The sequence below is a fragment of the Cavia porcellus genome, unplaced genomic scaffold (assembly GCF_034190915.1).
Source record: "Cavia porcellus strain 051 isolate PalLab524CR breed Dunkin Hartley unplaced genomic scaffold, mCavPor4.1 scaffold_26, whole genome shotgun sequence".
NCBI lineage: Eukaryota > Metazoa > Chordata > Mammalia > Rodentia > Caviidae > Cavia > Cavia porcellus.
The window spans coordinates 19,972,617-20,116,795 of NW_026947509.1; the positions used below are offsets into that span (position 1 = coordinate 19,972,617).

General features: G+C 40.2%; 2 protein-coding genes across 25 annotated transcripts; both read left to right on the forward strand.

Annotated features, from left to right (window-relative positions):
- Window positions 1-212: 212 nt before the first annotated feature.
- Window positions 213-53,774, forward strand: Rcor3 (REST corepressor 3). 11 transcript variants are annotated; one of them, XM_063236828.1, is made up of 12 exons: window positions 213-606; window positions 1,707-1,763; window positions 9,155-9,232; window positions 11,821-11,873; window positions 13,022-13,183; window positions 14,443-14,567; window positions 15,303-15,381; window positions 29,857-30,075; window positions 34,925-35,002; window positions 42,255-42,312; window positions 50,485-50,726; window positions 51,185-53,774. In XM_063236828.1, the coding sequence occupies exons 2-12, from the start codon at window positions 1,715-1,717 to the stop codon at window positions 51,527-51,529; spliced, it is 1,488 nt and encodes a 495-aa protein (XP_063092898.1). In that variant the 5' UTR covers window positions 213-606; window positions 1,707-1,714; the 3' UTR covers window positions 51,530-53,774. The 11 variants fall into 11 exon arrangements, with proteins under 11 accessions (XP_063092898.1, XP_063092897.1, XP_063092899.1 ...); XM_063236825.1 differs by lacking the exon at window positions 213-606 and adding an exon at window positions 1,125-1,449; XM_063236826.1 differs by lacking the exon at window positions 213-606 and adding an exon at window positions 1,125-1,446.
- Window positions 53,775-70,976: 17,202 nt separating this feature from the next.
- On the forward strand, window positions 70,977-115,342 carry Traf5 (TNF receptor associated factor 5). Of its 14 annotated transcripts, none has more exons than XM_013157614.2 (14): window positions 70,983-71,114; window positions 89,817-89,916; window positions 92,263-92,334; window positions 92,607-92,713; window positions 93,913-94,131; window positions 95,346-95,403; window positions 99,194-99,295; window positions 101,632-101,796; window positions 102,326-102,403; window positions 102,716-102,790; window positions 104,755-104,847; window positions 109,050-109,190; window positions 110,842-111,010; window positions 111,817-115,342. In XM_013157614.2, exons 5-14 carry the CDS (start codon window positions 93,914-93,916, stop codon window positions 112,392-112,394), a joined length of 1,677 nt encoding a protein of 558 aa, XP_013013068.1. In that variant the 5' UTR covers window positions 70,983-71,114; window positions 89,817-89,916; window positions 92,263-92,334; window positions 92,607-92,713; window position 93,913; the 3' UTR covers window positions 112,395-115,342. The 14 variants fall into 14 exon arrangements, with proteins under 14 accessions (XP_013013071.1, XP_003474391.2, XP_063092908.1 ...); XM_063236837.1 differs by lacking the exon at window positions 92,263-92,334 and adding an exon at window positions 93,223-93,255; XM_063236836.1 differs by lacking the exon at window positions 92,263-92,334 and adding an exon at window positions 73,481-73,736 and having other exon boundaries at window positions 71,005-71,114; window positions 75,931-89,916.
- Window positions 115,343-144,179: the final 28,837 nt, after the last annotated feature.

Consider the following 144,179-nt stretch of genomic DNA (forward strand, 5'->3'; position numbering starts at 1 on the left):
CCATACTGGGAATTAAAATATTTACAACTGTATTTGCTGTGAAAAGGAACACATTACAAAAATTTGGTTGTGTGATCAAATATTGAATGGAACTGCCTGGCTTTGATAGAAAGATCTCTGTTACCAGTTTCTCCCCTCTGGTCTCCTGCTTTAGACAGGGGCCAGGTAGCCACCTGCTGCCCGGCTGTTTTCTGGCTGCTCTTAAGTGGGAATGTCATTTCAGCAAAGGCTTGCACTGGCCAGAGGCTCGTTTCTGATTGTACCTACTCTGCACAGATCTCTGACAGAATTCTAACAGAATCACCTGTTTTCAAGCGTCTGCAGAACACCTCCCAGTGCTCAGCAGCACTGTCCCGCACGTCTGCACGACAGACACTCCCAGTCCAAGTTCTCACTCTCACTCGCAGAGGCGCGCGGGCGATCTGTCACGAACAGCCCCAATTGCCAGGCGGGCTGGCGCGCAGCAGATGCCCTCGAACCTGGCGAAGGCGTAGCGCGGTGCCCTCGCCCTTCGCCCAGCGCAATGCGGAGCAGCCTAGGCGGGCAGGTGTGGCTCCCTGCAGGCTGGAACCCTTCCCGCGGACCCGCTCCGAGCCAGGACCGCAGGTCAGCGCCCGCCTGGCAGGCCCCGCGCTCGCCTCCTCTCCCCACTCAGGCCTTCATGCCTCAACTATTAACCCAGCAAAACAACCCCAAAGGCGAGGTGGGCAGGGAGGGCAGCAGCCACTGCGAATGCAGGCCTGGGGCGCGCACAACGCGACTTGGCCCCGGCTAGGCCACAACCCAGGGCATACAAGCGCGACGCGCGACGAGATTCCCTCCGCTGGGTCTCGGCCTGGGCCGCGCAAGTCGACTCAGGTCGGCCGCGCTCCTTCCGCCCCGAGAGGGCAAAGAGTCCGCACCCGCCCGGCCGCAAGCTCAGCGCGTCCCCGGGAAGGACGCGGGGCGGCGGGCGCGCCCCCGCGGCGGCCTCAGCGCGCTCGGGCCGGGCGGCGGCCCGCGGCTTCCCCGCGCCGCGCCGGGCCGGACCCTCCCCGCGGGCGGAGGGATACCCGCGGCTGCAGCCGCGGCGGCAGGCGGGAACGAGGGCGGGGCCGGGCAGGCCGGGCCGGGCAGTAGAGAGGCGACTGCGCTGAGGCCGGAGCGGGGCAGCTATGGCGGCTCCGCGTTAGCGCCCTCCTCTTCCTCCTCCTCTTTCTCTTCCCGCTTTCCGCTCTCCCTCCCGCCGCGCTCGCCGCCGCCGGCTGCCTGCACTCCACGGCCCTCACGCTCCCCCGCCCGCTCCCGCCATGCCCGGCATGATGGAGAAAGGGCCTGAGTTCCTGGGGAAGAGCCGCTCTGCTAACGGCGGCGCCAAGAGCCCGGCGGGCGGCGGCGCCTCGTCCACCAACGGCGGGCTGCACTCCTCGGAACCCGAGAGCGGCTGTAGCAGCGACGACGAGCACGGTGGTACCGACTGCGCCTGCCCCTCCCCTCACGCGCCTGCCCGCGGAATCCGGCGCTGCGGCGGCCGCGAACTCCCGAGCGGAGCGGAGCAGCGCGCGGCGACCCCGGCCCGCCCCGCCCCGCCCCCGTCGCCGCCGCGCGCGCCCGCCGCCCGGAGTTCGCGTCTCCCCGCCGCCGCTGCCGCCCGCCTGCGACGCTCCCGTTTTATTAAGTGTCTCTTTCTCTTCTTTTCCTTTTTATTTTTTGGCATCGCGCTGCAGATGTGGGGATGAGAGTCGGCGCCGAATACCAAGCGCGGATCCCTGAATTTGATCCAGGTAGCTACACCGGCTGCGGGATGATCGCGTCCCCGGGTCGGGGCCGGGAACCTGGCGAGGATCGGGAGGGCCGCGTTGTCCGGGGCCGGGGCACGGGCGGCGCGAGCTGGTCAGGGCGCTCGGCGGCGGCCTCGAGACGCAGGTCACCGCCGGTCTGGCCCCAGGGCGAGCTCCGCTGGGCGACGCCGGCTGCTGTCGCCTTCCCCGCGCAACCTCCCTCTCCGTCCTCGGCCCGGCGGCGGCTATGCGGCCCGGCGTCCCTGCAGAATGTGGCGGCCGGAGCACAGGGTGGGGCCCCGCCGCCGCCAGGCTAGGGGCTGGGCCGGGCCGCCCCGCCGTGCCAAGGAGACATTTTTTTCGGAGCAGCCAGGTCCTGGCGTCGCCGCCAGCCTGGCTCCGGGCGCCCTGTCTACTTTGCGGCCCGGGCTCTGGCGCGCGGTCACGGGGCCGCAGCCCGCGCGCCGATTGGGCGAGAGTTCCGCGGCGGCCCCGCCCCTGCCCCTGCCTGCGGTCTGGGGCTGCGCGGGCCCCCGCGCCCCGGGCGGGCACGGTGGGCTCGGGGCTGCGGGCGTGTTCCCGGGGACCGCTCGCGCGCGCACCGACAACTTTAGCTGGGGTTTTCGCTTCGCTCCTCCCCGTTGGGACGATGCAAAATGATCTTTTCCGACCACTGGAAGAGGAGAGGCGCGGCTTCTCCAGTCCCGAGGGAGCGGCTGAGCCGGCGCGCGATAGGACTCCGGGAGTCTGTCTCAGTGGTGCGATGGGGACGCACCAGCGCTGGCTCAGCTTGGGCACTGCCGACGAGACATGGCATTTCATTCAAGGGCTGGCAGCCTGTGTACTGCTGGTCTTAACTAATTGCAGATGTTTTGTGCAACTACTTTTACCTTCTGGCGGAGTCGGTAGGTAAGCGGTTGTTGACATTACCTTGCTACCTTGGGATTTAGCTTGCCATTTGGAAAGAGCTTCTTCGTTTAGGATTCACTTTGCAATTTCCGTCTGTTGATTTTGTGATCTGAGCAAATCAGTGCATTCTCACGAGCCTTAATTTTCATGTCTTCATTTAAAAACTTACTTTGTAGGATTTTTGTGAGAATCAAATGAGTCTCAATTCAGTAAAGGTGGCAATATGGCAATTCAGTAAAGATTAAATTGTGTAATTATGAAGAGTGATTTTTTTTTCGTTGTACCTACACCTTTTCGATTTGGAGCTTTATTGGTACTTCGTACTTCTTTGTTGTTGATAAAGTTATGTCGAAGTTAGTACTCAATAGGTAGAATTATTTCATAAGTTAATAAACATACCTTTCTTTTGGCCCCATTAAGTCAGTTTTAGTCAGTATTAATTCTTAGACGACTGTATGCAGGTTGATGAGGGTCTTCTGATTAAAAGCCAGGCTGGGGCAAACTTGCCATAGGACTGTGATAAGCCAAACCATGGAAAATTTTCAAAATTTGAAGAATGATCCATTAAAATAAAATACTTAGGTGGTTTTATACTTGGATTAACCAGTGTAATCTTATTTTGCTTATTTTGAAGCTAAACAGATTTTTGGCAAGAAAAAAAACTCACTGAAATGTTACTGTTTTTAAATAAAAGAATACACTGTAATTGATACTCTTGCAATAAGAGTAACTATCACAGTATTTAAATTCACATGTTTATTTTCTATTTAACAATGTCCAACCCAAGGACTCATTAAAAGTTACTATTTAAATGTAGGTGGGATTTTCTGTTGTTATTGTAGCCCAGTCTATGAAACAAAAGATTAATATCCAGCACTCCACTGGAGATTGAAGCCAGAGCCTTACCACTGAGCTACAACTCCAGTCCCTTTTTTATTTTTCTGATTTGAGACAGGATCCCACTAAATTACCCTTGTTGGGCTGGAATTTGTGATCCTCCAACCTCACTCTCCAACATGCTGGGATTATAGGAGTGTACCACTGTGCCTAGTTTTTTAGACCTTTTTTTTTTTTTTTTTAAATCGGTATGGGGATCAAACTCACGACCACATGCTTGCAAGGCAGGCGCTTATGCTGCTGAGCTAAATTCCCAGCCCTTGTTAGACCTTATTTACAAGGAAATATTTTACTTCGTGCTCTTCTGTTTCTGAGTGTTGTACTGTCCTATGACGTTTTTATTTCACATCATTCCAGTATAATTAGGTGAGAATTTAAACACATTCTCCTGAAAAATATAATAGAGGAAGAGAGGTATTTATTAGTGATTGAAATGGAAGAAAAGCACTTCAACTTTTCTGCTCATTTTCTCTTTATTTCATGAACTTCTCAGTCCACCTTTTTGGAGGTTATTCACCATCTCCTGTAAGTCACTGAAGGAAAACACCGTAGGTGCTAAAATGATAGTAATGATCTGGCATCATGGCATACACACTTGGGAGGCTGAGGCAGGAGAATTCCTGGGAGTTCAAGGCCAGCCTGCATTACACAGAAAAAAGACAAACAACAACAAAAAAGATATTAATGAGAATGGAGTAAAATTACAGGAGAATTTTTCATGGAGTGTCTATTGGGAGAGATGATAACGATTATGATAGTAATTGAGCACATAAAGAGGAATTATTAAACTGATGAGAATTGAGACGGATGGTGGAATTAGAGATAGTTTCCTTTTATTAACAGGTCATTGCTACTAATGCCTGTATAACTTAGTGACTAGATTTCTGGTTGTTACCTGGATTGTTGTAGTTCTTCCTGTTTTTAGGCCCTACCGACTGTCCTGGCCTTAGGAGGAGGTTTTGTGTGGTGGTTAAGTGTCTCTGTCACTGTGCCTAATTTAGACCTAGTGGTGTGGTTGCCTTTGGGTTCGCCAGGTGTTGGTTTTTTTACTTCTTAACAGATAATATTAACTATATCACAAGATTAATTGACAATTAATGTATACAAAGCAGAAGTTTTGCTTACCTCAAAGAGAATTTTGAGAAAAAATTCTTATATTTGGACTGAGTTTAAATAATTGAAGAACGTAATCTCTGGTACATTAAAGATATTAATATTTTGAAATAAGACATATTAAGCACATCCAGTTAAATATTATAGTGATATAGTAGCATCTATTCCATAAATATTTGTAAGGCTTCTCCAGGTATGAAAGTTTATTTGCATCATCCCTTTTCTCTTTGAAGTTATTTCCATGCATTTTCTCCGTAGAACTTTATATTTGTGTGCCTGAATGTATTTTATTCATCACCTGCCCAACTTTTCTGTTTTTAATATGTCTCAGCTTTTCTTAATGTGTTCTTGTGACCATGAACTTCTAAGTGTTAAAATTTATTCTGCTTGAATTAATACATAATTGGTTAAAACAGTTTAGTTATGGTGTCTTGAGTAAAGGAGGACTTTACTGTCACTGTGTTTGGAACTCTGGAGCATTTAAACTTTATGGGCTGTGGATTCGTGCAAGATTTGGAAGGGATAAGAAATGTAATATGCTCCTACTTTAAGGTGAGGAGGCACCTGTATGAGGGATGACAGAAGTGGCTTGAGTGTGCACAAACCTCCTATATCCACAAGGATATGCAGAATTAAGCAGATCAAGTTGCCTCCTAAAGTGACTTGAGTGGTGCTGTGGGGCTTTGCATTTGTGTGTCCCCAGGAGTCAGCACTCTGCTCTTGCACTTTAGGTTGGTCACTGAGTAAAGTAATTGCGTGAACACTAGCCCTGCAGTATGGCAGACCTGACCTGATAATGAGGCTGCCTATCGGGGATAGTGCACAGAGCTTGGGTGTGCTGGACAAAGGAACAGTTTCCACCTGTAGCAGGACTGGGTGGGGCTGTCAGACATTCCATGATGCTGCTCAGATTGGTGTGTAATTTAAAACGGATGAGTTGTTCATTTCTGGAATTTTCCATTTAAATTTTTCGGTCACAGTGGACCATGTGAAGTGACACTTCAGATAAAGGGGAGACTACTGTGTGACTTCGACTCTCTACATGTTCTTGGGCAGATTGGCTTGGGAAAGAAGACACTAAAAAGTTGAAAGTCTGAAAATTGATTCACTTAAAACTGGTTCATGCCATATACCCCTTCAAAAGTCAGTTTATCCCAACTCAAAGTTGATATATTAAATGTACAATTTAGAGTATTATGTAAATAGAATTTTTACAAGTTGGAACATTCTTATTCTCAGTGTTTTACATTTTTTGTTTTGATTTCCATTAAAGGTCTTTTAATGCTTTAAAAGGAATCTAAAAAGAGATTCTGTTTTTGTACTTACTTTGAAATTTGCAGTTGATGTAGAAATCCTAACTGGCCAAGTTTTTGTTTCTTTGTAGTTGATTGTCCTCAGTAGTCTCCTAACTGTACTGTGCCAACTTAAGTCAAAAGATACTTAAAAGATTTTAAAGGAATTAAACTTTTAAAGGTTTTATTTAAAAATTTAAAAAACTTAATTATTTTCAGAACTGACATGTTATATTATAAGTCTCAAATTATACTAGCTTGCTATTTAGGTTTTGGTTTTTTAATCTGTTCACAAGATAGATACTTCTAAGGCTTGATTGTTTTGTTGGTGAATCAGATTTGGTTCTCATTATTTCTGAGTATCAGACAGTATTGAGGCATGATATTAAATATTGTGATAAGTAATATAAACACTGAGTTTATCTCCTTCCAATGTTTGAGTTCAACTTTTGTACCAGGAAAGGGTAAGTTTATTATATATAAAACATTCTATTATATATAATATGTCCTGTATTATATATAAAACATTCTATTATATATAAAACGTTATATATAAAACATTTCTACATAGTAAAAATTATTTTCTCGTCTTCTATGGGGGAAGAATCTCATCTGAATTACCAGGAGAACAAAAAGGTTATTTCAGCTGTTCAATCTTATCTTTAAAGGACTGAGGAGGGAGAACAGCCATTTGAGTTAGAACCCTATGAGATTTCATTCATTTACTTTATTTAATGGATAAGGCTTTCCATCATAGAGAAACAAGGGAACTTAAGAAAGTAAGAAAATACTATGTGCAATAATCATGTATTAATAATAACAGTGTTTATAATGTCTTGTGTAAGTTCTTAGCAACTCTTTAAAATAAATATCATCACTATTTCAAGGGTTGAGAACTGAGGCACAGGCTGATTCATTAGATTTATCCAAAGTGACACAGCTACAAGTGGCAGAGCTGGGATTCAAGTTTTAGTAGTCTGACTCTAGTCCATGTTCTTAACCATGGCTATAAAATACTGTTCATTTCTGCAGTATCAGTCATCTCTTGGGCCCAGGTGACACATACATAAGTGAAAATGCTGGCATCTGCGATGAAGAACCTGTGAAATGCTTAATTAGACATTGTTTGCGCTCACATAGGCTTGTTTTCATCCTCCCATACCCCAGTGTTAGAAGAGCTGTTGGATACCACAACTTGGGTGCGAGTCTCTGTTAGTCAGGCCGTTAATCACAACGCTGAGGATTTTTTTGGTACATTTCTTTATAGGGATTATTCTTCATAGGGAATTTTTACATTTAATACTTGTTTAATAAAAGGGATTTCATGAGACATTTTAATTTAGGCTTTATAATTTAAGAATGAAGTACAAGGAAATGTTAAATTATGATTGCTATTAAGACTTGACACTTCCTGAGAACCTTTCTTTGTACAATTTGAGTGATCTTATTGTCGAAATCCATTATGCAAAAATATTTCCATGTGAAAGGATTGACATTTAGGGCATTCACTGGAAATAAGTTTTTATTAAGTAGAAGCTTATAAACAACTTAGATAAAGTTTCTGTTTTATTTCATTGAGTAGGTTGGCCAGTTTGTATTTTTCAACATGGTTAAATATTAAACATATTTTAATATTAATTTTTAAAAAACGTCTCCAAGTTTATTTTCATTGAATAAATTTAGATAATTAACTTCAAACATGCATTTAAAATTCTAAGCTTTTTAAGATTTATTTTGTAATTATGATTTTTCTAATACTTTGATGTTTCTCCTTTTATTCTTTCCTCTGTCATTAATTTTTCCCTACTATAAAACATATATTTAAAAAGAATTTAGCTTCGTATTTCACTGACAGTGTGATTTTTCAATTAAAATTTGAATGTGCAGTAGTAATACATGATTCTCCAAAAGTAAATTATCAAATGATTTTAAGTTATTGCCTAAAAAGTAATTTTTCAATATGGATATTGTAGTACTAGTTTCTTTATCCCTTGAAAAGAATATTCCTTATTCCAAATTCCTTATAACTTCATAAAAAAATCTTAATCTCAATTCTGTTAATGTTTTATGTGAACAGATACCTTCGGACATAGTGAAAATCAAATGGAACAAAATAGAATAGAAATAATAAAAACAAAACAATGAATGTAATAAAGGACTTCAAAACTAGCCAATAATAAATCCAAAATGAGTAGCATAATATGTCTTGCTATTTTTTAAATAGCTGTTCATGCCATCAGATTTAACCTAATCAAACAAAAGCAAATAAAACCCAAACTAACAACAGTTAAAATGATGTGGTTTCCGGGGAGGCATTGCTTCCTGGTGAGGCCTTGTCCTTGCCTCTCTCACAGCCGGCGAATGGTGCTGAGAGGCTTGGGTCTGGTGGTCCCTACTCTGGCAGCTCATGATGCTGGTTTCCAGGTAGGAATCATCTTGTGAGGCCTGGCTTTCTCCCCCCTGCAGTCCACAAATGGCACTGACTCAGGGAGAGAGGCTGGGTCTGGCTGGAGATACCTAATGTTCTTAAGAGAAAGTCTTGGTCTTTTTAAGGTTGTCGTCTTAGTCACTTTCACCTTACTGATGTTTGCAGAAATGAACGGTATGTCAGTGTCATGGTCAGACTACCAAAATTTGAATCCCAGCTCTGTGTGCCACTTACTAAGACACAATACCCTACCCCCACAATTTAAAGGAGAGGCTTATTTTGGATCATGCTTTTTAATCAATAGTTGGTCAGCTCCAAGGCAGGAAGACCTGGAAGGGTCTGGCAGAGGAAAGTTGTATACCCTTTGGCAGTCAGGAAGCCAAGAGTAGAGGGAAGAAAAGCTGGGTGGGAGGTGCACGAAGGCCATGCCACTTACTGACCCACTTCAACCAGACCCCAGCCGCTAATAGCAGTCAGCAGTGTATTCCCATAATCCAGCCACCTTTCAGAAACTTGACCTGTGAGTGCACGAGATTTTGGAGGATATCTGTCTATAAACCATGATAGTGCCTAAACATCATGGTTCAGAAGTAGTAGGATATTTGCCATCTTTAATAGAAAGCTATTTTTCTTCTTTTTGTTTTCCTGTACTTTCTTGTCTTTGCAGGTACTGTACTAAAACAAACTTATTTTGTTTTACTATTTTACATGTTATTAAATCCATAATATTCAAAGTAATTAATTTTTTTCCCTAGGTGCTACAAAGTACACAGATAAAGACAATGGAGGGATGCTTGTATGGTCTCCCTATCACAGTATCCCAGATGCCAAATGTAAGTTTTCTGAGATTGAACACTAAGGTCAACAAGGATCTATCAGCCAATGCAATATGCAATTGACTTTTGTTTTTGAGTCTTATATATTCTCATAAGAAGATTATTTTGTGTTTTGTTTTTTAATCGAGGTTGTTCTATTAGGATGGTTGTTTCCTCTAGAAAAATAAGACAGATGATCACTCCAATACATGTCAGGGCTGTGGAGAATGAAAAACACCTAGGATTTGATGGTATCGCTTAAACCCTCGACCAGGGGAACAAATAATTGTGTGGCCATCTGCACAGGCTTGTCCTCAGTTTGTGGAGCTGTAAAAAAAGCCTTCAGACTTCAGCCTACTAGCATTAACCATTTTAAAGAGGAAAGGGGAAGGAACTGACTTCAGCAGCCATCAGATCATCTTTGTGTTCTCCATTTCTACCTGGAGATCTGGATCATTGACCACGCACCTCTTGAATCATGGCGTGGCTTTAGACTTCAGTGTGATATAGCAGACCTGATCCTTTGTGGCATGTCAGATGTAGGAAACGTGCAGATAACAACACTTAAGCTCCCCATCTCTTCATTCAGTTATTGTTGAATTTATTAAATAAGCAACAGCAACATCGAACAGCCATTCTGGCAGCTATTAAGTAAGTTTGACTTTTAAAAATATTTAGTAACATCTTAAGGGTGTCTCTATTTAGTGTCAAGAAAATTAATGATATCCTGTGTATCATGAACGTAGTAAGTCTAATGCTTATTGATACAGCAAGAGAACTACAACTTGAAAACCAAGTGTGCCTCTCAATACCTGATAATTCGTGCTATTAAAGAGCTTTAGAACACTAGCTAGAGTCTGGCACATAGTTGAGGAATCGTGTCCCTTGGAGGCGTTAACAGAAAACTTGAAACTGTTCATGTGGTCTAGAACCGTGTACCAAGAATCTGAAAGAGATGGTTGAGTTTCTGGTCCAATTCTCATTACAGGCAGAGGTTTTCATCACAAAAGAAACATTGGAGTGCCTTTGAGTTTTGCTGTTTTAGCTTTATTTTATGCAATGGTGCATTTCTTAGCAAGGTGGAAAACAAAATTCAGAAAGCTAACCTGTAGTGATAGTGTAGTGCCTATGTGAAATGTCCCGTAAAGATCTTAGGCAAACATTTTTAAGCCTAGCTCTGTGTACACTGGAATCATCTGGAGAAGAATCTTTAAAAAGTACTGATACCTAGTCTCTTGCCAACTAATTAAATCTGCATCTTCAGATATCAGCCCTGGGTGTCTGACTTTTTGAAAGCTCCTACACTGTTTCTTATGCCTAACCAGGATTAAGAACCACTGGTCAGGTAGTATTGTTTAGCTTTCCTATCTGTCAACCTATGAGATACTTTTGTTAAATTAAACAGCATATATTTAGTCCTGTCATGTATTAGGGACTGTGGTTTCTAAGCAAAATGTACTATTTGGATTTGCTGCATCAAAAGCTTACATTTGAGGATATTAATAAATCCATAGAAATGGGTGCTATTCTAAGAGCATATTGTTATGATAGCATATTCACGTACTAAGCTATACTGACCAAATAGTAATAGCAGGTAATTAGAAGTACTTAAAATGTGCCAGGTGGTATTTTGAGCATTTACATACATTAATTCACATAATCATAAGAAGAAGGTACCATTTAATCATCATGCTAGAAGGAAGGAACTAAAGTACAAAAAAGGTCAAGTTACTCTACAAAAGTAAACTAGTAACAAGCAGAAAATCAACCCTAGTAGACTATGTGTTTTAGGATCAGAATTTTGAACAATTGCTTCTTAGAAATGTGTTTTTAAAATTATTTTATATATATATATTTTAAGGATTAAGGAGTTATTGATTGTGTGGAATTCACATAAAGCTGAGTTCTACATGTGCCATACTTCTTAGCAGTGAGGATTTATGTTGCTAGTATATTCTCATTAAAACTGCGTATCTGAATAGTTTTGTTGACTTAATTTACATAGGTACAATAATTGAAAATAGAATATTTAAGCACTGTTTGTATAGCAACAGGAAGAACTGAAGAAAATTTTAGGGATACTGAAGCATACTTAAGTGTGTCATTCTATATAACTGACAAAATCATAGATAAATTTTCTATGTAACAATCAGGATAGTAAAGGCTTTGGTCTAGCTCTACATATGAGAAATGGTCTCAGCTAACTTCAAGTAAGGACTATAATGGATAAATGAACAAACTATTTAAAGGGTTTTAATAAAAACTATAATTCAAAAATGAAATTATCTTAGTATTGTATACTGTAATTAGGTTTTATTGTCTACTCCGAGATTGGTCTTTTCTACTTATAAGAATAATTATAATAATATCATTTAATTTAATAAGTATATGTGACCATAAAGATGTCGTACAATAACATGTTCAACCAGATGAATTTCTGATCCTGTTCAAGTGTCTCTTTTTGTAATATTTAGTAGAAGATGCCTTTGGCTTTTTTTTTTTTTTTTTCTTTTTCTCTGGACTAACAAAACATTTGCTAAGTTTTAAAAAGGTAGATCTGGGCAAATTAAGTAAATGAGAATAATTACCTAACATTTTCATTACAGTGGATGAATATATTGCAATTGCAAAGGAGAAACATGGCTATAATGTTGAACAGGTATGTAGAGAAACTTTTTTGCCGTTTTTTGAGGACGGGTTTTTCCTGTATTGCCCAGGCTGTTCTTGAAGTCCTGTGCTGAAGCAATCTTTCTGCCTCAGTCTCCTGAGTAGCTGGGAGTACAGGTGCACACTTCTACACTCTGCTTTGAAACAGATCCTTAAATCTCATTTCAACTAAGTATCAGCTCAGCTTTATCAGAATTAATAATAAAATAGGTCATTTGTTTTTAGAGAAGAAAGGTGAAATACCTATAATCGTGATCTAACGTTATAGTCAGTAACGTGGTAAACTACCATTTTTGTGAAATTGAGATGTTTATGTATATATCTAAATATAATTAACTTTTAAAGATTTTGAAGTCTCTGACTATTTTGCTTCTAATCCTTGTGTTTCTATTTAATATTTATTTGAGACAATTAAAATGTAATTGCATATGTGGTCATTTTCATTTTATTGTGAAGATCTGTTAAAATTGACTGTTAAACTCACTACTTAAAAATGTTGTATCACTTTTTAAGGGACAAAAATTTATCCCCTAAATACTATTTAACACATTATAATAAAGATAAAGCCTATTTACGGTAGAGGGGAAAGTATGGAATTTTCTGAAATTGACATATCAGGTTTTATGATTTGGTAATCAAGTCTTCAAAGTTAATTACATACTTTTAGTAATTCTGTGTATTCAGTATGAAAATTAAAAAGTGTACATGGTGATATATTAAATTGTTAAAGTAGCACTGATGGTACACTTAATAATGAAACTTAACTATTTCTCTAGTACATCCCAACTGAGCACTTCTAATTTTGTGTTATAATGGATAGTTTCACTTAAGTATTAATTTGCTGGTTATTTTCTGTCTAGCATATTTTTGCCTATACACTGTCAAATTAATAATAAATAATAACCATTGTTTTTGCTGGATTCTGCCGCAGTCTGATATGTATGTATATTGACTATTTTGAGGCCCTGACTTAAAAGATGAGGTCTGTTATATGAGCACACCTGATTAAAAGTCCCAAACTGAGTTTTATCTTCAAATGAAGTCAGGCTTAAAATTTTTATCTAATGTATGTGGAGCTTTGTGTTAAGTTTAATGGAACATAAATCTGTTTCAGCCAAGGGTAATGGTTTCTCTTCAAAGGCACTTGGCATGCTGTTCTGGCATAAGCATAACATTGAGAAGTCCCTTGCTGATCTCCCTAACTTCACTCCCTTTCCGGATGAGTGGACAGTGGAAGATAAAGTCCTGTTTGAACAAGCCTTTAGCTTTCATGGGAAGAGCTTTCATAGGATTCAGCAAATGGTATGGTGATTTTAGTCCTTTTTAATGCCTTTTACAATATTGAATATGTCCCAGTACTGTGTGAAAAAGTTTTCCAATTTGACTTTAATTTTAAAAATGTATTGAAATAGATCTATTTACTTGCATTTAGTTCTATTTTCTGTGATCATTCATGCATGACCATGGTGTGACATAATTTTTGACAAAAATATGTATGTCATAGTTGCTAAATATTTGTTTCAGAAAAAAACCATAATTTATTTTTAAATGTTTGTCTTTTGACATTAGGATTTGGTTCTTTGTATCTTTTTGGATATGAAAGCCCATTTTAAAAATTCTGTATTATTTCAGTATTGTTCAGGTGTTGCTGCTTTTTTGATAGTTAAATTACTGCTCTGTATTTCCAGTTCTTAAATGTTTAGTATTTCTTAAAATAATACAAGTCTGAGAAGTTACTGTGTTAAACTGTTTTAACCAGAATAAATAAAAATTATTGTTTGCAAGATACTTTTAGGTACCTTCTGTGATTGCAGAGAACATTTTTGGTAGGAAGTTTGTCTCATTTGCTAGTATGACAAATAAGTGCAAGATCATTGGTTACTTTAATATTCCAAGACTCTGGTGTCTGAAGTTTGTTCGCATTATTTGTGATCTTAAGTCCTAGATTTAAAACAGTGGTTAAAAAATTTATTAACAATAGTGTAAATTCTTGAGAACATTTTGCCAAATGAAAGAAGCCAGATTCAAAAGGTAACATTTAGTGTGATTCTATTTATATAAAACCTTCATATAAATGCAGAGAGAGAGAAGTAGATTAGTTGTTGTCAGGGACTTGGGGAAGGGAAACTAGGGAGTGAGTGCTAATGGGTATGGGGTTTCTTTTTGAGGTTATAAAAATATTACAGCATTAGATAGTGGTAACAGTATAACTATAAACTACTAAATTGTACACTTTACATAGTAAATTTTATATTATCTGAATTATATCTCAAAATACCAATTTCTGTGGGCAAGTGGGAATCAAGTAGCTCTTGAAGGAAAGAAAGAAGCTGTGAACTTATGGGGACATTGTTACCAAGTCAGTGACATCTTCCTCTTCTCCCCCAGAACTAGTAATACCAGTCCACAAATATGAATGACACTGGTGTGTCTAGCTCTAATAATTCATAAAGGTACCTATCAAATAGTGTTCATTTATGTTTTTATTATCAAAGAATAATATTCATTTTGTTAGAGTTTAATGAATTAATCCTGCTAATGTTAACACGGTTTTTTTGAAGCTTCCAGATAAGACAATTGCAAGCCTTGTAAAATATTACTATTCTTGGAAAAAAACACGCTCTAGGACAAGTTTAATGGATCGCCAGGCTCGTAAACTAGCCAATAGACATAATCAGGGGGACAGGTAGGTTGGATCCCTCTATTTAGTTACAGTGTGAGTGAGGGACATTGCATTGGATTGCTTATATTTAATAAGGCACAAAAATTATTACAACACACTGTAAATTCTTCCTATTCTTACATTTGTGTCTGCTCTGACAGCAAAATGCCAAATGGTCAGAAGTGTAAATATTAAGAACTCTCTTCAGCTCTTCAACCATAGTTACATATGTTTCCTTTTAATATTGACATAGGTAATACATATATTTAGACTATATTATATTAGCTCAGTGGCATAAGCGCCTGCCCAGCAAGCATGAGTTAAAAAAAAAAAAGATTTTGTGGAAGGAGTCCTTCCCATAATTACCTGAGTAACTGAAATCCCTGTGATTGTTGCTATATCATCCTGGTAGTATAAAATCCTTTTCTGGCTGTTTTGTCTGCCTCTACTCTTCAATGAAAGAAGTAAAATTATAAGTATTATTCAAATTGTTTGTGTTCTCTTTCTCAAATGATTTTTTTCTAAATTTCTTTCCCATTAAGTATTTTTTAGTGAGAAATGTTTGCTAAAATGATTCTGTAAGCCCCAAAAGATGTTTCTAAACACTACAGAAATCTAAATTATGAATTCTTCTTCCTAATGACATTTCTTGTGCTCTTAAAGAATATGTAGTAGTATTATTAGAAGTAATATTACAGTTTGACATGCACATTCGAGCAGAAGTAAAAATAACTAAATTTACCAATCTTTCTTTCTTAGTGATGAGGATGTGGAAGAAACACACCCAATGGATGGGAATGATAGTGACTATGATCCTAAAAAAGAAGCTAAAAAAGAGGTAATGAGCACTAGAAGTCCTTGTAAGTTTTCTATAAATCTCATTAAGGATGAAGAGTATTTCATATTAAGAAAAACCTTTTTTATAGAATGTTTAGGACAGTGATGACAAACTCTACCAGCAACCCAAAACTCATTTACTTATCATGAAGTGCCTACACTGCAATAATGCCTGACTGAATACTGAGGTTTTAGTTTAGCAAAAACAACTCAAACATTAACATCTTTTGTCTTAAAAACAAATGACAAATGTGCTATAAGTTTGCCATCATTGGTTTCAGAGGTAGTAAATTTCAATCCCAGTTAGAGGCTTTTGGAAATACACTCACTTCAATCACAGCCAATATTTTAAATGATTTGGGGTTATCTTTTCTAATCAAATATAGAAACCCTGCCACAATCCCTGGTGTTTAATTCATAGAAAAGAGATAAAACCATCCTTACCCCATGTAGTATTAGATATGACATTAAACTTTCTAGGTTTTATTACCCAGTTTTTCTTGGAAATTTTTTTTTTGTTTTGTTCTATTTGGCAAATTAAAGTAGTAAAAAGAATACTGAACAGCAATGAAAATTAAGAGCTGCCTCTAAAGAAGAGATGGAAGACTCCTCAACTAGAGAAGTACTCATCTGCCACAATGGGATGACGAGGATGACAGCTGAAAGTCGTTAAGAAAAGCAAGGTTGATGTACATGCTCTGTTTAACAAGGCAAGGAATTACAGTAATAGTTCACAGATGCTTCTGTTTTTAAACAATTCAGTGTACAAACAAAAGCATTTCACAGAATTTTGCTTCCATCCACAACCTCCACATCAGGTGATAAACATGACAGTGGCCATCTTCCTCACACAAACAGCCATCTTCCTCAAAATCTTAAGTTTGTAGACTGCGGTACCACCGAATGACTGGGAAAGAAATACAAAAGCCAAAACATTGATAAAGGCTTGGGAAGTACATAGGCAGCCTTGAAATAATAAAATCATGTTGAAATTGGAGATAGTAGATCTGTTTGTTTAAACTTGTTGTTTACTAAATATATGACTTCATCCAGTATGACATTTTTCTTAAATTGAATTTCATGGCCTATTCTGGGCCTATAAAATCACTTCAAAGTCTTCTAATGACATTTTAAAAATTTTACTCTGCCTCAACCTGGTATTTCATTTTCTTTCTATTACGGAGTATTTGAAATTCTTCAATTTCTTCATCCCTCCTCCTGCGCCCATCTGCTTAACTCCATTTCCTTGAACTACAGACTGTAGAATGGTTAATTATTTGAATTTCTTTCTTCTCCATTTCCCCACTTATTTTACTCCCCATTTCCCTTAGTCTTCTGCAACATCTGTTTTTTTTTTGTTTTTTTTGTTTTTTTGTGTTTTTTTTTGTACCCATATAAACCCAAAATCCTAGATCAGTTGTGTTCTTAGACTGAGAAGCACAGCAAAGGAGAAATGACTCAGGTGAATTTTCGCTGTTACAAAAACATAGGTTCTAGTCTCAGGATAGTCCTGAGTGTATCTCGGAGTTTAACTTCTAGCTCTCAGTTATTTCACTAGCAAAATGAAAATGATGGCGTTGTTTTGAAGTATCTAGGACACGGTAAATCTTGAATACAAGTTGCTGTTTTATTATCTGGAAACTATCATGAACATTTATTGCTTTCCGCACATTGCCTGACATCTCTTGACCCCACTTCCCCCTCTAACATCTGGCAGATATTTTCACCTTGTTTCACAAGAAAATACCACGCAGGCACTACCTAACGGTCTACCACTTCCTCTAACCTAGGCTAACACCCTACCCTTTTCATCTTGGTGTGTTTGTATTTAGAACATACTTCATTCTTTTTTTCCCACTAAACTGTAAACTCTTGAAAGTCAAGGATTGAGTTGTGCATTGTTTATCCCCGAGCACTTTGCACAGTTACTGGCATCTCGCAGATATTCAATAAATAATTGTCGAATGAAGAGTCTCATGCCCAAGTGCCTCTGTCTTACAGTTACGTTCCTACTTTTGCTTTCTACAGTTTCACTGCCCGTTCGATGGTATCCATTTCTTCCTATCTTTTCTGCACTGTGCATCAGTAAACTTTTTCACTGAGCCCAAGAGTGTGTTCAAGTCTCCATCTGAAAGCTTGACTCTCCCAGCTGCTCTGGAAACAGCCATGTGCCTTAATGAGGCTGCCATAGCCTCACTCTTCAGCTCGCCGTAGGGGTGGGCATCTTCGTCCATACTCTATTGAAAGTGCCTAACAGCCAGCTGATGGCTTCATCATTGGTTAGTTAGGAAGTGACTGATTATTCGTGTTCCAGGTGTGCTTTCTCATTTTGCACTACTGAGCCTTCCATTCTTTAGAATCTTTGACTTTTGTATCACCTTCCTCATAGTCCAGTGTACCTCTTGTTTTAGTGGCATTTTTCTTTCTTACTAATATTGCATTCATTTTGCCATTATTGTATTTCACTGTCTTAACAGCTGACATTGTCCTCATCCCTCTGTTCCATTTTTTGACTTTTTAGGTCTCATCTCTTGTCTGGATTGCCTTGACTATTTTCTGTCTTAGTGCTCTGTCTCTAGAGTCTTCATACCACCTTCAAGCTCATTAGCTGATCTGTTACCAAACCAAGCTTAAAAATCAGATTCACTGTTTGCAACTTTCCATTGCTTTGCTGTAGGATCAAACACTAAACTATCCAGTAGGCATTCCACACCACATCCCACGTATTTCAGCTTACAAATGCCTTCCAGTTCCCTGGCTTTTGGTCTATGCTTAAATTGGTCCCTTTGGTCTGGAATTTCTTCTTTTCCCCCAAATCTGCCTACCAAATTCTTCATTCTTATATCTATAAGACGTAAGTAACTTCTTTACAAAATCTTGCAACTTACCTTGATTTGATAACCTCCTTATTTTTCCTTAAATTTGTCGCAGTTCTAATTGCTCTCTGATCAGTATCTGTTTACTCATAGGTCCTCCCCTATCTCTTCTCTCTCCAACACACACTTGCGTGTATATGCAAATACATGTGCATATCCCTAGATAGTAACTATTTAAGAGCAAGAACTGTATACTGTATTTTACCTATCTTTTTACTGCCTGGGCCTGACACATATTAAGCATCCTTTAAAATTATTTATGATAGATGAGAATATATTTTATGAACTTCATGTGCAAGTATGAAAGACAAGGAATTTGGTTTTAGTTATCTACAATGTACTGTTATGGCTAACTATGCAAGATGATGTCTCCTCTTTTGGTCTTCTGTTTGCCTATGATCCTATTCTATTTGAAAACATCTGAGGTGAGTATAAGTTAAGAGGCATTAAAAAGGTGTTGGAAGATTATGGTTCAGGACTAGTGCCATATGTCAGCAGCTTCACTAATTTCTCTGCCATTTCAAAAATCATAGGGATACCAGGCAGGAAAAGTACCACACCATGGCCTTTAGCAGATATCTTTCCACCTACTTTTTGCCTGTTAACATATTATATAGAGAGTTTTTATTTTAGCTTTTAAAAATTATACGCTATGCGTCTCATAAAATGTCTACAGTGTATCCATTATTAAACTTAAGAAACAAAAATTTTGTTTGTATGTTTCCTTAAATGTATACCCTTTTCTTTCCAGAGCACCACTATCCTGAAACTTATTTAAAAAATATTTTATTACATAAATGTGTATCACTAGGTAATCATTTCATTTTGTCTGTTTCAAGTCTTTTAAAAATGGAATCTTTTTTTTTTTAAGTATTTGTTATTTTTGGCAATTCATTTTGTTGTTATACTTTAGCATTCCAGTATTTATGTATGTATGTATGTGTGTGTGTGTAGTAATTTATTCCTACCGATGAGCATCATTTCCAGTGGGGTTTTTCAGGAGAGAGTGCTTTGTTTTTATGAGCAATGCTGATAGGATTTTGTTCTGGATCTATATGCAAACGTTTGGAATAATAGTTGTCATCAGGATTTAGTATTGTTCCCATAAAGGATATTTAGAAATTATGCAAATGGTTTTTGTTGTTACAGTGATTGTTGGGCACCACTGTCATAGAGTGGGCAGGGAGGAGGGATGCCAGCTGTCTTGTCAGCACAGATCATTCCACTTAATTCCTATAGTGACTTAGTGAGCAACGGTGCTTTGGAACTGTTTGGAATGGAGTCACCTATTTTAGGGAATAGCTGTTTTCAGCTTTACTGGGTAATGACAGATCATTTTCTACATCTGATATACTTCTGTTGATCAGTGAGTGTCCATTGTCCATTTCCTTGCCAATATTTGATAATGTTCAAAATTAAAATGTTACAAATCTGGCAATAAGAGATGGTATCTCATGGTCCTGTTTCATCAGATTATTAATGAAGCTGAATGTTTTTACATGTAATTATGGGCTATTTAGTGCATCTTTCTAAGTGCTTATTTTCTGTGGGTTTTTTTCTTTTTCTTCTTTGTTTGTTTTGATTTTTGCTACTGGGGATCAAACTCACAACTTCGTGCTTGCCAGGCAGTCGCTTACACTGCTAAGGTAAATCCGTGGCCCCTTCTGTGGATTTGTAACTACTTTCTTTTTATTGGATGTTTATCTTCTTAAAGATAGAAAATATTTTTTAAAAAGTTTTGGGGGTGGGGGCACTAAAAATTAGAAGTGTTTTATGGAATCCTTTGGTTAAATGTATGTAGCAAAGATAAAAGTTTATCTTTTTATTCCTTGTTTTATAAAAAAAGCTACTTTATGAAAAATATGTATATATTCAAAACTTTATATGCTGCTTTATATTTTTTATTTTTTTTTATTTTAAAGAGAATAAAAACGACAAAGGAAAGCAGAGTAAAAAAATGCAAATAACTCAGGATTTCAGAAAAAGACAGCAGGAAATCCACAGTGGCTACCATAATGTCTCTTGTTTTCTTCAAAGTAGTTGTCCCTGCCTTCACATACAATAAGTTAATACATATCAAAATAGTATAAAAGCAATCAAAACACAAGAATGAGAGCCATAAGGGCTTTCAAAACTGGACAGTAGAAAGTCCATAATGGCTATCATAATGTCTCTTGTTTGCTTCAAAATAGCTGTCCATATCTTCATACATATTGGACTCAATAATTGAAAACAGACTAAAACCAATCAAAATCAAGAATAAAAGAAGTATTGGCTTTTGAATCAAAATAATAGGAAATCATCAGTGGCTACCGTGGTGTCTTGTTTTCTTCAGTGTAGTTGTTCATGCTGTCACCCATACTAAAATCAGTTCTTGTAAGTTCTAAGTGTAGTTCTAGGCATACAGAAGCCTAAACATGTACATCTATCCTTTCTGTTTTGGAGTGAAAAAAAAAAATAACTATATCTAAGAACCCCAAACAATAACAATGTGGGCTTTCAAAACAAGGTGGTAAGAACATAACAATTTTTGTTGTTTTGCATAGTTATCTTCATAAGTCTTACTTGAATTACCAGATATAGTCATGCAAAATCGATCTACAGATGTTATCTGTTATGCTGCAAGAACTAATAGAATTAGTCGTACAATCATCTTAGTAATCTTAAGAATATATATAAACAAATTTACATCTATTTCACTTCTTTTCTCTGAGTTATTTTTTCCTCTAAGCAGTTTCTTACCCTTTCACAACATTTATTCAAAATTTTGTACCTTATTTACTCTTTCGGTTTCTTACACTAGGGAGACAATACAGTATCTACACATAGGCGTTTTATTTGTTTCACTTATGAATATGGTCTCAAGTCACATCTATTTACTTATAAAAGTCTCAATGTGGTCTTTATAGCTGAGTAGTAAGTCATATAAATATAACATCTGTTTTTATACATTCCTCAGTGGAGGGGCATTTGGATTGTTTCCAAGATTTAGCTATTACAAATTACGCTGCTATAAAATGATTGCACATATATCACTGTGGTATGATGTTTTCAGTTCTGGGAATATGCCCAAAAGTGGAATAGCTGGATCAAACAGGATCACCAATCTCAGCCTTTTGAGGAACCTCCACAATGATTGTACCAGTCTACACTCCCACCAACATTGCAGAAGAGTTCCTTTATCCCCCACAGCCTCTCAAGCATTTAATACTAGTGGATTTCTTGATTTTGGCTATTCTTTCTGGAGTGAAATGGAATCTCAGTATGGATTTAATTTGCATTTCTGTAATAACCAATGATGTTGAACAATTTTTCCTGTATTTACTTGCCATTTGTATTTCTTCATCTGAAAAGTATGTATTGATCTCAGATGCCCATTTTTTGATTGGGTCTTCGAATTTCAGGGGTCAGATTTTTTAGTTCTTTATATGTTCTAGATGGAAGTCCTTTGTCTGAAGGGCAGTTGACTTAAGATTTTTTTCCCAATTCATGGGTTTTCTTTGTACTCTGTTGGAGATTTCTTTCAACATGCAAAAACTTTTTAATAAGCTGAGATACCAGTTGTTGATTTTGAGAAGTATTTCCCGTGCAGTTTGATTTTTGTTCATGAATTCTCTACCAACCCCTATGTCTTCAAGATTTCTACCTACTTTGTCTTCCAGTATATTTAGTGTTTCTGTTTTAATATTTAGATCTTTGATTCATTTTTACTTTAGTTTAGTGCATGGTGATAGGCATGGGCCTAGCTTTAGTTGTTGGTATAGGGGAAACCAGTGTTTCCAGCACCACTTAACAAAGAGGCTTTGTTTCTTCCATATTTATGCAAAAAAATATGCATGAACATATTTGACCCCTTTATCAAAGATAAGGGGGCTGAGTGTGTTTGTAGTTGTGGTTGTATCTTCTAATCTGTCCCACTGATCTTCAAGTCTGTTTTTATTTTACTACCAGGCTGATGTTATCACAGTAGCTTTGTAATATAGCTTTGAGTCAGGGATTGTGATGCTTCCTGCCTTGCCTTTGTTGCCCAGAATGGCCTTTGCTATTCTAGGTCTCTCCTGGTTCCAGATGTATTTTAGGAATGATTTCTCTAGATCTGTGAGGTATGCTAATGGTAATTGGATTGGGATTGCATTAAATCTGTATAATGATTTTGGGAGAATGGCCATTTTCACGTTTATTTTTCATATCCATGAACAGGGATGTCTTTCCATTTTCTGAGGTCCTCTTTGATATCTTTTTTCAGAATACTGTTTTTTTCACTGAATAGATCTTTTACTTCCTTTGTTAGACTGATTCCTAACTTTTTTTTTTTTTTTTTTTTTTTGGATGCTACTGTGAAACGTATGGTTTCTCTTATTTCCCTCTCAGTGAGTTTGTTGTTCATGTACAGGAATACTATTGATTTTTGAGTGTTGACTTTGTATCCAGCTACATTTCTGAATTTGATTATTATATCTAGAAGTCTTTAAGTGAATTTTGGGGTCTTCTATCTAGTGTATCATGTCATCTGCAAATAATGATAGTTTAACTTACTCCTTTCCTATCTTTATTCCTTTTATTTGTCTGTCTTGTCTACTTGCTGTGGCTGATGTTTCTATCCTCTCTGTATTATAGGGAAAAACAGATCATCACAAGACAACCAAACAAATTCCTAGAAAAATATGCAATGAAAAAGACACATAAGACCACAATATTAGGTGATCTACCATAGTTACTATGCTTTCTCTTGTTATTTTCAATAGACTTTTCTATATCATCAGGCTTAATATAGTTAAACATAGTATTACATAGCTATTTTTATAAAAACACAACTTTGATGACATTGTAGGACTTGAAAGTGGTTAATATTCAAAACCGGTATGTATATCTTTTATATCTTGTCGTCTTCAGAATAGTTGCCTCTACTCTTATATTTGATACTATCAAGCATATCAAATTCGAATAAAATCAGTCAAAGCAAAACAGTGGTCTAACAAACCAGCTTCAAATAATATCAGTCATAGTAAGACAATGTAAGTAATACAGGGTTTCAATTTAAGTTAATAGGAAATTAAGGATAGTTACCATGGTATATCCTGCTATTTTTAGGTTAGATATCTGTGCCCTCAAATCTGATAATGAGTGGACAAACCGGAACAAAATAAAATCAAACTAAACAGTGATAAGACTACTGTGACTTTTAAATCCTGATACACTATTAACAATAACCTCTGCCTTCCTTTTTTTAGGCTGTTTTTCACCTTTCCCCTTCTCTGGTTGCTTTGTATGTTTTGGGTCCCAATGGCCCCTTTAGTTTTTAGATTAGGGGGCCAGCCTGTTGTGTATCTGAGTGTTGCTGAACCTTTTTACCCCTGAGTTTGATCTTGAGCTGTACTCCTTTACTTACTAAAGTGATAGGATTTTCCTTCCTTCCAGCTGTGTAGTTCTACACTGCCCAAAATTATCATAGCTTTCTAATCTGTCTGCTGCTGCTGGATGAGTTGTCCCTACTTCTCTCTGGTTTCCTGTCACATAGAGCATTGCTTTCTCATCTTTGACTTTCAGTTTATTAACCCTCTTTCAGGTTGAGTGTATTTCCTATTCAGAGCATCTTGATGGAACCTGCCTCCTACTCTGCCTGTGTTTCTTTTTTTTTTTTTTAAGTGTATCATGGCTATCCATGTTAGAGATTATAGCTTACCATATCTGCCTCGTGTCTGCTATTCTACTTTTCTGCTATAATTTGTCCACTTTATTCCTTCATTCCACTGTCTGCCACTGTTGCTGGATTCCTGGTAATTTTTCCTCTCTTTCTGGAATGTCCTTCCATATTTTTTGTAGGGTTTGGTTTGGTGGCCATGAACTCCCACAGTTCCTCCTTATCTTGGAAACATCTTATTTTTCCATTAATTTTGAGAGAGAGTTTTTCTGGGTACATCAGTCTTGGTTGCAGATTATTTTCTTTCAGGGCTTACACCATTTCCCTCTAGGCTCTTCTCGATTTGAGAGTTTGTGTTGATAAGTGTGTTGTTATTTTCATAATTTTTCCATCCGAGATAATCTGCTGCTTTTCCCTGGCTGTTTTTAATATTCTGTTCTTTTGGTGGGTTTCTGGAATCTTGATTATTATATGTCTGGGTGTAGATCTGTTTTGGTTATAGGTGGCTGGAGTTCTGTATGCCTCATTTATCTGGATATCATTTCTTTTGCCTATGCTTGGGAAATTTTCCTTTATTATATCTGTGAATAGTCTTTGTAGTTCGTTTTTGGTTACTCCTGCTTCTTTGCTCATGTGTTTTATTCTTAAATTATATATCCTTTTGTCGTCTTCTAGGCTTTGAATTGTTTCTTTCTGGTTCCTTAGTTTTAAGAGATCTTTTCTTTCGCAATCATATATCATAAATCTTTCTTCAGGTTTCAAAAAGCTAACTTTAGTTTCTGTCAAGGCATTTTGCCAGCTTTAAATGGAGTTTTTAGTTTCCTGGTAATTTCTTTGGATCTGTTTCATGTATTCTAGGTTATGTTTAAATTCTTCATCGAAGGTTTCTCTTTTCTGAGTTCTTCCGTTCTTCCATCTGTGTTCTCTTGGGAGGGGCTTATATTTCTTTAATTAATCTTTTTATATCTTGCCTCATTTGGATCAGAATTACAGTTTTAAATTCGCCTATGAGGTCATGAAGGTATTTCTTTATGTCCGCTGATGCTGTGTCTAACATTGCATGGTTACTACACTGCTTCTCTTTTGTATTTGCTTCTCCTGGGCTTATTTTCCCAGGTTCAGCAGCTTGAATGTAAGCTGCTCTCTCTTGTCATGTTTCTATTTTCTTTCAGACTGCTGTGTCCTGGAGTGTTGTGTTTCCTGACATGTTTTAAACTTCCAAGCCTAAAACATAATACCCTGTTGGTTTTAAGGTTTTATGTATCTGTTAATTTCAGCTTATCAGTTTTGTAGTTAAAATCTATATTGTTACTGCTTGCCAGATTCCTAGTTTGGTTATTTTTCAGTTCATCTTACCAGTTGTTTTGTTTGTTCAATTATTGAGAAATAATGCTTTTTTATATTTTGAAGTATAGTCATTAGGTGCATACAAATCTAGAATTATTTTATTGCTGAACTGAGCCTTTTTTTAAATCAATGTAGAGATTTTTTCATCTCTTACATCTTGTTTTAAAGGTATGATATAGCTCCATCTCATTTGTGCTGAAGGTATAATATAGCTCCATTGTCTTATTTTTGTTAAGTATTAGACTGGTTTAACTTTATTATTTTAACTTCAGTATTTCTGTGTCCTCACATTTTCAGTGTGTGTGTCTTACAAAGAACATGTAGCTAGGATTTTATATTTTATCTGATTTAAGCCATTCGTGGTGAATGTATCCCTAATACGTTTTTTCTATTTTTACTTTTTATTTGGTGTTTTCAAGTTTCCCTTCATGCCTTTTTTTTTTTTTCGGGTATTAGAAATTGATTTTTTACTCAATTATTTTACATTGAAGCTTGACAAGTCCTTTTAAGTAAATAGACCACAGTAAAACTCTTGTTATCTAAATTTCATTAATTTTTTAAAGTATTCTGTGATTTTTTTTTCTGGCTTCCTTTTGTCCTTTGTACAGGTTACTTCTTTAGTGCCTTCATCTTCCTGATTGGTAGTTCGCTTGTAATTTGTGGTTTCCTGATTTGTGGTTTCTGCATGTGAACTCTTCCATAAGTTTACCAAAAGTATCATGTGAGATAGTTTCTTCTTTGGCTTGAAAGTTTCAGGTATTTCCATGGGTGATTTAAAAGGTCATCTGATGCTAGGTGTATCCTCTTTAGAACCAGATACAGTGAAGGGCCTGTGCCTTGCAGTTCCATCCATGATGTTCTGCAACCAGATTTCTTTAATAGCAGCATATAGCTTTGAAAGTAAACCCTCCCATTTAGTGCAGTGAGATGTAGAATATGATCTTGCCCAATAGGCAGATAATTTGATAATGTTGGGCCTCTGAAATCAGTAAGATGTTTTACTTTTCTCACCACCAGCAAATACCAACATGGGTTTTGTTTCTTTAGGACATTTACAAAAGCAAGTTTCTCAGTACCTGATTCAGTCTATCCAGCACATGTTGGTCATATGTACAGCCCTCTGAGGTTATTTGGCAGCTGCTTCTTATACAAGCTAAACATGAATAAAGAGTAAGTCAAATTCTTAAAAAGGAATTCTAGTGATGTCTTTTCCTCACAAGGTATTATGTTTTTTGAGAATACTACAATTTATTTCTTTCAAAATATGTATTCATAACCCTAAGTACTGTGTCACTATTGGATTTGTATTTTCCCCTTTAATCAACATGACATTTTTAATGTTTTTACTGTTTCGGTTCTCTCTTTTTGAGGAATCTCTTGGCCCTTTTTGTTTGGGATTTTATATCTCGATCAGTCCATTGCTGCCACAGTACACAAGTGTATGAGATAGCTACTCCAAAGATTTTCATCAATGATTTCATTCAATGTTGATATCTCTAATGACTTTTTGATGAGCACAAAGTCTTTAGAATGCTTTGACTCTTTACTACCATTTCGATTTTTATTGTTGTCTATACTTCAAATCACGTATTGCTTTTTAAATTTTTTAAATTAAATATCTACCTACATGTTTAACTTATTTTGCTTGCCATTCTTTTTTTTTTTTTTTTTTTCCTGATACAGTCTCACTGTGTTGCTCAGGCTGACCTTAAATTAACTCTGTAGCCTAAGCTGGCCTCAAACCCATAGTGATCCTCCTGCCTTAGCCTCCCAAGTGCTGGGATTATAGGCACGCATCACCACACCTGACATCTTAAATTTTAGTCCATCCTTAGAAAATAATTTTTTTTTCCTGATGTATTTCCTTTAGAAGTTCATTTAGTGAGAATTTCTTGGTCATTGACACATTTCTGAGACTTGAGTTTAAAGTGTGTTCCAGCCAAGATGTGTTTGTTTCTACTGAGTGTCTATAGGCACTAATAACCTGAGATACGTTAAATTTTTTTCTTGGGGCTTTTCAGACTAGTCAGATCATACAATTTAGGGGCCAACTTGGTTGAAGGCAGCATGGCGGTTAAGGATTCTCAAGGAAGACTTGTTTTGTTTCTTTCCTTTGTGCCCAAGAATGAGATGAGCATGATCTTAATCTTCCTTTCCCTTCTATAGCACACAAGTGTTTTTATTTTTTCTACTTTAAACAACAAACACCCTTCTCAGCATTCTAGCTTGTGTCATGCATGCCCTGTACCAGTTGTCTGTTGAAGCCTGGGCTTTGGGCAAATGTTAGCTCCCACATACTTGTTTATCCCTCTAGATTCCTGCTTTCTCATCATTTCTGGCCTCTGAAGAATTTCCTTACTTTCCTCTGAGTTTAGAAGCAAATTTTGAGGGGGAGGGGCAGACCTGATCCAGCAACTTTAGATGTGTTATCTGAATATCAAATCTGCAACATTGTTACAAGCTTTGAGCAATAGTGAATCCTCTTGAATTACACAGTGTTATAAATTCTACTCAGTTCCTGAAGAATTGGGTTACTGTCTATTCAGTAAAATAAACTTTCACCTATTTGTTTGTGTTATGACATGGGAAGTTGAACCCAGGCTCTTTGCACAGTGCTCAATTCCTGCCCTGTTTTTTGTTTTGTTTTGTTTTGTTTTCAGATGTGCTTGAACTTGCAATCTTCCTGCTCACCGTGTCAGAGTGCTAGAATTATAGGAATATGCTGCCATGTCTAGCTAGACAAGTTTTTAAGAAGCACATAACAACATATTTTTGTATCATATTTTAAGAATATTCCAAGTAATAATGAAATACTACTTAAGACTTCATGGTAGCCGGGTGTGGTGGCTCATGCCTGTAATCCCAGCACTTGGGAGGCTGAGGCAGGAGGATCATTGTGAGTTTGAGACCAGCCTGGGCTACAAAGTGAGCTCAAGGCCAGCCTGAACTGCATAGCGATACCCTGTCTCAAAAAGACAAAAAAAAAGACTTCATGGTGTCATGACACCATGATAAGTGTAGGGGAACTTTACTGAATTTTATGTGTGAATTTGTAGCCTTCTGCTTTGCTAAATATGCTTAGTAGATCCAAAAGTCTTATCAAACCCAAAAGTCTTCTGGAAGAACTTTTTTAGTCTTTTATGTAAAGAATTATATTCTATGCAAATAGGAATAATTGACATCTTCCTTTATTTCTTTATCCTGCCTAATTCCTTTGACTATAGTTTCAAGTACTATATTGAATTGAAATGGTAAGAACACATGCCCTTGTCTCATTCCTGATTAGAGAAACAGTGCTTCCAGTTTTTCTTCTTCAGTATGATACTGACTTTTATTTGTCATACATGGCTTTTATCAGTTTGAAGAAAGATCTTTTTATACCTGCTTTCCTCAGTTTGGTTCTTTTTTTTTTTTTTTTTTTTGTATCATGAAATCTGGGATTTTATTATTTTTTCTCTGTCTATTGAGGTGATAATGTAATTTTTTTTCTAGTTAAGTGGTATATCACATTTATTACATATGTATGTTGAATCATCCTTGCATTGTTCCTGGGTGAAAACAACTTGGTCATGGTGTGTGATTTTTTTCAATGTGTTGCATTCTGTTTGCAATCATCTTTTTTATTGTTGTTTATTTTATTTATTTTTGGTTTAACTCAGGGCCTTTGCACTGTTATATCCCTAGTCCTTTTTTCTATTTTTTATTTCAAGACAGGATCTCATTAATTTGCAGAGTTTCCCAGGCTGGGCTTAAACTTGTATGCTTCAGATTTCCTGCCCCGGTGTTACAATTATAGGTATGTACCACTGTGCCCAGCTTGTAAGACTTTTGCTGAGGATTTTTGCATCTCGCGTTATGAAGAACATGAGTCTGCAGTTTTCTTTTTTCTTAAGTCTTTACCCATATTTGGTGTCAGGGTAATGCTAGCTTCATAGAATGAGCAGGAAGTGTCCCTCATTTTTAATTACATGGAGAAATTTGAGGAGCCTCGTTACTAGTTCTTCCCTAAAATACTGTTAAAATTCAACAGCTGGTAGATTTTTATTACTATATCAATCTCATTGCTTATTACCAGTCTGCTTAGATACTTTATTTCTTCTTGGTTCAAAGTTATGAACTTACCTATTTCTTCTAGATTCTCTTGATTCAGTGAATGTAAGTCTTCAAAATAATTTCTAATCCTCTGGATTTCAGTGGTACCTGTCATAATTTTGCCTTTCACATCTTGCTACTTTTATATTTCGAAAAATTTTATATTTGACAAGCTATATATTTTTGGGTATTTTTGTTTTCGTTTTTGCCTTTTATTAAGGAAAATACATTCCATCTTGAAGCAAACAGGAATAGTTTAGAGTCTTACTCTTTCATATATTCATGGTCCCCGGGACCTGGAAACCAAATATTTATTAATGCTGTAGGTTAATCTGGGAAGCATTACAATGTACACTTCCCACCCCAGTTGGTAATGCTGCAAGTGTCTGTTTGGACTTTGATGTAATTGGTTAGAAGTAGTTTTCAGGTGTACTTAGTGCCACACATACTTACACTGATAGCAAACTTTTCAGTTTGTAGAAGAAATGATCAGTCTATTACTCTGTGTTCACTGTCATAGGGTAACTCTGAGCAGCCTGTCCCAACTAGCAAGATTGGACTGGGCAGGAGAGAGTATCAGAGCTTACAGCATCGCCATCATTCTCAGCGCTCTAAGTGCCGTCCACCAAAGGGCATGTACCTGACCCAGGAAGACGTGGTTGCGGTTTCCTGCAGTCCCAATGCAGCCAACACCATCCTGAGGCAGCTGGACATGGAACTGATCTCACTAAAACGCCAGGTATTTTTTAATAAAAATAATACATTTAATGATTCTGTACATTTTTACTTGCTCATATCCACATGGTGGGGAGCTTTTGTTCATGGATTTTTCCTAATCATCCAAGTGAATCCCTTTATTGCTAATGAGAGCCTTGCTAAGCTTCCGCTTCCTGTGGAATGGGGAGTAGTAACCAAACTTCTATTATAGACCATTGGGCACTGTTTGCAATAACACACGTACAGTATTCTAGTGTTGGGCACATCTTGAATGCTCAGTAAGAACTGTTGTCTTCGTCATCAGTAGTAGTAGCCATAGTCTTGAGAGAATGTCATCCTAATCAAGTGATGGATAAGAGCTGGGACCAAGAATCTGTGAACCTTCACTTCTGATGTATACTCTTTCCATCTCTACTTGTGTGACCTTAGAGAGCTATGTAACTTCTCAGCCCCGTTATCTGCAAAGGAGAATTAAAGTAGAGTCACTGTCATCCAAGCAGCTCAGAAGGCAGAGGCAGGAAGAGCCCAAGTTTGAGGCCTGGGCCAGGAAACCTGGGTTCAAAACAAAAAAAATTAAAAGAGCTAAGAATGTGGCTCAGTAATAGAGCACTTGCCTACCATGCTTGAGTCCCTGAGTTCAAAATAAACTGCAAAAAACAAAATAAGGTGTTCAGAGGAATTAGGAAATACATGATGAGCATTTAAAACAATATGTGATATAACAATTCTCAGTGAACAGTTACTAGATCTGTGGCCTCTCAGTCTTGTTTTCCTGTTTCTGTTTATTTTCTTTGTAGTTTTTCTTCATCCCTTAGATATAGGTACTCTCTAAATCTGTACTTTCTTAGTCTAAATCAACCAACCCTACACTATATGCCATAACTTTTGAACCTGTTTTTTGAAGTTGTGACTTTTCTTCCAAGATTGATAGCTGTAATTCCAGCTACCTGCTAGATCTTCCGCCAAAAGATATTTTTGCTTCTCTTCCCTTTCTATTGAAACATCAGAATCATCTGATTCATCCTTGCCATTCCCCTCCCTAGTATGTATACACCCAGGCTATAATCAGTTAATATAATTTATTTCTGAAATCTTCTTTAAATTTTTCTTTGCTTGGTTGGTTTGGGGTTTGCTTGTTCGTTTTTATTTTTTGAGAAAGGATGTTCCTGTGTAGTCCGGGTCTGCCTTAAACTTGCCATGTGGTTCAGTCTAGGCTCAGTTGAGATCATTCTGCCTCAGCCTCCACCATACTGCGATTACAGGCTGGCACCACCATATCTAGGCTAACTCCCCTCATTTTGACTCCAATACTAGCCTTGTTTAGGGCCTTGCCTCCTTTTGTCTGGCAATAACCATCTTACTTATTCTTTCTGTCTGCTTCTTTTTAGCTCTAGGTGACACAGTTTCCAGGGCTAATACTTAAATTGTTGGCTCATGAAGTTCACTCCTCTAGCTACTCACCTTCAGCAGTCTCCAAAGGAGGTAGGCGAGTTTTGTAAAGGCAATGCCAAGAACTTTGAAATTCCCCCAGCATTAGAGAATGCTGAAGGCCTTTAAGACAACTGTGCTGTGATTGTCATATTTACATTTTTCAGCTGTGTGTCTTCCATTTGTGATGCATCCTAAGTTTATTGCTTTGTATTTAGAAAACTTAATCTTTAGAAAAACAGATGTTTCATTTTCATGTAATGCAATTAAGAAATATCATGTAGTATAAAACTTCTGAAAAGTTTGAAGGAAACGTAATCTCACTGATCAAATAGACCATTTTGTATCACTTCATTTTTTATCTAAAATGTAAGATCTTTACAGTTACGTAGTACAGGGTCACTAACCCCTGTCTTAGTAGAACCTGTTCAGATTTCTGTATCCCTTGTCCCTGATTATTCACCGAAGCTGGTCTCATTTCCCTCTCTTTCTATATCACACTTCCTGAATGAATACCTACATCAGCTTCTGCTTTCCTGCCACTATTTAATTCTCTCAATCTTTCCAGTCCCAAGTCTTCCCATACCCGATTCCCATTCTACCCCTGAAGAAGCCTCATCATCTGTGGCTGGACAGAGTAGTGTATATCCATAATCCTCAGGAAGAGATTAAATCCAGGAGGCTGAGGCAGGCCAGCCTGGGCATGACAAGACCCTGTCCAAAATTTTAAAAAATGATCTATGAATGAATCACCTGTTCTAATGTTCCTTATTTTTCTCTCCCTTGACTAACAGTAACATTTGCCACTTGTCAGCCACTTCTACCTTCTTGGAATTCCTTTCTCTGGACTTTTGTGATCCTGCCCTTTCCTAGGTGTATGTGTTATAGGGCTTTAAATTCTTAGTCTTTAGTCAAATCATAAATGTTCATGAAAGACAATACCTTATATACAACACTCCTTTGTAGAAAATCTGAATGATTTGAAAGGTCTCAAAAAACAAAGGAATAAAATTTGCTCAGTCAGCCTTATTCATGCTTCATGCGCAATACTGCCACTACACTTAATGAATTACTTTTTCTGGCTTTTAGAAGGAATTTTATTTTAAACTGTTCTCTTTTCCCTGGTTGTTCTCTTGACAGTGTCACATGGTAAAAGTTTGCTCAGACTGATTTCTCCTGTCCCACTTGGTTCTCCTGCACCCCGTTGCTTTTTGCATTCCCCATTTTAGTGGGCAGTGCTGCAAACACTCATCTCCTCAGCTAACCTTGCTTCCTCCTAATTCTCCACAATGAAGTGTTTCTAAAGGGGTTTTAGTTTTTTTTCAAAACTTTTTCTTCAGTCCATCTATATGTATTACCATCCTTGCATTCCTACTGTTCTATGAAAGTTTGCTTAAGTATTTAATATTTCTCACCTGATCTGTTAAATTAATCCATCTTCTTCATCTCATTCTGTTCTCCTTACTACTGGAAGTATCTTTTTTATAGGGAAATGCCATGTTCCCTGGATTAAGAATACTTTTGTGTCCTTTAGTCATTAGGAAAAATCCAAATTCTTTGGTCTGGCCCCAGCCTAACTTCTTGCCCAGGCCATTTGCTGTTGTTCTCTCCCTGAACATATTTCTTCCTGCATTTACCTTCTTTCTCCACAACCTGTGGCCTGCTTGAGTCCTTCCTAATTGGGGTCAGCTTCTCTAGCATATTCTCTATAGACCTGTCTTATAGCCACATACATACAAGCAAATTACTGTTTTTTTTATTTTCCCTCACCTACTCTCTCTCCCAGCTCCCTTTCCTGACAATGTTAGATGTTTTAGCATTTATCATATTTTATGTTAATTTATTTTCCCTTTATCCTGTGAGATCCTTGAAAGACTTAATATTTTATACCTGTGTGTATCTGACATGGCCAGCTTACCTTGAATCATCCAATATTTACACATGTTAGCTCTCTTTAAGATCTCTGGTGAAAAAATACAAATTATTTTAGAAATATTTGGTGGGGAGATGTCCAGGAAGAAGAGAAAAAAGTCCTTACCTTAAATGCTTTGAATGTAAATGACAGTAGCACTTGTAGAGTAATAGTGTAAATGCAGATGTCGTGGAATTTAAATGCAGGTTGTATCTTGTACATTTGTGGCTTTGGAAAGTCTCAAATTTACTATCTTACATTCTTAACTGTAAAATGGTTATAATAGAAGTACAGTCAGTACTGCTATAACTTGTTTTAAAAACAAAATTTATTCCAGTGCAGTTAATAGACAAGTCATTGATTCGAGCATAGAGTGAGTTTTGTGTTGCTTTAGTATGATCAGTCAGTGAAAAGCTGTACACAGTTCAGATGTGTACCAGCCACCTCAGTTCACTGTGTTATGAACCATACATATCTAATTGTAAAACCTTGATCTCGTTTAAAATAACCATCTCACCCCTTTACCATAACTCACAAGCTGCAACACACTTCTTGCAACTAGCCTTCAGATCTTTTTCAAGGTAAAGCAACATCTTGTAGCATTTATAGGTTTATTTCCTTTCCTCCTGCCTTCTCTTCCTCTTTCCTACTTCCTTCCCTACTTTCTTCCCTCCCCTTTCTTCCACCCCTCCTTCCTCCGCTTCCCCCTCCCTTTCTTTGCTGGGAATTAAATCCAGGGCCTTACACATACTAGGAAAATGCTCTATTGCTGAGCTATATCTCTAGACCCATAGTTTTAATTTTCTATACAAAATTCTTCTCTCATGTTTCTTAGGTTTCTTTCTTTTCATATTTGTCATTGATGAAGTTTTTGAGTATCGGATTCCAACCTCTTTTTCCCCATAAAACCTGTGGTTTTTAATTATGCATTTAAGAATGCATATGTTATGTTAAAGCAGAACTGATTGTACTTACCTCATAAGTGGTTGTGAGAATTTTTGCAATTTATTGTGTATAAACTACCAAGGACAAGATTTTATGCACAATAGATACCTAATAAACATTAGCCATCATTCTTCTTATAGAAATAATTGTTATTTTGTCAGAACATTATGGTAATGAGAAATGTGGGTGAAATTTAACTGGTGTTTATTTTAGTTGACTTTGGTTATTAAGCATTTTAACCCAGCTCTCAGGTGGCTGAGACAGGAGGATCACTGTGAGTTCAAGACCAGCCTGGACTACATAGTGAGTTTAAGGTCAGCTTGAGCTACATAGTGAGACCTAATATCAAAAAAAAAAAAAGTTAAAATATATTTTTAAACAGATTTATGATATTCAAAGTTGCTAAAAGTCTAATTCAAGCGCTTTTAATTGATATGTGGGTGATCTGTCACGCCCTAAGTATAGATATGTCTGCTCTTCTTCTGAAATAAAATTCAAGAGGATTTTGGTATATATCCCTTTATTTTAGTGCTCAAAAATTTACCCATTGCATTACCTGATTCACATTTTGCTTATTTTGTTGAAGGTTCAGAATGCTAAGCAAGTAAACAGTGCACTTAAACAGAAAATGGAAGGTGGAATTGAAGAGTTCAAACCTCCTGAGGTATGACACTGCAAAGTAAATGTAGTTGTTCTTTTGAGTTATCTGTTGTTCAAGAGCTCTTGATCACATGTACTGTTAGTATTTTCGAAGTTTCTCAGTGTTAATAATGTTAGGTGTCTCTTTTTTTTTTGACTAGATATTTTGAAGCGTGGTTGATCCTTTTGTACCTGTCAAATTATTTCTTCCTGCCCTTAGCGATTTGAATCAAGTAAAATACTTAGGGAAACAACTGTGGGAGTAGGCACAGTGTATATGACACAGAAAGCATGTTGATAAGGAAGCTGTGCATTTTTGGGTCCACAGTTCAGTTTCCTTGAAGCCCTTTTTTTACCTGTGTGAACTGATGACACAAACAAAGGAGTTCATTTCAACACATTTACATTGTCATTTGGCTCAGATTTTCAATTAGTATTTTAGTATATGGATTTATATTCTTATACCTCCATCCCTAAAAATATAACATCTAAAAACAAGATATAGATTGACATTTTTCTCAAGTCAAAACCTGTGATTAATGAGATTTGTAGTCATTAAAAGTACTGAAATCTGTCTCTGTCCAATGACATATTCATAGACATTTCTACTATAAAATCTTACCTCTGTTTAAGACTCCTACGTAATGCTTCAACTTTGGATTTGCCTTTCTTTGTATGTGATAATGTTACTTGGTCCCAGTGTGACATTTTTCTCCTCCAAATCACAGGCTGACAGAAATATCTGCAGGTGAAATATGTGTGAGGATCTGAGGAGAAGCAAGCATAGCACTTCAGAAATAATGTGTTCTATGCCACCTAATCACTAGAGTCACTCTTTGAGAAAGGAAGACTTATAAGAAGGAAGCTTTTGTTAGTTTTGAATAATCTCTTTCAAGAAAGTTAGGCTGTAGAAAAGAATGAAAAGTAGAGATTGATAAGCTCATTCCAAGCCCACAGGTAAACTGACAAACATCCTATCAAGTGGCATGGGTTTATTTAGGATCAGTGCAATACAAAAATGCTACTTTGTTTTACTATATGCATCAAAAATTATTTTAAACTTTGTATTGAAATTATTTTCAGTTTGTATTTGCACATTTAAATATATAATGCAAAAATGTGAAATGCCTGTAATTCATAATTTAAACATTAGGTAAGATACAGCAGATAATAAGAACCTGGGAGTAGCAGGAAGAACATCATGCTAGTAAGTCTGAACATTTAAACAGAATGTACCATTTCCTAGGAAGATATACCAAAGTTGCCTGAAAAAGAAAATACTGAATAATTTATAATCACCAAATAAAGTGAAAGCATATTTTAACAGTTTTCTTTCACAGTAAAACACCAGGCTCAGATAATGTTACAGAAAAGGTCTATCACATTTTCAAGGAATATTCTAATCTCAGATTTTTCATAAAATCCTAGACCTGTCCAGCTTATTGTTATCTGAAAATAAAAGATAGCGTCTTACCTTTATGCTTCCTCTTTGATCTTACATAAACCCATAGTAATAGGTAAAGCAGGTGCTGCTATTTTGCATAAGGAAATAACCTAGCCAAAGTCGCAGAAGTAGTAAATAGTGGAACTCTGTATTTCAGGTTTTGGAATCATTAGTTCTAGATTTGTATATATTATACTGCCACCTACTTTGGGAATTTTTATAGAATAACAAAATTGTGTGTTCTCACATTTGAATGTAGTCACTGGGTTAGAAATGGTCAAATATTTGTTATATTTTTGACTTATAAAAATAATGATCAAAATAAAAGTTATCCAAATCTTGTCAGTATCATGCATACATTGAAATTTGAGTATTACTTTAAGGTGATTCATTGACCATGACTTAGAGGGAAAAATATATATACACACATGCTTTGTCATCTAGGAAGTCCCCAGAGTATATTTAGATTTATCACATGTATTATTCCTGTTGTTTTCAGGATGACAATTTAAATATATATTTCAAAGTACCAGATTCATAATCACAATAAAGACCTTGAAGAAGAATCATGTAATCTATTCTTTTACTTTTATGTTAAGACTTTACCAAAGAATGTTAATAAAATAATTAACAGTGGGTCATTTTTAAAAAGTACCTTACAGTTCCTAATGTGCTTCACTTACTAAATTTGTTTTATTATTTTCATTTAAAGACTTACTGGGAAAAGTTCATTCACTTCTGCAAGTATTTTTTTAGGTTTTTGTTTTGTTTTGTTTTTGAGACAGTGTCTCACAGTGTAACCCAGGCTGGCCTCAAACCTGTGGCAGTCCCCCTGCCTCAACCTCCTGAGTGCTGGGACTACAGGTGTACACCACCATGCCCAGCGTTTCTTGTGAGGCATTGTTCTACCCTGTGGAATGTGTGCATGAGGAAGGGAGAACACAGAGATGAAGAGAAGATGACGTGGTTTTGCCACCCACTTTAAAAGAAAGAGCCTATAGTCTGGATATTAGAAGACAGACTGCCAAAAGTTATGTAGTAGATTCATAAACCAAATGCTACAGGGAACAGTGGAACATTACCCATTCTGGCTAAGATAATCAGGGATGACTTCCTGGAAGGGGAGTTTCAGCTGAGCTTTGAAGGATAAGTGAAAACTTCACACACACAAAGTACAGTGGAGGGCATTCCAGGTAGAGGATAATGGAAGCATTGATGTTGTGTTGAATAGTATATTCAAAATATAAATCTGTTGGGGGAAATTAAAAACACTCTTAACAAACCAGGCAGCAAGTATTCCCTGAGCAATTCCTGTGTGCTCATTATAATGCTAATTACTATCAAGGATTCAATGAAAATATAAAACACTTTTCTCAAAAAAAGAGTGACAGTTGGGCTTGGTGGCACATGACACATGCCTGTAATATCAGCATAGTGAGAAGTCAAGACAGGAAGATGACAATTTTGAGCCTAACTCAGGCAGTTTGGCAACTAGGTGAGACGGGTGAGAGGAGGGCTCCATGCAAAGGCCATGGGTTCAATCCCTAGTACAACAGGGGTTAGGGCTGGGGAAGAGGAAAGAAAGTTAAAATGTCAGCTTAGGAAGGTAAACTTGATGAAGAGGAGTAATGGACAGGAGTGAGAGAGATGGTCACAAGATTGCTCAAGGGCTACTTTGTGTAAGATAAATGGGCAGAAGCCGAGTGTAATAGTCCTTATGAAAGCTAGAGAGAAATGTATGACTTTTAAGCCAAATGAAGAACACTGAGATTTCTTCAGTAGGGGAATAATGTAATTTTAAATGTTAATGGTAGGCAAATTATCCTGGCATTCTTGTGTAGGGTTTATTAGGACAGGGAAACTTAATTAATGGCTGTAAAGTACTAAGCATGAAATAATCAATGGTAAGGGAGTATAAATAGGGCTCAGTACTAGTAGTAATGGAAACAAGTGAGAAACCCCCCAGAGAACATTGAAAACAGGAAATCAATGTGCCTTCTTCAGAGTATTTGCATGTGGTAAGGTAGAGGTGGTATATCTTGTTGTGCTTTAATTTGTTTGGATGACATTAAGTAGATGGCACAAGGAGATGACTAAACTAGGAAGTGAGAATAATTATAAATTAAAAAGCAATACTTTTGAAGCAAGAAATTTCCTGTCTAATCCTTTTTGTGCCTGACATCTGTTACACTTCTTAAACAGCAGCAATTAAGACCAGGGTTTGCTATATAGAAGAATATACTTTGTGTACCCCATAGCAAACTACAACTACAACACAGTTTTGGATTCCTAGATATCTACACCAGATTTTCTTGTGCTTAAAGGAGAATATAAAAATCCAGTAACAGAACGGGAATAGTAAAATTTTGACCTTAAATCTCGTTCAACTTTCTCAGCTCTCCACTGCTTCCATTTTGTCACAGTGGACTCCTCCTGTAGAGCCATGTTCTTCTCTCTTACATTTCCCCTTCAAAGGTGCCACTTAAGGATTAACTTTGTCACAGAAAGCTAAATTCTGCAACTGCTGATTCCCCTTCTCTGAGTCCTCATTTTAGGTGACTGCCCCTCTCTTTTTCTTTCTTTAACTTTTGAGAGATTTGGGTCTCTTCTGATCAGTTTTTTTACCTTCCATATGGTTCCTGTGATTTCTTTGAACTGAAGAAAATTCTAGTTTTTTAGATATACATAAATACATTTTTTATACAACACTGCCCTAGAATGAAGTCAAGTCAACAGCTTCATGTAAGGTTGGGCTAAAAAATAAGTGTCTGTTCCAATGCCGGGAGAAGACATGGTTGTGTGGATGTTTGAGACAGCTGTGTGCCTATCCGTGACCATCTTTATAAGGACATTTCAAGAGATTTTGAAACAGAAGACACACAACTTTTAAAAAAATGTATAGCCCCATGTTGGAACCTTATGTCTAGGTGAGATATTCTTCCATTATTTTTCCTTGTAAAAATTTCCCAGATTCTTCAAAAACATGTTTGAGTAAGTAAATCTCTCTTATTCTCATGTAAAACTGCACTGTACCTGAGCATTCAAATACTTCATTCTCTTTACACCATGTTAATCTTAGCCTCTCTTTACACAGCATTTCTTAACTTTCTAAGATCTTTAACAGTGTCGTCTTTCTCCCAGCTATCGGGTTCAAAGTCTTACTTTGGTTAAAATCATACCAATTTCTTACAGACATGCCCTTATATCTCCACCCCGCTGACAAAAGGAATTGATTGTTAAATTTAGTGTGAGTTTATCAGCCTTGGTTTTTACTACCCTTCATTTAATCATAGTTTTTACTACTTTAAAGATCACCAACTCTCCAGACTCATCTATTGCTTCTTCCTGACATACATTCTGCTTTTCCTTGCACACGGGATACCTTTTCACTTTCCAGAAACTTCTATTCTAAAATGCTTCTCAGTCTCCAGTGCTTCCATTTTTCTCTTGTTCTCCCCCCGACACAACACACTAATCATTGTGACTTTTTCTCCCATTTTTGCATTCCCCATTATATTTGCTACTCTTAATTTCTATAAGTCATTACTTGTGTTCATCTAGTCTCCTGATGTTTTCCTAAGTTTTATGAAGTGTAGATGACAGTAATTTTTCATGGTGTATATTACTTCTCTTTAACTTTTTCTTTTCTTTATGCTGTATTTCTCTCTAGTTTCTGCTTTGGATTTTGATTCAGGCACTGCAATATATTTTCTTGTATTCTGAATATATACTCATATTTTGCTATATTTACTCTTCACAGCAGCTTGTATGTATGGCATCTAAATTATCAATAGTCTAAGGAATATATGGAAAAGCAAAAGTTGCCCAATGAGAACATTCTCTTCCTAGTGACCCTGGCTGTGACCTGTGTCATCCATCTCATTAGCACCCTTGTCTGTCATTCTTATTAACACAGTGTGAATGCAGCACAAACTAAAACAATATTGCAAACTTTGCAATGATGAAAACCATTATGAGTTAAAGTGCAAGGAAATTACTTCACCCACCCACAAAATTGCTGTCAGATGAATATCCAAAGAATTAACAGTTGAATAAAGGATGACTCATAGGCAAGCACTTCCAAAAAAAGAATAATTTAACAAGGAATTAAGAAAAGGCATTAATTATTGAAATCTTAAATGCGGCTGTTTTCTGATCATTTTATGAATTTTAAAACCAAAAAGTTATTTTAAAGGCAGATTAACTAAATCTTTAGCTATTTCTAATAAACAGTTCTATAAGCTTTATTTTCAGATTGAGATCTATAAGCTTTATGTATCAGATTGAGTTACAGTCAGCCCCATTTTTTTCATAATTTACTGTAAAATACTTGGACCTGTTCCAGTACCAGTTAGCAGGGGGCAGCAGAGGTGTATGTGTGCATGCATGTACACACAGGCACCAGCATGCACCAGGGATCAAACCCAGGGCTTTTATGTTGAACTACATCCTCCAGCTCTTTTTGTTTTTGAAACAGGGTCTTGATAAGCTGTCCTGGAAAGGCTCAAGTTTGCGATCCTCCTGCCTCAGTCCCTGAGAATACAGCAGTTTCAGGACTTCCTTTATCTACTTCTCATAGCCAGGGTAGCATCAGATTACCTGCATGTATGTAATCAGTAGCTCCTATGTTATTTTCATTAATCTCTTTTTTGGGAGTGTCATCTTTTTTCTCTCACCTTTTAAGCTTTGGTTTACACCTTTATTCTTCCTTCCATATGTGTCCTGTGGGTTTTTAATCCCTGCTCTTTCTTTTTTTTGTTTTTGCTGTTCACATGTCTTCATTACTTCTTGACCTGCCTTGTTACCCATTTATAATCTCTGAAATGCAGTCATTACTGTTCTGGCTTTTCCCTCTTAGCCAGGCCTTTTTTTTTTTTTTTTTTTTTTTTTCTTCCCTGCTTTTCTCAATACTTTTTCTCCTCTAAGAAAATGTTTTTTGCTTTGAATTTTTGTTTCATTCTGCCTTCTAAATTGTACCTCCATACTGTGCACTGTAGAAACTGTTACCTGCTGTGAGCTAAACAGCCCTTCTCAGGCAGAAGCCTTCTTTCTATTTTGCTCTACAAAACAGATGTAACTGCAGGTCACCTTGTCATGGCAGTCTTAGTCCTTGTCATACCTTGTCTTAGTCTCTGCAAGCTGCTATGCTTACTTCTGGCCCTCCATCTACAGACATAGAGCCTTGAGCTACTATCAGTGGATATAAACTAAGGAGTTCTGCATAGGTAATTTTATATTGTAGTACTACCATAGTAAAAATTCTAAAGTTATGAGTTTTGACCAAAAAATCCTGGAACAATATTGGGAGGCCTTGGGAGAAAAACAAATACCTGTTATTATCTGTTATCAGTGGGTTACTTTCTGTTTCAGAAATTGATAAAGAAATGTTTAAGGACTTGGGTCAGTCCTGTGTTCTTTGTGAAATTGTGACAGTTTTAAGATGAGGAAGGATAAGTTACAGTGTGAACAGGAGAAATGTTAGAAACACAGATCCTTTCTAAAGAAAAATCTTTTAAATGTTAAAAAAGACTAAATGTATCCACACTGTGTGATAGGAATATTGCAATCAGAAAATGTTTTAATATCTCAGATTTAAAGCACAAATGTTTATTCTCCCAAATTGATAATTTCCCTTAATAAAAGGGAATAAACCTTTCTGTGTGGGTAAAAGGTAATTGAATATACATTTTTAATCCTTCTAAAAGTGGAATCTTCTTAAGTGAGTTTTAGTAAACTCATGTCTGTGGTTTGATAAGAAGTTTTTAAAAATAAGCACTTTGAAAAAATGTCTGTCTTCATATCCTCATTAGGAAACTTCTCTTTAATTTTGTAGTCAAATCAGAAAATTAATGCCCGTTGGACCACAGAGGAGCAGCTTCTAGCAGTGCAAGGTATATTAAAGATAAGCAGTTATTGTTGTTCATAATTATTTTACTTGTCATGAAAGATGACTACCATAGTTCTTCCTTCCCTTTCTTCAGAAGTGGATCAAGAAAGGGGTCTTGTGTTCACTGCAAAGACCCAATGACCAGGCGTGCTGTGTTGTGTTTGTGGGTGTCACACACCAAGTGTGTGCATTTTGGGTTCTGAACTGACCGGTACTCCTCTGCACAGGGTAATTGGTTTGCAACAAGCGTGCCCAACCCTGCTGCACTGCTCTGGCCATAGGGCTCACTCTTACTGTGTCACTCACTGGTGACTCATAATGAAGAGCAGAAAATGGGATGTAGTATGTTTTTCATTTTTCTAATCACTCCATATAATAGTATGTTTCTTATTTTTTTAAGTGCCAGGTATTGAAAATGTTAACAATTTGCTTACTTTTCAGTGTATCATGCCCTGAGAGATGTAGCTCTAGATGCTTAGAAACCTGAATTTATATATTTTAAAAATATGTATTTTAAAAAGGGACGTCAAAAATACACATACAGAATTTTAATGGATTATTTATAAGAATATATTTTTGAGATGTATGGCAAATGATTTTATGAAAGCACTCATGGGCAAATTGGAAATATAAACTTGGATTTTCTCATGTTTGAATTACTTGAAGCAAAATTTGTATATTTTTATTAAGTACTGTGGATTTTGCTTTCCTCTTCAAAATAAACTGTTTGCAGGAATGGTTGTGCAATTTAAAATGTGTCTACATTTTGTTTCTTCTTGAGTGAACCCTCTTTGTGTTGAGTACCTAGAGCTTTTTGTCTGTGTTAACTGCTATGAGAGAGAGGGGCCCTGTGAAACATGCCAGCACACTTTTAAAAATCTTTCCAAATAATCAATAGATTTTAATACAAAAAATCCTACTCAAGCAACATTCAGAGATGAGAATAATACTATTAAAGATCTACTAAAATAGGAATCTACAGTTTAGAGGGGGGTAAAAATTAGCCAGTCAACATGATTTGAAAATGTCAAAGGATGGGTGTCAGTAGGATATCAGCTTCCATTTGGCCATCTAGCCTGACAGTCTTTTTGTAGAAAGAACTGGATCTGTGCAGGCTGGGTCCCAGGTGTTCACTGAGCATAGCCATCTTTGTAGAGCTAAGTTTCTGAAGGAATCAGAACATGGTGTAGTTATGGTGTAATGTCTTTGATAGTTACTTTAAAATTAGACTCTGATAATTCAAATTTTTGTTTAAAAGCTAGCATTTGCAATGGTTGTTTCATATTCCTTTAGAACTATAGCTTACTGCCCTAGCATAATTAGTTGGAATAGGCATTCCTTTTATTCATGTAAAGCCTAAGTTTCTCCTATTTTAGTATATTATCTGGTAAGAATTGAACACTGCCTTCTAGTGTTAGGTTGCATAAAGGTGAGTGCATTAATTCTGTACTATAATACAAGAAATTGTCCTGATAAAAAGATTTTATGAAGATGCTTTCCAAGAAAGATGTGAACTAATATTTCTCTACACGACATCAGGGTTCCACCGTATTCCACAGCACTGTTGTCTTTGTTAGGGTCCACTGCATCTTAGGACTGGGTTGGACATGCAAAACTGCACGCAGGGAAGGACAGGCTGAGGTCTGCGTGGATAGATAGCTTGAGCTGTACATGTGGGCAGAGCTTATAAATACTAGAGTACTGATGCATACAATCAGACATTTCCTCTCGAGACATACATGTTAGTCTATTCACATTTAAAAAGTAGCCTTTTAAATCAGTTAATATGGGAGTTTGTATCGGGCTCTGCAGCCGTTAGGATCCTGGAGGGACTTTTTAAATGTTAATGTCTTGTTTTTACTTATTTTGACTTTGGAACTTTTGTTTTCATTTTAGGCTTTTCAGTTTTTGTTATTGTTACATATAATAAATCAATATAAAGCAATTTGTGTCTAAAATAGTTATTTTGACCCCCCCCCAAGCTGGGTTTGGTGGCGCATGCCTGTAATCCCAGCAGTTGGGAGGCTGAGGCAGGAGGATCATTGCAAGTTCGAGACCAGCCGGAATTGCAAAGTGAGTTCAAGGCCAACCTGAACTGCATATCGAGACCCTGTCTCACAAAGACTAAAAAAAAAGTTATCTAAGATTAAAAAGCACCATTTTGTCTTATGTGTAGCACATTTATACAGTGTCCAGAAATGATGTCCTATAAAGGATATAATCATATAGTAATGTCACCTACCCCCTGACTCAGTGGCTAAAATATATCAAATATATAAAGTATCTATTTTAATATGTGTACTTTGCTATTAGAAGCTAAGAGCTCCTTATTTTTTCTTTAATGTTTATGATATATCTTCATGTGGTGTTACTTTGATGACCATTACAGTTTTACAGGGTAATTTGTTTTGATATGAATGTGTTTTATTTTGTATAGCACTTTATATTCAAAACAATTTTTACATACATCTGATTTTACACTCATTTGTAAAATGCTTTATAATTATCTTGCTCACAATAGGCTATCACAGTGACCTGGAAAAAATAATAAAGCTAGTGCTACATTAAAATTTATGATTCTATTATATAAGCTGTTGTAACTCTTTAAAACCAAACATCAAGACCATATTCTTTCAAATCATGTATTTCCCACCTCACTTTCTTATCTGATCTGTTCACATTATTGTTAGTTCCCACCTCACTTTCTTATCTGATCTGTTCACATTATTGCTAATCATTTGTGTAAATTTTTCTTTCTCCCTTGATGGAGAGTAGGGAGTCATATTCACATCCATTAGGAATATGTTTATACTTTGTAATCTATCTCTTTGTTATGTTCATTCTAGTTTACCTATGTTATAATTTCAGTAACCTTCAGGAGTCCCCAAGCTAGCTGACTGAGACAGCTCATTTGAGAGAATGTTAGACTAGAGGCGTCCCCAAGCCAATTATCATTAATGCTGCTAATTTAGACCACTTAAAATATTTGCCAAGTACTGTTCTATAATTTCTGTCATCTGTTCTAACTTGAAGTATCTAAATTTTCTATTTCAGTAAATTGCTTAACAGTGAGACCAGTCATGTTCTCATATTTGTGTTAATGATAAAATATCCCTGTTTCTATCTTGTGTCATATATAAATATTCTAATTTATAATGCTTTTAGAAATTATTCTAAAATTAATATTTGTATGATAAAAATTCTTTTGAGGGGCTGGGGATTTAGCTCAGCAGCATAAGCACCTGCCTTGCAAGCAGGCAGCCGTGAGTTCGATCCTTGGTACCAATGAAAAGGAAAAAGACAAAAAAAAAAAATTCTTTTGAGCAAAAATTGAAAAAGAAATTACATTCTAGGTGTATCTATGTAAAATGCAGCAATACTTAGCTGTTTTTAGAAAATAATACATTTAAATGATAAAACATTCTTCAAAAAGTAGAGAAGGCAAAAGTTTATTTTATTTTAGACCACTGCCAAAATATATTTCTTTCCTTTTTTGCCTTTTAATATATTCCTTTATTAGTTTTGGTGCTATAAAAAGTAGTTCCTAGTTAAAATCTTAGTACTATTTTAAGATAAAAGTTTTTCCAATTTTATCAGAATGTCAACTTTGACTTTTAGTTCTTTCTGTATGTTTCCAGCCATCTCAGTAATACTGAACTGTGTTCAAGTTGTTAAGTTGTTACGCTTACATTAAAAGCTGTCTTATGTAGATCATGTATTGGATCCTTTTTAAGATAAACAAGTTACAGATTTAGAAATTGCCTTCTTTCTGATTGTCTCATACTTTAAAAGGCTAGAATGGTTGATAAAATAGAATACATTGATTAGACAAAATATAAAAGTGATAAAAATATAAAGATAGTAAATGATAAAAATATAAAGATAGTAAATCTGTCTACAAATGAATAAAGAAAGAGGAAACAGGAGATTCATGCTTCTGCATCTGAAAGGTCCTAAGAATGGAGATCCCAAAATAACTGTCAGCCTTCTCTAATATGCTTACTTCAAATAATGGATGAGTTAAAATTTTCAGCATTTTTGTGATGAAATGTAATATACAACAAAGAGAATAGGAATGAAACACCCAGAAGAGATTAGAAAGAAAATACATGATTTTAGCTTTTAGCTCTCACCCATGTGTACCAATTGTTCTGTTACCGATATTTTTTCTCCCTTCTTTAATGTTGAATTTATGTAGATTTACAGGCAGTAGAAATACTTTTGCAAACGATTTGAGTTTATTTCTTGTTGATTGAAAAGAATCACATCCCTAAAAATTCTAAAACTTCCTATGCACCTATTTTAAAATAAATTTTTAAAAATTTTATACTCTTCAATTAAGTGCATGTTCACTTTAAGAATTTTACTTGTAAGAAGGAGAAAAACAATTTCAGCATTCTGGGAGACTGAGGGCCAAAAGACCTCAAATTCAAGCTCTCTTGGTCAGTGTAGCAATTTAAATTTACTTGTTTCAAAATTTTAAATTTTTTTTAAAAAAACTAAGAAGAACTAGGGATGTAACAGCACAGAGGCCCTGGGTTCAATCACCACCGCCATTTTAAAAAGGTGGGGAGCAGGAAAATTATCTCCTGAAATTTTCCAGCCCAGAAGCAGCTTGCCACTATTAATGCTTTGCCTTTCTGATTGTTTTTGTTTATCCAAAATTGGATTTTAAAAACAAATTTTTAAATATGAAAGCAGTTATCCATGCTGAAAAAAAATTCTGATTTCATATCTAGAATTGAGAAAGTCTCCTAAAGTTACCATCTTGCAAACCAAAACGTAAAAATTGCAAGTGAACAAACTCAACTAATCCAGAGTTTGGAGTAATTCAGACAATGACTATGGTAAAGTCAGTACTATTAATAAGAGTACCTTCTTTAGCAAATTACAAGTGTGAGTATATAAATGTAAAAAGGATATTAATGTGTTTTTTACTTTGGGTAATACACAATACCGTTTGGAAAATGGGCAGAATATCTTAGTAAATTATATTTTTATGTTAATTTTCCAAACAAAACTTTATATATTAAATATCACAAGGTATCTCCCAGCATAGCCAAATTGTTTCATTATAACTTTCAAATAAAGTCTAGAAATTTGACAAAAACAATTTTTTTCCTCCCTGGAAAATTTACTGTTTGTTTCCTCCAGGGTTCTCCAAACATTACTTGCTTAACCCTTGAAAACTGATCTTTTGCCCTGAGGGTAAAATTTTACCCTCAGGCAAGACTGATTTATGTTGAATTCCCTTGCTGAGAAAGCAATCTGGTTTACTTACACAGTATGAAAAAAAGAATGGATTACCCACCCCACATGCATGCCCCATGTACAGATTAGAAGTCAGAAGCTCTGATGCCATAACTTTGCTAAACTTGCCAAACTCTCAGGGCTTCTTGTCACTGCCCCTGCTAGGCTGACCTAGAAGCCCAGGCAGAGATTGTTCTGAAGGAGCAGTCATGAAAATTCAGTTGGCATCTTACTGGAATTTGCCTAGTTGCTGACCACAGAGCTTAAGTCTTCTAGCCAAAACATACTGTTGAGAAGTGTCATTAGCAAGAAATATAGAGTGTAAAAGAAGTGAATATAGAGTATAAGAGAATATAGAATATAAAATAAGAGAATATAGAATATAAAGAAGAAATATAGAGTGAAAAAGAAGTGTATTCTGTGTGTTTCCTATGGTTTAAGGAAGAAAAGTAGAATTAAACCTTAGCGAGGAATCTTTTTCCTGAGCACTTCTTGCAACCTTAGCATAGTAGTATTGCTGGTGCTCTTGTGCATTCCATAGGATAGTGCTTTAAACCTTTTTCCCATAATGGTACACAGAAACTTGCTAGAAAAATTGATACATTGAAGCAGCAGATGAGGCTGCTTTAGTCCGGGGGCAACTGCAAGGCCCTCCAGCTACGGTAAGCCCTGTTTAGCCATCCTTTAGACTGAGGGAATTAGGATCTGGCCACATAGGCTTGGGACAGACTGGGATCCTCAACCAAACCACAAAGGTCTGCTGGAGGCCCTGTGCCTTGAGGCTGTAGACTGCTTATGTGAGCTAATAATCAACATACCTGGTGACATGGAAGAAGTCCTTGCCATCCAGAGTCTTTAGAAAATCTAAAGCTCTTACATAAATTCATCTATGTATGAATTTAGAGTATATTTTGTAAATGTGACAGTATTAGGTGACAAGGTAAAATTCATTGAGGAAGAAAGAATTGAAAAAAGTGTAAAGGATTAGCTTCAGAAACTTATATAATAGAAACAATCTTGGAGACAATTTCAGGACTAATTATGCAATTTGGGGAATATATTTTGTAAAACAGGTATTGTGGAATGTATCTTCAAACTCGGGGTCAGAGTCTTAATGTCACTAGGAACAGGAAAGGTCTAAACTTTTGTTCAAAAGTTTTCGTTTTGAAACTCACTCAGGTTTTACCATTTCTAGAATGTAAATTAAGTATCCCTTATGAAAATCACTACACTGATAAACACTAGCTGATTCATCATCACAAGTTAATTTTCAGTGCAGCTGTCTCAAATTTAGCAGTGGCACAGAACTCAGTCTTTTATAAGCTGTTCTCTAAAGTATTGGTAGTGCAAAAGCACTTGACTGTCCTACCAGTAACTGTTACTGTGAGGTAACTGGAATTTTTATTATCAAATAAGCCCTTAGTGGGATGTAGTCACTATTAGAATTCATCTTTTTTTTAATTTTTTAAAAAATTTTTTGGTGCTGGGGATCAAATCACACCCTCAGGCTTGCCAAGCAGGCACTGATGCCACTGAGCTAAATCCCCAGTCCTGGAATTCATCTTAACCGTAAACATCAAGCTGTAAATCAGCCCATGGATTTAAAGGAAATATAAGTTCATCTATGTTGCTAAAACATTGTAAACAATGTACATCGTTTTTATTTTGCTGTCACACAATCTGCCTTTCCTTTGGGAACAGAGCAAATGAGCCTAGGTTACTCACCCTAAATTCTCCATTTAAAGTTGGATTGGATATGGTATGTCAGACTTCGCATCTTCAGTGCTATAAGGTAAAGGAACTCCCTGCTGATCAACCCCAGGTGGTTAAATGTAGCTAGAGATGCTTGTTCCCAATTCTCAAAGTAATAAAAAAGTAAAATCATGTCACATTATGATGTTGTTTTCAATTAATTGGTATCAAGAATATAGCATTTCTGGGGTACTAACATATCATTAATTTATACATTATTAATTTTGTGCAAACCCCTATCTTGGTCTTTGTTTTCATTCCTTTAATGAATAATTGTTTTCTAGTATTTTAAAAAGCAGTTACAAAGTATAAAATAATTTGTGAAATATAATCCTTTCAAAACCAGTTATTCATTATAAGTTCTGTGGCATAATTGATAATCTCAACTTCATAAGTCAGTTGCTGTCCTTGATTGAATGAAACTTCTTGGTGAAAAGCTAGTCCCAGCACCCAGCCCTTCTTAAATGTCAGCACCATCCTAACCTTACTCTCTTAAGCTGTAACACATGGCTAGGAGCCCTTCCAAAAAACAGTCGGGAACCCACTGCATGAGCTAACATGCAGCTGACTTGGCAAATATATCCTTTCCTTAATCTATCAGGTTGTGATCATTCTTTCACATTTTAATTCATTTCTATTTGTTGGTTCTCTGGTGGGATATAGACAGATAAGCCCATTAAAGTTAGTAGTAAGACCAAAATTACAATGTTTGTCTTAAGGGGAAACTCTGCAGCTCACTCAGTCCATTGAGGGGATAAAAGATGGCTCATTCCCATCCTGTTTTGTTTACAAACGGTGTTGCTCAAATTTAGGTGACTGGCTACTAGGGAAATAAATGAATGTGGAATTGAGGATGGAACAAAGAATTCAATGCTTTACAATAAATGGACTGTATTTGAGAGTTCAAGAGAGGATTGGAGAAAATAACTGAGTATGTAAAAAATGGTAAGTTTCTGATTGTTCAGTTGAAGCCAAGTGACTGGCCCAGTGCAATGATGATGTAATTAATAGTTATCACCTGTGACCCTGATAGTTTGGCCTCTTACAACAGAACTGAGAAGAGCTTTTCAGAAAGGGTTTTCATTGCTGGTATCTTGTGTGTGTGCATGATGTTGAGTACACACAGCTCTCCTTGTTGATCCTTCACAGGTGTATTATTTACTTTGCCTTCCAGGTGTCCGCAAATATGGTAAAGATTTTCAAGCTATTGCAGATGTAATTGGCAACAAGACTGTTGGCCAAGTGAAGAACTTCTTTGTAAACTACAGGCGTCGGTTTAACTTAGAGGAGGTATTGCAGGAGTGGGAAGCAGAACAAGGAACCCAGGCTTCTAATGGTGATGCTTCTACTTTAGGGGAGGAGACAAAAAGTGCTTCTAATGTGCCATCAGGGAAGAGCACTGATGAAGAAGAGGAGGTGTGTTTGTGTCTGGAATTTGAGCTAATATGAGTTGAGGAGTCACCATTCTGTGTGGTGTTCTGTAAGGCTGAGCTGTTGGAGGACTAGCTAACTGAGCATGGAAGGCTGACAATACACTTACCCAGTGGTGCACCTCTCGTGACTCCTGAGTCATAATGACATGCTAATTTCTGATCCCAGCAGAATGGAGAGTGTATTGTTCTTCCATAGTCTTATTTTTATTTCCAGTGTTAAGCTGTTTACTAATAAAGATGCCTGTTTGGTAGCCTCATTGCTTTTTCAGTTTTTGATTTTTGTTTTATTTAAAATAAAAGAAGCTTGTGCTGCCAATAAACACTGGTGTTACGTTTTTGTTTTGTTTTGTTTTGTTTTTCCTGTGACAGCCCAAACTATATTGTGTTTAATTCACGAGGATATAACATCTCATGCGTGTATTTTTGTTTCTTCACCTCTAGGCACAGACCCCACAGACTCCTCGGACTCTGGGTCCATCACCTCCTGCCCCATCATCCACTCCAACACCAACAGCCCCCATTGCCACTCTGAACCAACCTCCTCCACTGCTTCGGCCAACACTGCCTGCTGCCCCTGCTCTTCACCGGCAGCCTCCTCCTCTGCAGCAGCAGGCTCGGTTCATCCAGCCCCGGCCAACTCTAAATCAGCCTCCACCACCTCTCATTCGCCCTGCTAATTCCATGCCACCCCGTCTAAACCCAAGACCAGTGTTGTCCACGGTTGGTAGTCAGCAGCCACCATCACTAATCGGAATTCAGACAGATTCACAGTCCTCACTGCACTAAAATTTAAGTTGGACCGAGCTACAGTAATTTTTCACTCCATCATACCAGTGCTCACCTGACTGATGCAAAAAAGGAAAACAAAATCCTTCCTAGATACTGAGGCTGCGAAATAATTCTGTGGCAGTGGACTAACATTAAATGGATGTCTAAGAAATTTTTCCTTTCACTAAACTAAAATGTTACATAACCAAAAGCTTCCAGGTTACCCTCCTTTTTAGACTATGTGTTCACCGATGTGATCTCATAAAAGAAAAAAGATTTAAGTATTCTATATACCAAGGGATTTTTTGTTTTTACTATATTTATTTTATTGAGGTTCTTTATATACCTGCCTCTTCATAGTCAAGGTTCTTAGCACAGGATTATTGACTTAGGAATTGTGGAAAACTCCCTTAAGTTTTTTAAGTTAAGAATGTTTGGCTTTTTTCTTTTATTTAAAACTTTTTTCCTATGTTAGGAGTATAAGAAAAAATAGCCTGCATTTTAGATTTTGATACATGTTCATTATATTCATATTTAAGAAAATACAGCTGCATATCCCTTTTTTCAAAATACGTTGCTTTTTTCATAAAGGAATTTGATTATATTCCTTTAAAAGAAAGCACTTTTATCAATTGCAAAGCAATTATATGAAACCACAAACAATGTACTGAACCTGCTAACCCTTTAACATGCAGTTTAGGGTCCTAGTACAAAGTTCTAATCCTTTTAAATAAAAGTCATTGACCCTGTCATCCAGCAATATAATAGGATTGGATAATAATTTTACATGCAAATGAAGACTGAAATACAGTATCTTTAATTTCCTTGCTGAAATACAGTATCTTTAACTTCCTTGAAAATGTAGTTAATTTTGAAAAAAAAATTTATGTTTCTAAATGCTATTTGTTTTTAGCTAGTAATTGCCTACATTTGGAGACTTTAGAAGAAAATTATATTTTGTCAGATATGTAGAGATGGTGGTTACAAAAAACTTTATTTACACTACTCTGTGTTTAAGTTCTGAACTTGAAATTGTCTTCATACTTATTTATATGGTCTGCATTTAATATGAAGGGTGTTTTCCTGATAAATCTATTGTACTAGTCAAATACATTTGTGTATTCCTTACAACCAACCTATACTCAAAGGTTTGGTTTAGGGTTAAATCAGCATTGTTTCATAAAATGAATTTAAGAATTTGTTCTGCATTATCTAAAAATGTATCAGTATATTGTCACAATTGTGCTGTTAATTAAAAACAAAAGACTTCAAGTCTTGATCAATACATAATCATAAATGCACCTGTGAAGAATATTTCCAAGTGATAGTATTTCAACAATGTGTTACTGATACTTGTGATATGATTTCATATTGGAATCAGGACCGTACCGAGGGACAGATTACTATTGATTGCTGTGCTAGTGGAACATAGACTACATGTTTGCACATGCACATTCTTATCACATTTAAGACCACTTTACCAAATAGTCACCATCAGACACCCATTGTTCAGTTTTGAGAGATCATATATTGTAGTATTGGAAAAGTTGTCCCTTCCATTGGCTCTACAGCCCTAAAGAACTGTAGACTAAAATTCGTAAGTTTTAATATGCAAGTTTAGACTACTTCATAAGGAAACCACATAACTGGAAACATTTTGCAGGATAGGTCCTTTTCTCATTGGTTCATCTTAAATACTTCCTGCCTTGGATTATAATCAGATAAAATTTAACAGATTTAAAGTTCTTGACATTAAAGAATTTATACTTATTTTTACTTTAGAAGCCATGGGGACAGTTCTATAAGAAGAAAATATCTAGAGATTTTTAAAGCACTTATATTGTCTTGCATTTGTGCATTCTATACCTTGACAGCTTTTATTGTCTTGTCTCTTTGTCAGTAAACTTTCAGTACACAGTGTGTGGGATATGTCTGTCGAGTTGGTCAGTACCAGCATCTGTCCAGCTATTCAGTACCTTGTGATTTACCTAAAGATCTGTTCTGTCCCAGACATGGGCCATGGTGCTGTATCTGAGGGATGTGCTGTAATTTTATATACATGCATTAGAGCACACAGGAGAAGTTTTAGCTTCATTAGTAATATGATACATGTATATAGAGAGATGTCTTTATTGTGTGCTTTGCATATTTTGTAAATATTTTGCACGTCATTATTTTCTTTTTTGTTTGAAAACAGCAGTGTTTGGCCTGGGAGAGTGATATGCTTGCTGCTTAATCAAAGGATTAAAGATTTAAAGATGTCCATGTCTTCTATTTTTATATGATTTCATGTTGTATGAGGAATTTAGGACCTCTTCACTGTGAAATTCTAAGTATTGATTTTTATAAAAAAAAAAAGCAAAACATAGAAATCTTTCAATGACCATTTTCATTCTAATCACTTGAAAGATCTACACCAAAGTTTTTATTACATAACTGAAAATAAATCACATTGTTGATGCATCTGGTAAAATTAATTTCATTGTACTGTTGATAAAGGTAAGTTATAATCAAAACTTGTTCTTAATAAGGTTACAAGTAAGTAAAATATAAAGGTCAAAGAGTGTAATAGTCTGTCTTAATATGGGCCTACATTCTTTTTAGGAATAGGTGTAGGAAACAGACCAAGAGTGTGATGTCATTATTCTTTTAAAAATAATTATTTGATTAAAAGTATCAAGTTTAGTCACTAAATTTATATTCCTGTATCATAATTTTCTATTAATATCCCCTCCAGTTATCAAAAGAATAGCCATAGTATTAATAACTGCTGACTAGTCATATGGGGGGCACTGAGATCTCTTCGGAAAGAATGATCTTAGAACTCTCAAGCAGAACTTATCTTTCTTTTTGTGTGCTTTCCCAAAATAAATGAGTGCATTCTGACTTCAAGAAATGTAAAAAACAGAAACCAAAATGTTTTACCTTTTAATGTCGACATTTATTATAGATTACATCATATATAAGAAAATAATACAGAAAACAAATAGCAAGATTGAGAAACTTGCTACAGGAAAATTTAAACTCATTTTGGTTTATGGGAGCACACAAACTGCTTTGTTAGGAAAACAGTTCACCCCAACTTTCACTTTTTGTTTTAGTTTGGTTTCACTTTTAGCACTAGGCTATCACCTGAGATATTTAACTTTTGAGACAGACTCCCTGTATCATGTTACTCGGGCATGGCTCGTGCTTGGGACCCTCCTGTCTGCTTCCATGAGGGCAAAAATTGCAGCTGCATGCACCACGGCCACCCAGCTTCGTCTGTATTATAGCTAGATACTTCCCTTAGTGGATGAGTATTTCGCACCACCATATCTTAGTAAAAAGGAATGGAGTTTCTGCAGAAGGTCATATGGCTTTATCTGCCCCTTTTTTGCTCACATTTGCACTGTATGCTTAAGGTACAGTAAAGGACAGAAATGACTGTAAGATTAAAATGTTTCCCACTGTCGTTAGCTTTAAAATAACTATTAATAAGTGACTAGATCTTTACAAAATAACTTCTTAAACATTCCTTCTTGAGTGTTTCAAAGTGTTTTAATATTCCAGAATATCTTTGGCTTATGGAAGATTAACTGTGTTGCATAATTTAATCTCATTTAAATACATGAGATATAACTTCCAACAGCTACTAAAATTCTGAATAATACCACCTTAGATGGTTATCTCCTGAAGGTTCTACCTAGCTTTCTTGTCATCTTATTTGACAAGATTTAGTTTGAGGCCCTTATTCCCAAGACTACTAAATTAAGAGTGACAATAAATGTAACCAGGAATGTGGAGAAACGGATACATTCACATGCCTCATAGGAATGCAATACCATAAAGCCACTTTGGAAAACTTTGGTAATTTCCAAATGATTAAAAGTACATTTATAATAAAATACAGTAATTTTACATGTCTTTAAAGAGAAATCAATGTATATGTGCACCAAAAAAAAAAAAAAAAAAACTTGGTATTTCAAATGCCCATGACAGCATTATGGATATAATAGCTCCAAAGTTTAAATAATCCAAAAAACAGGCTTGAGGACTAATAGAACAGATTAAAAGATGCAGAAACAACTCCAAACACAATCAGCCACCTTATCTTTGACAAAAGGGCTAAACATGTTCACACTTTCAAAGAGAAAAATAGCCTCTTTAATAAATGGTGCTGGACACAAACAAAAGTAATAAACGCTGCTGGATATACTGGCTTCCTACATGCCAAAGACTAAAACTAGATCCATGTCTATCACCATGCACTAAACTAAATTAAAATGGAACAAAGATCAAATATTAAATACAAAGTCTGACGGAAAAGAGAATAGGTAGAAGCTCAAAGACAGGTAGGCAAAGACTATGAACGAAACCCAAATTATACAGGAAATATTACAGAGAATCAACTGGCATCCCATCTTACTTTTTGCACAGCAAAAGAAATCAACAGAGTTAAGAGACAACTCACAGAGTGGGAGTGGAGTGGGAAAATGTTTTATTCAGTTCCTCAGACAACTATTATCTAGAACATACAAAGAATTGAAAAAAATCAGCCTCCCTATAAACAAAACAGCAAATAAATATACGAAAAATGTACAACATCATTGGTCATTCAAGAGATGCAAATTTAAACAACACAGATTCCATCTTCAGAAAGAATGACTCTCATCCAGAAATCAACAAATGCTGGTGGGGCTAGAGGGAAAAAAGACCTCCACTGTTGATGGGAGTGTAGACTGGGTGCAGCCACTATGAAAATCAGTGTGGGGATTCCTCCAGAAATTAGGACTAGAGGTCCCATTTGACCCAGCTATTCTCCTTGGTATCATCCCAAAAGAAATAAAGGAACATACAAAGCAATATATGTGCACCCATGTTTTATAGCAGCAGTTTGAAATGAATAAATCTCAGAAACAACACAAATGCCCATCAATTGATGAATGGATAAAAAAGATTGATCTTTTTATACAATGGATCTTTTTATACAATACTCAGTCATAAAGAAGGATAAACGGGAATTTTATAGGTAAATGGATGGACCTTGATACTATACTCTTAAGTGAAATAAATTGAACACACATGTTTAAATACAACATTATTTCTCTGGTGTGAAAAACCAAAAGTGTAAATTAGGACCAAAATGTATAATAGATAATTGTGAGATAGAAAGAAAATGTTCAAAAGAAAAGGGAAACTAGGGAGGGAGAGGGGAAAAGGAAAAGGGAAAAGAAAAAATTAGAAAAGAAGGATAAAATGGAAATAACACTTTGTAAATGAGGGAAAGGGATTAAAGGTAGGGAGGGAACTGGGAAATCATTGGAATCAAGATATATCGTACACGTATAAATTTTCTATAATGAATGTGATTATATATATATATATATATATATAATTTACCAAAAAAAATTAGAGAAAGAAAGGAGACAAGCACCAGCCACGATGAATTTGTTCTCCCTTAAACACAAATGAGTCCACACACACAAATAACTTTGGAAAGCATCATCTACATTGATTTCTCTTGAGGTTAACATTGACTTACCCATCTTCCTGTCATGACTGATTACACTGACCATGAATAATGTGCCTTTTATGACTAAACAAACCACAAGGAACCTCCACGCAGTATTCTGCACACATCAGGGGATAGGCATGAAGCATGACCAAAGAAATACAAATTTGGCATCCACTTACCTCTGATTATAATTAACTATTTTAAGATCTTCACATTCAAGTTATATTGAAATAAATGATTTGCTGCTAGGTGTGTGGTGCACATCCGTAATCCCAGCAGTCTGTAAGGCTGAGGCAGGATGATGGAACTTAGAGGCTAGTCTTGACACTTCAGCAACTCAGTGAGATGTTTCTCACCAGAGACAGAGAGAGAGCTGGAGTGGGGGGCGTTGTGCAGTGTGAGGGCCTGGGTTCATCCCTAGTATTACAAGAAGCCAAAACAAAGCAAAGCAAAGCAAAACAAAAAAAAGCTAAAACAAAACAAAATAAGAGCCAAAAAGAAAAGAAAACAAGGAAAGAAATAATGTACTTGTTTTATAAGTTTCTATACATATTTTTTACCATAAGAATTAAGAAAAAATATAAAAGCCAGAAAAGGACCAAACAATAAAACGAAAAAATCTTTTGGCCTGGAAGTAAAAATAGAAAAATATAAAAAATATGCAATAATATATACCTCATGCTACCAATGTAAGCATGTAAAAATGTACAACATCCTGGGTGTGTTGTATGGGTGACAGGGATAGAGCAAGAAACATAGTAGTCTGAACCTTCTAATGAGATGATGGGATGGAAGGCAAACATAAATCAACAAACACAAATAGACAAGCATAAGTATAGACATAAATGAGCAGACAAAGCAAGCGTATAACTGGTTACCTGGTGGGGAGAAGTAGACAGTAAGAAAGGGAGAAAAGGAGTGCTGGCTGGTGGAGGGTGGCTGCAATTAGGAGCTGAATGAACAAGGAAGGTCACATAGAGAAGCTGAAATACAAGAGGGATGTGATGCAGTTGCAGTGGGTGTATGGTAGAGTGCCACTGACAGAGGAACTGACCAGCAGGAAGGCCAGAAAGCTAGAGTGCATCCTCGGTGCACAGAGAGTGTCAGTTAGGGGAAAACAGAGCAAAGTGGAGATGGGAAGAAAATGAGGTCATAGATGGAAGGGAAATCCCAGACTGTTAGGATTCTATAGGTATGTTGAGGACTTGGGCTTTTGCCTTGAATAAGCCGGGGAGAGATTTGAGTTGTATGTTCTGATAAATCAGGATCTCAAGATGTTGATTAGATTATAGGAGAACAAGGACACAATTTGGGAGGCCAGTGATGGATTCAAGCAGGTGACTTACTGAAATACATGATTTACTGAAACACTCTATAAAGATATAGAACAGGAAGTGGCAAAAAGAATGACCCTCAGATCACATCGGGCCCTTGGCCCATTTGATATGACTCATGAGCTAAGAATGGTTTGAAGGAGTTAAAGAAACAGAGGGGCTACAGAAACTGTATATGGCTTGAAAAACTAAAACATGAGAATCTAGAAAATGTCTTCCCAATGCTTAGAATAAAGTACCTGGCTGGTGGCACATCCTTAACAACAGTGGAAGGAGGGAACTTCTGGGAAAATGGTGGAGCTGTAACAGCAGAAAAAGGTCCTCTCCAAGTTTTGGTGTCCAGACCCTGGAATATAGCAAGATGAGGGAGAGAAAGAGAAAAGAAGTGGGTCCCATGGATACAGGGAAGATCTGATTGAGGCTTGAAGCCCATGGAGAAAGACAATTCAGAAATCCAGCAAAAATAAGAAAGCCAGGGGTAGTGGCATTGCTGGCTGGCAGACGCAGCAAGGAAGCCACCTCTGCTTCCCATGTCCCTGCTCCCATAAGCAAGCAGATGTGACACAGGCTGAGATGATAGTAACTGAAGTCAGGGGGCAAGCTGACATTTGGTTGTGTGATTGACTCTGCAAGCCTGGGGCCAGTAGTCTGAACAACTATTTAGAGGATAACAATATGCAATATAGTAACCACCGTGGATTTCCTATTGTCATATCACTGTTTTGTTTCATTTTACTGTTCTATTTTACTCTCTTTAAAATAAAATCTTTAAAAACAGTGAAAGGAGGAAGCCATAAGTGAACTAGTTGATGAACATACTGTGAATTTGGGAGGCTAGTGACTGGTCAGAAAACATGTACCTGTAGCTTCACAGTTGTCAGAACCTTCACAAACAAAGCCATTTCCATTGAGCTACTAGAAAATATGATCTGATTTTTAAAACAATAAATCAAGACATTTTATAACACAAATAATACCAGGTAAAACAAACATATCAAGAAATAAAAACATTTTGTAGAGCTTAAACATTACAATTTCACGTCCACTTGCTTATGTAATTTTCAAATCAACTCCACCTTGGATACAGATAAAGTTCCCATTTGAAATTACTAATCTTAAATGCTTATCAATTGCTCAAGAAAAGTTGAAGGTTTGTATCTGTTGATGCTAAGGTTTTTCTACAACCAACAGTGACCTTCATTTCAAGGAACACAGTCAGATCTACTTAGTGCTTCCTTGAAAGTGTATAGAAATGTGCGGTAATGCCAAAACAAATAGAACATCAAAAACAATAGATTGTGGAAGTCATCACCTATGGAAACATTTTGACACAGTTTTGTGAAACAGAAGTGGAGTGGAAGGATGATGTATAAAATAACCAAGACAAAGCTCCTCTGAACGGTGCAGGGCAAGGCCAGTCTACTTCTGCTGGGCCCTTCTTACAATAAAGGGAAGCAGAAGGCAAAATAAGACGAATGTCTTATTTTGGGGACATAGTCCACTGAATGAGCTGCGCAGAAAGCTCAGTGTGTCCCCACGTGAGCCACATGGCTTCCAGTGAGTGAACAAGACTAGAACGCAGGAACCAAAGGGTTCCACTAGAGGGAGTCAGATATGGTTACAGTCACTAGCTTAATGCCATCCAGTGCTGGCTGTCCCCAGGTTGCCCTGACATTCAGGATCCAAGTACCTAATCTGGCCCAAGAGCCCTGCTTGGTCGCCTGCAGTCCCCAACAGTTCCCACAGAGTGGCCCTCCTGATCCCGAGCCCAGCCAGGAGCAGAGTGTGGCGAGGAGACGCCTGGCCCCCAAGTGCTGTACGGTGCCTTCTGCGATGCCCTCGCTGGCCGCTGCCCCTCGCGGGCGCCCTGCTCTCTCCGAGTTTCAGCTGGCAATAGTGCACTACCTGCCCGGGGCCACCCCGCTGCTCCGGCCCGGCCTGCCCCCCACCTCAGGATCCCCAACTCTAGGACAGCCGGCCTCCGGCCTCCGGCCGCCTGTCTTCCACTGAGCCCCGCTATGACTGGCTGCAGATTCCGCCCCGGGATCCGCCCATTGGTGATGGTGGGACAGGGCTCGCAGAACATACCCAGCCTCTCCGATGATCTGAAGCTGCACACCCACGTTGCCGCCTGTGCGTCCTGAGCAGCCTGTGCAGCCCAAGACATCTGACCACCACTTTGCGCCCCCAAAGATCGCAGAGGAGCTGGGCAAAGTGAGTCCACAGTAGCCAGCAGAAGAATGGAGGTTATATGGACACTAGCGGATCACAGAGGAGTAATCTCCAAAGTCTGGGGTGAGGTTTATGGGAAGTTTGGTCTTTGTCTTTTTATAAGTCGTCAGCAGAAGTTACAAGGGCAAGATAAACTTTTGCTAAAGGCCGGGGACAGTGGATATTTTGTGATGAGCGTAGTTGTGTATGTAACAAGTTGTTTGTAGCTCATTCACAGAAGTTTCAATTTGATAACAAATCATAATTTAGCTGAGTTCAGTGGCAAAGAACAGAATGCCTGGGGCTAGGGATTTATCTCAGCAGTGTAAGCGCCTGCCTCCCTGGCAAGCACGAGGTCATGAATTCAATCCCTGGTACAAAAAAAAAAAAAAAAAACAGAATGACTGCAGCTTATTGAATGAAATAGCTGCAGTTAGGTAGGATTTCTGCTTCAGAGAAGGCCCAACTGCAAGGGGGGGGGGGGGAGTCAGAGGACAAGAAAGAAGAAGGGAGAGGAGGGGAGAGGGAGGAAAAGTAGTGCCAGGAAGAAACCAAAGAGAGGGACCATGGTGGGGATGCCCCTAGGCCTGGTGTTGTGGCACCATCTAGACCCAAGGAATCTCAGGAGACCTAATCTCCTTGGGGCACAGTCCTGGGTCTTAGGAGAATACACTCCATCCTAAGGACTTGAAAAACACCTAGAGTGACATGGCCCTCATGTTTCTTCTGATCATCCCTCTGATCATCTCTGGCAACCAGGCTCCTCCAGCTCCCACCTCTGGCAGCCTGAGATACATACACCAGTGTACCCTGCCCCAACTGGAGGCCCCTCCTCACTGCAGAAGTCTCAGGAGCAAGTGCTGGATGGACACCACCAGGCTCAAACTCCAACCTCCCACGGGCCAGGGAAGGAGGTGAAGGGCTAAAAGCCTCCAGCTGTGCCAGCAGGCTGCTGTCTTTCAGCTGGGGCGGGGGCTCAAAAGACTGGTAGGAGGAAAGCATGCATGCCAAAAGCCCCACCACTGCCAGGGTGGCAACTGTGGGATAAAAATGAGCTGCCCCCACCTCCTAAGCACCCTCTTGTGACTCCCAAGGGATACCCGAGCAGCTAGGAAAGGAGCATGTGGAGTCTGGAGGACCACAAGACATTGGAAGGAAAGATAAGAGGCCTTGGAGGAGAAATCAGAGTCTGCGACAGATGGCACTTCCTCTCAACCAGCACCTTCTCATTCTCCATCTGCTGCAGGGACTGCAGACACCCTGCCCATCCTAGGAACACTTGGTTAGTCCCTAATATTCCTATTATCTCTGCCTGGGAAAAGAAGGCTGCTGGGCCCCCTACCCTACCTGACCCTCTACCTTCCCCCACACCCAATAGAGTGGCTGGTAACAAATATCCACAGTCCCTGATTCTACTGCATCTCCCAGGTCTCTTCTCCCCAACCTTCCTGTTCTTGCACCTTTCCCCTCCAAGTCTCTTTTCTGCCTAAGAGAACCTCTGACACCCTTCTGCATTGTCACTGTCCCTGTCCAGAACTGCCTCTGACTTGGAAGGCGCTGAGTAGAGTAGGTGGGAGTTTCATTCCCTTATATCATTCCCCAAGACAATTTTTAAAATACTGAGATGTAAAACCTGTGTTTTCTACAGCTGAATAAGCTCAAATCCATGGTAATTTCACCCAGAAGCTGTCTGTCCTGGAGAGTGTGAGAAGTGTGTAGGCAAAAGTAGGGAAGGGACCCTAAAACACTGTGACAGAATAGAGGCAATAGGAAGAACCAGAGAAGCACTCCAGCTCCCAGCTACACCCCACAAAGCAGTCAAGAAAAAAAACCTTGTTCAGCACATTGTAGGGTGTCAGGAGAGTAAGAGCATTCGTGCAGTCTGGCAGATTAACTGATTCATTAATAGAGTTTGCTGCTGTACCCTCTGGGATGGCAGCCTGCAGGGACCTGAGTGGTGGCTACCTGGGGTGGTACACTGAATGGGGTAGGGTAGGATGGCCCATATTGGGTACAGTGAGCCTGGGCCTGCACCAATCTAAATGGCTGTATTCTTGGCAGGAGCAGGCAACAGAGCTAACATGGGGCAGAGGTGCTGTGCTATCAGGGGGACCCAGAGGAGGCCACCTTAGCTTCCTGGAGCCCTTGTGCATTCAGGGCTCATTGCAGGTACTGTGGTCTCCAGAGCATAGACTTTACCTGGAGTTGTAGGGCAGCCTCTGCATAGGAGCCTCGGAAGGGTGGAGGGAGCAGCTGGTCCCTGAGGGCCCTTGGGGCTTGTTTTTCCATGAACGTTGTAAGGCCCCAAGCTACAAACCAGCTGGGCAGAAGCAGCAACACAAGGCCTTTCTTCTCCCTTCTGTACTTCCTGAGCCCTGACCTACTTGAGCTGCCTGAGAGTGAGGCAGGATCTGATTGCTCAAAAGCATGGGTACCAAAGCCACCAGTGCCCACAGTGTTCAGCACAGCACCTCACACTTGATGGGTCCTCCTGGGAACTGAGTTCCAGTCCTAACCCTCCAGCTGGAATCTATCCCTACTGTGCTGCTGCAGAACTGTGGGCTCAACTCCCCGACACCCCACATGGGCCTTCCTCAGAATCTAGAGTGGGTGTCCTATGCCTGGGGTTCCAGCCCTTGCTGTCTGTTCTGAGCCTACAACCAGTTCCATTTTCTCCTTATAACTGTGGTTACGGCCACCTTAGCAGGGCACACAGGCAGCCGAGCTAACTTGTGTGCAGGCAGGTCCTTAACAAATGCAGCAGTCACAAAGCTTCTGGTCAGAGGTCACTGCACTTCACATGTCAGGTCAAAGCACCCACACAATGTGATGCTAGCAGTCCATATCTATAGGGAACAGGTGAAGCTGGAGATCAATCACACTTGTGGAGCTAAAGCAAGGCCAGCCCTGAGAACCTGGAGAGCCCAGGTAAACAAGTGAGCCAGGTAAACAAGCTGTTCCAGCTCAGAAAAGGTAAGGGGCCCAGGCCAGCCAGGCAAACAAGTTGCTAGGCAGAAAGGTTGAAATTAACATAATCCTCCTGAGTGTAAATGTGCAACAGTTGTTGAGCAGTTCTTTTTCTCCTATCAGGAGAGAGGACTCCACCTGACCTCAGCTTCATCTCTTTTCTTTATTTTCCCATCCTCCCTTCTGGGAACTCCAAGAGCAGTTCTGGTATGAGGTACATATGCCCACACATTTGCTCAGCCTGGAATCCTATCTTGCTCTCAGCTGCCTGGGGAGTTTCTGCTGAAATCACAGGATTCAGCTGAGTACTGACCTATCTTGAGTCACCAGGACACCCCACTTCCCACAGAGACCACCCCTGGGGTCAGAGGAGCTGAGCTGACACTCACTGGACAAGTGGAGGTTGTGCCTGGCCTGGTGGTACACATGTCATAGACTGCCCTATGGCTGCCCCATAACTTTTCATAGCCATGGGACCTTCATAGCATGTCCTTGCCCTAACTCCACTCTAGGTACTCCTACAATTCCCTCACTCACTCATGGACAGCTGCACAGAAATATCATTGGCCAAAGTTGGTGTGTGAGGTATACAGGGTGGACACGGTGCAGATCGTCCTGGAGAGGCATGAGATTCACAACTCCTCTGCAGCCATTGATGGCAGGCAGTACTGTGCAGGCTGGCAGGTAGTGAGTTGCCCTCTCCCATTTGTGTTCTCGTGGCTTTATGCAACAGTAGCCCACTCGTACCTGAGGCTGTCCCACACTCTCATCCCCAATTGCCACCTAGACATGCTCCAGCTCTGCGCTAGCTGTGCCATGGCTGTCACTGTCTCCTTGGCGCATCCAGGATGTGGAGCAGCAGACAGCAGCAGGAAGAAAAGGCTCCAACTGGCACTAGGAGTGGCTGAGCCTGGAGAGAGTAGAGGTGTCAAGGATAGAACCAGTGCTGAGTGGCAAGGGCATCCTGCAGGGACAGTGCTGTGTTCTGCTGTTCTCTCTAGTCAGGAGCAGGGTAGCCATAGTGCATACAGTGTGCTGGGTGTTGCTGGGAGACTACAAGTCAGGTAGGCCTGGAGCCATGCATGATGAAGACAGCCCTGTCCCCTGAAGTCCCCAGCCAAGATGCAGGTATGTAGGGGAAGCCTGACCTTGTGCCATTGCCATGGCGGTTCCTTGGCTCTGCATGAAGGGAAGGTTCCTTGCGATGTCCTCCATCTCCTGGGGCCCAGTTCACAGCCAGCTTTGGCAGAAGCAAGAAGCCATACTTTGCAAGGGGGATACTTACATATCAACTGAGGCCTTTCCATCAGCGCTGGAGGGTCCCTTGTGATCAGCTGATACCTTCCAGTGCCAGCACCTCCCCAACCTGCTCTTATGACCTGTTGATTAAAGAGTCTTTCATCGGAAGTCTGAACCTAGTGTCAGGCAGCATGCTGGAAAGTGAGGGGCAAATATCTTGGGGTCAAGGGGCCACAGATCCATGCTGGTAGTGATGGTCTTGGTAGGAGGTGGAGGATCTGCATGAGGAAGGTTACACTGGGCTCCTCCTGTCCCTTCCGTGCCTACCAAGCTCCTTCCTGATAGCAGAGAAGAGTGGCCTAAAAGGGTGCCCTGAGGACCCTGCTCCTTTGGAACAGCCAGCTCCAGGGCATAGACAAGAGGCAGGTACATACCTGGCCCCCCAACCTTCCCAGAGCGCACTGATCTGGGAGACAGTAGTATTCCAGTACTACCAGGGTTTAGGGTGCTGGAATCTCCTTCCAGAGGTGGTTTCTAGGTTCTTTCTATCAAGAACAAAGAATCAACTTAAACAAGCATAAATGGTGACAATGTTTCACGTTTACTTAAGGCAGAAAAAAAAACCAGGCTTACAGAGTGAATTCCTGCCAAATAAAAGTAGGAAAAAAAAAAGAAGGAAGAATTTAAAAATACTCCCTAGAATAGGGTAGGCTATCATGGAAGCTAAGGGCTGCCATTCCTCTTCTGTATTTCCTACCCCTGCTTTAGGCCTAGCTCATATGGACAGCCTGTGCCTGTTCTCTGGAGAAGTCCCCTGGGGGCACTGAGAAATGAGTGTTTCACATGTGAGTCCTGGGATGAACAGGTTGTGCCTCCTTTCCCACCCTGTCTTAGCCACACCCATGTTCCTGCCTCACAACACCCCTGTGATTAACAGGTAAATAAATGGCTAGGCACTGAGCCACCTCTGCCTGGACCTCTGGGACTCTGGGCCACTCGGTGCCCTGCTGGAATCTCACTTTCCTCACCTGCCCAGGTGGCTGGATAATGGCAAGCTTGCCTCCAGGGTTAAGTTGGATAAGCTTAGTAAACACTCAGTAGCTCAGGGAGCCTCCAATCCTTTGCTTTTCTGACTTTGTTAAGAAACTTTGTAAAGGAACAGAGTTCCTTGCTTCTCAGCAGTGCAAAGCCAGTGAACACCCTGGGAGAAGAAGGCAGACAAGTTTGTTACTTACAACAGGTAAAGCAGCTCTGGGGACAACTGCCAAATACGGGATGGGAGGGTTGTATTGGAGAATTCTGCACACAGTGGGAAGCCTGCTCATCATGAGTAGAGGTAAGAACATTCTAGAGCGCATGGGTCACACACTAGTTCATGCTTCTTTGTACTGTGTGTGTTCAAAAATGGTGGACAGGAACACAGCTGCGAAGGGTGAAGAACTTAGCATTATAATATGTGTGTGTGTGTGCGTGTGCTTGTGTAGGGGAGTTGTTTCAATACTGGCAAATATACCATGGCCTTTGCACTGAGCTATGTCCTCAGCCCTCTTTTAATTGTCTGTCTGAGATAGGGTCTTGAAAAGTCCCTTGATTGAGTTGTTTGTCCATGGTGGGCACAAACTTGTAGTCCTCCTCATTCAGCTTCCTAGATTGTCAGCACTGTCTCTCAGCCACATTGTCATATACTGCAGCCACTTAACCAGGTATGGTAGCCTCGTTAGGCCCTGAGCCCTTGAGGTGAGATGTTTATCTTGCACTACAGTGGGGGTAAACCGAAGCATAGGATCAGTGAGTGTCAGTCAGGAACAGCCCAGGCCTAGCATATCTCCTCCAAAGCTGGCCACCTTGGGCCCTGCCAGTGGCTGTTCTTCATGTGTGCTCCTCTGCTCAAGGTGAGCAGTGTGGGGCAGGAGCACAGGAAGACAGGGCAGGTGCTATGGGACCTGCAGAGTAGCTGGGGCTTCTTGATGGATGTGGGCTCCAGATCCTGTGTGGGTGTCAGTAGGGTCTCCCTTATATAGATCAAGAAAGATGCCTCCCTGGGGCCACCAGGGCAGGATAGGAATGGGTACTGTGTATGCCTGGCAGCCCAGCCAGACATAGGGGAATCCATAGCCTGTGTCCCACTGCTGCCTCCCCAGGGTGAGCCAGGCCTGTCCTTTACAGTGCCCACGCTGGTTCAGTCTCAAACTGTCTTTCCTTCACTATCCTGTTGCCTGACTCCCATGCCAGTCCTCACCTTGCCCCCAGATATCCCTGGCCCTATAAAAGGGGCCACAGGAGGACCAGAAGACACTGCTGTGCATGGCTGCCTGAAGTGCAGGGACCTTGTGGTCTGCTGCTGCCCTCGGGTGGGGCAGTGGCAAGGTCAGGGCCTGGATCTTTGCCCAGCATGGGGTTCAGCATTTCCCTTACTTTCCTTCCCTCCTCCTCTTCTTCTGCCCAATCCCTCTCCCCCTCCTCTTCTGCCCTATCATCAACCTTTTTGCCTTTCCACAGCTGGCCGTGTGCTGGACTTGATGAAGCCCGTATTTGAAGGAATGGCTTGATCTACTGTTGTCACCTACATCAATCTAGAATCGAGGTCATGAATACCAAGGTGCAGTCATAGCAAAAACATGGATCTTTGTCCACTTTTCCAAGAGTGGCCCTTCTCAGGCTTATATCATTCCTTCTGAATGCTTCTGACCTGATTTCTATGACATGGAGGATGCGACTAACCAGGGTGACAAGAATAGTGCTCAAAAAATCTCTCCATAAAGAGTAAGCACCATTCTCAAGAAGAAATGCCATATGTATAATAAACACATCAGGTTTAAGTTTAGAACACAAAAAGTCTAATTTCTTTAGCCAAAAACCTATCAGAGGGCCAAACTATGAGCAGAGATGGGAAGGGAGTGGTTGTATGGGTTAAGAAGATGACCCCTGGAACAAATACAAGAAGTATGTTACAGGTACAGTGTAGGTCTGCTTCTGGCCAGGTGTGGTGGCATATGCCTATAATAACAGCACTCTGGGCAGGGAAGGCAGAAGGATTAAAGTTCCAGCCCAGCTTGAGCAATTTAGCAACTCAACAAGACCCAACTTCAAAATAAAAATTAAACAAGGGGAGGAGGTGCTGGAGATGTAACTAGGTGCCAGGTTCCTGGGTTCATTCTTCAGTATTGAAAAGACAAAAGCAATTATGCTGAGCCTAGGCACAGTAGTTAATAATAATGTCAAACAAGGTAGCACAAAAGAAACTCCATTGCAGCTTCCAGATACATGCACACAGGCTCTGCTGGAAAGGAGGGCCTTGATTGCTCCCTGTCCTCTCAGTACCCTGGCATCTGCTCCCATGATGGTCAGCACACAGGCAGAGCAAGGCTAAAGGTTGTTTGATGGAAGCAAAGGGACCGCATATCACTGGGTCAGGAAATGACATACAGAAAACCCACAGACCTTCGCTTACTCACTGGCTCAGTGCAACACCTACTTGGTGAGCAAGCAAGCATTCTGCAGGCACTGGCCCCTCAGGCCCTTTGCTTGGAGTGTTTTGCTGCACTGTCACACTTTCCACGTGCTCTGCTAATAGCAAGGACTTTCCATTATAACTTGTAATGGAAGTCAGAAGTGCAACCCAAGGTGAGAAGAAGATTCTTTTCCCTGTCTGATATCACCAATCTCTAGTTGATGGAAAGTATGACTTTTGATACATTCAACCAACTCACTAAGTTGAGTCTTGTCTCAGAACTTGGAGAAGACAAGGCATCCACCAGCTATTCCAGGAGGTGGTGTCCTGCCTCTCTGTCAGCTCTTTAACAGTCAGGGCTTTACTAGCTTGCCCCACCAATTTATCCAATAAACTAAGCAGCTGAGATCCACACCTTTTGATGTCAAGGCCAGTCTTGTGGAATCAAGAAGAAACAGATCAAATGATTAGCTCCTTCTCTCTGCTCAACAATTTAGTGTGCAGTAGAGTCCTCTCATTTCCCCGGGTGAATTTAGTTAATTAAACAGCTGGGTTCTGTTTAATGTTAGAGATAATGTTGAACTTGATGTTAAATGTTTTCAAAATAGTAAAACTTCAAATGTGTCTTCATCTTAAGACTGCTTTGTTTGAATTCACACTTAGCAATTCTTTAAGGTGCAAGACAGTGTACTGACCAGGAGGAACACCAGAACCGGACTTCCCGGGTTCAAATCCCACCTCTCTCACACTGAGAGTTTTCTCTTTGTGGGCAAACTGTTTGACATACAAATTGGCTAATCTAGAAAATAGGGCTGATGATTAAATGAATTTCTATGAATAAAATCTTGAACATGGTACTTGACACATGGTAACAAAACATGTTAGTGATCACGCGCAAGTATTTAATATATATTTTATATGCACATATGCCTATGGGTGGTTTTTCCCATCCACCTTTAAGATTGTTGAGAAAAGAGATTATGTTTCCTGTGTCTGACTGAGCTTGATCCCAGCGTCTGTCCTCTCTCTTCTCCAGATATCCTCCCCAGGAATCCAGGACCAACAGAGGGAGCTGAAACCCTGGCCACGATTTCTAACTAACCTACATCTAAAATCCCTCTCCCCCAGCTTAGGCTCCTGAATGAATCATAGCCAAGGACAGTATGAGGACCCAAACATTCCTGAAAGTGTGCATACCGGACATTGATATGGCCAGCTAAAGGACATACAACTTCTAAAACACAGAAAGATTCGAATAACGCTGTGGGGGTAATGAGAGGAGAGGTGAGCAGTTGGTAACCAGAAGAGGAAACATATGAGTCAGGGTAAAGAGAAAGGAAGGGTGTGTGTGTGTGTGTGTGTGTGTGTGTGTGTGTGTGTGTGAGGGCGGGGGATTTAGCTCAGCAGCATAAGCACCTGCCTGGCAAGTGCAAGGTTGAGAGTTTGATCTCCGGTACAAAAAAAAAAGTTTAATTTTCACAAGAAGATGGCGAGCTGGAGGTAGAGTCCAAAGCAATGCCAGCAGGCAGGATTTCTGGCCGTTGTTAAGCAGTGAGAGACAGGAGAACAGCAGCAGCTGGTAGCAGCAGCTGCTCTACTAGACTTCTCATCTATACTTGGTGCACCCTGTCCCTTGTCCCCCACGTGGTCACCTCAACCTCCCTCCTGTTTTGCTAGGCTCCTGTGCGCCCCTGAGTGTTACTTCCCGTCGCAGGTGTTATTCTCTCTCATTGGGGAGCTCTAAGCAGTCCAGCACCTTTCCCACAGTTGTCTGCCAGACTGTAAGAGGCTAGAACTGGGATGCTGAATTTACAGAGAACATAGGTATTATTCGGAGCACATGCTCTGGGAGCGAGTGCCTTGTAAAACAGGAGCCCCGCACTTAGGAGTCAGGAGACATGGGTTCAGGAGTGCTTCTGCAGTGGCCTGAAGGCCGGCGTGAGCTGCCTGGGGAACCCTTGCAGCTGGCAAGCTCTGCAACTCGGTGTCTGCTGGGGTGCGGCTGCAGGGAGGCAGTGGGGCTGCAGTCCGTGTGCCCCCCACCTGGAGGAGCTCAGCCAAGAAGTGACTACACGAGACCTTGAGTTATTACGGGGGAGGCCAGGACCGCGCCCAGCAGTGCGGCTGGTCAGCGACTGGAGACCCGCACGCGAGGGCAAGCGGAGCTGCTGCTTACTCCAGGGGCTCAGGATTTGGGCAGGTAGGGGGCGCACCAAGCCGGCCGGCAGAGGCGTTCCCTAGGCGTCCCCGCCCCGCGGCGCCCCGCCCCGCTCATTCGCGGGCCGCGTCAAGCACTGTGGCCCGCAGACTCCACGGCCAGCGCCCTACGCGGGAGGCCGAGGGAGCGCGCGAACGCGCCCTGGGCTCCGCACGGTGAATTGAAGACTGAGGGCGCGGGCGCGGGGCTGACGTGGCGTGCGCGGACGGGGGCGCGGACGCCGACGGCCCGAGAGGCCCGAGCCCCACTGCGCTCTCCCTGGGCGGTCTCCGCGTCGCCAAGTTGCGAGCGACCCCGAGCTGCCGTGGGGGGCGAGTTGGAGCCGGTCGGCCGCGCTCGCCTGGGACTGCGCCGCTTGCAGGAGCCAAGGCTGAGCTCTTGGGCCAGCTGGGTTCCCACGGCAAGCCAGAAATCGCGCGAGCCGAACGTCCCACGCTGCAGCGCATCCCGCGCGCCGTCCCGCTGGCCTCGGCGCCTCGGAGCCGCCCGGCGCCCTCCGCGGCTTCCATATTTGGCCATTTCAGGTTTCCTTTCGCGAGAGCCGTTCCCACTCGTGCGGGCCGAGCGCGGCGTGGAGGGCGGTGACGCGAGGGTCCCGCCCGGCCCCCCACCACCCACCCTGCGGCCCCAGTCCCGGGAGAGAGGCGTCCTGCGCCGTGCGCGCTGATGGTGAGACCAAGGAGCCGGTGAGTGCGACGCCTTCCTCGGGGCTGCGCGCACTGGACTAGAGTTCTAAGACGGAAGTGAAGGAAAGTGGGTGAAGTACTCCAGGGCTGTCCAGGTTCTGGGGCGTGTGAGGTAACACACCGAAGGCTGGTCCGAAACCACCGGTCCCAGCACAGCCGCCAGTTCTGCAGACCACAAAGATAGGATGGTTTGGTGAAAACTCGACCTTTAAACACTACCGCTGCTGACTTCCTTGAATGAGAGGCAGAAATTGCTGCAGGAGGTGGATGTGAGATGGAGCAGCCTCTCCCATAACGGATTTTGTCCTTGTTGTAATCTAGGGAGTGTGTTTGTTCTTTGATCCTGGGCTGCCCCTCTTGTCCTGTGCAAAGGCAGGGTAGGGTCTCCTGTCCCAGTCAGCGTTTAGCAAGGGGTGTGATGGATAGGGGCTGGGGTCTGGAATGTGAAAGGGTAGGATGATTTTTGCTCTGTAGGGCCAGCAGGTGATGGAAGTGAGGAAGAGCTGGGGACCAGCCTCTGGAAGTGTCAGTTGTGATTGGGGCCTCAAGAAGATGATTTGCAGAGTGGGCAAATAGAAACCTGTGAGTCAGTTCCTAGGCACTTAGTCAAGCAAGGATTGTATCTGCTGTCCGGGGAAGACCTTGAAGGAAAAAAAATGATTCCTTGTTGTGAGCTGTTTCCTTTTCAAAGTGCTTTTTCGCTGCTCCTGTCATTTTGTTCTCATTGGGTCCTCAGTGACATCCTTATGAGCTCTCCAGCATTCCCAAAAGGCGAGGGGAGCCCTGCGTGTAAATAACCACTGAACTCTGCCAGAACCATAGGGTTCCAGGTCTCTGCTGAGGCTCCGCACTAACACTGGTTTCTCAGAAAGCAAATCTGCGCACTTCATCCTTGGTGTGAGGAGCCCACAAGGGGACCTAGATCCCCATAGTGCTTGGCCAGTCTGTTCCCAACCACATGAAGCAAGTTCTGCTGCAGATTGTCCCAGGCACAACATGCACAGCTGCCACTCTGTCATCCCTGCTGGCCAAGTGAGCTCAGAACAAGACCTGTGTTTGTTTCTGTGTGTATCCTGGAACTTGCCATAGAGTCAGTTTAAGCAGATCTCTGTGAATTACACTGAATTCATTTGAGATGAGTCTCCCTTGGCCTCTGAGTTCCTGGAACCTGAGTTACCAGGAACACTTACTTAGATCCCAGAAATGAAAATAAAACCACACAGTTTAGCCTAGTTCTGGTAGGAACCCATCAGATGGGCCTCTCATTGCTTCCACAGGAGTGTTTCCCTGTCGGATGGTAGGTGCCATGCCTTCCACTTCACCTGGTTACACAGCTGGGCTCAAAAGTGGTAGGAAAAGGGCCAGGGATACAGCTCAGTGGCACAAGCCCCTGCTTGGCGAGCGCAAGGTCCTGGGTTTGATTCCCCATACCATGAAAAACAAAAACAAAGCGACAACAACAACAACAACAACAAAATGCATTCCACGGAGAAGTGATGTGAAAGCTCTCACAGATCCCAGGGCTGGGCAGGACCCAAGCCAGTCTTCTGACTGCATTTCTTGTGTTCTTCCCACCCTGTCTTCATTAATGGACAGAGGATTCTGAGCAGCAGAATGATGAGAGAATGAGAGGGCTCTCATGGAGTTAAGTAAGGGATGGGTGGGGACATGGTCAGGCTCAGTCCCTGAGGAGCCATCTCTGCCTGAATAGTGGTTCCTCAGTGGATCTTCTTACAGGATCTTAGCCCAGCAGAGCTGTAGCATGTGGAAGTCTGTGCTTGTGCTGGGGCCAGGAGAGAGCATGCTGTAGGACAGAAGCTGTCCCTAGGGCTGGACCAGCACATTTGTTGGAGAACTTTCACTGAGGGACCAGACAGCAGCCTTGATCCATATGGCCTCTGCTAAGCCCTGTGTTATGAGGAAGTGTGGTGGAGAACCAAGGAGATGAAAGTGAAAATGCTTAATTCTGACAGAGAAACTCAGACTCTGTTGACAGTGACAGTGACATACATGTTTTGCATATTGATGTCTGGAGACCTGCGGTAGTGCATGCTTAGTACTATAGCAAAAGCCATGCATCCATGTGACCTGTACATAGCAGGCACACTGCCACATGCATCGGATGTGCAGGTGTGTCCTAGGGCTCTTGTCACCTCCCTCTGCCCCATGCAGAGTGCTCCAGGGATTTCTCCACAGCCTTGTCTTCCCAGTGGGCAAAGATGCACTCCTGCCAACCCAACCAAGAATGCCTTTTGCATCCACTCTGAGTAAGCCACTCCCCAGAGTTGCCTCCATTCCTCTCCCCTCTCCCACAACTGGACCCCTGCTCTCTTGTGCTTCTGCAGCCCCTCTTTTCCCTCCTTCAGCTCCAGCCTACAGTAGGAGGAGCGGGGCCAGCACTTGAGTCCTCTTCCCACATGGTACCAGCACCTGCCCTGCTGCTCCCAATGCCTGGCGTGGTCTCCCAGGGCCTGTTAATCCACTGTCGCCAGCCAGCATTGCAGCTGTCACCATCTCCTTGGAGGCTGTCACTCAATCGCCACTGGTATTCCCAACTTGACCCTGGCTCCTCATCTACCCTGCAAGTACCAGTGGAGACCAAGACCACACCAACATCCACAGGTCAGCTTCTAGTCCCTGGCTGTTCCTGTGCTTCATGTCATTCTGGGGCTTAAGTCCACACTTGTTCTGGGGCCTCCCCTAGGTGCACACATGGAAGAGAAAACCAAGTTCCTTTTTCTTATGCATCTCTATTCTTTTTTTTTTTTTTTGTATGAGGGCTCAAACTCATGACCTGAGCTTGTCAGGCACTTATGCTGCTGAGCTAAATCTCTGGCCTTTGCATCTCTATTTTTGACCACATAGATTTCTGACATTTCAGGAATTCTTTAGGCACTGGTCCCAAACCACCTCTTCCTCAGCTGCTGTAGAGACCACTGCTGTTCCTAAGTCCCTTTTGTCATGTCTGTTCTAGCCAGAACTGAGCTAGTTTATTCCACAATCAGGGCTTCACAACCCCTTCCTGGATGATCTGAATTACCCACTCACTTCCTGCTCACGCCTCTCCATGTTTTGTGCTCCACACCCAGCTGACAGCCTCCTTATTACATGACCTAATCAATGGGAGAGTAAGAAATAGCATGGGTTCCAGAAGCTTGCTGGAATTGCAAATTTATGACTTAGTTGTAGTGGTATGGTTGAGGCAGGTTGCCCAGCTTCCACAAGTGCTGATATTCACTGGTGAGCAGATGTGGTAATGTGTCTTACTTGGGGTTGCTGGAAGGATTAGACAAGCCAGTTTATAACAGGCTAAGTGCCTGGCACGTATTAAGTAAAGTTAGCTTTTTTTCTTCCATATTTTTAATAGCACTAGAGATGGTGGGGTCTCTGGGAGCTGGAAAATGTATGCCTAGCCTTTTAAAGGCTCTGGAATTTAAGTTAAAAGCAGACAAGCAAAAGAACTCCCAGATGATGGTGCCAGGGCAGAGCATCTTTTAAGCTATGCTGTTTTGTCACTTTGCAGTCTTTTGACCGGGTGTACCTCACAGGCCGGGTCAGGGACCTGTAGTAAGCAGGGCACGAGCCGTGGGCAGCAGCATCAGAGGCCAATGCCTGGGCTCCAGGCAGGAGTCCAGTCCTCGGGAAGACTTGTGTGTAGAAAAGGTTGCAGCTTTGAGGAAGAATATGGCCTGGCAGGAAGTGAGTACAAGGACCTCACAGGAAAAATCAAATAGATTTGGGTAGTGAAGTGGCTCTGGGCTAAGGATACAGCTCAGCGGCGCAACACTTGCCTGTATGAGGTCCTGAATTAGAGTTCCTATACAAAAAAGATGAAGAAGAAAAAGAAAAGAAATAGCGGCTCTGGCTTGCTTACCAGGAACGGAGAGGTTACCTCAGTGGGCTTTCAGCTGGGGAGCCAGACCAGGATGAGGTTGATCATCACTACTAGGTCACTACTAGGGCCTTTCTGTCCTCCCTCTTGGAGGCCAGTGGTGCAGAGCAGCCAGGCCATGTGTTGAGCCTTCTGTAAGGGAGGCCCTGGGCCCGGGGGTGTTAGCAGGTTGGTGGGCAAAGCCAGGCAGAATCTTGAAGGCCCCTCTCTGCTTTCGCACTGTAAGTGTTCTAGGGGGGAGCCAGGCAGATACCCTGTAGTACTACCGTGGGAAACTTGCCATCCCTCCCAAGTCAGCAGAGAGCAGAGGCTTGCAGGATGATGAGACACAGATGAAAAAGGTGGTTTTCATAGTGGGCGAGAGTGGGTGGGGCTGGAGAGTAGCAGGCAGGATGTACCTGTGGGTTATGACTGGATATGAGGTTGGAGAGGAGGCATCACGATGAACGATGCCAGTTTCCTGGTGACAGTGGCAGTATGGAAAGACATCTTTCCTGAGAGAGAGAGAGAGCGAGCGAACTCTGCAGCAGCCCAGGAGAAGAGATGAGCCCTGAGTGGGACTGAAGGCCTTGCAAATGTTCATAGGAAGCCCTGATGCGGGAGGGAGTAGAAGGTCCAGACAGGGCTGCGGGGGCAGAGGATAGGCAGCAGCTGTCCGCTTACTGACGGTCGTCCATGCCAGCTCAGTGCATCTAGGGAAGCTGCTTGAAAGTGTTTGTTGGATGTAGGGAGTTGGGGACTCACTAGAAGTCACTAGGGACTTTGGGGAGAGTAGTTTGGGGATGGTGAGCATAGAAGCTAGGTTGAGTGGGAGATAGGCAAGCAGTGGGAGGTGGGCAAAGTCAAGAAGTTTGGCTATGGGTGGGGGGAGAGGGTGGGGTTCAGGGAAATCTGAGAGTAAGGTTGCATCTCTCTTTTTCTTAGGAGAGGCTGATGGTAAGGCCACTCTGTAGAGGTGAGTATGGCTCTGTATGCGAAGGTCCCAGGGAGTGGGGCAGGAGTCCAGGACAGGCAAGGCCAGCTGAGAAGGTTAGTGTAATTCAGAGGTCACCTCTGTAACCACCTGGGAGGAAGAGGGCCAAGAAGGGGACCATATAGGGAGATATCAAGTCGGTTGGCCGGAAATAGAGGTCGTTCTAATCTGATGACTTCTGTTTTTCCTGTGTGGTAGGAAGTGAAGTTTCCTCGTAAGACTGGAGGGAGTGGTCAGGTTTGTGGGGAAGAAAAGAGATTTTAAATAGATGCTGAAACCATGAAGGAGCCAAAAGCAAATGCTTTCCTTGCACCTGTAAACTTGATGACATTCTCAAAAGGAATCTTGCTAATAGATCTGGGTTTCTGGTACCTGCTGCAGTGGCTGGCACCTATGTGAGGACCCACGAGTACGTGCTGGGTCTACCCATGTACATCCTCTTGAGACTTTCCCCCTTGCCCAGGTCCCCAGTTCCCTTAACCAGAGCCCACACTAGGGGCTGTGTGAATGAGGAGCCCTGCTCTGGCCCTGCCTTTCCAGCACCTGGGAGCTAGGCCCTCCTTCCTCTTTCCTTTTGCCCATCCCAGGGCAGCCTTCTTTAGCCAAGCTTACCCTCTCTAGCTGTAACAGGTACAGGACTTACAGACATGAAAAGTTTTAGGAATGTCAGAGGCTGCCTGCCTTCTGTAGAATACTGTGATGGCACAGACTTTCAGTCAGGATTTATTGAGCACCTAGAATGTGCATTGCTCTAAAGGTTGGAACCTTAGTAAATAAGAGAGGCAGTCCCCATTGTTGCGAGTTCAAGACCAACCTGGGCTACAAAGTGAGCTCAAGTCCAGCCTGAACTGTATAGTGAGATCCCATCTCAAAAAAACAAACAAACAAAAAAAAGAGGCAAACCCTGTTGTCTCAGAACGTGTTTTCTGCTAGCAGAACACAGGGAATGAAATGAGTGCTTTGGTGAGAGATTCAGAGGGTAATGAGAGTGGCAGGAGAATCCAGTTTCCTCAGGGGTGGCAGTGAAGGCCTCACTAGGGAGGCAACATCTAAGCAGCAGCATGAGGCAAAGAACAAGCCTTTCAGGCTTGGAAGTAGCAACGGTGGTGTGTGCACTTAGGGAGGCTGAGGCAGCAGGGGGATTCGCAAGTTCAAGTCCCACCCAGCTGGGCAACTTAGTGAAACTGTCTCAGAATCAAAAATTTTTGTAAAAGGAGCTGAGGTAGAATGCCCCTGGATTAGATGCCTAGTACCAGGGGTGGAGGAAAAAGGCCATTGCTAGTAGAGTGAGTGGGTGGGGGAAAGCACTAGGAAGTGAGGACGCGGATAACAGAAGGCCATGTCACAGTGACCCTGATTACAGACGCCGGCTGCTGCCCTGAGTATTAGGACAGCTGTAGCACAAGAGTGACGGGCTTGTCTTCTGTTCTTCAGATGGTCACTCCAGCTGCTGGACTGTAAAAGTACAACACTAGGAGACCAGCGAGGCAGTGCAGTGTGGGAGCTGGGGAGGCTCAGACAGTTACAATGGAAATCAGTATGGAGATTCCTCAAAAATCTAAAACTATAAATTCCATTTGACCCAGCTATTTCCTTTCTAGGTACCTTCCCAAAAGAATTAAAGATATCATACCACAGTGATCCATGCACACCCATGTTCATAGCAGCACAGTTCGTAAAAACTAAATCTTGGAAGCAGCCTATATATCCATCAACATGATTGGATAAAGAAATATGATATTTATCATCTTGAATTTTGTTTTTACATTATGTATTATGTCCATCCTTTTGATTTGACTGACTCTGTTTTGTTATGTCGCATTTGGTTTTATTATCCTCAAAAAAAGGTAATAAGAACTGTGGGAGTAATAAAACCCAAAATGTGTAATTGTCATTGTACAAAAGAGAGGAAAAGAAAGTGCTCTAAAGGATATAACTGCATGTATATTTAAGTGTGTAAAATACATAACCATATTATTGAGTTTTGTTGGATCATTGAACAGAACTGTTTGCAGTCTCACTGTTACAATGTCCACTTTATATGCTTTAATTTTGTAACTTGAATAACTATTTCTAAGATGACAATATGTAATCTCTTAACCAGTAATTTCCTACTGTTTATTTTTCCTGAAATTCTGTATAACTTGTACTCTTTTTCTTTTTCTCCTTAAATAAAATATAAAAAAAGAAATATGATATTTACACAGTGAAATACTACTCTGCCATAAAGAAGGATAAACTTGATATTTGTAGAAAAATGGACACACATTGAGGCCACAATGTTGGATAAAGTAAAGCAAACATACAAGCTTAAATAATGCATGGTTTGTCTCATAGGAGAAACCTAAACTATTAAATAAGTTGAAAATAAAAGACAGACAGAAAAAAATGAAAGAGGAAAAAAAAGTTACTACAATCCAATATACCGAAAAGTACACCTTGATTTACTGTAATTGTATTATATGATTTATATGTTTAACATATATGTTTTATTTCCTATTAGTCTGGCTCTTAATCTGTATACTTGATACTTGTTATAGACTTATATTTTGGTACTTGATAAAGATTTATATTTTACTGAGCCTGGCAAAAAAAAAAAAAAAAAAAAGAGAAAAAAATTTTTAAATGTGGGTTAAGCCGAGGGGATTGTAATATGTTATGTACATGTACCAGCTCCCCACAATGAATGTAATCATTATGTACTATGGACATATACTATTAAAATAAAAGAAAGAAATCAGAGAAGTACTAGCCAATGATGCTGTGTAAGCCAGGAGCTTCAGTGAGCTCACCCTCACTGAGAGAAGAGGTAGAGGAGAGAGGAGGTCCAGTACCACCCAGAGCCCAAGAGGGTGAGGAGGAGAGCCCTGGAGCTCTCAGTGATCCACTGTGCTTCTCTATCACAGCTGTAGAACCAGCCTTTTGGTTGCTGCTGAGATCCTTGTGCTGAAGCATATTGAGATAGGCTTAGCCTCCTCAAATGGAGATCTGTTCTTTTGCAGTTGTGCAGTGGTGCAGGTTCTTTTTTTGGATGGATTGAACTTGAGACATTTGCACTAAGCTACTTAAACTTTTTAATTTTGAAATAGTATCCATAAGTCACTAAATTGCCTAGGCTGGTCTCAAACTGAGATCCTTCTGCCTCAGCCTCTCAGAGTGCTGGTATTGCAGGCATGTACAACCTTCTCCAGTTTATGGGGAGGATTCTTAGGCGGTACATATGGGACCTCACAGCTATAAGCATGACTAGTTTGTGTACAGCTTGTGCACAGATGTGATTCCCACCTGGGCCGAAAACCCCTTGGGAACAAGAGCTGTTGAACAAGCCCTCCTTCTACAGAATAAGATACAAGGCTCTGCCTGCAGCAGGCACTAAGTAAATCTGGCTATGCGGAAAGAGTAGATATGCACAGCTATTAAATGTTTCTTTGTGTGCCAGACACTGTGTGCTAGTAATTTATGTACATTTAACACCTTTAATATTAACTCCAAGCCTTTAAGCCCTTTTATTGTCACATTTTCCAGATGGGGAAAGAATGCACAGGTCAGTAAGTAGCAGAAGGCTGACACCAGAGTGAGTCTCTAACCAGCAGGCGCACCAACTATTGAGGCCTTCCATTGGGTGTTGGTTGACACGTGGTACTTTGTCATCCATGGCACAAATTAAAGGCCAAAGGATTTGAAGTCAAAGTTTATACAAGTTAAGCATCCCTAGACCAAAAACCTGAAATCTGAAGAGCGCCAAAATCTAACTTTTGGAATACTGACTTGACACAAGTAGACAATTCCACACCATGAAACTTGAGACTGTAATGCATAAAAGTATTAAAGATACTCTGTAAGTACTTCTAGGCTATGTGTTTATAAACCATAAACAGATTTAGACTTGGATTCATTCCCAAGATATATTTTGTTATATATATGCAAATGTTTCAAAATTCAACTGTCCAAAATCTGATCGCCTTGCCTTCTGGAGCTGGGCAAGTTCCTGTAAACCTGTACTTAAATTTCTGCTTCTGGCTAGCTTTCTGACCTCAGGCAAGTTGCTTAACAATTTGAAGCCTTGGCATTTCATTGTAAATGTGACAAGAATAATATAGCCACGGGCTTAGTAGAGGTCTTCTTATGCTATTATACATAAAGATCAAGCTGGAAAGTACTACTGTATGTTAGGTGTCATCCTCATGGTCCTTGTCCTAGAGAATCAAGCCAAGGTTCCCTTATCACCTTGAAGAGCCACTAGAGGGTTGAGGAGCATACTGCAGCCACAGGCCCTGCCTCAACTTGTTGCTGCCTCTCTGCACTCCTTGTTATTGGTATTTCCACGAGATTTGGTTCAGTGAGCTTCATGGTTTCTTTTTTTTTTCAAGTCCTGGCTAGCTGATTGTGTAAATCTTTCCAGAGCTGACTGGCTCAGTTGGGAGAAAAAGGAGCCAGTCCCCAGACTTCCCTTGCTTCTCTCGTGTCTGACCTCTGGGCTCCCCACCTGCTCTTCCTCTTGTGTGCCAACAGTTGATGTCAGGTGTTGTCCCCAGGGGGCTACCTTTTTGGATCCAGCTCTTAGAATGCTCTGCTGTGTATACTGGGGGTCTAGGTGTGCCTGGGGACAGACCCCAAAAAGCCTCTTTCCAAGGCTGGGCTGAAGGTGCCACGTCTGCTCCTCTGCTTCCTGGAGCCAGGGCTGGTAGTGACTTTTCTGATGTTAGAAGGAGGTTGCCCCGTCTGCTTCTCTCAGGTGCTGCCTTATGCCCTGGCCTTGGAGTCCCAGCTCTGGCTGTGGACACCCCGCTGTAGACATCACATGGCAGTGGTCCTCTTTGGATCTGCAAACCCATCTCTGAAGCTGAACAAAAGCAGCTGTGGGTGTACATGTGGCTGTGTGTGGGAGAGGACAGGGCCCGACTAGGATGGTGTTGACCTTCAGTGTCCCAGACCAAAGGTCTTGGTCAAGCCAAGGCTTCTGAATACAGCAGCTTGCCTTCTCCCACAGAGATATGTTCCTAGGACCTCCATGCCTGAAACTTGAGAGTGTCCTGAATTCCCTAGATACTATGTTCTTTTCTGTATATACACATCTATCATAAGTTTTAATTTATAAATTAGCAACAGTGAACAATAACACTACAGTTCTAATAATACGCTGTGATAAGATTGTGAGTGTCGCTTCTCTTGCATGTGGGTACTAGTATGAAGTAAAATAAGGGGTGCTTGAAAGCAGATACTGCAAAATGGTGACAGTTGATGTGCTGAGGTGGCTGCCCAGTGAACGAAGGAGCTGGTAGCATGGAGAGCATGGAGGTGCCAGACAGAGGGATGTTTCACACCAGGCACTCAAAGTGGTGTACGACTCAAAACTCATAAATTGCTCATTTCTGGAATTTTCCATTTTAGTATTTTCAGATGTTGGTTGATCACAGATGTCTGTTCATTGCACAACCATGGCTGTGGGAGATGACTGTATCCATTGGTCTGTCTATCCCAGAGCCTGCTTTGGGGCTCTCTCCTTCCTCCGGGATATCCTTGGGCCCTGGAGAAAGGGGATGAGTTCTTGTTTGAAAATATGTTTGAGGCTTTTTGCTATCATACTTATTTGTCTTTTTTGTTTCTTGTTTTTCTAGTAATTCATTTTGTTTTGTTTTTCCCTCTAATGCATAAAATATAGATGTACATGTAGAGGGTTATACATGCCTAGGACTTCTAAACAGTTTACAAGAATCGATTAATATTATGTATGATGAAATGAATAGCTACTTTGAAGAAAAAGACATTATGGTAGCCATTGCTGATTTCCTGTCATTGTGCTGTGAAACCCAGTAATGCTTTTATTCTTTGTTTAGAATGATTTTAGTCTGTCTTATATTACTTAATTTCAACATATTAGGAATAGACAGGTATTTTGAAGAGAACAAGAGACATTACAGTAGCCATTGTTGATTTTCCTATTGTCTGGTTTTGAAGGTTTGTAATGTTTCATTACCCTGCTTTGATCAGTTTTATACTATTTTGTCTTGTATGAATTCATTGCATGTGAAGATATAGACAACTATTTAGAAGAAAAAAAGAGATATTATGGTAGCCACTGTTGATCTCCTGTTGTCTTGCTTTGAAATCCTGTGTCACTTAAATTGGTTTCTTCTGATTTGCTTTGTTCTGTTTTCTTATGTTTTGTTTTACCCTCTTTAAAGTTAAAAAAGAAAGAAAGAAAAATACATTTGGGAGCTGAGGATTTAGTTCAGCAGATTTGTAAGTGCCTATCTGGCAAGCACGAGGTCCCCGATATCAAAAACAAGACAACAACAACAAAACATTTAAATTCTAGGAGAAATCTAAAAGTGGTATTTAGGGGCTGTGTGTATCCAGGCTTCCATGTCACAGAGCCACTGGACTCATTTTCTGAGGGTGCGAGGGAATACCATGGTCAGGAAGGAAAGAGGGCAGAGAATGTGAACCGAGGATGGTAGTCCATAACTTCATGAAAGAGGTACCCTCCATAGATGGTTGAGCTAGGGAAGAAGCAGCCTTTCTAAGGAAAGGCAGGAGATGTTCCTGCCTGGGGAGCACCAAAGGAAGTAGTTCCCTAGGGGTGTGGTCAGAGCTGGAGGAGAACCAAAAAAATACCACCACCACCACCCACCCCTGCCAAGGGCTCGGGGAGTTTCAGGAAGGGAGTGGCAACTGCCACTACAGGGTAAAAGGGCAGTGATTTGGAAGTCTCATGGGCAGATCTGATTAAATGGTATAATTTAGAGCATGGGTAGAGCATGGGTCTTCAGGTGTATGTAAAATATGAGTTGTGATAAAAATTATAGTGGATGTTTAAATTTGAAAAATGTCTGACAGTAAATGATATATCATTTAATCCTCCTTAAGATTCTCTCCCCACTTGAACATACTAAGTTCATCATGCTTGGCACTTTCTGAAGCATTCTGGAGTCTCTTTTGTGAGGTGTGATCAAACATACAGTGAGTGCTGCTGCTGAGTACTATCCAATGAAAAGGTGAGCTTGTGAAAACATTACAGTGTATCCTCATCTACTTATGAAGAATTGGCAACTTCTGGCTCTTCCCTAGCATCAAAATGACCCTGCAAGACAAACATTTTGAGTGAATTTCAGGGCATCGAGGCAGCTGTGCTAATGCAGCTAACCACAGGAATATGCTCAGCTTGGTGTGTAGAAGTGAATGAAAGCTGCCAGAACCAGTCCAGTCCACCCAGGAGGTCACAGTTGTGTCCTGAGCCTTAAGAAATATTTGGACTGTGAAACAAAGGAACGGATAACAGGGTGGGCTCATAGGACTTGTATACCCAGCATGTTCCGTTCTGGACTGGACAAGGGACAGGGTACAGAAAAAGCAGGATCCATTCTGGCAAGCAGGCGGATGGGGAAAACAAAGCATAGAAAGAAGGTAAGGAGGAGGCAAATGTGTTTTGCCTAGTTAAGTCCTTCTGCTTAAATAGGTGTCTTCAGGAAGAAGCAATAGGCTTTCTCCCTGCAAAGCTCCTGACTTTTCTCCCTTCGCCACACTTTTCTCTGCCTCTGCTCAGAGATGTAAGCCCAAACCCTGGGAGTCAGTCAGTTTCCTTTGCTGCTGTCAAGCTTTGAGTTCTCTCTGCTGAGAACATGCATCCTACATCCCCCAGGTCATCACCACCACAGCCCCGGCCATACTTTCTGTCCCCATCTGGGCAGTCCCAGCCTCCTCTTCTTCCCCTACTGTCCCCAACCCTTCTGCCCATTCGCCATTCAGCATGTGGAGTAGTCTTTTCCATTTTCACCAGAGACTTCCTAAAATGTGCATGCCTTCCCTGGTCCACCAGGCACTCCCCTCCACTGCACCCGTTGGCACTTAGGCAGCACTGCCCCACTTCTGATTCTCAGAAGCAGCCAGCTCTGTCCCAGAACTGACCTCTGCCCCTGCTGCTCCTTCCACACTCCTCACACTTGCTGCTCAGGTGTCCCCTCCTCAGTGAGGCCTTCTGTCTAAAGTGATATCCTGTTTAGTCTTCAGAGACCTATCACAACCTGTAGTTGCACCTCTGTTTACTCCTTTGTCTCCTTGGCGAGGGTATAAATAGCCCAGGACCAGTTCAGGGCATCTGTCCTGCCTGGCCCGGCCCCTGAGCTCGATATTGCCAATGCCTGGCACCATCAGGCAATCCAGTCGTGGTCAGAGTCAGAGTTGGTGCTGGAGGGGCTTGGCAGCAGGTGCTCAGCCACCATTAGAGCCCTTGCCACTCACTGCTGTCAGAAGCTCTTCATGCACAGGGCTGTGGAGATTATAGACTCCTGTGAACAACCAGATAATAACTGTGTTAGGCTTTGTGGACAGGTGATATGGTCAGGGTCACAACTAATAAACTGCCGAGATGCTGTGCAAGCAACCACAGGCAGTGTGTAAACAAGTGAAGGTGGGCTGTGCTTTGGTAAAATTTATTTACAGAAAGGAGATGGGTCAACCATCTACTGAGGCAAAAGAGTATCTGTGAGAGATTGCTGTTACCTAGAGATTGCTGTTACCATCATTGCTTGCCATGCCCTGCAGTAAGACTTCTCCAGGCCTCAATTTCCTCACTTAGAAAGCAGGGACTGGTGATAATAGATATGCTATTGTTATGGTTCAGGTGAGCCAAGCATGTGTATTTGCAGCCTCCAGCACTGGAGCTTATGGTCCCTGTGCATCACTGCAGACCATCTGCTCCCCCTCCCCCCAAGGCAGAACTGCTCTGAGTTCTTTTCATGGCTCTGAATCTGGCTGCTCTTCTGCTCTGTGACCTTGCACAGTGCTTTGTTTTACTTCTTTTTCTCTTGATTTCAGTCCTGAGAGCAAATCTAAAAGTCCTACTGGATATGCTGATTTGTCTGATGCAGGCTCTGGATGCTCAGAGGAGCAGAGAGTGGCCCCCAAAGTCTCTCTGCATGGGGGGGGGTGCCAGACCTGCAGTGCCTGGGTGGGTGACCAGTGAGCAGCTGGGCCTTCAGTCTGTACCCACTTCTCTCCACCAGTGTCACTTGCTCCACTTTGAGGAAAATGAGGAACTAGAGGTTTCCTGACAGCATGGCGAGAAATCACACTTCTCTCTTTTCTTCTAACAAATTAAAATCACACCCACAACATTCTTGTAATCCAGAAAGTTATATTTGAAATCGCATAGAAATGTTATTGGAATTCCAGTGAGTTAATTCCAGTCTGCTACCTCCAGTGCAAACCACCATGAAATAAAGACACTGAGACATAGTCCAAGTTCTGGGCAGCCAAAGGGTCCTAAGTCCCATCTAAGTGAGGATATATAGACAAAGGCCTTGATCCAGGGCCTCTCCCAGAATTTATTTGTTGTAGAGAAAGGAGTGGTTCAAGGATGAGTGGCAGGATGGCAGGAACTATGTAAGTAACTTGAGCGGGTTAGCCAGGTAGGGAGAAAAGCATCTGTGCAATATTCAAGGAGAATGATGTGCAGAAGGATCAGTCTGCATAACTCAGTTAGGGTAACATTCGAATTGTTTCAGTTTCTGATATGTAAACTTTTGTGTCCTGGGGAGTCATAGCCTCTTACTTTGAGGCTTGAACCCAGGTGACATTCCTGGAGCTGACTGGCTCTGCTATTCCACTGTAGTTCAATGAACACAATGCCAGGAAATAGAAAACTGTCAGGCTGGCCCCAAGGATTACATATACCTTAGCCAGCCTATTTGTATTGCTTATAGCCAATTGAAGGGTAAAGGAAATGCCATAGTCAGCTCTGGACATATCAGTGCATGGAAACAAGTCTTCGTTTGACTAATGCTGAAGTAGTTGTTCTGCATTCAAGGGGATCCACTCAAATTGGCTCCTACAGTCATCTCCCATGCTCCTGTCCCTTAACCTTCCCTGAGAATCCACTTCTAAACCTGTATATTTTATCTCATGAATGCTTCATGATGGGTCCTGCCCCATTTAGGGTGTTCCTGTCTGCTTTTTATACCAAGTCTTTTCCCATAAGGCAACATGGCCACCTTTCATCCCACTTAAAAACCTTGGCACCATGGGCTGGAGTGTTTATTCCTGTTTGTGGTGTTCATTCTGGGCTCAGCACCAGATTCTCCTACTCTTGTTGCATACTGACAACTCACAGACCTTTGGAGGTGTTTCTGGCAGTGAGCCAAGGTGCACAGAAGTCAGGTACAATGGAAAAGATGGAAGCCAAACAGGAGACTGAAATGGGGGCTATGTGAGATGAGCCACAGTAGACTGTCTAGAGGGACTGTGCTGCGCTGACCTTGCAGGGAAGTCAGGAGGACACCAGGTCATGTTGAAGTGCTGCCCAGTGCCACAGAATCAAGGCGAGGTCCCTTGACTTCTCTATCCTTCCATATCCATCTCCTGCCAGGGCCTCTCACTAGCTGAACCCAACTGAAAGCTAGGGAGCCTCGGAGACAGATTTTGAGGGGTGTACCTTCGTCCCATGTCTTTCACTTTCCTGTTGCTAGGACAAAATGCCAGACACCCACACCTTAAAGGAAATGGATTTTGGCTCACAGTTTGCAGAACTTTTAGTTCATGGTTAGCTGGCTCTGAGGTCCAAGGCAGAGTGGTTTGGTGGAAGGGCCTGGGCAGAAGAGACTGGTCACCTTATGGCACCTGGGAAATACAGGAAAGGAAGGAATGGAGATGCAGCCTCCCTGGTCTGGTCCCCAGCGGCTGTTTCCTTCAAGCAGTCTGCCTGTCAACAGCAAACCAGCTATGCTGCCCCCATAATCCAGTCCCCATCCACACCAGGAGAGCAGACAGAAATAGGATGCTGTCATGGCAGTGATAGCTTAGACCCCGGAATAATATCCAAGGAAGCAAGAAATTAAGAAATTTAGAGCAAAGGCTTTATTTTAGGCCAGGCCTGGCGACCCAGCCTCCAGTAGCCAATATGGAAGACTGCGCACCTAACAGCTAAAGGGCAGGGTTTTTATCTTGTAAAACCGCAAATAGCTGCTGGTCTCACAAGGCAAGGAGTGGGGTGGGTTTGTGGCGCACTACAGAACAGGAACATGGCGATTACATTTCTTGGGAAGAGTAAGGTTCAGGCAAGGGTTGGGCTAACAAGCAAGTTTAGATTAGGCAAACCTCCTCTGGGGGAAGGCACATCCTGCAAACAAGCAAGTTACCCTGTAAACAAGCAAGTTTCCCTGCAAACAAGCAGGTTTAGATTAGGAAGACATCCTGTTCTGCTCTTAGAGTTACCTTTGATCTTTTTCTTGCCTCTGAAGAGACTTATGAGGGTTTATATATATATATATATATATATCAGCAGTAGAAGATGGAGCTGAGCAAACAGGCATATGACCATCTGTTCCTTTAATGCCCCACTTACAGAGATCCTGCACCACTAGCCTCATCAGGGTCCAGAGGAGTTCACATTTATAATCCCAGGGAAAAGTTATTAGAATTCTAATAAGTGATTCCAGTCTATACTTCCAGTGCAACTCATGGCAAGAGTAAAGAGACAAAACACATCTGTAGCTGTGGGGAGTCAAGGGGGTCCTAGGTCCAGTTGGAATAATGGCTAACCAGAACAAAGACCATGAGCCAGGGCCAAACCCTGGTTTTATTAATTTGTGAAGAGGGAATGGCTCAGGGATAAGTGACTGTGCAAATGGCAGAAAGTACGAAAGTGCTGTGAGCCCGGCTAGGTAGGAGGCACAATAGCACCTCTGCAATATGCAGAGAGATATGCGTAGAAGAGTAGCATTCTGGTAGCAGGCAGTCTCTAACTTCGGAGGAATCTGCCTAATATAGATTGAGAAAGTACCTTGTGTTTTGGTGTCAGTGCTTCAGCTTTGATGCCTTGTCTTCATTCCCTGAAACATCAGGAGTTCTTTCTGGAATCTTAGTTTTAGGCAGCAACTTAACATACTCTTGTTACTTGGCCAGCTCAGGCATACTAGTTGAGAACTACAGGCAGGGCATCACTGACCTCTCTCATTGGTTCAAAGACTACACATCAGCACCTTGACTAGCTATTTGCTTTGCTGAAAGCCAACTGAGGGGGTAAAGTATTATTCTGCCCAGCTCTGTGCATATCAATATATGGAATTAGCACCAGGATTAGCCAAAATGGAGAAAAATGGTCTTTCAGGAGAGCTATCCAGGTGGTCCTCTACATATCTGGCTACAGTTAATTTTTATTCATTCTAGAATATTCATGGTATTCGCTGGGAAATTCTTTTATATTTTTCATCTAGAAAATGCCCCTTTCTTTGAGACCAGTTGAGGTGCTTTCTTCTTTGTGAAATCAGCACAGGTACCTAAAACAGTGTTAGCAATCCCTCATGCAGGCCCCAATGTCCTTTGTCTGTGTTTCTCTTGGTCACATGTGTTTGCATGTGTGGCCTTTTCTGCCCTTGGTGGGCTTCAAGGACAATACCAATGTTACCTGCCTCAACATTACAGCACTGGGTGCCAGAGGAAGTTCACACTGTCACCAAGGGATGCGTGGACTGGTGAACAGAGAGGCTGCCTTGTCCCAGGCTTTGTGGCTATGACTGACAGAGCACAGATGGAGCCCAGGTTATGTATCCAGTGCCTGGTGGTGACCAATAACTTTCCAAGAGTGAGATCTGGAAAGATAGTTTCTGGGCTTAGATCTTAGGAACTATAACAAAATGTGTTAAAATAGCCCCAGATTTCCCAGACCTTCCTGAATCCCAGTAGGGTGTCTGGGGTTCTGGAGGTAGTGTGGACAAAGACCTGCTTTTGTTTGTTAAGCTTGAGTGTAAACTAATGTGAGCATCCTTTTTGTTGTTTGTTTGTTTGTTGTAGCCAAAGGCTAAATGCATGCTGCTGCAGAAAGCAAGACTTTTGTGTGTTCCCCAGAAATGAATCAAAAGAAATTATGAGTAAATAATTTAAATTGTGACAATCACAGCTATCTTTTGGAATTTTTAACCCCCCCCCAAAAAGGTACATCCATTTATTAAGTGAAAAAATGATATTTAAAAGAAACTCAGTAAGAATTCTTGGGGAGGGGATGGATGAGATAGATTTTCTTTGGTCTTTCTTGGCTTGAGCTAATTCTACCTCAGCAGGAAGGTGACACCACACATTTCATCACAGGCAGGAATAAAACACTGCTGATTATACAAAGACAGCATGTATGCTGTACTATTAGTGGTTTTGAATTTTTTTTTTCTTTTTTGCTGTTCTGTTACATAAGCCTTTGTGCACCAAGGGGAAGGCTGTAATAAGTGGAGTGTCCACCCATGCTCATGGAATGGCCCCCTGGGAATGACAGAAGACATCCAGTTAACTGGAGAGCTATGTTTGAGAAGCAGAGACAGCAACTTTTGTGGTTGTGTGGTTGTACTGTCCTTCTGATTAGAGTGGGCAGAGACTTGAGGAAGCTTCAGAACAAGACTCTGCTCTGAGACACCAAGCTCCCTACACGTATAACAATATCTAAGGTTCCCATTTTATAGCTGAACATAGTGTGATTTTTAAAAATGTATAATGAGGTAACAAAAATGAATTTCAAAAGCAAATTCCAAACAACACTACAGATTAGGAAATGAATAAGGGAAGTGCTAATTTAGGCAAGTTGAATAGGTCCCGGAAACATGCACATAAGTAGATAAGGAAGACCAGGTTCAGACCTGGTCTTTGCTAGCTGTTCAGCAGGAAACAGGAGAGGATGAGAGTCACAGGCTGGACCCGCCACTGTGGAGATGGTGAGACATGGGCTTGCACAGCAGCCTTTGGGAGCAGTGGTTCCCTAGTATGCTTCAGGGGCTGGTGAATGCCAGAGCAGCTTCACTACGAAAACATTCATAGGTTGTTACTCTGAGAACCAATTATAGGTCTCTCCTCCCAGGTGGAGTACATTGACCTCTGGAAACCAACCATGCTGAAAATGTTTAATCATAGAAGACAGCAGATATAGACTGGATCTTTTCTCCCAGGAGAACAGCTTGGTAAACATTTATTACTACTCATCTGTCTAAGGCTGCCAGACACCCTTTCAGAGGAAACGCATGGTCAGATCAATTCTCAGAACACTACTAAGACAATTGTTTGCCTCTTTGCTCTTCTTCCCAGAATGCACAAAGGCATTTGCTAGAAACTGGTGATTTATGGTGCTGTAGCAGACCGAACACAGGAGCAGGAGCGTTCGGCTCTTCATTAAGGTGGACATTAAAAAGATATGCACGCAAATATGGGAAGCAGTACCACTCTGCTTACTGATTGGTTTCTCATTTGAGGAACATTTTTTTCATAAAAGTATTTATTGTAACATGGGCTTACTATTATGTTGAAGTTAATATTTTCATATTTAATCTCAAATATGGCAAATGTCATAGAATTTAACTCACATAAAAAGTATTAGGAGTCCTCATTTTTTTTTAGGAAAAAAATGTTTTAGAGTGAAGTTTGGTTTCCAGCAAACTGAGTGGAAGTCTAGCTTATCAATTCTTTGTCACAGGTCATTCATTTGGTGTTGTTTTCAAAGTCATTGTGAAACTCAAGATCCCCTAGATTTTTCTCGTACACCGTCTTCTAGAAGTTTCATAGTTTTTGCACTGTACATGTATGCTAACTGACTCACTTTGAGTCTGTTTTTGTAAAGGTTGAAAGTTCTATGTCTAGGCCTTTTTCTGGTAGATGTCCAGTTCTAGTGACATTTGTTGGAAACACTGTCTTTGCATCCTTGGGTAGTGTTCCTTTTGTTGCTTTGTCGAGAGTCATTTAATGGTGTTTATGTGGGATATAGGTACAGTGTTTTCCTGAAAATAAGACTGAGTCTTACATTAATTTTTGCTTCAAAAGACACAGTAGGGCTTATTTTTGGGAAATATTTTTTCATGTACAAAAATCTGGATTTATTTATGTACAATAGTCTACACTTATTTATTCATGTAAAGAAATCTACATTTATTCAGGTATGGTCACATCATTTTCTCTGGAACATCTTCATAACTCTTGAATCCAAAGCCTGGCCTGAATTTTTTGTGACTTCATTTCCTATAGAACCATTGACCCTAATCTCTTATGGCCAGCGACAGAGCTGGCCTTAAATGGGCACTTGTCCACGTGTCTGCTTGTAGTGTGTCGTTATGACACATGCCATATTGAATGATGAAGATTTATATTAAACAGCCTACCTGTCCATTATCAAGTGCACATATAATTCATGTATTGTGTCTGTACTGTGACTCATCATTGGCAGTAAGTCTTGAGGTCATCTGTTTATATAGATGTTTACCTCTTCTCCAAAGGTACCTGCTCAGGTATTTACAAATACTTAATTACAACTTATATTATAATTTAAGTATTAATGTCAATAATACTTATGTTTTGTCATATTAATATTATTATTTGGTAATTTAATTTATCTGTCATATGTTGCAAGGGACCTACTAACTGTTCATCTGGCTGATAATCTTAATGGAGATTTATTTGAGGGGTTGAGTTTATGTTATGAACATCCTGAAAATCATGCTAGGGGTTATTTTCTGGTTAGATCTTATTTTTGGAGAAATATAATATTTCTGGGATCTTTTTTCTGTTGCAGGGATCTGTTTATCTATTCTTCCCCCTACATGACACCATGTTGATTATTGTAGCTTTGTAATAAGTTTTGAAATCAAATAGCATTATTCTTTGTTCTTCTTCGGTATTGTGTGATTAGCATATTTTTTTCTGGTAGTACTAGGAAGTGAACCTAGGATCTTTACATTGAGCTACATCTCCAAACCTTTTCAAAATTTTTTATTTTGAGACAAGATCTCACTAAGTTGTTAAATTTCTCAGGCTGAGTTTAAATTTGTTATTCTCCCCCTTAGCCTCCTACAATGCTTGGATTACACGCATATGTCTCTAAACCTGGCTCAATTTTTAAGAATATTGTCTTAGTTCATATTGTTATAAAAAATTTTATTTCTCACAGTTTCGAAGTCTGGGAGGGCTAAGGACACAGTGCCAGCAAGTTCTGTGTCTGGTACAGGTTCTTGCTGTTCAAAAGAAGGAAGGCAGATGGGGAAACCATCCTTCACCTGCCCTTTGCTAGGGCTATTTAGTGGTTTCATGCAGCTCTTCCCTAATGACCTAATCACCTTATAAAGCCCCTACTGGTAATCCTGTCACCTCAGCTCTTAGGTTCCAACATGGGAATTTAGGGGGACACATTCAAACTGAGACCCAAAAGTTTGAGAGCTGCAGTTATAAAGAAAGATGGACAAACCCAGAGGATTCTCACATGGGGGAGGAGAACAGATGTAATGGAAAGTGTGAGCTACATTTTGTTCTCATCCCTATTGCAGCTCTGAAAGTCTGCGTGTAGCTGCTGTGTGACACAGACACGACGAGCCTGGTCACAGGAGGAGATCCCAGAGGTGTGCAGAACATGACACAGGGATCTTAGGGTGCAGCCCAGCAATCTTCCTTGGGACCAGGGGCTGTCAGGTGGCTTGGGCAGCCTAAGATTGGTTATTCCCATCTTCTGAGACAAAAGTGGCCCTGGTTATGAGGTCTGTGCATGAAGACCATGTACCATGCCTCTTCTTCAGAATGAAAGCTTCAGTTAGATCCCAAGAACAAACCATGCTGAAAGGGAAACAGTCACACTTGCACTGCTCACCTGTCTGCCACCCTTGACATTTTATAGGAAACATACAGTTTGCAAGAGAGGAAACTTACTTGCCCAAAGAAGCCAGTTGCTTACCCTGCTCCTTTCCCTGTGGCCACACCATAGACACCGAACATATGAGCAAGGTGAGAAGCCAGTAAGGACACATAGAAAAGCAAGTCCAGTAGACAATCCGGGAGGCAAATGGGCCGCGCATCTGTCAGCAGCTTGTCAGACCACACAGCTGACTTCCTCAGCTGCAGGAGAGGTGCCAGGGTCTCCAGAGGACCCATCCCAACCTTGCAAATCTGTGGGCCCAGCCTTCCTGAGTCTAGCCCATGGAAGGACTCCCCCCATACCTCCTATCTTTTAAGCATTTGCCTAAATGCTCTCCAGGCTGGGAACCGAGGCAGTCCCTAATCTGGAACCAGCAGTGTGTTCACGTGATCCAGAAATGTCCACAAATCATGTGTATCCTTTTTTTTTGTGGGGAGAAGGTCTAGACTTTTCATTATATTTTTAAAGGTGTGGGAAGTCTTAACCATTTTTTAAAAAGACGGAAAGTCTGTGTGGTAGAGGTCAACACTAGCACAGCTGTACTATTGAGAGTTCATGCAGAAACATTAATATAACCAGGAATTAACTTGTTCTCCAGGCTAGGTGCAGGACCAAGGCGGGAAAAGCAATGGTGAGTAAGGGTTGATGCACACTGTGCCTGTGCCATTGAGGAGCACAGATAGAAGCCAGAGCATTACACAGATGCTCCACCCTCACGACCTCATCTCCTACAAAGACCCTGCCTCCTGTCACCATCACCTTATGGCCTACAATGTCAACATACAGATTTTGAGGGCACAGTTTCTCTGTTGTATCAGTGGAGAGAGAGAGAGGAAGGAAAGATGAAAATTGATGGCAAGAAATATGTGTGCAAGATGCTTGCTTCCAAAAAATATTACTAAAACTTTTGTTTTACTCCCTGCAATCTTGGAAGAAAAATTGATAAAGGTTTGTTTATAATGTAGCTGATACCTGACAACATTATGTCCAAGCCTGTGGCCATAGTGACAGGATATTTAGTATCCTGTGAAAGGCTGATGGACAAAGAACTCTTGTCTTGAAGATTCTTGCTAGAACCTGTATTTGCCTTAAGCCCTGGCACCTCGAAGTTGCCTCACATTTGCAGGAGCCCCCCATGGCAGGAAATTATTATTATTGGTACAAAAATCATTATAGAATGACCATGTGGTTGATGTTCACTGATTATGAAACCGGTCAAAAAATACCTGCCCTCTGTAGTTGGGTGTTTTTGTATTATTCAGTTTTCCATCTCTTCCCCACTCCCCAGAATGGCTTATTCAGAGGAACAAGGAGGGGTCCCCTGTGGTTTCATCCGCCAGAACTCCAGCAACTCCATTTCCTTGGACTTTGAGCCCCACACAGAGTACTGGTTTGTGGAGCAGTTGGAAGAGCGCTACAAATGTGCCTTCTGCCACTCTGTGCTTCACAACCCCCACCAGACAGGCTGTGGGCACCGCTTCTGCCAGCACTGCATCCTGTCCCTGAGGTGAGCAACAGGGCACCAGAGCTGGGTGGCCAGTGGTGGGGCCAGTATCTAGGGGCCAGCTGTGGCTATGGCCTTTGTAAGTGTATGGTTGCCTATGGAGCCACAGCAGGAGGAGCTCTCCCCAGGCCCCTGTTAGGACCTGAAGAGCAGTCCCCATGTTTCACCCTCAGATATGTATATTCACCATTTCTTAAAACTCAGACCCCCACCTGCCCTGCACGGGGCAGCAGCAGGCTTCAGGTCCAGTCTTTGTCAGGAGGTAGGATGGTGGCTAGTGTCCGCCTTGCCTGGAGTGCTCCTTGATTCTGTCATGGACCTTGCTGTGTGGCTGCTGGGCTGCTGGAAGCTGTGAGGCCTGTGTTGGTCAACTTTCCATCACTGTACCAGGACATGAACTTACAAAAATATGATGATTATTTTAGCTCAGTTTTTGGGTTTCCAAGTCATGATGCAGTGGTCTCAGTATTTTGGGCCCACATTGAGGCAGCATATCATGTCCTGGTGTATAAGAAACCATTCACGTCCTCAACTAGGAAAACAGATGTTTTCCACTGGTGTTCCACTGCCCCCTTTAAAGCTAGAGTCTTATGTCTTAAAGAACCTGGCGTTGCCTTCCTATAGCAGCACCCTGGGGACAGACATTTAACATGGGCCTTTGAAAGACATCCAACATCCAAACTGTAGCAGCCTGGGTCATGGCATGTTAAGCTGGGAGACTAGGAAAGACATACAGATGCTTGGGGGCTTCTACAGGACCAAAAGGCAGATGACCCTGCTGGCTTTGAAGGTAGTCAGCACATTCTCATTCCTTCAGCACTTGTGTCTTCCAGACACTTTGTTCAACTAAGCTCCAGTGTCTGGAGCTGGAGAGTGTGGGACCAGGACCCAGTGTCAGCCTCCTAGAATGTCCCAGTTTAGTAAGAGGGCAGATGCCTGCTCGGTAGGGTACATAGAGGTCTGGGGCATTCAGCACTGACTGAGGGACTCTCTCCCGCTGTGTCCTGGAGGAGGAGTGGGAGTTTCTCAGCAGACTGAAAGATTGGGAGGTGTGGCACGAGGGAGTCTGGGCACCTTTGGGGAAAGGGGCCCACATGTGCAAAGACAGGGCTACAGCCTGCTCAAGGACAGCACATGACTGGAGCACGGGGCTGCTCTTGGGAGAGCTGTTGAAGTTGAACATCTAACCATGGCTCTATTTCTGTTTTTCTCCTCAGAGAATTAAATGCAATGCCAATCTGTCCAGTAGATAAAGAGGTTATCAAATCTCAGGAGGTAAGAAAATCACCACTTCAATCTAGTGATGGAGGAGAGACCAGTGTGTTGGGTTGAGCTGGTCCTTAAGTTTGGTGCCAGAAGGGTAGTCGAGGGTCCTTTCTGGAAGTCTGGGCTCAGGGAAGTCCCTCCCCCAGCCCTGTTAGAGAGATCCTGCAGTCTTCACTGACTGCAGCCTTGCTGCCTGCTCCTTGCCCCTGTTCACACTGGCTCCCCCTACAGTGGGAGAAATAGAGCACTGTTTCCTTGAATGCACTTTCTTGTTTGGTTAGTCCTAAAACTTTCTTTTTGTTTACTAACAGCTTATTTGAGACAAAATTCACATTCTGTAAAATTTACGTTTGAAAGTGAAATGTTCAGAGGGTCTCAGGGCATTCACAAGGTCGTGCAGCTGTCATGCTGTCTGAGTGTTAGAATATTGCCATTCCCTTGGGGAGAGGCAATGCGCCTATGGAGCTCACTCCCTTCTCCCCTTCTCCAGCCCTTGGAATCTACTACTAAGGTTCTGCTTCTGTGAATTTGCCCATTCTGACATTTCATATGAATGGACTTGTGCAGTGTGTGTTCTTTTGTGTCTGAGCTCTTTCACTTAGCATGCTGTCTTCAAGATTCATTTGTGTTGTAGAACACTTCATTGTTTTTTATTGCTATGTACTGTTCCATTTTATGAATATATAATATATTTAAAAATCTATTCATCAGTTGAGTTGTTTCCACTTTGAATGATGATGAATAATGCTGCTATGAGTATTTGTGTACAAGATTTTATGTGGCCCTATATTCATTTTTGTCTTTTCTCATTGCTTAAGACAAAATACTTCAGTGCCCAAAGTTAAGGAAGGAAAGATCTATTTAGCTCGCAATTTATAGAGGTTTCAGTTCATAGTCGCCTGACTGCAGGACAGGGTGGCATGGCAGAGGGGTGTAGCAGAGGAGAAACAGTTCATGGCTGGCAGAAGAACAAAAGCGAGCAAGCAATAAGCAAGGAGAAGCCACAAGAAACAATAGCAGCTTCTGCCCCATTTATAATCTGTCCAAGGTTACCAGGATTACGGTGGCTGCCAAACCAATCAGAAATAATTTAGTAATTACACACCTGTAATCTCAGAATCACACATTATAGAACAGCTACCCCTGAAGAAGCCCCACCTATGACTGCAGGGAGCTTTCAAGGGACATCTAGACACAAGCCATAGCAATTTCTTTGGGATGTATAGCTCAGTGAAATGATGGGTAATATGGCAATTCAGTGTTTAACACTCTGAGAACTGCCAGGCAATTTTCAAAGCAACTCTACAATTCCACTGATTCCTACTAGTGATGTGTGGGTTCCAGTTTCTCCAAACCTTCATCAAAAATTGCCATTCCAAGTCTTTTCACTTACAGTCTTCCTAGTTTGTGTAAAGTGTTATGTATTTGTGATTTTGCTTTGCTTTTCCCTGGGAACTAAAGATGTTGAGTATGTTTTCACATTCTGATTGGCTATTTGGATATCTTTTGTGTAGAAATGCTTATTGAATTCCTCTGCCCATCTTTAAATTGGGTTGTCTCTTAATGGTTGAGTTGTAAGAATTCTTCATACAGTATCTTCTGGATACAAGTTTCTTAGAAATATACAATTTGCAAATATTTGTCTCCTATTCTATTGGCTGTCTTCAGTTTCTTAATGGCATCCTTTGAAGCAGAAAATTTTTGATTTTATGAAGTCTAATTTATCTAATTTTGTTTTTTGATTCCTTGTTATTTTTGTTATATCTAATAAACTGTCTTGGTTACTTTTCTCATTGCTGAGGCAAAATGCCCAACGTCTAAAGTTAAAAGAGGAAAAGTTTATTTGGCTCACAGTTTATAGAGGTTTTAGTCCATAGTCGACTGGCTCCAAGGCAGGGTGGTATGACTGAGGGGCTTCGCAGCAAGCAGGCAGGCAAGAGCACATTTGCCCTCTTCTGTCCCTTATATTTTATGCATCCTACCTGCCCTAGGGCAGGGGTAGCACTCATACCCAGAGCATTGCCAAACCAGTGGTTTCATTTAGTAATCACACACCCTTGATTCCAGCACCACACACCTTAGACCCAGCTACTTCTGAAAAGCCCCACCTATGGCTGTATGAAACTTTGGGGAGATGTCAAGACACAAACCATAATAGAAATTGTTGTTTCAAAATGAAAGTTGTTTCCTTAAAGCCTCTCTTAATTACATGCAGTTTTCTTCACCTAACATTTTGTTGCCCAGAATTCAGGCATCGCCTCCTTCAGGAAGCATTTCCTGGTCTGATCAGTGTGTTCTTTGTCTACACTCCTTATGATGTGTTTTATAAATACCTCCCAGAAGGCTGTGTTCTGCTTAGTGTCTGTCTGATCCGTTAAGTCAGGGATCAATGTATTCCAGTTTTGGAGCAAATCTAGCTGCCACATGTTTTATCCTAGCTTGTGAGGTAAACAACAGCTTTTACATTTTTAAATGGTTGAAAAAATATCAAGAGAAGGAGGCATAGAAACCCTTCTATTTTTTCTTCTTGTATTAAATAAACTATTTCAAAACAAAAAAGTCTATTTTAAAAATCAGTGTTTTGTGATGCATGAAACTTATGCATAGAGCTTTTTTGGACCATTTGCTTCAGTGTTGTGTACAGCAGAACTAAAATTCAGCAACAGAGGTAGTCATGATAAAGCTTGCAAAGCTGAAGATATTTACTGCATGGCCCTTTAACAGAAAAGTTTGCTAACCCCTGGCTTGTGCTGAAATAACAAATCAGTGCATTCTTCAGAGACATCCTGGTGATTGCCCTGAGAGAGGAAATGTCTTTGTCACTTTTCTCATTGCTAGACAAAATACCTGGCACCCAAAATTAAAGGAGGAAAAGTTTATTTGGTTCCCAGTGTAGAGGTTTCAGTCCATAGTCAGCTGGCTGCAAGACAAGGTGGCTTGGCAGAGGGTCATGGCAGTAGACAAATAGTCCATGGCAGAGCAGGCAGGAAGCAGCATCTTTCCTTTATATTCCACCCAGACTACAAGCCCGTTTGGTTGGTGCCACTCAAATTTAGGGTGAGGCTTCCAATTACTCACACTCAGAACAACACTAAACCAATCAGTGGATTAATGCAGTCATCACACACCTCTAATCTATCTTCACACCCTAGATCCAACTACCTCGGTAAAGCCACATCAATGAATGAGCACATGAGGCATTGGGTGATGTCTAAATACAAGCCATGACATTCTACTACTAACCCTCAAAAGATTTCCTGTGCATCCCTTTATACAAAAGGAATTTAGTACTTGTCTAAGAGTTGCTAAAGTCCTAATAGTTTCAGAATTGCTGAGAAGTTCAAGTCCAGAGTTTCCTCTGAGATTTAAGGCAAACTCTTAGCTGCAAGTCCCTGTAAAGATGAAAAAAAAAGTCAAACACTTCCAACTTGCAATGGTACAAAATAAATATTTCCATTCTGAAAGGTAGAAATAGGAAGATAGACAAGAATGGGTTCAAAGCAAGACCAAAATCTAGCAGGGCAAATATTAAGTCCTGTAGTTCCATGCCCAGCACTTGGACTGTGTGAAGTCATCTACATGAGATTCTCTTAGCACTGAGTGCTGAGTTACCTAACTTGTCAGCAGTATGTATGTGAGGCAGCCTTTCCTTTTAGGGTAATTGTGAGGATAATATTTCCATAAACTGGAAATTTCCATCTGACTTTTGGGATATGCTGGAAGATCAAATTAATAATAGCTTCAGTTGCATTAATATAAAATGTTGGAGTATATGAGACCTAACATGTTTATCTTTTAGATATTTAAAGACAATTGCTGCAAAAGAGAAGTTCTCAATTTATATGTATATTGCAAAAATGCCCCTGGATGTAATGCCAAAATGATTCTGGGACGATATCAGGTTGGTATGACCAGTATTTGCCTTTTTCACCTCTCTTGTGTCATACATCAAGCCCTTTATGTGACAGTTCCTGGGTACTGGGTACTGGTGGAGGGAGCCCTGGGTTGCCCACTGAAGACTGCACAGTTGTGGAGCACACCACAACTACCACAGGTGCAGGAGTCACTGCAGAGGTACTCTATGTATAGGAGGGCATGCTGTGTGTTAGGAATCGTTAAACCAAAAAAGGTGTGGAGTATGCCAAGTAACAGAAACTCTCAAACTAGGATTGCTGTTTGTCTGGAATTGTGAAGGATGGGGACCAGGCATGACTGCAGAGAGTCTGTGTCCCAAATTGTTTGTGCTCTCATCGGGAGCCCTGGCATGTGAGCCTGGCCTACAAGGTGGTGTGACCTAAGCAGATCACACAGACCTGAGAGAGATGTGGTTTCAAGATGAAGCTTTGGTGTGAGACACAAACAAGTGTAGGGGAAGTTTAACTGAGGGGGAGTTGAGTTCCTGGTAAATGAAACCACTGAGCTGCGCCTTCATCCAACCAAGAGGGCTGTTAAAGGGAAGCTGGAAATACAGCGTGTGTCAGACTTGATCATGCTGCACATTACTAAGGCTCAGGCATCTCTGGCTTCCAGGGAACTGCTTGGAAGCTGCTGACATTTTCCCCTCACACCCACATAGTCTGGACCATGTATTTCAGTAACTCAGCCTTTTCTTTTATCAAGCCTCCAAAACTCCCTAGGCACCTAGGTGATAAATAACACATGATTTCCTTGTGAACCCAAGCATTGCGTTGGAGGTTTACAGAACTTTTTTGTCCTACAACAGTCATTTATGGCAGGTCGTAGAGCTAGGCCTTTTCCAACATTGCTATCACTAAGCCTGAAAAAGAAATGGGGCTCAGATGGACCACAGCTGTTTGGACCATACCAGAGCCTTCAGGAAACAGGGGCTGGCTTCTTTCACCCATTTCCCCTGAGTTTTCTCACTCCTCATCGCGTTCCCCACTGTGTGGCAAGGCATAGGTTCTGCAGTGTGGCAGAGTTCCTTGAATGTTGACTGGTAAAAGTGGATGGCTGCAATCAGTGAGTTTTGGGGAAAATACAGATTTTGACTGTCATCATCATCATTTGTTTCTTGCTACCAGCAATAAAGGAAAAGAGCTGTCATGTTTATCCTGCTGAAAGGCTTTTCCCTCTGTTTTCCTTCAGAGAGGAGGCTGAAAACTTTCTATTAGCATCCAGATGGTAGATTTTTTAGGTTCTGCAAGCTGTTTGGTGTCTATTGCAATCACATGGCCCTCCAACTCCAGAGGGAAGGGATCGTAGACAGCATGCAAGTGAATCTTCACTCATTAACTCTATTTTAAAGGAAAGCATGTCCACTAGGGTTAGGGAGGCTTGTTGCATCACAGTCACTCACAGTGATCCAATAGTTCTTATTGAGACCTGGCTGCTTTTAAAAATCTAAAATACAGCCAGGGATTTAGCTCAATGACTTAAGTGTCTGCCTGGAAGTGCAAGGTCATGAGTTTAATTCTCCAGTACCAAAAAAAAAGGCGGGGGGTGTGGGCTGGGGATTTAGCTCAGTGGCATAAGCAACTGCCTGGCAAGCACAAGGTCATGAGTTCAATCTCCAGCACCACAAAACAAAACAAAACAACAACAAAAAAACAAAACAGCGAAAACAAACAACCCCCCCAAAGCCAAATCTAAAATGTGAATAATCCTGTATTCTAGATCTCTAATACTCTGATTAAGAGTATATTCTAATTTTATAAAGCAGAGAATTCCTGCAACAACTAGACTCTTGAGCCTATATTTCCTCTGTCTCTTTTTCCCTGCTTCTGAGAAAGCTGTTCTCCCTTCCTTTTCTACCTCTTAGTCCTCCCTTTTCCTTCATTGGGTGAGGATATGCCCTTTTCTTCTTCTCTTTTCCTTCTGACCCATCTTCCACTGCTTGTGGTGCAGAGGCAAGTACGAAGGGTTGCAGGTAGGGATGGAGAATGCACAGAAGATGTAGAACTATGCTCCAAGAACTGACACCCTAACTGAAAAGCCTCAGGAAAATGTGCAGGGACTGACCTAATGATATGATATAAAATACACCTGGCCTACTTCCCCTGCCCCATTGGCCTCTCTTCTACCAAACAAGGTGATTTTTGCAGCCTCCTTTTCAGGTAGCCCTTTGCAGTCTCCTCAGCAGAGATCTGGGTGACCTTTGTAACAGCCCTGGAACCTCCCCATCTTGCGCTCTGTGCCAGCCCTTCTGTCCAGCTGGCCCTGCCTTCACCCTCCTAGGCCTCCCAGCTGGCCCTACCAGTCTCTTGCTGTTTGTTTCAGGATCACCTGCAGCAGTGCCTGTTCCAGGCCATTCCATGTTCCAATGAGAACTGCCAGGAAGCAGTGCTCCGGAGAGACCTGCAGGAGCACCTGAGTGCATATTGCCAGTTCCGGGAGGAGAAATGCCTTTATTGCAAAAAGGATGTGGTGGTAATCAATCTACAGGTAAAAGAGCAGCCTCCCTCCTGGGGCCACATTCTGCTGAGTGATGACAGTGGAGTAGGCAGGAGGGATACCAGAAGTTCTTGGCTGTAGCTCAAAGCCTTGCATGATGCTGTTCATTTCTCGTGGGTGAAACTAGCACTTCAACACCTGCTGCACATGGAAGGAGTGGGCTGAGCCTTGGATGACCGACAGGTGACAATGATACTGCCCTGCACACTCTGACTGAATTGAATAGGCAGAGTGTACACATGAAATGAGACTGTGGGTACCTTTTCTAGGTTCCAAAAGAGCCACCCTGGTAATTACCCAGGCTTCTGTCTTAGAGTCCTGTGCTCTCTGACATTCTGTTTGAATATTTGTATCATTTAATCTTTTAATTGCATTTATTTAATCCATTTTGGGATTATCTTATAAATCCCTATGGGGAAGGCAAACCACAGATGTATATGTGCAAAGAGACTTGTCTGCATTCTCAGTGAGGCCATGAAGGAAAAGCCTTGATTCTGTTTCATCACACCTTCTTTTTCAGAATCATGAAGAGAATTTGTGTCCTGAGTACCCACTGTCTTGTCCCAACAAGTGCTCACAGGTTATTCCGAGAACCAAGGTAACTGTAAATAGTCCTTTCTGTACATTCTATGTAAGGGAAAGAATAAGCCGTCTTTGTGATGTGTGTTTGACAGAAACCCAATGCAAAAGCCTGAGCTTTGAGTCAACCCCACTGGACCCTATCTCTGTGCTCTCTTCTCTTCTCCTTGCAGCCACTTCTCAGTACCCATCCAAGCTCTTCTCCCCAAGTTCTTGCCTTCTACTGTCTCGCCATCCATCTTCACTATACTGGGCCCCCTGCTAGCTGCAACCACTCCAGCATGGGGAGTTGATGGGGGGTTTCCATAACTTGAGGCTGCCTGTCTTATAGGTAGATGAACATCTGGCTGTGTGTCCAGAGGCTGAGCAACACTGCCCTTTTAAGCGCTACGGCTGTGCTGTAAAGGTAAGAGATGTCCGTTTGTTTCTGCCTTTATATTCTACTGTATAAGTCACTGGGCAAGTCCAAGTTACTCTTTGATTCCATGCTTGATACATGGTTGCAATCTAGAGGATTTTAATACTGTAAATATATTAGGATGCTACAGGGAAACACACTTGTATATGAATAATTGACTCATGCAGTTGTGGAAGTTAACTCCCAAATCTTTTCCTTCTGCCCCATCTTCCACTGCTTGTGGTGCAGAGGCAAGTATGAACGGGCAGAGCAGCCCAGCAGTCTGCAGACTCAGGCTGGAGTTTCTATGCTGCAGTCCTGTGAAGTGCTTCTTCTTTACTCTCTTGGTTACTTTTCTGTCATTGCTGATAAAAAATTCCTGATGCCTAACATTAAGGAAAGAAAGGTTTATTTGTCGAGGTTTCAGTCCATACTCAGTTGGCTCCAAGGAAGAATGGTGTGGCTGAATAGCAGCCATTGGTGGCAGCTGTGGCAGATACCAAAAAGGACAAGGGTAAAAGGGCTGAAAGTAGGAAGCAAGCCCCTTTCCCTCCCCTATATCATAAGTAGGCTATGCCTCTCAGGTGGGTGTAGCACTCACACAGTTTCTGTGCCCTCCTTTTTCACAGACTGAGGATGTTACAAAGTAAGGACCCTGGTCCCCTCTGAATCATTTAAGCTAAACATCTCACTTTCTCAAATTGACACAGTGTATCAACCATAACATTCAGGAAACCTTCAGCTGATTAGGTGAGGTCCACCTGTATGGATGGATAATCTTGTTCATTTAAGATTAGCTAATTATATTCATCATGTCTATAAAGAACCTTCTTAGCAGCACTTAGACTCATGCTGGTGAAAAAACTAGAAGCCACAGGCTATTTTATACTTACAGTAAGTCCCCAACTTAGGAACATTGAATTGTGGGTTTTCACGGGTATACTGTTGGCTTACAAACAGATCTTAGGAGCTATTCTCCCAGAACAGAACTCATTCATAAGTTGGGGACTTACTGCATCCTTAAAATAATTATTCAATAAATTTATACAATAAATTCTTAAGAAAATAAAGTTTGATCTCTACTTCTGCAACAGCAAAGAGAAGACTCGAAATGACACCCAGAATTAGGAGGTAGATCTTGATCAATGTCAACAGGCACTGATCAGGATCATTTCCAAAATATTAGGCCCTGATCTCTGGTGGTCAGGGTTTATATGGAATAAGCAAACAGAAGGTACAGAGGCAGAATAGCTTTTCAGTTGGGATTGGTTCTTCTGATATGTATGAAAATGACCAGCCATTTCTAGGACATAGAGGCAACTGGATCTGCAACAGGAACTATTACCTGTTGTAAGTAGGAAACTTAAGTATACTGGCCAGCCCTAAACTAAAGCGAAATTGGTGATGAACATTTGCTTATACTATGTGGACCACCTGAAACAGTAACCTTCATTTAGACTAGTAATAGAGGCAGTTTGCAAATCAGTATTGTAATCATCAAGGGGGAAGTAACTATTTCTTTTCACAAGCTTATAACACTTTTATGGGTGTTAATTTGCATAGGCTGAAATTAGGTTGAAAACTTCTGGCCCTAACAATAGGACAATGATGGGAGGGAGAACCATCCTAGGTTAAAAATTACACTAGAGAGAACCCAGCAAGGATATAAGGAATAGTGAGGATAGTGATTATTCCTAGCTCACAGGAAGGGCTAGGAAGAAAATCAGTGCTGAGGGTTTTGATAGTGGCTTAGGTCTTTGTTAAGTTTAAGATTGCCTCATGAACACTGTAGAATCCCAGAGCTGGAAAAGTACTTGTAGAACCATTTTTCCTAAACCCACCCAGAGATGAGGGGGATCTGTACAATTAAAACAGCAAAGCTGCCGAGGTTCTGCATTAGCAGAATATCCCACTGCTTCCTTCCTTCTCTGCACCTCTTGGTAACTGGGCTTCTTTCTGTCTTTATACTCAAGGACAAGCGAGGGAACCTGCAGGAGCATGAACAGTCAGCCTTGCGAGAACACATGCTTCTGGTTCTGGAGAAGAACTTCCAGTTAGAGGAACAGGTGAGCCTTTGTTTGAGGGTCTGCATCTACAGGGAGGCAGTAGAAATGTCAGGACTTGGTGGTTTCGTGGGCCTGCTGGTGAATCCCTTTCTGTGTCAGCACAGGTTATTGTTTCCCTCCTGAGGGGCCAGGCAGTCTGGCAGAATCATGAAACGCTGGGACCAGTGGTGACTTGGGGACCTTTGGTTCCAACTCCTCATTCAGCAGGTGTAGCAACTAAGCTCGAAGAAGTGCTAATGTGTTTGTGACTTGTAGGTGGAAGGATTCATTGTCAAGGCATGTCCTCCAAGTCTAGGCTCAGGGTTCCTCATGGTATCTCTTACTGCCTCTCCATGCACCTTCTGGTTACCACCTGGAACTTAGTAGATGTTCGATGTTTTAACATTATATCAGTATTACCATGAAAGACCAGTTGACTATCCTAAACATTGTGGATTTTGGTGATTTAAAAGTAAGTTTAAACTGCCTTTGAGAAGCTTTACAACACTATACATGTGCATTTATTTCATTTTATGTACTTCACTGAGCTGTGATTATCAGATGAAATTGTGTCATAATGCCTGGAGCATGCAGAAGAGACCTCAAAATTGCTGTTTCTAATGAATGGTGATTATGAAAGTTAATTATTTTGTTAGAACACCTCAGAGGATCAGACTTTTTCCGCCCTTTTTTTCTTTTCAATACTAGGGATTCAACTTAGGAACTTTGCACTTAGTGACATCCCCAGCGTTTTCGAAAATGTTTTATTTTGAGATGGTACCTCACTAAATCTCTAGGTTGCCTACGCATCTGATCCTCTTGCCTCAGCCTTCCAGAGTGCTGGGATTATAGGTGTGGGAAATAATTCCCAGTAAGGTCAGACTTTTCAAACCCACATGGGAAGAAAACTTGTCTTCAGGGAAGGAGCTGAATTTTACTATTGCCAATTATTTTATGATGTCTGATTCTATGCTAAACTGCGCATGTAAGTTCCAGGTCAGATCCTGGAGAAAATTAGAAAGACTGATTAAACAGTAACTTTGGTAGAAGGCATGTTGGCCAGTAACTGTTTGAAAATTCTTTCTGTACACCTGCCACATCTGTCCATCTCTTTGTCCAACTGGCACCTCTCACATGTCAGGTACGATGTTCATTGCTGGAGCTAAGGGACAGTGTAAATGGGTAAGTTGTGATGCCTCATGGGAAACCCCATAACTCTGCCTGAGGTACAAGGCTTCTAGAGAAAACTTGTGGAAGGTTTCAAGGCAGGACATAGAGACTGCATCATGAGAGAAGAGAAGTCTGGTCAGTTACAGTGCTGTGGCAATAGGATTCCAGAAAGGGAGAGCTGGTTCCAAGGCAGAGAGGCACACCAGATGTTACTGGGTTAAGGAAATGAGATTTTCAGATGCTTCCAAGTGTGAGACAGGGAGTGGCTCGAGACCATTGTGTTGGATGAATCCAGATCACAGTTGCCTTCCATGCAAGCCAAGACTTTTCTAACACTGTGTTCAACTGTAGTTTTACTCATGCATTCTGTTTCTTTTTAGAAAGAATTTAAGGACAAAATGTATTATTTAATAATATGGAGCTAGTGGAAGTTTTAAATATGAAAATACTAGGCCAGGTAATTGTTTGGCTTTTTATAGTGAGACAGATGTCAGAGTGAGGGCCGGGAGCTGAAAGACCTGGGCTCATATCCTGACACTATGTGGCATACAGCCTGGCTCCACATGGGCTCTGAGTTTAATTAAGCTGTTTTACCTCTCTCTTCCCCAGGTCCTCATTCATAAGTGGGGTTGTGTGGAGGGGTAAATGAAATAATATTGAAATAATATGGTTTGGCTGTTGGCATAAACATTTTGATATTAAGTGGCAGCAAGATGCTGGAGGTAGTGGTGGCATTTTGAGGGCTTGAATGAGGCCATGTGAGTGGGCTGCAGGGTATCAGGAGACATCCAAGGTTGAAATAGTGCTGTACGCTAGAAGGCAGGGAAAGCAGGAGGTAATTTACTGACATGGCCACCACAGGAGCAGGAGTGGCTGGAGGTAAGGGTGGGAGAGAGTCAAGTGGGTAGGGAGAAGACTGTCCTGGGGTCCACAGAGGGGATTCTGGGCCAGAGATCCATGGAACCACTGTGGCAATCATTTGTGTGCTTGTTCCTCAATCATGTACCCTGTGCCCTGGCCACCAGCAGCTTCTCATTTAGAAATAAATGAGATGTGGCTAAGGCCCAAGAAACAATTTAATGGAGGAACAGAAGCAAAGCAGTTTATACAACAGCAGTAGGGTAGGGGCTGGAGATTTAGCTCAGCGGCATTAGCGCCTGCCTTGCAAGCAGGCAGTGGTGAGTTCGATCCCCAGTACCAATAAAAAGGAAAAAGACCAAAACAAAACAGCGATAGGGTAAGTTGTAGCTAGTGGTGTTAGGTGGGTAATGCTAGTGAGCAGGTATTCCTGAGATGTACCCTTGAGCAGCACCTTAGAAAGCAGTAGTTTCTAGATGAAAAGGGAAGATGTGGACGTCTCCTTCCTGGACAAGGTGTACATGGGTGTGAATAGGCAGGAGGCTGAAAGTGTAGCCAGGGGACAGATGATTAGGGCCCAGGGTAACCTATAAAGGAAAGCCACTGGTCACTTAAGTAGGGGAGGCAAAAGACTAGATTGTCCCTTAACATTATTTTGGTCACAGTTTAAAATATGAATTGGAGAAGAACAAGACTAAACATGAACTAGCTGCAGTAGAGCACGCCTGTAATCCCAGTACACTGGGAGGTTGAGGCAGGAGGATCACAAGCTTGAGTCCAGGCTGAGCAAGTTAACAAGACCCTATCTCAAGAAATGGACAAAGGGCTGGGGATATAGCTCAGTGCAGAGACCCTGAGTTCAATCTTCAGTACAGGAAAATATGTGTTTAGATGAAGAGCACTCAGCCATTCATTCCTTAACGAGTATCATGCTCTTATTCAGTTTCTGGCCTCCCATGGAGAGTGGGATCTCTGCCAGTCCCAGCTCCGTAGAGCTTGTGTTCTGGTGTGTGTCAGGGTAGGTGTTATCTAGGACCAGTAAGGAAGCTGTTTGTCGCAAACCCAGTGAGAAATAATAAAGGTTGAAGTGATACTCAAACAAGGTGAGGTGAGAATGGACATAAGAGTTCTTGCTTTGTATTATGTTAGTAGTTGAAGTGGGCAGGCACTGCATGTAAAGGATACGGGGATCAGCGTTGTGCATAATCACTCTTAGATTTCTGGTTGTTTCCCTCAGATAACAAATAGATTACACTTTCTTCATGTATTTTGCCTCCTACTTGCTAGCCTTTGTCCTTGGTCAGGTTCTACAAACTCTATACCTCTGTTTGCTCATCTGGGAAAATGGGCCCATACCTAATTTGTAAGGGTTCTTTGAGGGTTAAAGAATCCCATGGATATAAGAGTGTTGTCTTAGTGACTTCCCTGCTTGCCCTAATGCAACATCTGACATTGCAAATTAGAGGAAGAGAGGTCTGTTTGGCGCTCAATGTGTCCAGGTTTCAGTCCTCAGTACAGGCAGCATGGCATGGCAAAGGGGGCTGCTCACTACAGGGCAGCAGGAAGCCAACAGTGCAGGCAGGAGCAGTAGAGGGAGAGATGCCCTTCTGGGTTGCTCCCTAGTGACCTATCTCCTCAGACCCACTTCACCTCCCAACATTAGCTGTAAACTCATCAGTGGACTATACTGATGACTGTCACACTTTATGATCCAATCACCTCCCCAGACTCCCACCTAAGAGTACATAAGGCTTTGGGGAGAGATATAGATGTAAATCATAACAAGTACGGTAGAAATTCAGCACACTTCAGTCATTCTTACTATCAGTATTTTGTGTGGATAACATCTAATGGGATATGAGGATCATAATCTGTGGTTATTTTCTAAGTACATAACAAATAGGTGAAATGAACCAGTTCAGTAAGTTCAGCCAAGTGATGTCACTGCTGTTAGAAAAACCATCATTAACAGGCTGATGTGAAATTCTGTGGATATGGGTTTATGAAACTACCTGAAAATATTTTTCTAGAATTTTATAGGAATCTACCTGTGAATATTTTCAGAAATATATATATATATATATATATATATATATATATATTCCTAGAAACGTTTGTACCTGCAAGTACTATTTTAACTTGCATGCATGTATTTCAGTGATCTCATTTTTTCTTATTCACATTTCTGATACTAGATTTCTGACTTATATAAGAGCCTAGAGCAAAAAGAAAGTAAAATCCAGCAGCTAGCAGAAACTGTAAGGAAATTCGAAAAGGAGTTCAAGCAGTTTACGCAGTTGTTTGGCAAAAATGGAAGCTTCCTCTCAAACATACAGGTAAGAAGTGGCCTTTGCACTCAGAGATGAGATCTGGCTTTCCATTGGTAGTAAGGGTCTTCCTCTACCTTTATAAGTGGAAGTAACTTCAAATATAGTATAAAACTGCCAAGAATAACACAGATGCTCAAAGAACATCTGTGGACTCTGTGTTGCTGTTGTCAGTGTTCTGTTCATTTATATCATCATCTGCATTTTCCACCCCTTCCACTTCCCTTCCACATCTCACTACCATTTCTGAGTACTCTACAAGTGTCACAGCTCTCTACCTCTCCACACTCCAGTATTTCCTAAGAAAGTAGGTCATCTCTTCCCTAACCCCAATGCATCACCCCAATGGTCTCAGTAAATTCAATATTTATTTCTCTCATATAATCTGCAGCAATTAGGGTTTTAATTAATATTGTGAGAATACTATTCTATTTCTGATTCATTGAAATCATCTGTAGTTATGCATTTTGTAGGCAACCAAGTGAGACTATTAATTCTTGTGGGAAAAAAGTGCTGTAAACATCACTAAAATATGCCCCCCAAGACTGTATTAATTATGAATGTTAAATAATCATAAATGGGTTCCGGATGAATATGCTTTTATCATTATAAAATTTATAGTGAAAGATTTTGAGATGTGAAAAAGATACAACAAACATTTCAAGTTAGTGGTTTATTAGTACATAACATTTACATTCCTGGTGGGAATTTGGTGCATGTAAGAAACACATCTTAATTCCTTTTTCCCCTTTTCTCTTCCCTCCTCCTCCAATTCTTTATCCCATTTCCTTGTATTTTTCTATACATACCTGCAGTACAACATGCTCACCTTCCTTGTGTGGAGTTGGTACATGTATACAACACATCCCAATTTCTTTTTCCCCTACCCCTCACTTCTTCCCCATCTCTTGATCCTTTTTTCCCTTGGAGAACAATCTGTCTCTACTTCCAGTTATCTTTTATCTTGCTTCAAGGCAGTGATTTGAAATTTGGCTTATTTAAGAAAATCTTAGCCATTTAATTTCAACATTTGGTCTGTGCATACACACAGAGAGGTATAGATACATATATGTGTATATACACATGTATGCATATTGCATGAATGTGTGTATAACTGCATACATATGAATGTCCATATGTGTGTGTGTACAGAAAAATTCAGAAAAAAGGAAATCCATCATATATTATAGCCTCAATTCTGGCCTTTTTAAAATACCCAATCCATTCAGTTGGAATTAAGGCACTTGGGCAAGATGAAGTGATTTATTTACTCTCTTCTACGTAAGAGAGTTGGGGACTGCCCCCCCCCCCAGAGCAACAAGGAACTGGGAGATTAGCTTCTCAGAGGAAACAGTGACTGTGCAAGAGGAGAGGCAGCCAGAGAATAGATAGCAGAAAATACAAGGCAGAAAAATGGGGTGAGTGAGCAATTAGATAAAGAAAAATTCAAAGGTTTGGAACATGCACTGGATAAGGGAAGAGGAGGAGGTTATTAAGGGACTGGGATTTCTGATATTCATTGGAGTTTCTCCTCTGGAGTGCTTTCGTTTCATTAATTGATTAAATGCAAAATGTTTGAGTTGAAAAAATTTAATCTTGATGAATTACTAAAATATTAACTAAACACTTTTAAATATTATGGTCCATTGTGTATTAAAAGGTGCTTGCCAGTCACGTTGACAAGTCAGCCTGGCTAGAAGCTCAAGTGTGTCAGTTGTTAAAAATGGTTAACCAGCAACAACATAACTTTGACCTGAGGTCTTTGGTGGAAGCAGTTGACACAGTGAAACAGAAAATCACTCTGCTAGAAACCAATGATCGACGATTAGGTATGTCTACTATTTTGTTTCTTTTGTGACCTGTCTGTCTGCAGACACCTAGCCCCATGTTCCCATCTCTCAGGTGAACAAATCTGTCTGCTGTTTGTGAGATTCTGGCTACTCAGGCAGAAATGAGGCTCAGTCCCCCACTGAGGCAGAAATGGAGCAGGAAGATTCCAAAACTAGGAGTGATGATTTTTTTTGATGATTTTTTTAAGCCAGTCTAATTTAGCAGTGGGGTGGGTGGTGTACCAACTTTAGTGACACTAATGTTAGTAAGTTCTGATAACCCACTGCCGTCAGACCAGCCGGAGTGATGATTTTAAGACAGTGGGAAATAAGAAAGTTAAAAGAGAGATGTGGTAGATATGTTTTATGTGGAAAACATAAAAGGGCCTGGCGATTCTAAAGTATTCAGTGGTAGAGCAGCTGCCCAGTGAGCCTGATGCCTGGTGTTCAGTCCCCAACACCTTTAAAGACAAAAGCGCTGTGGTTAGAAAAGTGTGAGCTCACCATACTAATAATGTGGATTACTCTAGACAAATGCTTCAGCACCTTTTCTACCCTTTGTCAGGTTTCACCTTAAGTATATGCATTCTTATTTTTTGATGCTCTTTGCTAAGACATGCTATTCACTGAGTTAACATCAATATGCGGCCCACTTGGGAACACTGAATTTAGTTCATCTTTAGGATATCAATTTGATTGGTTCTCTATAGTCAACAAAATTCCACTTTGAGCAAGTTTTAAAGACATCTTTCAGGTGTATGAAACCTTTGAAACCTTTTTTTTATTTTTATTTTTTTCCTTTGCAGTTGTTTTAGAAGGGGAGACTAACAAACATGATGCTCACATTAACATTCATAAAACACAGCTGAATAAAAATGAAGAGCGATTTAAACTGCTCGAGGGTGCCTGCTACAATGGAAAGCTCATCTGGAAGGTGACGGACTACAAGGTGAAGAAAAGGGAGGCAGTGGACGGGCACACAGTCTCCATCTTCAGCCAGCCATTCTATACCAGCCGCTGCGGCTACCGGCTGTGTGCTCGAGCATACTTGAATGGGGATGGGTCCGGGAAGGGGACACACCTGTCCCTGTACTTTGTGGTGATGCGAGGAGAGTTTGACTCACTGTTGCAGTGGCCATTTAGGCAGAGAGTGACCCTGATGCTTTTGGACCAGAGTGGCAAAAAGAACCACATTACGGAGACCTTCAAAGCTGACCCCAATAGCAGCAGTTTTAAAAAACCTGATGGGGAGATGAACATTGCATCTGGCTGTCCCCGCTTTGTGGCTCATTCCACTTTGGAGAGCACCAAGAACACCTACATTAAAGATGACACGCTGTTTTTGAAAGTGGCCGTGGACTTGACTGACCTGGAAGAGCTCTAGTCTCTGTATACAGAGTAATGGGAGCATGGAGCGTGGAGGACACAATGGATGGATTTAGACTCAATGCACCATTATTGGGCTTCTTGTCTTTCATGTTTGAAGTCAGTTTGAAACTTCCAAAGAACCACTTTTTTTCCTGCACTTTACTCTGATGCAGTTGGAAACTTAGAACTCGAAGACTATCTTATTATTTATATGTTATATCTCATGGAAGATGGTATGTTACTTTAAAGTGAAGCAAGGCTTGTCTCTTATTGGTGCTTAGTGAAGCGTCTCAGATACTTTATCCCTCACCCTGAAGACAAAGGAAGCAGAATTCCCAGCTGAAACTTCTTGGGTATTTATCCACCCAAATTATATCTAAACACAGTGTTGCCTATTCTTGTTGGAGACTGAAATCGTAAGTTGCTATGAAAATGGGAATGTATGTAAACTTGTAATTTTCTTGTCTGAATCCAAACTACTTTCTGAAGAATAGAAATGATCATGTTCTTAGGCGTCTATCCATATAGATCTGGATGTGTATACATATACAAATCAAGATGAGCCCTGTGACTCTCAATAATAAGCCCAAGCTTAACCAAAACAAGAGTGTTTTGCTACCTGGAAATGTACTATTATTGGTCCTTCACGGGTTGGCTCTCCTATCTGAGGATAAATGTCATGACCTCAAGGCCTGAGGGCAACACACATCTTACCATTTATGAACAGTTCACCCTAATGAAGAGCCATGAATTGTATTACTTACTTCTAGGAATGACAGGCACTTTCTTTCTTTCTCTTGTGGAATTTTCAAGATGCTAAAGACTCATCCACAGGAATCATCCCTGAGGACTAAATTCAAAGACAAGAGGTGCAGAGTAAATTTGGGTTAGAGAACTACACTGTGACTCCTGGTCAGCTCTGGTTGGTTCTGGTCAACATCATCTCGGACAAACTCAGCATACATCCTGTTGCTCACAAGGCCAGAACCGGAAGGTGCTGCTTGTTTGTCTCTTTCTAATCATGTCCAAGCTTACTCCGTGTCTCTTGGAAGCAGTAAACCTTGTTGTAATTAGTTTTAAGCAGCTGGTGTGGTTTGTCTGTTAATGAATTTAAGTGTATACAAGGTATGTCATGGTATGGTTTGTTTAGGAATTCAGTCTCTATCACTGATACAATGATTAAGTGAAAATAGTGTTTTGTAAGAGTTGTGATTTTTATTTTTTTTTAAAAGTGGATCCATATAAACTATTTTTCCTCTTACTTTATATAGTTATTCTGTATTAATACATTTAAGTTTTTATTTCCATTTTGGTTTAATGTTGATTGATTCCAGATCAAAAACAAAACAACAATAAAATGTATGAGGTATACAGGGAGCGTACCTGTCCTGGGAAGGATATGTAAGGATTACAGTAAGGTGGGGAGTTTGTGCACATATTAACATATAAATAGATCTGAGTCTGATCCTGACCTCTGGATTTGTGATTTGGGAGAAATAAAGTTTGTAACAGCCAAATTCAAATACAAGTCCTGAATACAAATAAATAGGATATGAGGCACAAAGCCTTCCTGTGGTATCTGGACAAGCAGCCTACACCATCAGTACCTTTCTCTTAAGCTTCAGGCTCAGGTGTCGATGTATCTGCTGTACATTTCTGCACACATTTCCACAGCGAAAGTACTTGAAAGTCCATTTTACAGAGTTTACCTAGAAGTCTCGCCAGTCTCACCACTGTGAACCATGGCTCCTCGAGGTCTTTTACCACAATTAATGACACCATCCAAAGCACAGTCTGTATACTGCATTTTTCTTTAGCCTCCAAATACTTCTTTAAAATTGGCAGTTTGACCTCGTAGTGTATTCTGTTTGCCCCTACTGTATATCAAATCCTTATTTTAAGCCTACATCTTTTTTAAACTCATAGCTGTTCTATTTTCCGTTTTGCTGCTTTGAAATCTAGCATCCATGCTGTCACCTAATCTTTCTAAAATGTAATCTAAGTAGGACTCCCCACTTTCCACCCTGTGGTGCTACCTGAGAATGAGTCCACACGCCCTTGGCTCACAAGGCCTTTCATACCCAACCCTGCCTTTCTAGACATTTCTCCTACTTTGTGTTTAGCAATATCGCCTACACCATCTGGTGTTTGTCTGAGCTTGTGCTGCAGGACTGTTGGAAATACTTTTGTCCCTCCTTAACTCCTTTTCCTGGTGTCTTCTTGCCTTTGAGGTTCAGAAGGGACAATGAAAGAATAAAGGATCTAGTGTAGGGAAATGCACTAAAGATTGTCATGGAAGGCCTTTATGGTGAGTAACACAATGTTTAGTATTCATGTGAAATGTTTTCCAAAAGCCCAGAACTTTGTAGCACTCTTAGAATGTCTGAGACATTTGCTATGAGAAAATATTTTCATTGAACTTCTGGCACAGATGTGACCTGGGGCCCTCCAAAGAGGCCGCCCAAAACTCCAGCTTGGAAGTGAGCAAGAGGAGAAAACACGTATATACTTTTGCTAGCCTGTGATAATCATCAGTGACTGCAGAATCGCAGTCTTACTGAGGGGTGGCAGCAGCAGTTGATTCCCACTAGATCTTTGAGTATGTTGGGGTGGTTTTGCCTCCACTCCTTGGATGAGATTCTGTGAGCTACATTGTGTTGTTAATGAAAGTCCCTTTCTCATACAGAGTAAATGCTATTATTTGTAATAACCTAACCAAATCAAACTGAAACCTGAAAGTTGAGTCAGCCATAGGAAGAACAGGTGGAATGGATGAGAATTCTGGGCAGAGGTCCCTGAGGAGTTGGGTCACAGAGGTGAGGCCAGTGTAGAAGGAGCCCAGTAAAAGAAGGGAAGAAGCATTTGATGAGTTTAGAGAGGTAGTCAGGGCTCAGACTGTAATGCTGAGGCTGTGGTGAGTTTGTGATCAGCTGAAGTATAATGAAAGGTAATGTTAGGTGAAAAGGCAGAAGGATGCATAATCTGATACATACTTTAAAAAGTACTCTGAAACAGACTAAAGAGGGGATGTGGAATTCTGTATCATTATTTGTTTGTTAATTTTACTTTTCTGTCTTGGTTAATTTTCTCTTGTTGCTGAGACAAAACACCTGATATCCAAAATTAGGGAAGGAAAAGTTTAGCGCACTGTTTGTGGAGGTTTCAGTCCATAATCAGCTGGCTTGAGGAATGGCACTGGGGCAACACTTTAAGGCAGCAGCCAGAGCAAAAGGGTGGAATAAGCCTTTTCTCCTCCCTTATTTTTACACAGACCACTCCCTCCTCCAGGGAAGGTGTAGCACTCACAAAATCTGTGTGCCCTCTTATACAGGCTGAGGATATTTACAAAGTAAGGATACTGGCTGCTTGCTGAGTCTCTCAGTTAAAACTAGTAAACTTCTCAAGTTGATACAATGTATCAACCATAACACTCTTTTTAGAAACAAAAAAAGGAAAAATAGAATTAAGATATGTTGTGTATATGTACTTATTCCACATAATGAAATGTAAACATGTGCTGAAAAAACTTATAAATAAAATACTAACCTGAAAATTTTAGAAATATTTCCTACATGAGGTATGTCTTATAATTACAAATACTTCAATCTAATGAGAAAAAACATTGTGATGTGAAATAATTTTATTTCTTCAATCTTCAATTTCCACAATTTACAGTGATACCTTGGCTTATGAGCTTAATTTGTACCATGATTCTGAGAAAGATGGACTCTCTAACACAGTGTTCACAAGCAAAAGTAAAATTTTGTGAACACATTTGTTCATGAACTACACTGGTCACAAACAGAAGTGTTCATGAAATGAGGTGTTACTGTACTCTAAAAAATTAATAGAAAAAGAAAAATCCCACCATGGAAAAAAAAGGGAGGACAAAAGAAAATAAAAAATATTATATCATATTGAAATTGCACTTACATGTCTGTTATTTACTAGATCACAAACTCTTTGAGCCACAAAATATATCTAATTTGAATAGACATGAAAACATGCGTAATTTGAATATGGTGGGTGCCCAGTGTACTAAACTAAAGGTGACTGAATATAACTGCTCACTAGGTTATCTCTTTCATAGATAATAAGACTTATGATCAGCAGGATCCACATACTCTGCACTGTCCTAAGAACAATAAGTATATTAACACAGTGATCTCACAACTGCCTTTCAAGTTAGGTGCTGTTTTGCCCCCATTTTACAAAAGAGGTTATGTAATAAGTGGTCAGTCACATAGCTAATAGGTACTAAAATGAGATGAATCCATTTCAGTGGTTAACTACTGTATATAAGACTGCCTCATGTAGGTATTAATTCTACACACAGACACACAAAGATAAAAATTTAAATTAGAAGAGCCATTAGAATAATAATCAAGTGTGTCAAACCATTACAGGGGAAGAATTGGTGAAAACGAACCAGGAGGAGAAAACAGAATGAGAAAAAAAAAACCTGATAGACATAACTAGAATGAGCTAAACTTTAATGTGGAATATGGAAGTGCAAAAATCTCAACTGGGGGAATGGAACCCCTGTGGGTCATGCATGTAGAACAAACATTCTACACTGCTGGTGGAAAAGTAAACTGATACCATCACAAAAGAAAACTTTAGTAGTATCAAATGAATTTAGTAGTATCAAATGCAAAGCTTTCCAACTTGTAATTCTGTTTCTACACACACAGCCTAAAGAAATTATTACCATATGCCCACAATGCTGTAAGAATGTCCTAGTTCATGTTGTGATGACAAAAATCAGGAATTCTTAAATTACTAGCAGGAGAATCAACTGCAGTATAATCTTCAATGGAATACCATACAGCAGGTAAAGAGAAAAAAAACCAAGAACTGCGTGAGTCAACATGGGTAAATTTCACAAACAGTTACAGGTGACAAAACAAGTTACAGAATGTTTATATTTTAAAACTCAAAACTATACATGTTATGTAAAAACATATGCTTGCAGCATGTATAAACTTCCATGGGAATGGGAACGAGAGATACCAAATTCAAGGGAGTGGATAAGAAGGTTGATGAGATTGCACAAGGATCACAGGGAATGTATGAATGTAGAATACTAAAGTCAGAATCAAGAAAAGGAAAACATTAAAGTTAGGTAGTTCAGAGGTGTTCACTCAATTCTCTGCTTGTAGTATTTCATATTAGACCTTTTAAAGAAAAAGTATGCTCAAGATTCTATGGAAACAAGCTTAATCCCAAGAAATAAGGAATTAATGAAGGCATACATTAATAAAAGAAAAATAACTTTTATTGGTAAAACCCAAAAGCTAGTTCAACAAATCTGATCAAGAAAAAGAAAAATTCCTATAGAACATGGCCAGTTATAGCAATTTCAAAATCTGAAATGGATAATTTTTATAGAAAAATAAAAAGTATCTCAGGAAGCAAAAAAAAAAAAATTGCTACTTAAATGACCATGGAAGCTATTTAAAACAAGTAAAATAACCCTCAACGGTCTTCCTTAGTCACTACACCCAGATAAATTCTTTAAATCCTAAAGAATGGGTCCTCCACATTTTCCAAATAAAGTTAAATCTGACTCACTGTGAGACCCAGCCCAACCTGGCATCAAAACTAGACAAGAGTGCCAAAATAGCAGGCATGGTGGCACACCTTGTAATCCCAGCGCTCAGGAGGCTAAAGCAGGAGGAAGCTGTGAGTTTGAGGGTAGCCTGGACTACAAAGTGAGTTCAAGGCCAACCTGAACTGCATAGTGAAACCCCGTCTCAAAAAGACAAAAAATAAAAAGTACCAAAACAAAACCATATGCCAACAGTTTTTTAATACAAACACACAAATCCTAAACCAAATACACAGCAAACCGGAAACAGTAATGTGCTGAAGTAATACCAAATTTTAACGATAGCTCAGAAAACCTATTATAGGAGATGGAGAAACGGATCATCTCAAAGAATGATGTTGAAAATAGTTGGAAAAGAAACTGCCAGAGAGGGGCTGGTGGTGGGGGGCAGGGGCCCATAGGCTCAACCAGCTATATAGAAAACTGTATCACGAGTTCAAAATCTCCGTCTCCAAACACAACACAAAACATATCTACCAAATACCTGTAGAAAACATCACAAATAAACAAGAATCAATCGAAATAACGTCTAGAAACAAGTAGTGCAGTGCATCGCCCAGTGTTGAGTAGATTCTTGGGAGAAAGCCTAAATTATTATTTATCTACAAAATCAAAGTGAATGTCAAACTATTAGAATATAAAGGTTCACAAAGTGACAATGAAGATCAGTAACCAAAAACTACACTGTGCTAGGATACCGACACAACCACTTAACCCACAGAAAATGACAAATACACAAAATGTCAAGAAAATCCTAACATTTCAGTGAAGGAACCACATTGCTGGACAAGATGGCACTGGCTAGTGACCCGGACAAACCCATCTACAAAAAAATGACAAATTCCGAAAAACCTTTGCCAAACGGTTACGATGTATTGCAGAATTTGGACTCGGGGTTTGAGGACACGTTTTGGGCAGGTGATAATCGTTGGACGCCAACGCCGCAACTGCCAAACACCTCCGCACCAGACGGTTAGCGGGCCCTTTTCTCCCGCCCCAGCTGAGTCCGAATCGAGCGTTTCCGGTCGGCGGACTCGCTCCCCGGAAGCCCCGCCCGCCGACTCGGAACTCAGCGGACTCCTATCCCCACTGTGCGGTCAGGCTTTGGGCTCCCTGGGGCTGGACGCCCGGAGTTCTCAGCGAGCTGCACCGTCGCGCTGCGCCTGTGAGGCTCGGCCTGAACAGTTGTTTTCTTGCAGTTTCCAGTAAGTGACTGCGGCTGAAAGTGTGAGAGCAAACCAGTAGAGGCCGTTGGCTCCCAGTTCCTGCCTCCCCAGGCTCCGTGGCCCACTTTGTTCTTCCCGCGCTCTAGGTCACTCCTTGGACTGACTCCCACCCACTCCAGCTGGGTTTCCGCAGACTGAGGGCCTGTAGGAGCGTTTAAGACGCTTGGGCTGCTATGCACAGCCGCCGCCTTCTCCGGCTTTATTCTGGAGGCTGTGCTCCTGTTCTGGTGCGTGCAACACTTCCTGTTGCGACGGCCCCACCTCCGCTTCTTGCCCAGGACTCTAGGAATAGTCTAACAATCTTACCTCTCAACATCTCTGCTCCTCCGCGCCTCTCCCTCCTTTCCTAAAAGCCCCCCCTATCTTTTTTAACAGTGACAGTTGAAGGGTGCTTCAGGTCTAAGGCACTAAAATAAGCACTTGACAAGCATTTTATTTAATCTTAACAACCGTCCTTAAGATTGTGAGAAAACTGAGGCAGAGAAAAGTTAATTTGCCCACGGGGCTTTGGCTCAGATGTAGTAGAGTTGAAATTCGAATCTTCTTTCCCTTTTGCAAATACTTGTCTCCTCACCACGTTGAATTAGTTCTGATTTTTTTCCTGCAAGCTCTCTAGTACTATTACAGAAAACTGGCTTCTGCTTGAGAACCGTCTGTCCATGGCTCACCTCCCATTGACTGGTGCATGTTCTGCTTGTCAGATACCTAAGCTCTTGCCTTAATATTTTGCGTCTTTGAAATTTACTTTTAGGCTGGAGATGCGACTCACTGGTAGAGCACTTGCATAACATGCTCAAGGCTGTGGGGTTAATCTGCAATCCATTTGTGTCACACACACACACACACACACACACACACACACACACACACACACAGAATGTGCTTATGCTGCCTTAAAGATGTACCCCTCCGTACCTACCTCACATCCCTTGCTCCTTCGTCAGCATGACTTTCATTATTATTGTTCTCAGCAAATATCTGAGCAGCTATTAGGACAATACTGATAGAGTTTTCCAAGAACTCTGAGGTTTAGTTTCAAATATTTAGAGAAATACAACAGTCATAAAAAGAACACATAAAGTAGCAAATAAGTGTTAACTCAGTTGCACAAAAATCCAAATTGTACAAGAACAACTTTGGACAAATCAGTTGTTCAAGTGCTACACTTATGTGCTCATGTGTAAAATGGTAAGGATAGGCTAGATTATAAAATACTGCACGTCTAAATTCAGAGAAAGGAGTAATCACTCTACTCAGGTGGGACCAGTTGCAGGAGGTATAGTATATTATTGATATAGAGACAAGGATTAAATTCAGAGACTTAGCACATGCTTAACATTTTGAGCATCTAATAAAAGCTAGAAATTGGGCATGGTAGTATGGTGGCACAGGCCTGTAATCACAGTACTCTGGAAACCCAGGACAAGAGGATTGCAAGTTTGAATCCAGTCTGGAAATTTATTGTAACCTGTTAATTTTATAAAAAACAAAATTAAAAAGGGCTGGGATGAAGCTTAGTGTGAAGCTCCTGGGCTCAGCTCCAGTAATGCCCACCCTGTCCCCAAAAAGCTGGACCTTGCTCTGGAAATAGAATTCACATCCATGTAACGTGTTGTACTCAACTTTAACACACTCATGACTTCTCTTTTCCATACTTACATGTTCAAAGATCCCAGGTTTAGGCAAATAGGATGAACTATAAGAATACAAAATTAAGCCAGATTTGAAGGATCTTATCTTACAGAGAGTGTAAAGCCATTGGAAATCTAAAAAAGATAAACTGGTAGCAGCATAAAGGATTCATTAAATAGGGAAAAGCAGTGAGACTAATTGTGTGGCAGGTAGATTAGGTTATATAGGAGAGATTGAGGGAAAATTAACCAGAAATATTGGTAAGAACAAATAAAAAAAACTTGGTATCTGGGTATGGAGTTGAGAGAAAGAAAGAAATCAATGATAACATACTCTGAGATGGCTATGCCCTACCTTTACTTTGTCTTAATATTTTTATTATATTCAAGCATACATGCTCATAGAGCAGACATTGATGACCAGGCAGACATTAAAACGGATAAGGGAATAATGTAAACAACTCTGTACTTAGACGTTTTATAACTTAAGTGAAATAGACCTTCAAAACTACCAAAACTTGGTCAAGAAGAAACAGAAAAGTTGAATAGTCTAAAACTATTAAAAACCTGAAAAAAAGGTAGAATTCTGGCCCACGCAGATCATTTCTCCAGTTAGTTTCGCCAAATGTTTAAGAACAAAGTAATACTAGTTATACAGAAGCCTCCAGAATTTAGACAAGGAAGAAAAATTTCTCAACTCCTTTCATGAAACCAAATTATCCAGATAACAAAACCAAGTAAGGATAATATTTTCTAAAAGCTGCAAATCAAAATCTGTCAAAAAGATGCAAAATCCCCCCTAAATAAGCTGGCTGTGGTGGTGCATACCCGTGATTCCAGCATGGAATGGCATGTCAGGGTAAGGCAGGCGGATCACCACAAGTTCAAGGCCAGCCTGAATTACATAGGGAGACAAAAAATCCTCAAAAAGCAAATTGAATGCAATAATATATTCTTAAAATAATATGTTGCAATCAATTTTTCCACCAGGAATTCAGGGCTGCTTAATAATTGAAAGACAACTGGCATAATCTGCCATATTAGCAAACCGAACAAAGGACATGATCCATCAGCACAAGCAGCATGACAGGGAACATTGTATAGGCTGAGCCAGCTAAGAATATGGGGAAGTTGGTTATAAAGGAAAGAGAAAGCTGGCATTGCAGTACACGTCTAGAATCCTAGCAATCTCGGAGACTGAGACAGGAGAATCACAAGTTCCACTTCAACCTGAGCAACTCAGCAATTCATTAAGATACTACCTCTAAATAGAAACTAAAAAATCTCTGGGGTTGTAACTTAATGCACAGATTGTGAATTGAGTCATCAGTACCACCACCACCAAAAAAAAAAAAAACTTAAAAGTTTGAGATAAAATTATAAACATAATGGATAGAAGCCACACTACTCCAGAGAAAAGTTAACCACCACTGACATTAGAATTTCTGATTCTTTTTCAAGCAGTATTTTTACACTTCAATCTCTTGATTGATTAGTGATCTAACTAGAATTTTTGTTAGCAATGGAAACTGTCTGACTTAAATAGGAAATAAATGCATTGAAAAGATACTGAATAGCTCACAGAATTGCCAAGAAGCACAAATTTATATGGACAGAAGTATATGGACAGAAACAAAGTAGAACTGGTAGCCAGTTTAAGTATACAGAATCTGATAAAGGCTTGCGTTGCAGGAACTGAACCAGAGTGCTTCAACTTTCATTGTCTCTGTTACTTGTCACCACTTTCACCATAGCTACTACTGGCACTAAACACTGGATATTTCTACAATCACAGCCGGAATGGACTTTTCACTACCTCTACTCCTTGTGCCATTAGCTCCCAGACAGTGACAGACTGAGCCTGGATCACATGCCAGTGTCTTAATTGTAAAGGGATCTGCGAAGGCAACCCTTGGCATTTCAACATTAATGGCAGAAACCATGAAGAGGGATATTTACCCAACTTAGGAAGCAGAACCAGACCTGAGCAATTAGAATATAAGATGTATTATTCATTGTCACACTCAATGTATTAATTAACTTGCTTTAAATTACTCTTTTGTTTCACCTACCTTTATCCTAATTTTGTTTTCCTATGAGTTAATAAATAATTATACTTGTAACTACTTATTCCATGCATTGTATTTTACTTTGTCTTATGTAGGTTAAGTAAATTGATATCCTTATCCTCTTCATCATCTTTTATCTCCATTGTCTTTATTTTTTATACTTTTTTATAGTTTATAATATCTATAAAATAAAATTTTTGTTAATATGCTTTTTAATTTAAAACCAATAATCAACATTTAAGTTATTATCACTATATAAATGTTCTTTTTGCAGTGACAAGTCATCTGTAAGAATTACATTTTCCTTTTTATTTATTTTTTTATTTAAGGAGAAAAAGAAAAAAAAACAAAAAAGGGTACAAGTAATATAAAATTTAAAAAACAGTGAGAAATCACTAGTTAATAGATTACATATTCTCATCTTAGAGATAGTTGTTCAAGTTACAAAATTAAAGCATATAAAGTGGACTTTCAGACAGTGAGAGTGCAAACAGTTTTGTTCAGTGATCCAAAAAAACTCAGTAATATGGTTATCTATCTTATACACTTCAACATATATGTAGTTATAACCTTTAGAGCATTTTATTTTCTTTTATACAATGACAATTACACATTTTGGGTTTTATTACTCCCACAGTTCTTATTACTTTTTTTAACGAGAGCAAAACCAAATTGCGACATATCAGAACAGAGTCAGTCAAATCAAAAGGATGGACATAATAGATAATGTAAAAACAAAATACAAGGTGATCAACAATGGTTACCATACTGCCTCTTGCTATTTTAAGAATTGCCAGTTATAATAAAATTGAACAAAACAGTAAAGAATAAAACCAAAGCATTGGAGACATTACAGGACTTTAAAAGAAGATAATAGTCAACCAGAATGGGCGTCATAAGGAATCTTATTGTCTTCACAGTTGTTGCCTGTACTTTCGAACTTGGTACTATCAAGCAAAGCAGAATAGGGCAAAATCAGTCAAAACAAGATGGTGGGGGCAGTATAGGATTTCAAATCAAGTTAATAGGAAATCAAAGTAGGTTACTATAATGTATCCTGCTATTTTTAATTTATTTTTCCCTTAATTAAAAAAAATTAAAAGTAAATAATTAAAAAAAGGTGGGGGGGATTGAGATAAAAGAGGGCATAACAACAGAACAGCACAGGTCAAAACATAACCATTTAAGCAAAATAGTGTTCCACCACAAGATATCCTGACATAAAAATAGTTACCTTAGTGTCTCTTTCCTTGAAATCTTTGAGCATAACTTTTTATACTGTAGCACCAAACATATCAAGACACTATAAAACCATTCAAGAGAATGACATTATTACAGGGTATTTAGAACCAATTAACAGAAAATGAACAATGGTTTCTGTATAATCTCCTTGTCTATAAAAGTTTTTGCTTATATTATCATATATAATAAAATCCAATAAAATACAACCTTTTTAAAACTGATGGAGACAGAAGAATACAATTTTGATGGGACTTCAAAACAAGATGATAGTAAATCAGCACTAGCTATTATGATGTCTTGTTTTCTCCAAAATAGCTGTTCCTACCATCCGATCTTCTCTGCCTCATTTCTGTTGAGCTCTTTTTCTGTTGTTTGTTGTCAGTTTGTCTTCTTCATTTCGCTTTCTGCTCCATTCATTGTGGCCTCTCTGCCACTATTTCTGGAATCTTGGTATTTTCCTGTTTTAGAATATCTTGCAGTATTCCCTGTAGAGTTGAATTGCTGGTTGCAAATTCCCCTAGTTTCTCTTTATCCTGGAAGCACCTTGTTTTTCCATCAATTTCTAGGGACAGTTGTGCAGGAAATATCAATCTTGGCTAGAGGTTATTATCTTTCAAAGCTTGAATTATTTCCCCCCACGCTTTTTGTGATTTGATGGTTTGTGCCAATAAGTCTGCTGTAATTCTGATGGGTGTTCCCTTGTAAGTCATCTGTTTGTTGCCTCTGATGGCTTTTAATATTCTGTTCTTTTATTGGATTTCTGGAATTTTGATTATTATATGCCTGGGTGTAGCTCTGTTTGGGTTGTAGGTGGCTGGGGTTCTGTATGCCTCGTACATCTGAGTATCTTTACCATTTACTAAATTAGGGAAATTTTCTTGGATTATTTCTGTGAATAGCTTTTGTAGTCCATTTGCTGAAGCCTCCTGCTCTATGGAAGGGTCCCCGATCTGCTCACTCACCGCAGGTCGATGCAGGGCTCCCGGCCAGTCCCGCTCTTAACTCCATTCACTGCTTCCCACTCTCAGAGCTTTTGCACCTTTCTCCTTGCTGTGCTGATTGGGACGCAGTAGCAGCTGCAGGAAATTCAAATCATGGCTTCCAGTGGCGTGGGCTCCAGCTTCCGAGCTGAGACCTTATCTGTTCCTGTTATATCACCAGGATTAGGTTTCCAGTTGGTTTCTCTTAATTTAGTTTGTTCCTGGGTCAGCAAAGTATATCTCCACTTGCTTAGGACTTCTCGCCCAGCACCATTTCTGGATTTTAAGTGTGGTTTCTCAGAGAGCCTCTGAAGCTGCTGCTATCTACCCACCATGTTCTCCCAGAACCCATCCATAATATTCCTTATGTGTTTCAGTCATATTAGATTTCTTGAATAATTTTGTCCTCCTTTTCAATTTGCTGGTTATGGCATATTCATTGTGATGCTTGAGGGTGTTTGAGGATCCTTTGCAGAACTCTCCTTTTTACTTATTATTGCTAATTTCAAAGGTTAATATTTCTAGAGTATTTTAATCATAGCATCAAACACATTATTTATTATATCAGAGACCTTGGAGCCAACAGATTTGAAACCTCTACAAATCAGGAGCTAAATAAAGCTTTTACACTTTAACTTCATCTCAGGTTTTTTGTCTCAGCAATGAGAGAAAACTAACTAAAACAGAACTTGGTGCCAAGATTAAGGTCATTGCTATATCTGACCATGTGGTTTAGGAGCCTTTAGGACTGGCTTGTGGGAAGAGTTTGGAAAAGTTCAGAGTTAATGGCTGAAAAAAGTAGAGCTGGAATGCTGTGGGCTGTATTTTATAGGAGATTTTGGCCAAAACTCAGAAGACTAGAATGCAGATAAACATGTTGCTGGTAAAGATCAGGCTTGGGAGACTTCTGCTAGGAAGAAAGACTGCATTTAGTCTTTGACTCCACAACATGTCCTGGCAGAAAATTTCTCCACATTTTGCTCACGTTCATAAACTTCTAAGACTGAAATTAAGAGCAGGGGACTAATTAATCTTGCAGAAGAAATTTCAAGGCAGTCTAATGTTTAGGTGGTGGCATGGCTACTGTTGGGGGCTTTTAGCTACATTTATGTTGAGAATGAAGAGCAAAAAGACCAGTAGAATGATTTAAAATGTTGTGGGCCAGAGATATAGCTCAGTGGCATAAGTGCCTGCCTGGCAAGCACAAGGTCCTGAGTTCAATTCCTGATACCAAAATAAATAAATAAATAAATAATCAAATGTGCATTTGGGCAAAAAGAAGCTCCAGTAAAGTTGCAACCTGCAAAGATAAAATAGAAGAAAAATTGGTCAAACAAGAAAAAGTCAACTATTTCAGAAAAAGACAACACAAAAGATGACCTAAGGACATCATAAGAACCAGAAGGACTTCAGTCTTTGTAGCCTCAGAGTTGCAAAGGTGAAAGACTGCTTTGAGAAGAGAGATCCAGAGTGCCATATTTCAGAACAGTGGTGACCTAGAGAATCTGTTCCTTGGTATTGGATTCAGAGTGCTCCACAATCCAGGAACTTAACCCCTACAGCCAGAAGAGAAAGAAGCCTGCTCTAGCTAGTGACAGACCTTGGCATCATCCATGTGGCACTGGTTTTAGATGCATGCAGAACACAAGAGTTGTGGGGCTGGGAAGGCTTCCACCCAGATTGCAGAAAAAAAGCCCTGGAAATCAGGCAGTGCAATGTACCCCTTGAGAGGGTAGTTTGTGAAGTTGTGAGTATGAAGATGAAGGTGCAGTGGAGAAACTAGAAGATGGGAGAGGCCAAGAATACAGATTATCTGAGGGAAACTGCAAGGAAGGAGCAAAGCAGAGCCCGAGAGAGAAGCCATTGAGACTACTGCTGCCAGAAGTACCATAGAGGCGAAGCCAGTCAAGCCCTTTGGAGTTTACATCTTGCCACAGATTTCATTGGATGCTGCACATGGGATTAAGGGTTTAATGCCTGCCCTGCTGGACTGTGGTCTTTTGTTGGTCCCATTCCTTTGTATCCCATTTATGTCTTTCAGAATGGTAATGTTTATCCTGTGCCACTGAGTGTCGGAAATATTTAACATTGTTTTCACTTATACAGGGACTTGCTGCTAAGAGTTTGCCTTAAATCTCAGAAGAGACTTGTGACTTGAACTTTTCAAGAATGCTGAAAGTATTAGGACTTTGGCAACTCTTATAGATGGACTAAATGCCTTTTATATAAAGGAATGTACATGAATCTTTCAGGGGCCAGGCGCAGAATGTTATGGTTTTTGTCTAGGTGTCCCCCTAAAGCCTCAGATGATTATAGGTGGGGCTCTTTCAGAGGTAGGTGAATCTAGAGTGTGTGATTGATTCATGGTGCAATGCTATGATTAAGATATTAAGATAGGTGCCAGGGATATAGTTTGGTGGCACAGCACCTGCCTGGCAAGTGTGAGATCCTGAGTTCCCAGTAACAAAAATAAACAAATAAATAAATAAATACTAAGTACTAGGATAAAGGGCATGTGATTACTAAATCAGTCCACTTACTGGTTTGGTACCACTCTAGTCCCAGTAGCCTACATTTAGTATAAAAAGGATAGAAAAATGATGCTAAAGTCCCTTACTTGTTTTGCTACTTTCTGCCCATCATGAACTGATTCTCCTTTGTGATACCTGTCTGCCACATCACCCTACCTTAGAACCAGTGAATGCTGAACTGAAACCTCTACATTCTGTGAACTAAATAAACCTTTCCTCCTTTAACTTTGGGTGTTGGGTATTTTGTCTCAGCAATGAGAAAAGTAACTAATACAGATGGCATTTTCAGTAATTTTAATGAATATATTCATGAAAATAGAGATCCATAAACAGTAAAAAAACCAACTGTACATTCTGGAACAAATTCAGTGCTCACAACTAATAATCTAAATAAATTTGTCAGTAGATTAGACACAAAAAAGATAGAATTAAACTAGAAGTCAGGTCAGGAGAAGGAAAAAAGAATGGAAGATACAGAAGGGAGCATCTTAGACATTTGAGATACAATGAGGAAGTCTACAGTGTAGCTGGAATCCAGGAGGTAAAGAAGAGCAAATTGGAAAGAAGCAGTATTTAAAAAGAACAATGGTGCTGGGTGTGGCGGCTCACACCTGTACTCCCCGCACTCTGGAGGCTAAGGCAGGAGGATTGTTTCACCAGCCTGGGCTACAAAGTGAGCTCAAGGCCAGCCTGAACTGCACAGTGAGACCCTGTCTCAAAAAGACAAAAAATAAAAAATAAAAAAAAACAGTGGCTACAAGTTTTCTAAAACAGGTGAAAGACCATCTGCTACAAATTTAAGGAAGCTGAAAATTTCAGGCATATGGAAACTTTTATTTCCAGTTATGAAAAAATTTGACTTTGGCAGTATGGAGTGGTTAGCATGGTTAATACTTTTATACTTTCTTATTAAAATGCTCACTTCATATCTTATATATTTCCCAATATAGTATTTAACAGTTTTAACACTTTCTGTAATGAGCCTAGCACTCTAGATTAACTAGAGGTTAGAATTTAGTGGGCCAACAGAGGTATTGTTCTCTAAGGGGTTCCTAAGTACTTCATGTTTCTAATACTTTGACATAATAGACTATCTCAAATTGAGTAATTTACAAGGAAAAATGATGCCTTTCAGTTCTGGAGGCCTGAGAGCCCAATATCAAGGTGCCAGTGTCTGGTGAGGGCCATTTTACTAAGTCAGCATGGCAGAAAGCATCACATGATGAGAGAACACATCATGAGAGAGCTTGCTTTTGTAAAAGAGCCACTCTGAATTAATCAGCCCATTCCTATAATGCTGGTGTTAATCTATTCCTGAGGACAGAGACTTCTTACCTTTCCAATGCTATCATAATGGGAATTAGATTTTTAACATGCCCTTTGGAGGGGAAAGTCAAAACTATAACTTAACACTTTTATCTGTTATTGATGCAAGACTTTCCAGCCAGCATTAATAAAGTTAATTAAAGCTTCAGTCATAGTTATTTTAATTACTTAAAATATTTAACCAATAAAATTATGTTTAATAATATAACTAAAATTTCCAATTTCTCTTAAAACTTTTAGATGCTACCAAAGGAAAAAAGAAAAAGAATAAGAATAAATGGAGAAAAGAAAGAAGGGTACTAGTTTGAATAATTTAATAGAAGAATAAGGCTTGGCTATTATGGTGTACTGCATTTTCTTATTAATAAGGAACATAAACTACAGGGGTTTTAAAGAGATAAGGCCAAGAATGGCTAACAGCATAGCTTACATGGTAACAGTAATAGTGTCTTTTTTTCAGATACTCTGAAAACTGTACACAGATAAAATAATACAGTTGAAATTCTTTAAATCATATTACATTTTGATGTTAGCATAATTACAAAATATTTACTTTGAAAAAAGTTTAAATAAACTGCAAGGTAAAGTAAGTAACAAATGAAACAGTCATTGTCTTTTCTCTTTATTCTGTTTCCCAGAGGTTATCACTCTTAAATATTTGGTGTATATCCTTAGGTTCTTTCTCTATGCCCACGGAAATGAGTGAAATTGATATAAAGCATGTACTGTATACACTTTACAATTTTTTTTTTGATTTTTTGTTTTTGCTTTGGTACTAGGGATTGAAATTGTGACCTCATGCTTGCCAGTCAGAGCTTATGCTGCTAAACTAAATCCCCAGCCCTACTTTATCAGTCTGAAGAACTGGCAGAATGACTTTCAAGTGAAATAACAAGATACCGAGAAAAGGCTCTTTCTATAAGCAGGACATTTTTGCTAGTAGTTCTTAACCTCCAGAGAGAAGCAGTTCTCTGGGCCATGGAAATTGAAGCCCCTCTTTACATAGTTAAAGAAAAAGAAATGAACCAGAATCTCAAAGCTAATCCAGTTTTTCTAAATCTCTCCTATAAAACTGTATTTACTACAGAGTAAACTGCCCTTATTCCAGATGGCTGTAATTCAATTACAGATTATTTTCTATCTGAAATTAATGAAATACACTAAAAACAAACCAAATATTTGCTGACAGCAAATAAAGAAAAGGCATATTATTTATAGGAAAAAAATCCCAAAGTGACAACTACAGAAAAAAAAAAAGGAAAATTTGGCATAACTCCTTCCCCAAAAAAGCTGTACTATGGAAAGAATGCGAGGCTGAAAAATCTTGAGCATGTTTATAAATATCCAGTTTGGAGACAAGCAGCTCAAGTATATGGCTACATAGTTCTGGAAGAGTTCATGGAAAAATCCCAAGTGATACCCTTCCACCAGGATCTGAAGATCTCCCCAGTATTATTTTGGTTTCTTAGGCCTGGCTGATAAGGAGGCTCCCAAGTGCCAGTTAGTTAAAAACCAGAGGAGATTCCATAATTTAATGAGCACATTAATGAGCAGGAAGAGGTTCTGTTTGAGCAGGAGAAGATCACTGGGTTCAAGATACTTGATTTTCCTGAGAGTTGACACTGAACTTTAAGAATCTTGATTAAATCTCACCTGAATTGCCTTAAAGTACTGAAACTGCCTAAAACTCAGATCAGAAGCTTCTGGGTCTGACCTGTTCCTGTCTATAAGGGACAAATAGAATTAAATTCTCTGGACAGTTATTTTGGGCATCTCAATTTTGTTTCCCCATTGAGAGTAAAACATTCTTTAAATATTTCTTGACAGATAGTTCCTGAATTTCATTGTTAAAAAGTGTGAAGTTTGTTACTATACTCTAATGTAATTTGCATTGCTGACACATGTGATATGGCTGTCCAAATCATTTATAGTGTTACTGATAATTTGTCTGACACTCTATCTATTACAAAAAAATTCAAACTATTATGATTTTGTAGTTCTCACAATTTTTTCATTTTTCCCCATATTTTGAAACTGCATTGTTAGACATTTAAATTTTACAATGATTAATTATTCTGGTAAATTATAGGTTGTATTAATGTGAAGTTATTTTCTTTATCTCTAATAGTATGTATTGCCTCTAAAACAATTTTACTAGACAGTAACATAGCTATACCACATTTTTTGGTGGAAAGGATTGTTCTTTTTGGGGAAAGGGACATTTTCCATTCTTTTATTTTGAACTTTTCCATATCTTTTACTGTTTCATCTAAATAACATATAGTTAGTTGGATTTTTTAAAATTTTATTTAAAAGGAAAAAGAGAAAAAACAAAACAAAACAAAACAAAGCAGTGTGAGGGTACAAGTAATACAGAACTACAAAAAAAAAAAACAGTAAGAAATCACCAGTTAATAGATTACATATTATCATCTTAGAGATAGGTGCTCACGGCACAATATCAAAGAATACAAAGTGAACATTCAAAAAGAGAGACTGCAAACAGTTGTGTTCAATGATCCAACCAAAAACATTAATATGGCCAGCTATTTAACACCCCTAAGCATACTTGCAGTTGTATCCCTTAGAGCACTTTCTTTCCCTCTCCTTTTTACAACAAAATTTACACATTTTGGGTTTTATTATTCCTTACTCTTTTTTGGAAGAGAATAAAGTCAAATATGGCAAAACAAAGCTGTCAGTCAAAACCAAGGATAGACATAGTACATGATGTAAGAACAGAGTACAAGGTTATCAACAATGGTTACCATAATGTCTCTTGTTTCCTTAAACAGAATTGTCTATCTCATTAGGTATTATAAAGTTGAACAAAACAGTAGAGAACAAGACCAATAAAATTTAAACATTGTAAACATTACAGGACTTCCAAAGGAGACAATAGTCAAACCAGAATGGGCATCTTAGTGAATCTTATTGCCTTCAAAGTAGTTGCCTATACCCCCAAATTGATACTATCATAAAGAATGGAACAGAGTCTAATCAGTCAAACCAAGATTGTGGGAGTATTACAGAACTTCAAAACAAGTTAATAGGAAATCAAAAAAAGTTACTATAATATATCCTGCTAATTTTAAAATTTTTTTCTTTAATTAAAAAAGCCATAAAAAATAACTAAATAATTTTTTAATGAATAAGGGAGAGATTTAGATAAAAGAGGACATAACAACATAACAATACAGGTCAAAGCATGACTGTTTCAGCAACCTAGTGCTTCACCACCAAATAACCCGACTTAATAGTAGTTACCATAGTGTCTGTCTTTTTCCTTGAAATATTTGAATATAACTTCATATACTATAGCTTCAAATATTTCCATATCAAGAAGCCCAGAATAAAGCCTTTCCAATTAATAAGTGAAAACTATATGAGGCTTCAAGGCCACATAATGGGGAATCATGATTACCACATACTTTTATACATTTGAATCATTACTTACATTAGGGAAACTATTCGATATTCACACATGTGAGATTGATTCATTTCACTTATGAGTATGGTCTCAAGCTGTGCCCATTTATTGATAAATACCTCAATGTGATCTTTCTTTATAGCTGAGTAATACTCCATTGTATAGAAATACCACAACTTTTTTATCCATTCCTCAGTTGATGGACACTTGGGTTGTTTCCAAGATCTGGCGATTACAAATTGTGCTGCTATAAACACAGGTGCACATATATGACTATGGTATGATGTTTTCAGTTCTTTTGGGAATATGCCTAGAAGTGGAATAGCTGGAATAAATGGGACTTCCAATCCCAGCTTTTTGAGAAATCTCCAGACTGACCTCCACAAAGGTTGTACCAGTCTACACTCCCACCAACAGTGTAGGAGAGTTCCTTTTTCCCCACAGCCTCTCCAGCATTTGTTGTTGGTTTTCTTGATCCTGGCCATTCTTTCAGGAGTGAGATGGTATCTCAGTGTGATTTTAATTTGCATTTCTCTAATGACCAATGATGATGAACATTTTTTCATGTATTTATTTGCCATTTACATTTCTTCATCTGAGAAGTACGTATTCATCTCAGATGCCCATTTTTGGATTGGATCTTTGAATTTTGGAGGTCTGAGTTTTTTTAATTCTTTATATGTTTTAGACAAGAGTCCCTTGTCTGAGAGAGTTCACTAAAATCTTTTTCCACTTTGTGGGTTTTCTTTTCACTATGCTGGAGATTTCTTTTGACGTGCAGAAACTTTTTAATAAGAAGTGGCCCCAGTTGTTGATTCTGGGAAGTATTTCCTATGCGGTTTGAGTCCTGTTCATGAATTCTCTACCTACTCCTATGTCTTCAAGGTTTCTACACAATTTGTCTTCCAATAGATTTAGTGTTTCTATTTTAATATTCAGATCTTTGACCCATTTAGATTTTTTTTTTGTCTTTCTCATTTTTATCGGTACCGGGGATCGAACTCAAGACCGCCTGCTTGCAAGTCAGGTGCTTATGCCGCAGAGCTAAATCCCCAGCCCCTGACCCATTTAGATTTTAATTTAGTACATGGTGATAGACATGGGTCTAGCTTTAGTTTTCGGCAAGTGGAGAGCCAATTTTTCCAGCACCATTTATTAAAGAGACTGTCGTTCTTCCAGTGAACCTGCTTGGCTCCTTTATCAAAGATAATGTGGTTGAGTGTGTTTGTAGTTGTGGTTGTATCTTCTAATCTATTCCATTGATCTTCGGCTCTGTTTTGATTCCAATACCATGTTGATTTTACTACTGTTGCTTTGTAGTATAACTTCAAGTCAGGGATTGTGATGCCTCCTGCCTTGCCTTTGCTGCTTAGAATTGCCTTTGCTGTTCTAGGTTTCTTCTGGTTCCAGATGAAATTTAGGAGTGATTTCTCTAGATCTATAAGGTATGTTGATGATATTTTTATTTGGATTGCATTGAATCTGTATAAGAGTTTTGGGAGAATGGCCATTTTCACAGTGTTTGTTTTTCCTATCCATGAGCAAGGGATGTCTTTCCATTTTCTGAGATCATCTTCAATTTCTTTTTTCAGTGTATTATAATTTTCCCTTCTTTCACTTCTTTCGTAAGAGTAATTCCTAAATATTTCATTTTTTTGCTTGCTAATATGAAGAGTGTGCTTTCTCTTATTTCCATCTCTGTGAATTTGTTGTTAGTGTATAGGAATGCTATTGATTTCTGAGTATTGATTTTTGTATCCAGCTACATTACTGAATTTATTTATTATATCTAAGTCTTTCAATGGAGTTTAGGGGGTCTTCTATGTAGAGTATCATGTCATCTGCAATGATAATTTAACTTCTTCTTTTCCTATCTTTACCCCTTTTATTTCTCTCTCTTGCCTAATTGCTCTGGCTAGTACTTCCAGTAGTATATTAAATAGCAGTGGTGATAAAGGACATCCTTGTCTTGTGCCTGATTTTAAAGTAAAGGCTTTCAATTTTTGGCCATTTAGTATGATGCTGGCTGTTGGTTTGTCATAAATGGCCTTTATTATATTGAGGTAAAGACCATCTATTCCAATTTTCTGTAAAGTTCTTATCATGAATGAATGTTGGACCTTATCGAAGGCTTTTTCTGCATCTATAGAAATGATCATATGATTCTTACTTTTGGCTTTATTGATATGGTGGATTACATTTATTGATTTACGGATGTTGAACCATCCTTGCATTCCTGGGATGAATCCCACTTGGTCGTGGTGTATAATCTTGTTGATGATTTGCTGCATCCTATTTGCCAATATTTTATTGAGAATTTTTGAATCTGTGTTCATTAGGGAGATTGGTCTATAGTTCTCTTTTTTAGTTGGGTCTTTCTCAGGTTTTGGTGCTAGAGTAATATTTGCTTCCAGGAATGAATTAGGAAGGATTGCTTCCCTTTCAATTTCATTGAATATTTTAAGGAGTGTCGGCATTAGGTCTTCTTTGTATTTCTTGTAGAATTCTGCAGTGAATCCATCTGGGCCTGGGCTCTTCTTTGTAGGTAAGGACTTAATTACATTTTCAATTTCATTAACAGAGATTGGGTTATTCAACAGTTTTACATCCTCTTGATCTAGCTTTGGTACTTCATATATTTCTAAGAATCTGTCTGTTTCTTGTGTGTTATCAATCCTTCGAGAGCAGAAGTTTTCAAAATGATCTTCTATATTTCTATTGGGTCTGTAGTGATTTCACCTTTATCATTTCTTATTGCATGAATTTGAGCTTTTTCTTTCCTTTTTAAAATAAGGTTGGCTAGGGGCTTATTGATTTTATTTATTCTTTCAAGGAACCAACTCTTTGATTCGTTGATTCTTTGGACTGTTTTCTTAGTCTCTATTGCATTGAGTTGTGCTCTGATTTTTATAATTTCCTCTCTTCTTTTGGCCTTGGGCTTGACTTGCTCTTCTTTTTCTAGCTGTTTGAGGTGTAGCATCAAGTTATTTATTTGTATTCATTCTGTTTTCCTGATGTGGGAACTCAGTGCAATAAATTTTCCTCTGAGGATGGCTTTCATTGCATCCCACAAATTCTGGTAAGTTGTATCTGCATTTTTATTTTCTTTTAGGTATTGTTTAATTTTTTCTTTAATTTCTTTTGTGACTCATTGATTACTCAGAGTGTGTTATTCAGTTTCCATGTATTTGTGGGATTTTTGCAGTATCTTTTATCATTAATTTCTGATTTCAGAGTGCTATGATCCGATAACATGCAAGGGATGATTTCAACTCTTTTGCATTTGTTTAAATATGTTCTGTAAGCTAATATATGGTCTGTTTTAGAGAATAATCCATGTACTGCTGAGAAGAATGTGTATTCTGATGTTGTTGGGTGGAACATTCTGTATATGTCTATCAAATCCATTTGTTCACAGGTGTGATTCAGTTCTGTTATTTCTTTGCTCATTTTCTGTCTGGTTGATCTGTCCTTGGTGTCAATGGCGTATTAAGGTCTCCTGTTACAATTGTGTTACTGATGATTTGAGTTTTCATTTCTGTTAATAGTTGTTTTATATAACTGGGTGCTCTGGAGTTTGCTGCATATATATTTAAGATAGTTATCTCTTCCTCTTGGAGTTTTCCCCTAATGAGTATGTAGTGACCTTCTTTGTCCTTTATGGTCATTGTTGGTTTAAAGTTCACGTTGTCTGCAAACAGAATGGCTAGTCCTGCTTTTTGGGGGGGATTCCTGCTGCATGAAGTATTGTTTTCCATCCTTTGACTTTCAGTCTGTGAGTATCCTTCTGGGTTAGATGGGTTTCCTGTAAAGAGCATATGGTTGGATTTTGTTTCTTGATCCATTCTGCTAGTCTGTTTCCTTTGATTGGTGCATTGAGACCATTTACATTAATGGTTATTACTGTTAAATGCTGGTTTATTGTTGACATGTTATCTCTCTGCTGTTGCATCTTTATCTTTCTGTTGTGTTTAATTATCTGCTTTGCTTAGTGGTTTTTTCCTTTGTGTATCTAAACTGTCTTTCAATATATTTTGCAGGGTTGTTTTGGTCTTCATGAAGTTCTTCAGCTGTTCTTTGTCATGGAAGTATCGTATTTCACCATCAATTTTGAATGATAGTTTTCAGGATACATCAGTCTAGGTTGGAAATCATTTTGCTTTAGGATCTGGAATACTTCACTCCATGCTCTTCTTGACTTTATTGTTTGTGCAGAGAAGTCTGCTGTGATTATCATAGGTTTTCCTTTATAAATGATCTGTCTTTTCTCTCTGACAGCTTTTAATAATCTATTGTTGTGTTGGATTTCTGGGATGGTGATTATTATATGTCTGGGTGTAGTTTTATTTTGGTTATGAGTGTTTGGAGTTCTATATGCTTCACTGATCCTGATGTCAGTTTCTGATCTCATGCTTGGGAAATTTTCAGCTATTACTTCTCTAACTATCCTCTTGACATCCTATATGTTGTCTCCTTCTTTTTCATCAATCCCTATCATTCTTATGTTATTTTTCTTTGCATCATCTTGCAGTTGTTGAATTGTTGTTTCCTGATTCCTTGTTATTTTTAAAAGATCTTTCCTTTCCTGTTCACTTGCTGCAATCCTGTCTTCAAGGTCTGAAATTCTACTTCACTTTCGTTGAGACGGTTTTTACAACTTTCAGTGGAGTTTTTTATTTCCTGTATATCTCTGTGCATCTGCATTATGTATTCTGTTTGTTTCTTATATTGCTCATATAGGGATTCTATCTTTTTGTTTAGTTTCTCCAATTTTTAACTGTTTTATTTAGATATATTGAGAATCTCTTTCATTTCTTTTATCATTTCTTCTTTTACCTGGGAGGTTATGTAGAGTTTGAATTCCTTTAAAGCTTCCTGGAGTTGCTTGTTAATTTCAGTAGCTATTATGTCCAATATTTGAGGTGAATGGCATATATTTTCTTCTATATACGTCACTCCTAGGGTTTCTTGAGGTGGGCTGGAGGTTGGAGGTTGTAATTTGGTCTTTTGTTTTGTCATTTTCCTATATTTCTGTGTTTCAAGTGTTATTTGAATGCTTCCTCAGGGTCTGTTGGAAATCCCCTTCTATGTTCGCAGTTCCTGAGACTCTGGCACCCAGTTACCCCAAGCCACTTGTGCCTGTAGAACCAATGGCCCTCTTCTGCCTGTTTAGAACTCTGTAGTTCCAGATAAGCTGGGCTTCTGGGACACTGTGCGCCCACCTGCTTGTTGGAAGCTCCACAGTTCTCCAAGCACAGCCGGAATGGGGAGGCGGATGTAGATGCCTCAAATCCACTTATCCACTCCACTGCACCTGGAAGCCTGGAGGGTCCCAAACAGTCTGGGCTTTGGGCAGAGTGCACTGAGCACTTACCGCAGGCCGTGGGACCTCTGGAACTGCGATGCTCCCCTGCTTGCTAAGATATCCACAGTCCTCCAGACACACGGGGAGGCGAATGCAGGTGCCCCAGATCCACCCAGCCCTTCCTCTGCACACCAATGGTGAGGTGCAGGAGTCCCATGTAGGCTGGGCTCCAGGGATAGTGTGCACCCGCCTACTTGCTGGAAACTCCACAGTTCTCCAAGTGCAGCCGGGATGGGGTGGCCAGTTAGTTGGATTTTATTTTACTTATCCTTCTGAAAAAATCTAGCTCCCATAAGGAATGTAATCAAAGGCACAGAGGAGAGAGAGAAAATCTGAGAAAGCTCTGTATAAACAGCCTTGGCTTTCCTCCCATGGGAGTAGACTGAGTCCTGAGAGCAGAATCAGCAAGAATCCAAGGTAGACCAAAAGGGGATAGGAGGAGCTTGCTGCCTGGAGGAATTTCAGGGGCAGAGTTAGTGTAGTTGTGCTTCTCCAAACAGGTGAGGCAGCCATTAGTGTGGTCATGTTTCTCTTGTGATGGACAGTGCAGATGGACATGGCTCTGTTCTTTTGTGGTTTGCCACTGTGTCTGCTGATAATGGCCTCACTTGTTGGGTATGGCAGTCATTCTGTACTTCAACAGATACTAATAAAAAATAAAAAATTTTTTAAAATCTTGGCATTTAAATTTATTTACTGATATAATTCAGTTAAATCTGCCATTCTATGATAGAACTTCTATTTATCCCACTTAGTTCTTTCTTGTCTTTTTTGATACTTTAACTATTTTCTATTGTGTTTTCCTTTTAGTATTATTTCATAAATTATAGCATATACCTCTTGTAATCTACAAACGAGCCCCCAAACTTGAGTTCAAAAATGAGGCAAGAACATATTTTAGAAAGCAGTGCTGATTTATTTTATCCGGGGCCTAGCAACACAGTGTAGTTGGAGATTGCAAAAGCTGTGTGTCCCATCCCCATACTTGCAGCCTTTATATATATATATATATATATATATATATATATATATATATATATATATATCACTGTTTACAGAGTAAGGGGTTTGGGCCTAGATTAAGAGATAGGATAATGGGAAAGATCCTTGTTTTCCTCAGAAGAGAACAGAGGAGTCTAGCAGAAATTAACAACCTTCTGTTACCTTATTTTAGCACCACATCTGTTATTTGAAGAGGGCAACAATGGTTAACATATCAGTTAGGTCACCCAGAGGGAGAAGGGAGAAGAAAAAAGTATACAGAACAGTTAGGGTCACATTACAGGTATTTTGGTATAACACAAATATAATGAAGCTCTTTTTTCTAGTGTACAACATTCCTCACTGATTTTAGTTAATGAATCAAATCATTGACTCATAGGTATCTGTTTATAACCTTGTGTGCATCTTTAAAGTCATAAGCTTTTAAGATCTTTGACATAGTTTATCAACTTGTTTACAATACAAGGCCCAATAGGAGGATTAACAAAGATCTTGCAGCTGTCATTATTAAATCTGTTAACCAAAAGGAGAAAGAAAACTAACATTTAAATTTACTCTGTTTTATCATACAAGTAGCAATTTTTTTAAAAAGTCAGACAGAGGCCTCCTTGGGGTCTCTATAAAGGAGAACACTAGATTATCAGTTATATTTGGCAATCTTAAGCTTTAAAGAGTCCTCGGAGGGAATGAGACAGTTATCTGTAGGTTGATCGCCTTTGGAATTCGGGACCTGCCTGAAGTGGTAATGATGAATCTAGGCAGGCTTTTTGGCTACTTTGATAGTCTATTGTGGCTCAAGAGATTTATGGTGATACCTCTTGGTAAGGACTGATGTCTAGGCTCCACAGCAGGGCGTTTATCTTCACAGTGGGCAGCAGCAAAATAACTGGTGGATGGAAGTCATAACTGGCTGAAAAGTCTCAGGGGGGGGGACTTAATAAGATCTTGACTAGCTAAATCAGCTAATTTTTCTTTAGAAACCTTAAGGATAAGAGGAAGAGGTCTCTCATATAAAGCCTTAAAAGGGGAAATACCTGCAACATAGGTGGTACATCGTGCATTCAAAAGGGCAAGAGGAAGGAGACTCACCCAGTTCTCACCAGTTTTTAAGGCCATTAGTAATTATTGTCTTTAAAATCTGACTTATCTTTTTTACTTGCCCTCAACTTTGAGGCCAGTAAGCACAATGGAGTTTCCAATTGATCTGCAAAGCTTAGGTTAGTTTTTGAGTTATCTGGGCTATAAAAGCCAGCCATTGTCGGACCCCATGGACAAAAGGGAGGCCAATTGGGGAAACTGTTATCAGGGCTGACTCAGATTTACTAGGTAAAGTTTTAACCCATCTATTATTATTAATAAGTACTTCTTTTTTTGAAGTCTAGGCTTAATGTTTTCTAGGCATAGTCTCACATAGTGAGCGGTTTCTATTTGTTGCAGTTGTTTTGGGTTTAGCAATTGGCACTGAGGGCATCTGAGGCTCACAGACTGGGTTAGTTTTGATATTAGCCCCCAGGGATCACTCGGAGGTTGAGCTGCCAGATGCAAGTCTTTTTAAGTGTAAATAGGCTCTGACAAAGTAGGTGGGATCAGCAGTAATGTTAGGGCTATCTCAATCCTCACTGATTTTGTGGCTGCCTTTTGGGCAGTGGCATCTATCAAATTATTTTTGTATAACAAGGTCATCTCTTGCCCAGTGGGCTATAGAGCAGATAATAGCTGGCATTCAGATGGCAGCCAACAAGTTCAAAATTTGGGGAGCATTTTTAATCTTTTGACCCCAGAAGTCAATAAGCACCATTCTTAATAAATGGCCCCATGAACATGGGCAGTAACAAATGCATACTTTGACAACTTGAGGCCTCAGTGAGGCAATGAGTTTAGCCCACTGGGCCAATGTTTTTGGCTCCAGTGTTGGTTCTCATAGAATCTGAGAATCTGTGGTAATGGCAGTTCCCATGACCTGCTTACCTTGATAGATGAAACTGCTTCCATCGGAGAAATATAAAGGAACTAAATAGTGGCTCATCTGTCAAGTCTGGTCTCCAATACAATCGTGGAGGGGCAAGGAGAGGCATTATTAGACAGCAGAGTAGCAGGATTTGAAGCCACTTTTCCCTTGAAACTAATGGTAGTCAGATCTAGAAGTAATGCCTGATAATGCATGAGTTGGGAGTTGGGCAGCCATCGGTCTGGTGGAGTCTTGATGAGAGTCTCCAGTGAGTAGGACAGGACAATTAAGCGTTTCTGTCCAAAAGTCAATTTTTAAGCCTCCTTTACCAGGAGGGCCACCAAAGAAATCACCCGCAGACAGGGTGGCCATCTGGTTGTCACATAATCAAGTCTCTTGGAAAGATAGGCAACAGGCCTCTGCCAGGGTCCCAATCTTTGGATCAGTCCTATGGCTCCTAGAAATTTTTGCAGTTGCCTTTTAGTCACAGGGACTGGAATCTGTTGGATGGCTTGCATTTGCTGGGAGGAAAGAGTCTTCTTTTTTTTATGGAGAGTCCAACAACCAATGTAGTCTTTCTGCCCAGCAGAACCTCTTAAGCCTGGTCTTTAGGGTCCTCTAGGTTGTCAAATCTCTTTTAAGCAACCTCTAATAACTGACTGAAGGGCATTTTAAAAAATTTTCCAAACTTTTGCAATTTTTGTCTAATGTTTGGGACCGACTGAGGTACAAGGGCAATATTAATGGCCCTTGCAATTTTAGGTGCTTGCTATAGGTGTATAAATGTGATAGGCCTTTTGCAATCTTTTTAGAAAACCCCGAGGGAGACTTATTAGCCAATTGTCTCATCTTTGCTATCTTGGGCAAATTGGTGGGTTTTCTGGGGTGCCCTAATGGCTACTGAGAACAACTGGCAATACTGGGGAATCTCTTTACTTGTGGTTGTTCAACAGGGGTGGGACAAAAAGAAAACATGGTTCTGGCATTCCGGATCAGAGAGCAGGCTTCATCTGGATGGCACACCGCTTTTTGACCCAGGGTGTAGCGTGGAAGTCATTGTTTTACTGAAATTACATACTTAACAAAAAAAAGGGCTTTTTTTATAGGTAACAAAATTAATTTTGTGCTGCAGAATCTCCCAGATGTCTACATCACATGCAAGAACTTGTATTTTATCTTTATAATCACCAATCACATTAGCACAATAGTTGTTATATTTTTTAAAATTTAGATCAGCTTTTTTCAGTACAAGATGAATTGTTCTTTTTTTTTTTTTTTTTTTTTTTTAAGCAATCAAAATCTCAACTCTGTCTTTACAATCTATAGCATTTCTGGAAATTTTCCTCCCCCAAACTCATAGTATTGCAAATTATCCTGTTGGGCTCTTTGCTCTTGATAGTCATGCCACAGAAAGAAAGCATTTTTTCTTATACATTTTTACTTTAAGACAAAACCACCTTTTAAAAACATTATCAGTCAGTTATTTTTTCTTTTGCTTTTTAGACATTAAAATCTTTAACAAAATCCTTGAAATGACCTTTTTAGTAGTCTAAAACATATTTAATCATTTTATGTCTTTTTACCACATTAAAATGCTATATTTAAAAAAACTGTAACCTTTTTAACTGGCTCAATTACAGTATGACCTGGTTTTTACCTGGTAAAGTTAATATGATTTTTAAAAACCATAAATATACATATATATATGTATGTATATTTATATTTTAACCAGAAAGAAAAATACTTTTTAAAAAGGCATGCTGAGGTTGCAAGTAATCAATTAAGGACTAAAACATTAAACAAAGTGCCACAAAAGACAAGACCAACATTAAAGACACAAACAAAGGTTGTTTTGTGTACGGTTTGGTGAACTAAAGGAAATAATTTTTATTATGAACCTTGAGTCCAATGAGCCACATAGATCCTGCAACAGAAATGGGCAATGAGCCCTAAGTTAGAAAATTCAACAAGTTCAAATGGGCAAAAAAAAAAAAAAAAAAAAAAAACCCAAAGTTAGTAACAGATTTAAACAGGCAGACAATTTCAAAGTACAAAAACACTGAACATAAACACACACCGGCAAAAGGCCCCAAAGTTACGGAGGGGCCGAAGCCCCAAATGGGCCGAAGCCACACACATGTGCCAAAACCCCAAACAGGCTGAAGACCCACACACATGGGCTGAAGCCCCAAATGGGCCAAAGCCACACACATGGGCTGGAGCCCCCCATTACAAACAGGCGATAGCCCCCTGATTCCAGTGTAGAAGGAGCCCTAGCTTGTCTGCAGTCATTGTGCGCATCCAATTACAAATGGGCAAAAACCCCCACATGGGCCAAAGCCCAAACAAAGTTATGAATGTGCCCCAAAAGCCCTAAAATACAAAAGTGGGGGAAAAGGCCCCCAAAAGTTTATCTGCAGTTATAAATGTATGCACTCAGATTATAAGCAGGCAAAAAACCAAATATTTACAGATGTTTAGCCAATTGATTGGTGAAAAAATAATTTGGGGGGTCCCCCATTAATCCTGGATGAGCCCCCAAATCTTGTAATCTACAAACGAGCCCCCAAACTCGAGTTCAAAAAATGAGGCAAAAACGTATTTTAAAAAGCAGCACTGATTTATTTTATCCTGGGCCCAGCGACACAGTGTAGTTGGAGATTGCAAAAGTTGTGTGTGTCACGCCCCCCATACTTGCATCACTGTTTACAGAGTAAGGAGTTTAGGTGTAGATCAAGAGATAGGCTAATGGAAAAGATCCTTATTTTCCTCAACAGAGAACAGAGGAGTCTAGCAGCAATTAACAACCTTTTGTTACCTTATTTTAGAACCACATCTGTTATTTGTAGAAGACAACAATAGTTAACGTATCAATTAGGTCATGGGGGGGGACATATACAGAACAGTTAGGGTCACATTACAGATGTGTTGGTATAATACATATATAATGAAGCTCTTTTTTCTAGTGTACAACAATACCTTTGAGTTACCAAAGATTAACGTTAGTTTGCACTTTTATCGTTCTCCTAGAGAAGTGAAGAATCTCAGAACACTACAAACCTTTTATTCTATTCTCTTCCCAACTTTTATACCATTGTTACATATTTTAATTCTATATAAATTTTATTGTTTTTAATTTTTTACTTTAAAGAGAATAAAACAAAACAAAGCAAACAAAAACAAAACAACAAAGGAAAGCAGAGCAAAATAATGCAAATAATACAGGATTTCAGAAAAAGACAGCAGGAAATCAACAGAAATCAACAGTGGCTACCCTAATGTCTCTTGTTTTCTTCAAAATAGTTGTCCATACCTTTACACACAATAATCTAATATAGATCAAAATAGTATAAAAGCAATCAAAACACAAGAATGAGAGCCTTAAGGACTTTCAAGACCAGATGCTAGGAAATCAATAATGGTTACATAATGTCTCTTTT

What these genes read in the sequence shown, in the direction of transcription:
- Rcor3 (XM_003474277.5), top strand. Translation starts at nt 2,008, where the DNA reads ATGCGGCCCGGCGTCCCTGCAGAATGTGGCGGCCGGAGCACAGGGTGG. An exon ending in TTCATAGGATTCAGCAAATG is followed by an intron (nt 13,184 to 14,442) that starts GTATGGTGATTT and finishes GTTTTTTTGAAG; the next exon opens with CTTCCAGATAAGACAATTGC. An exon ending in GCACTGATGAAGAAGAGGAG is followed by an intron (nt 50,727 to 51,184) that starts GTGTGTTTGTGT and finishes CTTCACCTCTAG; the next exon opens with GCACAGACCCCACAGACTCC.
- Traf5 (XM_003474343.4), top strand. Translation starts at nt 71,095, where the DNA reads ATGGTGAGACCAAGGAGCCG. An exon ending in AGGTTATCAAATCTCAGGAG is followed by an intron (nt 95,404 to 99,193) that starts GTAAGAAAATCA and finishes TTTATCTTTTAG; the next exon opens with ATATTTAAAGACAATTGCTG. An exon ending in ACTTCCAGTTAGAGGAACAG is followed by an intron (nt 104,848 to 109,049) that starts GTGAGCCTTTGT and finishes TTCTGATACTAG; the next exon opens with ATTTCTGACTTATATAAGAG.